Source organism: Neomonachus schauinslandi, chromosome 16, assembly GCF_002201575.2.
Source record: "Neomonachus schauinslandi chromosome 16, ASM220157v2, whole genome shotgun sequence".
Lineage (NCBI taxonomy): Eukaryota > Metazoa > Chordata > Mammalia > Carnivora > Phocidae > Neomonachus > Neomonachus schauinslandi.
This window is the reverse complement of record NC_058418.1, coordinates 48,121,903-48,266,081: the sequence shown is the minus strand read 5'-3', so window position 1 is coordinate 48,266,081 and position 144,179 is coordinate 48,121,903.

Genomic DNA, 144,179 nt, shown 5'->3' with positions numbered 1-144,179 from the left:
AATGTCTATTCGTGTTTTGCCCGTTTTTAACAGTTTACTGAAATGTTATTTATATAAGATGTAGTTCACCCATCTTTATTAAAAGGAGTATAACTCAATGGTTTTTAGTATATTTATAAAGTTGTGCATCCAGCAACATAACCTAATTTTAGAACACTTCATCATCCCCAGAAAGACTAACAATCACTCCCCATTCCATTTTTTCCTCAAGTTTTAAATTGGGTTATTCATTTGTTTGTTTTTTATTGTTAAGTTTTAAGAGTTCTTCAGATATTCTTGATACAAATCATTTATCAGATATATCATTTGCAAATATTTTATTCTGGTCTGTTGCTTGTCTTTTTATTCCTTAAAGATGTCTTCTGGAGCACAAAACTTTAATTTTAAAGTCAGATTTAGCCATTTATTCCTCTATGGATTGTGCTTTTGGTGTCACATCTGAGAACCTTTTGCTTAACACAAGGTCACAAAAATTATTAAAATCCTTGGCATTATGAAAAAAAACTATTATGCTGTTCTTATGGAGAAAATTGAATCTCAGAGAGTTAACTGACTTCCTTAGGCTTTACAAATTAGTAACTGAGCTGGTACATTTTGCACTTCCATTTTTAGCAAAGCATTAATAGGGACTCTCTTACTTTAAATTTGCTTTAATAAATATTTATTTAATATTGAATATTTAAAACAAAGCCTTAGAATCTAAACTGGTTATCTACATAGCTGTATCAGATAGAAGGTAAGTAGTGCATACAATTAGTGCATCATACCCAAGAGGAAGGGGTATTTTTCCATATGGCTATGTGACTGATTAATTAACAGAATATCTAATAATAAGGGGGGGAAAGCATTTGATTTTGTTTAAAGAAATAGAGATGAACTAAGAGGTTCATAGATTGGGTAATATTAGTACATTAGTTTCTTTTGAATTAACATTTTTTGCATTGTGTGATAATTTTGAAATAGTTTATCAGAAGAAATTTTAACAATTAAATAAACAACAGAAGTCATCTAAAATTGGTACATTGCATGTGGAAAAAATATCTCTGTCACTCATTTTCCTTTCTAACCTCTGAAGTAGGTGGTAATAGTGGTTTCTTCTCTTTGTAATTATAGAGAAAGTAAAGTAAAAATAGAAAACACAGCAAAAGAAAAGCATAGTCAAATGCTTCTAATGGGCTCCTTTGCATCCTTAAAGACATTTGCTATTATATTAGTGATTTTTCATTGTGTCCTAGTGTGTTTGCACTAGTGATATTTTTATATATATTCTACAATACTATAGTCTATTGAGATTTTATGGTGATAAATTAGACACTAAGAGCATTTGATAATAATATGATAGTAAAAAAATAACATCAAGGACGTCATACATTCATATTATTTATCATAAGTTTCTGTCATTTTGAGAACAGCCAAAATATGCACACTCAGGGTATGATTCTTCATAACCCCTGCACCTTGATTTTATCATTTTCAGCAACCATCTGTGCTCTTATCTACACTCACAAATTGTTTCCAACACTCTTCACAGTTCAGCATCTTTACCTGTCAAACCCAAGAATTATGATCTGAATGAGCAAGATTCACAAAGCAATTTACATTGTGCTACCAAAGTGTCTTGGGAGAATTCTATATCCAGGTAATACTTTCCTATAGGAGGCAATGATACTTGGTGTTAGGAAGAAAGAATCTAAGCTCTATTCTGGGTTGGACCTTGGAAATATCACTCCCAGGTTCAGTTTTCTCAACTGGAAAATGAAAACAGGCCATCCTTCCCAGAAATGTTATATGCCTAAATAAAATCATATGTAGTAGGCCTCTTAGCTGGAGACTGAATTGAAATCATTCCTGAGATACAGGATGTCTATGCAAGGGGAGTAAAGATTTCAGAGCCTATGATAGAGAGGAAATGACAATGGAATAAAACTCAAGAATACATATAGCCATTGAGTGGACAGGAAAGGAAGCAGGGAGCATCAGAGAAATGGACCAGAGGGAGGTGGACAGGAAGCTAGAGAACCACTCTACAGAGACAGCCTCAGGGCTCACAGGGTGGTGAGTACCTGACACCAGCTATATGCCTTTGAGTTTTTGCCTAGCCCCTTCTAAACAATCTTCTTCACGAGTTTCAGTAGATATTTTTGTGGGAGCTATCACTTTATTATTTTATGTATCTGCCAATTACCATGAAAAATTCACTTTTTAGACTGATCTCTATCAGTTGCTTATAAAGCATCCCTTCCACTAATGCTACAGCTTAGTTACTGAGTTTTGATAATGTGTGAACAAATCTTTCTTGACTTCCAGTTGGTCCTCTACCTTTGTGGTCCCATCTAGCTGCACTTTAGTCCGAAACACACAGTGACTGCAGAGCTGGCTACAGGAACTCTCTCCGCATGTTCAACCTTACTTTAAATAAGGTTAATGATGGGCAATAGTATGTCACTACAGGTAAGAGCAGGGGCTTTACAATCAAATCCTGGTTTATATTCTGGCTATGTGACCCCTAGCACTATTAACAGTCACTAACCCATAGGTTTGTGATGAAAATTAAATGAGATTATGCTTGTAAAGTATTTGGCAGAGTGCCTAGTACATGCGATCATTTAAAAATTGCTAGCTATCATTTTAAATGTTCTAAGTTAACACTACATAAGGCCTAGTTCAAATGATTTCTCCAATCAAATGCCTCAAAACATAGTGCACTTCACCAAAATAAGTGAATACACATGCATATGTTTCACAGTTTACATGAACCACACATATGTGAACTAAGCAGGAAGATGTATATGTCAAACCACTGGATGCTCTATACTGTTGTGTTATGTCGATTTGTCTTGAACATACCCTACTCTAGGTAGACAACGCAGGTACTTCCTATGGAGAATATGTTGCTTCGGTGACTAATACCAATCCTTTCACTTCTTCTCCCAATTTTGTCCTTTCCAACTTTATAGCAAACTTTGCTTCATCAATCCTGCCTTCTCTTAGGCATATCCAAATGGTTTTTGGTTTTTGTTTTTTTATGGATTGCACTCCTTAACATTTAAATATTCTTAAGGCTTCCCCAAATGAAAAACAAAATAACCCTTGCTTCCCCCCCAAAACTCTCAGTCCTGATTTCCCAACTCACTTTCAATCCATCTAACTCCTCTCCCTCAAAGTCCAGTTCCCTGAAATGTGCTGGACAACCACACACGGTGAGCAGCGAACAGTATGGAATCAACAAAGTAAAAGCACAAAAATACCAAGGAGTCCATTACAGCATATTCATGCAGAACTGTGCAATTAGACAATGTACAAGAAAACTGTTCCAATTCCAGAATTCATGTAAATTTTGTGTCATTTTGCAAAATACATTTGAATTGAGAATGACCTTTAAGAGAGAAGGCTCTACTGTTTTTACGCTTACAGGTACTAGAAGTCTTAATCTGATTTTGGCTCAATTCACCACTTATTTCCACTCCTTTCATTTACCTTCCACATCTCTATAATTCAGCTTCCAACCCAAAATAAATCCACTGGAACTAGTTTTGTCAATATCACCTATGCCTGCTTTATCGCTAACACAGTGGCCATGCTTCCTTAATTTAACTAATATCTCTTCATACTGTGGCCGTGTTGACCCTCTCTTCCTGAAATCTTCTATTGCCTTGACCTAACACTCTGTGTTTCAGCTGTACTAAAAATCTTTCCCGTTGCTGAAAAATTCAGATATTCAGTCTTACCTTCTGTCCTTGGACTTTCACCATTGAGTTTCCAATGCACATCACAGTACCTGTCACATAGTAGATGGCAGGTACCCAGGAAAGATGGATGAACTCATTGTTGAAGGCCTGAATCTGATTATCCATGACACTGCAGCTTATATTACCCTGTTAAATGCCCATATCTCCACTGATTTTCTGCCATCACTCACCTCCCCTCATCTCCCCTACATGGTCTTTGTAATTTTCTGATTTTCTTCTTTTGATTCTATGCTAAAACGTTTTTTAAAATCAAAAACTAAACAGATATACAAAAATCAATTGTGTTTTTTTTTTTTTAAGTAGGTTCCACATCCAACATGGGGTTGCATACTCTACCCACTGAGCCAGACAAATGCCTCCAATTGTGTTTTTATAATTAACAATGACCAATCTGAAAAGAAGTTAAGAAAACCATCCCATTCACAATAGCATCAGAAAGAATAAAATACTTAGAAATAAAATTAACCCAGGAAGAGAAAGACTTATACACTAAAAACTACAAACACTGCTGAAAGAAATTTAAAAAGACACACATAAATGGGGAGACATCCCATGTTCACGGACTTGGAGACTAAATACTGTTAAAATGTCCATACTACCAAAGCAATCTATAGATCTGATCCCTCTTAAAATTCCAATGGCATCTTTTACAGAAAGAGCAAAAACAATCCTAAAATTCATATGGAACCAGAAAAGACCTCAACTAGCCAAATGATCTTAAGAAAGAACAAAACTGAAGACCTCACACTTTCTGATTTCAAAACATATTACAAAGCTATGGTAATCAAAACAGTATGGTACCAGCAAACAGAGGCAAATACATAGACCAACGGAACAGAAAAGAGAGCCCAGGAATAAACCCACATGTATACAGTCTTGATCTTTGACCATGGTGCCAGGTACACAAAATTGGATAAACATATTTTCTTCAATAAATTATATGAGAAAAATTGGATATCCACATGCCAAAGAATGAAACTGGACCCTTTTCTTACATCATACACAAAAATCAACTCACAATGGATTAAAAAGTCAAATGTAAGGCCTGAAATTAGACAAGCTGGATTATATCGAACTAAAAAGCTTCTGCACAGCAAAAGAAACAATCAATGAAGTGAAAAGGTAACCTATGGAATGTAAGAAAATATTTATAAACCATATATCTGATAAGGATTCATTTCTAAAATACATAAGGAACTCCTACCACTCAACACACAACACAAAACAAAACAAACAAATAAACTAATTTTAAAAGGAGCAAAGGACTTGTAAAGCCATTTCTCCAGAGAAGACAAAGTGGCCAACAGGTAAATGACACTATGCTTTACATCACTAATCATCAGGAAAATGCAAATCAAAACCACAATGAGGTATCACCTCATACCAGTCACAATAGCTATTATCAGAAAAACAGAAATAACAAGTGTTAGTGAAGATGTGAAGAAATTGGAATCCTTGTGCACTGTTGGTGGGAATGTAAAATGATGCAGGTACTATAAAAAACAGCATGGAGGTTCCTCAAAAAAGTAAAAATAGAAGTACCATATTATCCAGAAATATCAATTCTGTATATCTATCTGTCAGCAAAGTTACTCCTATGCATGCAGTCTTTCAATCCCCACTCTGCCACATAAGAAGAGTTTAGGCCTAGAACCTTCCTTACCAAGACAAAGAGTCCTCACAACCTGTGCTAGACTTGTAACTTATGTGGGAAAATCTTTCCCTGTTTCAGACTCTGTGTGCTCCTTTGCTCTGTTTAAGCACATACATCGTCTGGCACCTGGTCAACCCCGTGACTACTTTTACACTCTGGAAGAGGGCAACAGGGTCATTCTGCTGTAGCACAGGCTAATTAACTTGCACCAGCTGCCAGAAGGGACCTAATGGCCACTGGAGATTGATGTCCACTATTGAAGCTGATCTTGCTTTGTCTCTTCTCTACATGAGTAAAGTGCTATTCCATCCAGTCCTTGACTGCCATTGCATTTTTGTTGGTGACCCCAATGCCAAGACGCAGAGGTCAGAAGTGCTCAGACTTCTACTCCTGATAATAGGCAACAGATGCCACTTGCTTAATATTATCCAAAAGAACTGAAATCAGGATCTCTAGGATAAAATTGCACTCCCATGTTCATTTTAGTATTATTTACCATGGCTAAGTGGCAGAAACAACCTAAATGTCAACAATGAATGGATAAAGAAAATGTGGTATATACACACAACAGAATATTATTCAGCCATAGAAAAGAAGGAAATCCTGTCATATGCTACAATATCGATTAACCTAGAGGACATTATGCTAAGTGAAATAAGCCAATCACAGAAGGACAGGTACTGCATGATTCCACTTATATGAGATATGTCATACTAAGTCAAACTCATAGAAACAGAAAGTAGAATGGTGGTTGTCACGGGCTGAAGGGGGGAATGAGGAACTGCTGAGGGTATAGAGTTTCAGTCATTCAAGATGAAGAATGCCAAGAGGGCTGCATTTTTTAATTGTAAAAGGTAGAGCCATATACTAAGATCTTATCTCCTTCTCAATCAACCTCCAACATCTCGATAACATTTAATTCCTTTCTACTTACACCACTGACCCATATCACCTTATCATTCCATGGACTTTCCCTATAATAATTACATTGTGTTCTACATGCTTGGAATATCCCTTAATCAGTCCTTTCCCTCATTTTTGTAGATGTATAGATCCCTCTTTCTTGAAAAGTCAACTAAATGTTCACTGCATCCTACTTCTTATTCCATGTTTTCCCCTATTTAATTTTCTAGATAACTGCCAATCATTAGAATGAGTGGCCTTCATTTGTCATTTTCACTCCCTTAACGTATGGTTCTTCCTGATTTTCCTAAAGTTTGGTTTATATCTCTATACTTATAAATTATTATCTTGAAGGACACTAGTAACATCCTTCTTAATCCCTCACCACTGGCTTGTATTTATTCCTCTAGGTGATTTATAAGTAATCTTGATGTGCAAGTTCTTGGTATCAGAAATATGAAGCAATGATATGCCTCTTTAGTGGGGATAGATGAACAGTAACTTGGATCATAATCCACAGTCAGATTCTAGAAATATATCTTAAAATTCCCAAAGGGATTTGAAAGTAGTAACAAAGGCACTGTTAAATGTAAATGAAAGCTCATTTAATGAACAGACTAATAATTTGAATGACAAAAGTGGATAATTCAAGACAGAGAAATATGTTGCTGACACCTAAATTGTGGCAGTGAATAAATATATCAGAGAAACATGGAAAGCACCAGATAGCTTTAAATACATCAGAGAATTGGGTTGCCCATTAGCAGATGAGATCTGACTTAGAAGACTGTAAGCAAAACGCATGTGTTTATATAGTTCTAATATCTGCCTGATGATACAATCACTTAGGACAGCCAGCAGGAGGTAAAATAAGCCAGAAGAAATCCAGGGCCCATCTACAGCAACTGGCTGCATTTCTTAAAGCAAACATTATGTTTAACTTTTTTAAGATAAGAAAAAGGAAAAGAAAGCATGCCAGAATAACATGTTTGAGTTTCATTTTTGAACATGAGAAATATGAAATGACTCATTTTTATAATTAAAAATTAAGTTTTAAAAATCATTGTTATAAAATGAGAATAATATAAAAGAGAGGAAAGAACAATTAGGTGTAGCATAACCTGTTCCTGCTTTATCATATCTGTGAGGCAACAATTAGTAGTCTTTAAAAAATGATTAAAGCATTGATAGGAAAGTATGTCTGAGCTTAATACTAGGCTTCCTGTTCTCCATTAGCTTCAGTGTTGAATAATCTATTTAAGAAAACATAACGTGCTTTCTCAAAATTTATCAAATGATCACTAATGTACCAAAAAAGTACGAAGGGTTCTGTTGGTTTTGTTACAATAGGAAATTGAAATGTCTTGCATCACCATCCCTTAGCACTATGGCTTTCCCATTTGAGTGAAAGAGTTGGAAATCAAAGCCTTAGAAAAGCAGTTCCAGCCTTCTTTCCCATTTGAATGACTTTCCACACAAACCCTCTTCTTTGCTCCTATTTATCTGTTGCCTATACTATTCCTAATTCTGCCTTGGCTTTAGCTGATCTCATTTCCTGTAATTCCTTCCATGATTTCTGACTTAATCTAAATTCTTCTCATTCATTGACTCTTACATCAGCTTCCTGTCTTTTATGTACATTTTCCATTAGTCTATAGAAAAGTCCATCTCGTCCTTTTTAAAAAAACTATTTGCCTCTTTTCTGTTGTTGTTCTTGTTATTATCTGATATGTCACCAAATCCTAGAGTGTCTACATTCTTCAGGTATCCTTAAAGCTGGTGGGAGCCACATACCTTATTTTTAATTCTTCCTTGCACCCAGTAAATTACATATGCAAGAAGCATTCAATATTTATTGAAAAACAAAAACAACAATCATGTGAATGAGGGGATGTAAGTTGAGGCTGTTTTGCTGACTTTTCTTTGGAGATGGTAAGTTAACAATTATTGCTCTTCTATTTAGTTACCCATGAAAAGAAGAACTATTAAACACTATAAGAAAAGCAATTATAGCAGAAACTATAGCAGAGATGACAATTTTGCATAAATTTTAGGAAATGATTAGAAAGGAAAATACCATAGACTAACTAGAAATACCTTAATATATAAATAAAAATAAATAGGGGGTCCGAGAAAACCACATTTTTAATTATGCATCTTTCTTTCCTATGATCTGAAATTCAAGTAATCTCTAAAGTGCATATATTTAAGCATTTTTTTTCACACCAACCAAGGCAGTGAATTTAGCATCCAATGCATAGTCAGTGGTCAGTACATAATTCCAAATGCCATTCAACTCTGGTAGCTTCACAATTCCGCTGTTGCCAAGGAGTAAAACAAAAAGGACTCTTAGCCTCCATTCAAAATATACCTTCATATTACCACTAAATTAAATATAATTAGAATTACAATTAAATGTTATATCATTTTAGAAAGAAAATTATTTCTCCATCAAGTTTTACAATGGCCTTTGGCACTGCACAATAAAATTGAACCTAAAAATAAAACCTCAGTTAAATGAAAAGCTCAAATTAACTGACAATTTTCATACTTCAGAACTTTCCTATGTATTTTTCTCCCGTGACCTTTCTGATGACAAAGCCTGAATGACAGTCAATTAAATTTATATCCCAAGGCACACTATAAATTTGTCAGGACCAAAACAAGTACACTGTGAAGTTCATGAAATCAGCTCCTAGTACCAGGGAGTAGATGTAGAGAAGTGACAGATCAGTCCTTGGTGCTTATGTTGACACTGACATAACAATGTTCAGGTCTGCATGAGTATGAAGGACCAAGGAAGGCCCTCGAAGCTCCATATGCATGTAATTGCCCCAATTTATTTCAGTATCAGTACCCACAGCAGAACGTGGCCCCATTTCTAGTCATGAAGTTCACATGTATATATCCTCGCCTTGGTAATTAGGTAAAGCACAGGCACCGGAGAAATGCTCATTACCTTTCTGATGCAGGCAAATATAATACAGGATGGAGGGTCTCAGCACTCATTTTCTCTCGGGTTATGACACTATGTCTTATTCCTGTGCAGTTCAAACTTTCATTTCAAATGGACTGATATTGGGTGCCTGGGTGGCTCAGTTGGTTAAGCGACTGCCTTCGGCTCAGGTCATGATCCTGGAGTCCCGGGATCGAGTCCCGCGTCAGGCTCCCTGCTTGGCGGGGGGTCTGCTTCTCCCTCTGCCCTCTTCCCTCTTGTGCTCTCTGTCTCTCATTCTCTCTCTCTCAAATAAATAAATAAAATCTTCAAATGGACTGATATTATTTTATATTTTTTCTCCTCAAATGAGTAAAATTGTATAAAATAAACAAAAAATTTCCTGTTTGTTTTGATCCTTTTATCTTGAGTGATGTCTAATGATGCCCACTGTTACAAAAACCAGGTAAAGGCTGGGTTTCCTCATCATTTTTCAGTTACGTAAGAACCTTGGAATTATATTCTTCAAAGAACAGATGTGTGCCCATTCTTTTGGGAAAAGTTGCCAAAGGAAAGTTTGTCTTAACATCATACGAGTCCTTACATTTCAATATATTTAGGCAACTCTCAAATGGATGACCCATGTCCCCTATGTTAAACACTCCGTATACTAGGGTACCCTACATGTGAATTTTTAAGGTCAAAAATCAACTCCAGACACAAATGGAACTGAAACTGTCCTCCTCTATACCGGAAAAGGTATCTCTCAAAAGCAGGCGCCTACTCTGTTCTTTCTTCCTGTACTAAACACACACTCATTAGTAATTCTGTATCATAATCGTTTCTAAAACCAGATTCAGAGGCAGTAGGAAAGCATTTTGAGGAATAAAATACCTTTAGAAACTTAAATTTCTCCTTTCTCTATTTTTTAAAGATTTCTCCCACATTTATGTTCAAAATATATGCCTCTTTTCCATTAACATTAAATATTTATCACAATATGAAAACATGACAGTGTATCAGAATGTCTAAGTTAAGTTTTAAAACCATTAGAAAAAGCAAAAAGGTTGTGGTTGCTCTTTTATGTAAGCGGAGATAAAAGAAAGCTCTTTAAAAATTACTAAACTCCTTCAAACATTTTCAAATACAGCAAGACAGTTTGGATTCAGTATGAGGCCCTGTTTCAGCTCTGTTTCTTGAAGAGAATAACTGAGAGTTGTGGGAACTTTTCCTCCAATAATATCTAGACCCATTTATAGAAACCCACCTGCTAGCAATAGTATGAATCTCTCTGCAAGTCACCATCTGAGTCGAGCAAAATATGACAAACCAATCAGGATCATGAAATAAACACAGAAGGTGATTTCTGGAATTTAATCAGAAGTGAATATTAAAATACTTGTTCAAGTGGGAACTAATTCAAGTCTGACTCTCTTGGTCTTAAAACAAGGTATTTATTTGACATCCCATTATTGAGCATCCATTGCAAGGACTGCTAAGAAAACGAAGAAGATGTAGCCACAGTCTATCTTCTTAGAGTTTCTCTTAGGGAGATAAAGACTTTAACAGCAGCACCAAAGTGTCTACTGCCATACTGCTATAACAAAAGTAGTGGTTAATACAGAAATAGGGAAAAGACTGTTCTAACAGAGACTAGGAAAGGGCCATAAAGAAACATATGTTAACTTGGCAGTATTTAATTAATGTAGAGAGATGGCTACGGAGAAAGATGGGCAAGAAGAAGGCCTTTCCAAACAGAGAAAACCACATCATAAACCATAACATAAAAAGTAAAGACAAATTAGGTGCAGGAGACTTTGATTCTAGGGGTGTGTTTAAAGATGTTGAACAGGAGAGCGGAACCATCAGATATCTCTTTCGGAAAGATAATTTGGCAGCACTTAGGGTTATGATCTCCTAAGTGAATGTGTACACCTGGACAGAGATGGGTAGGGAGAAGAAAATCAACTGGGGTTGATTTATTTTTACTTTGTATCTATCATTTCAAATGTGTTGTTATTTTGTAATGTGCACAATATTTCAGGACAGTAGAACATGTAGACAAGTTATAAATTTGTACGTATACCTCAAACCTAATACAAAAAATACTACCATCACCAATAACAACAACAGCCCTATCTTTGCCTTGGTTGAGATTAGAGATAGTTGATGTAGAGCATGGCTTGGAAAGGCATAAATGGAATCAGGTTGAGTTAGAGAAATGCTGCTATGATTCACAAGCTTTTATTACTTTGAAAAAGTAGAGCTATAAGATATGGTCAATACATATATATAATTAAATAGGTGGAGAAGATGGAGACCCTGATGTGATTTCTAAGGTTAGACATGAATCAAATGGATAGGATATGAATTCAATAAGGAAAGAAATCGAGGGAGAATGTACAGATCACTAAATTAAGACTCTCAAAAAACAAATAATCCATATATTCTCTTCAATCTCTTCATCATGGTGATCTGAAGGACATGGCAAATTGAATTAGCACCATGAACATCACTGTTTCCATCTACTCTTCCATCTTCTGCTCAAGTAACACAGCTGGATGAAAATTGGTAATTCTCAGTGCAATATGTACTTCAGGGGCTTAGCTTTTCCTCATTCCAGTTAATACACAGAGCTGGCAACCAGTAGTATTCTATTAGTAAATGGAGATAGAACCAGAAGCTACTTCAAGTTTACTGTGAGAATTAAATGAGTTAATACATGTAAAACGTTTAGGTGGGTCCACAATATATTAAGGTTTAGTACATGATAGCCACTGTTATTAGTAATTATTTATATCCAAGGGGCACCTAGGTGGCTCATTCAGTTAATCATCCGTTCTTGATTTCAGCTCAGGTCATGGTCTCAGGGTAGTGAGATCGAGCCCCACACTGGGCTCCATGCTCAGCACAGAGTCTGCTTGAGATTTTCTCTCTCTCACCCTCTCTCTGTCCCTCCCCCACCCCCACTGGTGCTCTCTCTCAAATAAAATATTTTAAAATAATAATTATTATTATTATTATTTATATCCAAACTATGTTGAAATCCTGGTTCCTCCATTTATAATTTTTTTTACCTAGGATAAGTTGCATCTTTTCTAAAGCTCAGTTTCTCACCGCATAATGAACTTAACAGTATTATTATTTAAAACTTGCAAATGAGGCAAAAGGATGGCTCTGTGTCATTTTATTGTCATACCAGAACACTGTCAAATGGGTCTCCACAAAATAATGACTATTAATTCTAAAGGGGACTGTGCCTTTATTTTACTTTGTATTTAATACTTATTAGAGCCCAGACTCCAGGAAGTTTGTTAACTTGTAGATTTTTGTCTGTTAAAGTTGCCAGTGATTTCTGTCTAGTAGAAAAGATAGCCCCAAAACTTAAGATTATATTGCCTTGCAGGACACTAACCAGTTTTGCACTATTATTTAGTGATCTTATGCCAACATTCCCAGTTTCTGTGCTTGTATATACACTATCTTTTGAATTCATTTTAACCAGCTCTAACATTTTTCTTTTTAATTCATTAATGGAACATTTACATGTGCTTACTATATATTTGTGTAAGAGTTATTTTTAAACATTTTTAAGAGTATTCTTTTATAATAGCTAATATCTGAGTACTAATTAAATGTTATAATTATTAATTCATTGGTTTCTAAAAACAGCAATATGAGATGGGATATAGTATAATCCATATCTTACAGTAAATCTCTTTTGTAATCACCAGTCATTGATTAAGTAAATGTCAAAACAATGGGAAGTGCACCTTGCCCGAGAATTACCATTCTTTAACAACCTCCATCTCTTGATTAAAGGAACATAGGACATAATACCACAGAGCTGAATTATCCTCTTATCCACCAAAACTCCATGGTTAGCAGATTAAGGAGAATGTATGGCGTATTTGTTCTCTGAGAGCCTTACTTTATGATTCATTATTTTTTTCCTTCATTTCTTTGTATTCTGTATTCTGTGCCTTAATTCAGGTTATACCCCCAGTCATTAAAGTCTAATATTCTGAAATTGTCTCAGGATCTACATTCTCCAGATTTATAATAAAAAGGAATCACATACAGTGACTCACAAAGCAGTAGTAGATATAATAGGGTATCTAACTTCTCACTCTTCTGCTGTTGAAGTTCCTGGCTGAAACTGACTCCCATTTCTTCCCCATCTGAGGCATGCCCTAAGCCACCAGTAATCTCTAACCTCATAAGGGCAGGGTATCACCATTGCTATTGTTGATGTTTTTGGGTTTGAGCCATTAGAAGTGAGTTGAAAAAAAAAACTGCACCGTAAACATATGTATATTGAATATTTATAATGTTACTCATGTTCTGCTAAACTTAAATTTTTTTAAAGATTTTATGTATTTATTTGAGAGAGAGAGAGAAAGAAAGAAAGCACAAGTGGGGGGAGGGGCAGAGGGAGAGGGACAAGCAGACTCCCCGCTGAGCAGGGAGCCCAACACAGGGCTCAATCCCAGGACCCCAAGACCATGACCTGAGCCGAGTCAAAGTCAGACGCCCCACTAAACTTAACTTTTTGCATCTTATATATCAAACATAATTTGAAATTAAAATGAATATAACAATGAATAAGAATTAAAATTCAAAAAATTTTTCCCTTAACCCCAGTTGATTGGCATCCCCTATGTCCCACCAAGGTGAGCACATATCACATAATTCTATGTTACTGCCAACATTATATTCCTAAAAGAGGGATCTGATGGATTCTCTCCTGTTCAACATCTTCATAAACACATATGTCAGACATGTAATCTGAATCTTTTGTCTTCTTGCTTTGGGTAGTAGTCTGCTCTGTTTGTGATGCCTCCTGTTATATCCCCCTTTTCTTATGCCCCTAATAAGTCCTAAACATTCAAGTAATGCTAAATGTTCAGAGTACCACCTCTTTCAGCACTAGCTTCTCTCACCCATTCCAATCCATCGCCTACCTTTAGATATTCTATATTGCTTTCCATCACTGCTCTAGCGCTTTGGACAGCTTACCTTGTATCCTAGGCAGAATATGCCTCCCTCCTGCCCCCCAAAAAAGATACCCACTGTGAATATATCACCTTACATGGCAAAAGGGACTTTCCAGATGTGATGACGTTAAGGATATTGAGAAGGGGAGATTGTCCTGCATTATCTGGGTGGGCCCAATGTAATGACAAGGGTCATTATAAGAGGGAGACAAAAGGGTCGGAATCAGAGAATAAGATGTGAAGACAAAAGCAGAGACACAGAGATTTGAAAATGCTATCTATGCAGCTTACTTTGAACATGGAGGGCTATAAAATAGGGAATATGGGAGAACTCTACACCCAAAAACAGCAAGGAAACAGATTTTCCCCTAGACCCTCTGGAAGGAACACAGCCCTGCCAACCCATTTTATACTTGTGAATTCCCGAACTTTTAGATAATAAATTTGTGTTTGTGGTGATTTGTTAACGCAGAAATAAGAAACTAAATACATCTTGTACTGACATGATTAAAATCTTCCCTTCATATGGGAAGCTCCAAGATGACAGACTATGGTTTAGTCTACTTATTTCCAACAGACGTCTTTGGAAATAATTAGATGCTCAATTAGTATTTTTTTAAAGATTTTATTTATTTATTTGACAGAGAGAGACATAGCGAGAGAGGGAAAACAAGCAGGGGGAGTGGGAGAGGGAGAAGCAGGCTTCCTGCTGAGCAGAGAGCCCAATGCAGGGCTCAATCCCAGGACCCTGGGATCATGACCTGAGCCCAAGGCAGACACTTAATGACTGAGCCACCCAGGTGCCCCATCAATTAGTATTTATAGAAAGTATGATTCTTTGAGAGCCAAGCTAACAGTTTAATTAGTCCCCACTTGAGCAGGATACCTAGTCTAAAGGGACTTCTGGTTAGTCTAAAGGGACACCACTTATGATCCTAAATGATCCTGAATAGTTTTTTATGCTTTTTGTTAGACTGGGATAATAACTGCCAAATTTATCCCTGTTCTGGGTAATACGTAGGCTTATTTATGGGTCATGGCATTTAGATAACAAATAGAAAAATGAAGTCCCACATGTCTCTCTGCATTTTTTTTTACAGGAAATAAAATTGAGATATATTTCCACAGTAAATCTAAATGTCTTCTATATTACCAGGCTTAAAAAGGTTATGTACATTAGATATTACATCATTGTTTGAAATACATTATTGCTTTTGAAACAGCTGCTTCAATCCCCATTCTCATAAAAAGAGCAACCACAGTCTGTGCTTTTTCTAATGGTTTTAAAATGTATATTAACTTAGAAATTCTGATCCACACTAATGTTTGTATACCATAATATAGAATATTAATGGAAAACATAAAGGGGGAAAAGTCTTTACAAAATAGGGCAGAAGGAGGAACATGTTTCTCAGAGTGTTTCTGGTTTCAAAACACTTTCCATGTGGCAATGAGTATGTTTTTAGAAAAGCTTTATGAGGCAAAATTACTAATAAATGTGTATATTTAGTACATGATGTGAGAACAGAACAGAGCCATTGATTTGAAGACACTTTTCTAGATGAGAAAAGTTTTGACATCTGTTTGTACCTAAAACTGACTTCTATAACATCTGTGACTCCTCATTCAGGGCTGCCCCACTGTACACAGGTGATGTCATGTGGGCTCAATGTTAGTGTGTTAACTAAACAGATCGAATATAAGGATTTCTGTGGCCTCAAAACCAGCTTTACTCCAGGAACAGTCTCCTGAAATAAAGGGTGCACATCTTTATCTCCGAAGAATGTGATCTCCATCATCCTGGTTCTAACTGGGGATCCCTGCCTGGCTTACAGAACAGTGAAAATGGAAAACCCATTCTTACAGCAAAGTGCATCTTTAATATCACTCAGGATACAAGAATGGAAATGTACAGAGAGATGATAATCATGATGATGACGGGGCGCCTGGGTGGCTCAGTTGGTTAAGCGACTGCCTTCGGCTCAGGTCATGATCCTGGAGTCCCGGGATCGAGTCCCGCATCTGGCTCCCTGCTCGGTAGGGAGTCTGCTTCTCCCTCTGACCCTCCCCCCTCTCATGCTCTCTGTCTCTCACTCTCTCTCTCCCAAATAAATAAATAAAATCTTTAAAAAAAAAAAATCATGATGATGACGATGATTGTGATTGGTAACTCATCCTTTACTCACTTTGGCAAGGTAAATACAAAAGAAAATTTGATTTCTTTTTTTTTAAATGGAAGGATGAACTTCCCAGCAGCAGGAACCAGAGAGCAAATGTAGTGCAAGTGTCCCTGACGTTGTGCGGCACTCTGCCTACATAAAGAGGCAATGAACATTTCCTAAATGGTTGTTCCTTACCTGAACCGGCAGGGAGAGGGCATATACATGCACACTTGGGCACTTAATGTCTAGAAATGGGGTTAAGTGCTGCATTTGACTTTCTCAAGGCTGAAAAAAACAAAGATTTCGTAAAAATAAAGCATGACACTGGGAGGTTGGTGGCTGCCTTCATCCTTTGCCCTCCTGCCAAGCTGAGCAGTACAACCTCAGTGTCTGTTAAGCAACAATCTCCTCTCTCAGCCCACCTTCTGGTCACAAGGAATATGGTGCGTCTGTTTTGTGTTTGACAAATTCACAATTTACCTTGGGATGTAAACTGAATGGACAACATTCAAGGGCTTTGTACACAAGAAGAGTGCCTAGGGAAAATATAGCAAGAAATTCTAAGCCATGAAAATTGCCTGTTGATCTGACCTAAATGGCCACTGATTACAGGGTTTCATAGAACCAACCATAGCCTGGATGGATTTCTTTTCTATACACTATTTCTTTGTTTTTTAGTTAACTACATCATTCATTTTAAAGTATAAAAAGATTTTATTTAAAAAAATCAAAATAGAATACTTTATGAAATTTGCAAATGAACAAGATTGTAGAGCAGTTGGGGGGTAGGGAGGGAGGATGAAAAGAAGAATAAAAGAAAATGGCAAGAATTCAATGGGAAGAATGGGAAGGCAATCAAGTAAGTAGGACTTAATGCAGCTGGGTTTGTGTGAACATAGTGCACCTGCAAACTAGGTTTCCACTGATCTAGATAGGGAGTGCTTTAAATAAAATGGGTGCTTTAGTGGCCTAACCTCAGTATTGAATAAGTATAATACGGTATCTATATGTCGTTCATCAGACTGATGAATACATAGGAACTGTGTGTGTGGGGGGGGGGGTGTTTTCCCAAATAAAATGATGAATGAGTGGATATGCAACTTACATTTCAAGTCATTTGGACAATTATGATACTGGTAGACATTATTTTGTAAGTTACTAGTTTCCAAAGAACTTGAACTTTTTAGAATAGTTGCTCTCTTATGGGGATGGTAAGATAGAATATTTAAGAATAGTACTGGGGCGCCTGGGTGGCTTAGTCGTTAAGCGTCTGCCTTCGGCTCAGGTCATGATCCCAGAGTCCTGGGATCGAGTCCCACATCCGGCTCCCTGCTCCGTGGGAAGCCTGCTTCTCCCTCTACCACTCCCCCTGCTTGTGTTCCTGCTCTCACTATGTCTCTCTCTGTCAAATAAATAAATAAAATCTTAAAAAAAAAAAAAAAAGAATAGTATTGTTTCAGGGGCGCCTGGGTGGCTCAGTCATTAATCGTCTGCCTTCGGCTCAGGTCATGATCCCAGGGTCCTGGGATCGAGCCCCGCATCGGGCTCCCGCAGAGCCTCTCCCTCTCCCCTGCTTGTGTACCCTCTCTCCCTGTCTCTCTGTCAAATAAATAAAATCTTTAAAAAAAAAAAAAAAAAGAATAGTATTGTCTCAGATGAGCCTGTCATCTCATAAATAGACCCAGTTAAAATTCCTGTTTCCCAAAGTAGAACTTGAAATTATTTATACAGAGACATCATTACCAACCTATCAGGTAAGTCTTCTATAAATGTTAACTTTTCTTTCCCTTCCTAATTTTTCAAGAATAGTTCAACTATCATACACTTTTGAACAGAATCAGGCTGAAAAAATATTTTAAAAATTAAGGTCATACTCCAGATGAGTTTTCTCATTTTTTTTTTAAAGATTTTATTTATTTGACAGAGAGAGACACAGTGAGAAAGGGAACACAAGCAGGGGGAGTGGGAGAGGGAGAAGCAGGCTTCCCACCGAGCAGGGAGCCCGATGCGGGGCTCGATCCCAGGACCCTGGGATCATGACCTGAGCCGAAGGCAGACGCTTAACGACTGAGCCACCCAGGTGCCCCTCTCATTATTTTTGTGGGAAATTGTGAGATACAAATACATTTCTTGCTGACACAAAATCATTATATTTTTGAACAATTATAAATCCCTCTATCTGCAGCTCAAAGACACTAAGCTTTATTCATTTGAGTTATCTCATAAAGCCGTATCAGAAACTGTCTAATACTCTATCAACCATTTGAAAATTATTTTAACAATTTTCCCAAAATTCTAATAAAGAACTTAAAACTTCTTCAGAATTACATGAGAGTGGGCTCTTTTTAGTTTGTTTTACCTAATATTTTAGCAAAAATATAATTAACAAAAACCTCTTTAATTATACTTAATATTTTAAAATTATAGTAAGTTTTTAGATTGATGATTTATAGCTAAAATCTGCTTTATTTTCTTTTTAGCCATACTGATATTCTCTAATTTCAAAATTCTTTGGGGAACATTATAGAAAATGAAAGGTTATCTGTGTTAGTTGTCTATTGCTACATAACAAATTACCACAAGATTAGCAGTTAAAACACACACACACACACACACACACTCACTTATTACCTCATCTTCTGTGGGTCAGCTTAGCTGGGTAATCTACCACTAGAATTCCACAAGGCTCAAATCAAGGTATACCCATCTGGAAGCCAGGATAGGGAAGTATCTACCTCCATTCTTACTCAAATTATAGGCAGAATTAATTTCCTTATGTCTGTAGAAATGAAGACACGGACTTATTTGCTGTCAGCTAGAGGCTCCCTCATCTTCTAGGAGTTGCCTACAATTCCTAGAAGCCAACCCCAGTTCTTAGAGGCTGCCCACAGTTTTTTGCCTTGTGGACTTCATCAATTTGGTGGCTTACCTTCATTGGCCAGCAAGGAGTCTCCAGAGCAAGTGTACTAGCAAGATGGACTCTTACAGTGTAATCACGGGAGGAGCATCCCATGTGTGCCATCATATCCGTCACTGGACCATTTCCTTACACCACACACAAAAATAGACTCAAAATGGTTGAAAGATCTAAATGTGAGACAGGAGTCCCTCAAAATCCTAAAGGAGAACACAGGCAGCAAACTCTTCGACCTCAGCCACAGCAAATTCTTCCTAGAAACATCGCCAAAGGCAAGGGAAGCAAGGGCAAAAATGAACTATTGGGACTTCATCAAGATAAAAAGCTTTCGCAAAGCAAAGGAAACAGTCAACAAAACCAAAAGACAACCGACAGAATGGGAGAAGATATTTGCAAATGACATATCAGATAAAGGGCTAGTATCCAAAATCTATAAAGAACTCATCAAACTCAACACCCAAAGAACAAAGAATCCAATTAAGAAATGGGCAGAAGACATGAACAGACATTTTTCCAAAGAAGACATCCAAATGGCCAACAGACACACGAAAAAGTGCTCAATATCACTTGGCATCAGGGAAATCCAAATGAAAACTTCAATGAGATACCACCTCACACCAGTCAGAATGGCTAAAATTAACAAGAAATGACAGATGTTGGTGGGGATGCGGAGAAAGGGGAACCCTCTTACACTGTTGGTGGGAATGCAAGCTGGTGCAGCCACTCTGGAAAACGGTACGGAGTTTCCTCAAAAAGTTGAAAATAGAGCTACATATGACCCAGCAATTGCACTACTGGGTATTTACCACAAAGATACAAATGTAGGGATCTGAAGGGGTACATGCACCCCAATGTTTATAGCAGCAATGTCCACAATAACCAAACTGTGGAAAAAGCCAAGATGTCCATCGATAGATGAATGGATAAAGAAGATGTGGTATATATATACAATGGAATATTATGCAGCCATCAAAAGGAATGAAATATTGCCATTTGCAACAACGTGGATGGAACTGGAGGGTGTTATGCTGAGTGAAATAAGTCAATCAGAGAAAGACATGTATCATATGACCTCACTGATATGAGGAATTCTTTTTTTTTTTATTTTTTTAATTCTTATGTTAATCCCCATACATTACATCATTAGTTTTAGATGAAGTGTTCCATGATTCATTGTTTGTGCATAACACCCAGTGCTCCATGCAGAATGTGCCCTCCTCAATACCCACCACCAGGCTAACCCATCCTCCCACCCCCCTCCCCTCTAGAACCCTGTTTGTTTTTCAGAGTCCATCGTCTCTCATGGTTCGTCTACCCCTCCGATTTCCCCCGCTTCATTCTCCCCCGATATGAGGAATTCTTAATCTCAGGAAACAAACTGAGGGTTGCTGGGGTGGTGGTGGGGGTGGGAAGGATGGGGTGGCTGGGTGATAAACATTGGGGAGCATATGTGCTATGGTGAGTGCTGTGGATTGTGTAAGACTGTTGAATCACAGACCTGTACCTCTGAAACAAATAATACATTATATGTTAAAAAAAAAAAAGGGGCGCCTGGGTGGCTCAGTTGGTTGGGCGACTGCCTTCGGCTCAGGTCATGATCCTGGAGTCCCGGGATCGAGTCTCACATCGGGCTCCCTGCTCAGCAGGGAGTCTGCTTCTCCCTCTGACCCTCCTCCCTCTCGTGCTCTCTCTCTCTCAAATAAATAAATAAAAAAAAATCTTAAAAAAAAAAAAAAAAGAAGAAGATAGCAGGAGGGGAAGAATGAAGTGGGGAAATCAGCGGGGGAGACAAACCATGAGAGACTATGGACTCTGAGAAACAAACTGAGGGTTCTAGAGGGGAGGGGGGATGAAGCTTGGGTTAGCCTGGTGATGGGTATTAAAGAGGGCACGTTCTGCATGGAGCACTGGGTGCTATACGCAAACAATGAATCATGGAACAATACATCAAAAACTAATGATGTAATGTATGGTGATTAACATAACATAATAATAAAAAGTAAAAATAATTAATTAATTAATTAATTAATTATTTAAAAAAAGAAGCAAGTCACAGGTCTACTAACACTCAAGGGAGGGGATCACACAAAGATACAAACACTAGGAAGAAGGGATTATGGGGAGCCATCTTAGAGTATGTCTGCCAAGGTCTCCCTAAAAACAAATTTCTTTCTTGTGGAGTCTGATTTTCCTCAGTTAAGAATCAGTTGATTCTTAATTTTAAACTTGAAATACAAATGCATTTTTATTTTTTTAAAGCAAAGTCTCTTTATTTGGTGGGTCAAGGAGCTTTTGTTGTAGCCTTTGTTGTTGTTTTTTTTAAATTCTAGTTAGTTAACATACAGTGTAATACTGGTTTCAGAAGTAGAATTTAGTAATTCATCACTTGCATACAATACCAAGCAAGCGCCCTCCTCAATGCCTATCACCCCTCTAGCCCATCCCCCACCCACATCCCTCCATCACCCCATAGCTTGCAGCTTCATGGTTTGCAGTTATCATATAACTAGATTTTTAAAAGGACATTAAATATGTCCATTTTTAAACCTTTGAAAATATTTTGAAAGAAAGTTACCACATTTCCCTATGGGAGAGAGAATGTATATTTATAAATAACTACATAAAAAGACTAGACACTGAGAAAATGTTACTGGCTTAAGAATTTACATAGACATTTTGATATATAGGCATATTTAAATAAAAATGTAAAAAGCATTTATGTGTTTGTTGAGTTTTTTAGATTCAAAATGCACTATTTATCACATCTGCTGATATTTCATATATACAAAGGCAAAGTCATGATCCAAATTAATAGTAGTAATTAGCAGACTGCGTTTCTCAGCACAGGCAAATGTCTGACTTTAGAGTTACAAATGAGCATTTAAGAGTTGAAGCAGTAGGTAGAATATTCTCAGAGAACAAAATGATTATTTAACATAATTTTATAAAGAATGATACAGCCATATTAATTCCTACTGAAACATAGGTTGTGTAAATAAATTCATATTCCATGTTATTAAAGTTTTGTTTAATATTAACTAACCTTTGAGAGGTACTTCTTAAAACTTTTTGCTATTTTTGCTTAATTTCTATTCTGTTGATTAAGAGTTTATCTATTTTACCTCAATAAATTTAGGTGGAAAGGTCTGTTAATTATTATAGTTACAGATTCAGAGACTCACTTTTTTAAGCTTTAATATTTAACATATTAATCGACATAGTTCCTAATATAAAAATATTTTAATAAAATTGTGAATAATACTGACAGCTGGAAAAGTGACTGAAAAAAATCAACTCATGGAAATATCTTTGATATTTCATTTATTGTTTTGAAGGTTATCTTTCGCAATATGCTATAGGGATCTTGCTAATTTGCAATACCTTGGAAAAATTAATCAGCTTTATTGACTCTTAGTATAATAGATAAAGGAATTATTACCTAATATGATTATTTGACTTATAAAGAAATATGTCCTATTAGGGGGATGCCTAAAAAATTTGCCTATTTCAGCAAATTTGAATGGGAGAAGTTATTTACAAATGATATACCTGATAAGGGGTTAATATCCAAAATATATGAAGAACCTAACACACACACACAAAAAAATTACACATAATCTAATTAAAAACTGGGCAGAGGACCTGAATATACATTTTTCCACAGAAGGCATACAGATGGCTAACAGTCACATGAAAAGATGTTCAATATCACTTACCATCAGGGAAATGCAAATCAAAACCACAATGAGATATCACCTTACACCTGTCAGAATGACTAATATCACAAAGACAATAAATGAGAGTGTTGCAAGGATTTGGAAAGAAGGGAACACCCATGCACTATTGGTGGGAACGCAAACTGGTGCAGCCACTATAGAAAACATTAGGGAAGTTCCTCAAAAAATTAAAAATAGAAATGCCATATGCTCCAATAATTCCACTTCTGGATATCAAAGAAAATGAAAATACTAATTTGAAAAGATAACTTGTACCCCTGTGTTTACTGCGGCATTATTTACAATAGCCAAGATACGGAAGAAACCTAGGTGTCCAATCAATAGATGAAGTGATAAAGAAGATGTGAGATATATATATATATATATATATGTGTGTGTGTGTGTGTGTATTTATATATATAATGGAATATTATTCAGCCGTAAAAAAAGAATGAGATCTTGCCATTTGCAACAACGTGGATGGACCTAGAGGGTATTATGCTAAAGAAATAATTCAGACAAAGAAAGACAAATACCATTTAATTTCACTTATATATGGAATCTAAAAAACAAAACAAACAAGCAAATGAAAGAAACAGACTCATAAATACAGAGAACAAATTGGTGGCTGACAGAGGGGAAGGGAAGGGGGATGGGCAAAACAGCTGAAAAGGATTAAGAGGTACAAACTTCCAGGTATAAAATAAGTAAGTTACAGGGATGAAAAGTACAGCATAGGGAATATAGTCAATAATATTGTAATAAGTTTGTATGGTGACAGTGGCTAACCACACTTACCACAGTGAGCACTGAGTTGTCAAATCAACTGAGTACACTTGAAACTAATATAATATTATGCATCAACTATTCAATTAAAAATTTTTTAAATATAAAAATTTTTTAGGGCGCCTGGGTGGCTCAGTCGTTAAGCATCTGCCTTCGGCTCAGGTCATGATCCCAGGGTCCTGGGATCGAGTCCCACATCAGGCTCCCTGCTCTGCGGGAAGCCTGCTCCTCCCTCTCCCACTCCCCCTGCTTGTGTTCCTGCTCTCGCTGTGTCTCTCTCTGTCAAAAAAATAAATAAAATCTTAAAGATTTTGCCTACTTCACCTTCTAAAACATATATAAATTAGTTTGCAGGAATTAGAATTTCAAGAACCCTTATTATTATAACTTTTTATTTTGAAATAATTAAAACCAGAGAATCTATTGGGATATTACACAGATTATTTATCATATCAGCTAACTGTTAATATTTGCCACATTTCTTTTCCTTTTTCTTTTCTTTCTTATTTTTTTTTGAAAGAGAACAGGGGGAGAGGGGTAGAAAGAGGGGGAGAGAGAATCTTAAGCAGGCTCCCTGCCCAGCATGGAGCCCGACGCAGAGATCTATCCCACAACCCTGAGATCATGACCTGAGCCAAAATCAAGAGTCAGACACTTTACTGACTGAGTCACCCAGGTACCCCTATTTGTGACATTTCTTTACCATTCTTGCCATCTCTCTCTTCCTCTTCTTTGTCTCTACGTATGTTCAAATGTGCACAGCCTACACACACACATATTCATGATTTTTTTTCTGAACCATCTGAGAGTTTGCACATGTTATGCTCCTTTACCTATAAACACTTCCATTTTTATTTTCTAACAAGAATATTTTCTGAAATATTCACAAAAAAATTACAAGAATCATGAAATTTAACATTGAGTAAATACTGTTGATCAATATGCAGTCCATGTTCTGATTTCACAATTTGTCACAATAACTGCTCTGTAGATAATTTCTCCCTACCCCAAAATCCAGGTCAAGATCACACATTTATTGCATTTATTTGTTGTAATTCTTTAGTCATCCTAAACATCCCTCAACCTTTTTTTGCTTTTCATGACATTATCATTTTGGGGGGAATTTAGGCCAGTTATTTTGTATGCTATGTCCCCAATTTGGGTTTACTTGATGTTTCCTTATGGTTAGATTAAGGTTATGCATTTGTAGCAGGAACACCACAGAGAGGATGATGTCTCACTAAGGGCAGCATACCATGAATCACATAACGGTTTTCTCTACACTGGTGATGTTAACTTTGACCACTTGATTAGAATGACATCTACCTGTTGTAATTAAATGAGTACTTTTGTGGAGATATTTGAAACCACGTAAATGCCCGGTTTCCCATCTAAATTTCACCACTAGTTTTCAGCCTCAATTCATCATTACTTATTGCCTGAATAAACTGTAACACCATCAATCATTCTACATTTATTATATAGCATTCTGGAGTAAGAGAGCAACCTTTCTTCTCTCTCATTTAGATATGCCTGAATTTAAGAATGCATTTGTGTACACATATTATAGTGTCTATAAATGTTACATACCAATGTTTACTTCTTGACCTACAACATTTACCAATAAGCAACATCATTGTCTCTCCTTTCTGACATTTTTTTTCTAAATTATGATTTATGTGACATTATAATTTATTCCTTATGCTCTTTTAGTTCACATTTGGGGGGGAATAATGCATTCTACTTTATTATGGAATTAATTTTATCTTTCTGTAAATGTGTCTTCATTTTTAAAGCACTGCTTATTATAAAGTTCATCTACTGCCTTTATCACATACTAAATTTCCATATGTATTTGGGTCTATCTCTTGACTTTCTGTTCTATTGCACAATTCTATTTGTCTACCTACACACTGGTACCAAACTACTGGAGTCACAGAGAATATATAGTCACACCTGGTAGCACTTGTTCCCCTCATAGTGTTTCATTATTTTCACTGCTATTCTTACAGTTTCTTATTTCTATACAAAGTTTAGTGCCCATTAGTCTGACTCTGAAAAATGACTGCTGTAATTTTTCTTTTTGGCGAGTACTCAGTTAAAATTTAGAGAATAAGTTGGATGGACAGTACTATGTTATAACATTGAGTTACCCTAAGAACAGGGGATGTCTTCCCATTTGTTCAAGTGTACTTTTGTGTCCTTCATAAATCTTTCAAACCTTTCCTCAACTGGTACTCTAACTGGTTCTACTAATTTTGCGTGTTAATTATATATTCTGATAGCTTACTGAATTTTTTTAGTTTCATCACTGATTTTATAGATTCCTTAGTTTTCCAGATATACATTCATGTCAGCTGCACACACAAAAAAAAGTTTCACTCCTTCCTTATTTTGCTTATTCTTATGCCTCTAAGTCATTTCTCTTGATCAAATATTGATTAATATTTGCCTTAAAGTGCTGATTAGTAGCAGAGATTGTGGGTATACTTGCCTTATTCTTAGTGGAAATATCACTACTGTCTCTCATTAAATAAGGGAATGTCTATAAAAGATATGTGTGAGTACATGCACATGTATGTATATGTGTGTGTGTATGTGTATATATATATATATGCAGATACATAATGTGTATATACACACACATATATAAAACATTAGTGGGTATGTGAGTGTGTGAATAAAACTGGAAAGTTTCCTTAGAGTTTTAAATATTTCTGTTGCATCATTTTGTTTTATTCTTCAGGAACTAAAATAATATTAATGTTAGTTCTTCTTTTCCTATCTTCCATTCCCAGTACTTTCCTTTTTATCCATTTAACTTTTTTAAAATTTCATTTCTATTCTTTTGGTTGCTGCCTTTCTGCAATGCTTATAATGAAAATTTAACTTTATTCTTCACACTTGCACACTTTGTAATTTATTATTTGTTTCTGACATCATTCTGTCTTTTTCTTCCATCTCTTTCCTTTGTGCAGTAAACTCTTTTTCTTCCTGGGTTTTGTCTGTTATTGTTTATTTCTATTCTTACCTTCTGACCATATGAATCAAGCAGTTTTTCATATTGTTAAATGCTCTTATGAGTATATTTAATTCCATTTTAATTGTTATTATACAGTTTATTTCTATTTTCTGATTTTTTTCAGAAGGAATTTTCCTCAATTGATATATGTTGACTTCATATTTTTCTTGCCCATTTTTGCTGTATTGAAGCATTTTTATAAAATTCCTAGTTTAATGGTGCTCTTCTCTGTCAATGTTTCATTGTCCAGTTACTTAATGGATGTTTATCTTTGCTCTGGTGGTGTTAGTGAAAACAAATTAACAATTTTATGTAAAGTTTATTTCCCAAATACATATTAATAATGTTTAGTTTTGGGGCACCTGGGTGGCTCAGTTGGTTACGTGTCCAACTCTTGATTTCGGCTCATGGCTCAGGTCATGATCTCAGGGTTGAGATCGTGCCCTGTGTTGGGCTCCACACTGGGTGTGGAGCCTGCTTAAGATCCTCTCTCTCGGGCGCCTGGGTGGCTCAGTTGGTTGAGCGACTGCCTTCGGCTCAGGTCATGATCCTGGAGTCCCGGGATCGAGTCCCACATCGGGCTCCCTGCTCGGCAGGGAGTCTGCTTCTCCCTCTGACCCTCCTCCCTCTCATGCTCTCTGTCTCTCATTCTCTCTGTCTCAAATAAATAAATAAAATCTTTAAAAAAAAAAAAAAAAAGATCCTCTCTCTCCTGCCCCACTGCCCCTCCACCGCAACTCCCTCTCTCCCTCTCTTAAAAAAAAAAAAAAAAAGGCCTAGTTTTGCTTCATTTAAACTTAACTCTAAAAATATTTTTCCAAATTGGCAATGCTATTAGATTAAAATTTTAATAATCATAAATACAAACTGTAAGTAATGGATAGTAAAAGCTCCTTTTCTATTGTTTGTATTAAAAAGATACTGATGCAGTGGAAAATAAATCTCTTCATTTATTTAATGTAATTAACATCCATTTAAAATTTCATAGTTAAGTGCTTAGAGCCTGTGAAGGAACTCAAATTGGAATATTTATCCTGATATATCCTAACAGAAAACTGATGCCAAACTTAGTAGGGTAATTGAAGCACTCTTTACAAAGATGTGGGGAAATGTTACAGACAACCAACAAAGCACAATATTCTGAGGCTAGCCACATAAGAAAGTTATGCCACCTCTTCTATCAGGGCAAAAGGCCAAGTGGTTGTCTGAAACTGAGGAAATCACTAAGGAGTGACAGTCAGCAGGTGCTGTGGCCATCAACTGAAGAGCACACTCAAACCAAGTTAGTTGGCAAGGATGGAGCCAGGGTAATTTATGCTTCTCCCCTCTCTGCTTCATGATTCACTCAATCTTCAGAAAGATTTTGAGTGTTCATTATAGCCTGGTATTTAACTGATTTATTTTTTTTATTACTGGTTAACTTACCTTTTCTAAAGTTTAGTAATTATCAGCATCTCATTTTCCCTCCATTCATGCCGTTTTCCTATTCTTAATTTGTTTTTATTCTTTTCTCTCAAGATTTGCATGACATATGTATATTTTAAATCTCTCTCCATTATCTCCTACTCTGTCATAATAGTTGTAAATGTTTTTTCTTAGTTTGTCAATCTTTAATTTTTCACAGTGCCTCTGATGTACAGAAGATATATTTTGTGGGGCTAAGTACACTAGGGCTTGTCATATTATTTCTTCCGAAGATTTTTTTAAATTAGAAATACCTTCCTTATCTATTTATTAGCCTAATATATTTTTGTGATACCAGCAATTTAAGTATAAATGTAAATATAGATCTTACAACTCAGAATATTTTTTGAGGTTTGATAAAAATTCTAAGACATGTGTGTGCATGTGCATGCTTGTTTACAGAGCTAATTATCCCAATGATTTTTTGAATAATCCATTCCTTTTCACTTTATTGTGTGCTTCACCTCCAAGTCTCTTTAAGGACTATGTAAGTTGTTTTACTGAGCTATTTATGTCAGCATCACACCATTTTAATTACCATAGATTTATCATTTTTGGCTTCTGATAAGGCAAGTCACCGTGAAGCCTGTTTCTGCTCACTGATGCTGATCTTTTACACAGAATCCTTCACTCAGTGCCATCAATCGTTTCCCACTCTGAGAAAGTAAATCCAAAAAAGATCCTGTGTTGAGAAATCTGGGAGGTAGAGTAACAAAACTGAACAATTTGCAGAACACTTTACGAAAATTCAAAAATGAATCTTGTCCAATTTAGCAATAGAAACCCCTCCTTCATATTGATTTATGTAAATTGGCTGAGGTGATGAAATCACCTGTAAACCTCTCTGAATTGTCATCCATAAAAGTAAAGTATAAAGTGGCTTTATATCTGTCAGAAAATATATGTGAACAATTGCTTGGTTTGATTTCTATATGCTCCTATTCAATGTAATACAGTTTTGAATTGAGAATTCAAGGCAACCCAAATCAGGGAAGGAAATTATTACCCAGCTTCAGCTCTGATTCATATTAAAGCAAGAGTTATTTCCACAATTTTAAAAATAAATGCCGAAATGTCTAGAAGCTATGCCTACTTTCAGAGATGAACATGTTTTCTTGTTGCACCTTGGGGAACTGGGTTCATGAATGCACAATGTTCATCAGCTTTCATTCTCTGGGCCACCGTCTAATTTTCTGTAAGCAACAGAATTGATGATGATAGCTTTGTTTCTTTACCCACTAAATTACCTTCATACCCAAATGTTCTAATTGGGTATTCTGTTCTTCAAAGCATCAGTAGTCGGTTTTCATAAGGAAATGAGAATGGTAGGTGGGGTTCTCTGCCTGAGCTCCTCGCAGGTAGGCAAGTCTTACAATGTGCTCACTGCCCACCACCCTCTGCTGGAAAGCCATGCCGTGCTCAGCATCACCTGATGGGGGTCCTCCATTAAGACTTACAAAACTCGGTTTGATTTGAGTAACTGTCCTTCTGACAAGTCGTTAGCAGTCTTCTTCACCCCCAGACTTCAGAGACCTTGCAAAAATCTGTTGTAAATAAATAAATTGGACAAGCTACAGGATATGACTTGTTGCTCCATAATATTGACAAAAAACAACTGGACTGAAAGATGAAAGCGTATGGCAAGAGGAGGCAAGAAGAGAAAGGATGTTTAAGAATGCAGAGAACTGTGTGTGGCCACACAGCCCAAACCAGCTCACAGTGACCACCTCTGGGGGGCTGGCTGACAGACTGATGAGTGAGTGAGGAAAATTTCACTTAAACCAAGTGGGAAATTATAGTTACCAAATTGACAATTACTTCTTTCACATACATATCTTTCATTGCTACATTTCCATCACTGCATGCATCACTTCTGACCTAAGGGCTCTTTGCCATTCTTGATTTCATTAGTGTAAAAAAACATGCCCTCTGAGCACTGACTGGAGTAAACTTCCAGGCAGAAAGTTCAATTGTGTTAACCAAGCAGAGTATCTTCAGCAACCCTTGAGCTGCTGTGCTATGAAGTGGCTGTGCAGATTGCTAATGCTCTGTTGGGAGTTCTTTCAACATGAAAACCATTTGATGCATTAACTCTGAAGTGATGTGTCATATGCACTCTAAAATTTTAGAGTGAAATGCTAAGGTCTTTCCCTCTGAAGAGCCCAATGACCACACCAGGCTCCTATTACATAAAGACATAGCTTCTTCACAAGATCTGACAGTTTGCCCAGTCTGTGCTGGTCCTCCAGGCTAAAAGCCAGGACATGCTGTGTTATTTTTAACAAGCTGAGAGCCCTGCCCCAGTTGCATTCCTTGATTCTTCTATACTACTTGTATAGTATTTTGTGATCCATCATGAGTCTGATTTGTTCAATGACTGATTTACCCAAATGTTTAAGAGCATCTATTACAGAGAAGTCTTGGTGACAGGTGGCAGAATTTAAAGGAGAGATAACATAGTCATCACCTGGCCTTCTCTGAGATAAATATCCTGCAGGGGAGACAGGTACATTAAATAAGAAATTATAGTAGTAGTTAATAAGTACTGTAATAGAACTTGAAGAGGCTATAAGAACATGAAGCAAGATCACCTAGCCTAGTCAAGTGGGACCAGATAATGTATTTAATAAATATTTGTTGGGTATCATTAAATGAATAAGATCACATTTAGGCTGGTATCTGAAAGATGATTTGGACTTGGTTCAGCGGGAAGGTGACAATGTAGGAGCAGGAATGGAGATCAAGAGAGGCAGAGGGATGAGCAAGGGAGAAGACCAGAAGCCAGAAAGAGCAAGGTGTTTTGAGAAACTGAAATAAGGTCAGGACAGCTGTCACAGGGGATGTGTCCAGGGGAGTGATCGGTGTGTGGGGCAGGATGGGGAGTCCATGAAAGGTCTTCTAACCCAAGTTAAAGAATCTGAAATGTATCTTTATGTAGTCTGATGGTTACAGTACTCACAAGTCACTTTCTTTTGTATTATTAAAAATATCAAATTTATACATTTCTGAGCACTAAATGAACGTGCCATGTGAAAATGCATGGTACAGAAGATACTCAATAAATATTTAATGATTCTGAAACTGGATGACTTTGTGAAATAAAAATTATAACTTAACCCATGTGTGATGATTTTGTAATGCACCTATGTGCAAATTTCCTTATTTACCATTTTAGCAAATAATATTTTATCTTTAAAAACAGTTCTTTAACCTTTGGCAAAACTTAATTTCAAAAAATGTAAAGGTACTGAAATAGGTGATTGCATATTGCCATTGCACTGAAATATAATTATGAACACCTTGAATGGGAGCACTATAAATAAAAATAACTCATCAGGTTACTTTTACAACCTGAGCAATGCAGAGTAATTAAACCAAGAAATTAAATTCTGAAAATTAAAAATGTAATCCTATACATCAGATTTAGCAATGATTTTCAAGGAACTGATTGATCTAACAGCTTTGAAACAGCCTGGTTTGGTCAAATTGTAGACAATGACTAATGTGTCTGTTTTTATTCAAAGATGCTATTTCATTAGCAAATCCACAATTTAAATTTTCAAGTCAACTTGAATAATCTATACAGTAAAAAAAAGTGTGTGTGTGTGTGTGTGTGTATAATTCTGGCCAAGAGCTTTACAGGAGTGATTCTCATTAAAACCATCTCATATTATGATTTGTATTGTAAAACAGTCTCATAGTTACAAAAATACAAGTTATTACTGATAGTAAATGATTCATGCTATTCTACTTAGAAATATTCTGGTTAAGTAATTATAAACCACAAAATGCATGTAGAGTATTTTTTCTATGTGTACATATAGAACACAATCCAAACACAGGTCTTTGTATATAAATATAGAGGGAATTATTAATTCATTATAATTATCCATGAGAAATTATAACATTCTTCATAGAATTCCAGGTATTCTTGTTTTTTTAAAGATAGATTTATTTATTTATTTATTTATTTATTTATTTATTTATTTGAGAGAGAGAGCACTGGGGGAGGGGCAGAGGGAGAGGAAAAGAATCCTCAAGCAGACCCTGCTAAGCAAGAAGCCCAACACTGGGCTCAATCCCAGGACCCCGAAATCATGACCTGATCCAAAACCAAGAGTCAGACGTTTAACCAACTGAGCCACCCCAGTGCCCCAGTATTCCAGGTATTCTATGAAATATTTTCTCACATAACTCTTAGCATGTATCAATAATCAACCAATATTATTTCTATATATAAATGAAAGCTTCATTAATTTTAGCCTCTTCTCCATATCTCAATTGTATTTTGAAAAATACATGTAATTTTATTTCAGTATTTTTACAGAGAGCTAACAAATGCTGAAAATGTTAGTATAGGGGTACCTGGGTGGCTCAGTCGTTAAGCGTCTGCCTTCGGCTCAGGCCATGATCCCAGGGTCCTGGGATCGAGCCCCACATTGGGCTCCCTGCTCAGCTGGAAGCCTGCTTCTCCCTCTCCCACTCCCCCTGCTTGTGTTCCCTTTCTCGCTATGTCTCTCTCTGTCAAATAAATAAATAAAAATCTTAAAAAAAAAAAAGTGTTAGTATACATATGAATACACACACACACACTTGTGTGTGTGTATTCATATGTATAAGGGTAAGGGCAAAAGGAGAAGGATCATCTTGCCACTTCCCTTCCAATTAATAAAGACGGACCTCTGTCACATGGAAGGCTGGAAGCTAAGAAGGAAGTAGCTCTTTTCCAACAGCTACCATCTGTTGGCCCCTGCTTCCCACCCTTTCCTTCAGAAGACTAAAGGCTGGAGATGCTAGAAAGAGTAAAATCTTCCTACTGCCTCTTGTCCTTATAGCATACGCTATCCTTCCTGAGTGCCATTAAATCCTGTCCACACGTCTATAAATAGTCCCTTTAACAAATTCTCAATCACTCTGTTGTATGTCCTCTGATCCTTGTGAGAACTGTGGCAGATATAGTAACTGGTACCAGAAATGTCCCGGAAACAAACTTTGAAACAGAACTCTGAGGATGGGTTGCTCATATTTTTGAGGGATACACAGAAAGCCACTTTTGCAGTATAATGTTAAGCCACAGAGTGAGGTGGCATAATTATTCAGATTTTCCCTGGTGATGACATGGTATGAGATGAAAGTGGAAGGCAGGATGTAAGAGGTCATGTGGCCATAATACTTAGCTACTATGGTAGAATTAGTAATATTAATGAAAACAGAGTCAGCTGGGTGCTTCTGGGAGCTGCAGAAGATGTACCTGGAGAAAAAGAGAAATTGAAAACCAAGACTGTCCAATTTACAAACAAGTAGAAAATCAGAAAGTCTTGATAATAGCCTTGAAAGAACATCTCATCTCCTATAGTCTTGGGTTGGATATGACTGAACCCCAAGTCCAACTCAGGATATAATTTGTCAATGTACCCCCCCCCTTTTTCCCCCTGCTACCTGATATGAACAGCAGGGGCATCGCTAGCATTTTAGATTTACAGATGGGAATATGTTCTAATTGGTATTTCCTCATGATGTTACATTATATATTCAGATTTGTGAATTCATGGTTGAGTGCACAAATTTTCCACCCATACAAAAATCAAAAGCAGATGTAAAAGACAAAAGTGATGGATTAAGCTACATATCTTTTATTAATCTCTCCAATAGTGGGCACCAGCTGGATATCAGAGGCAGAGTTTGGTGTCTTTTTCTAGGGCTTCCTTCCTGCTGGATCATCTTTAATTGCCCCTCCACCAAAGGCCAAGTTACTGTCTCTGGGTCTCCTCGAGTATAGGGGAGGAAGAGGGTCCCTCACTGTTGCTAGATCTGAAGCACTGAATTATTCTTTGCTGATTTCCCCCAAACCCTACACACCCCTTTAACTTTCCTCAATTTCCCTGTTTAATTGAAAAAGTCAGCTAAAGGTAAAAGCATAAAATAGTAATATACTTTAAACATTTTACTTTAACTTAAAAAACACAAAAGATTTTCTGGTTCTTTAGAACAGGTTTACTACTTTTTGTTTTCCATTACCCTTCAAGCAAAACTTTACTCTCAATGCATTATTTAATTGTTTCTGGTTTCAAGTTTTTAAAGTGGAATGAGAACATCAAAACATTTGTGAAAAATACCTCAGTACAGAATTCTAGATTTTTATTGTTCTTTCTTACTCTTTCCCGCCTTTAAATCAACAGGAAAAAAATTTTCATGACTTCCTATAACAAGTCTTTCCAATGGACTCAACGTGATTTTCATAGAAACAACTCTGTTTTTTGTTTCAATCTATTTTCAACTGGCACAATCTAGAACTAAAATACAGAAAATAGTAACATGTCCAACTTGCCTGAACAGGTTTGAGAACAAAACTCACTGACCAAGATAAGCATACAAGTCTACCAGCAGGAGGAAAAACAGAAAATGCAGTCCACCAGGCACAATGGTTCAACATCTTGTGAGAAGCAATGAACATACTTCACTGAGGAAAAGTGGATATCAGTGAAGCCAGCACATGGGTTAGGCAGAGAATTACTGTAAGCGCACCCATGGAAGCGGATAAGGGTGCCTGATAAGAGCATGCAGAGTATGATCGAAAGAGTCTAGGACAGAATCACAAGGAACACCGGCATATGAGATGTATCAGGAGGAGGAGCTGAGAAAGGAGACAAGGTCCAGAATATTGGAGACTCACCAGGAATTACTTATTAAATAAAAGAACATCTTCTATCCTAACACAATTAAATTCACAAAATATATGGTGTTTTGGGATGAGCACAGGATCATAAATTAAAGAGCCCTGGCTGTGGAGTCTGCCTCTGACTCTGATGTGTCACAATGAGACTGTCTCTGAGCCTCACTGACTGGAACTGTAAATGTGAATAACTGTAATTCGGGAGAGTGGCCATGAAGATCCCATACAGTGTCTTGCACAAAACTTACTCTTCATAAGTGCGCAATAAATGTGAATTTCTTTCTTTCCTCTTCAGCACATTATCTCCAGGATACACTGTAAAGTGGCTGAATACTGAGAAGGAATTCCTGGGCTCTACTTTGACAGCGTATGTGTGAAGTGCTGGCTCATGTTCCCTTTATTCTTAATCAAGACCATTTACTGACAATTTCTCTACCACCGAGGGAAAATGTTCTGCTTCCTAGCCCAGAATATATGCTTTGTGATTTCCTGATTGATTTTATTGATTTTAGTTCATACCACTTTGGTCATATTTCTCCATTTAGGTGTTCTTCCATGCCACACAATTTCAACAGTGTAGTTGAGTCCCTGCGGACCTGTACAGTCTAACAGCCCTGGTTGAGCCCCAAATCTCTTCAGCAGGACATCTTCCTGTGGGCTTCGTAGAGCCAACCTAGATTCCATAAAAGCATCTGCTAGAGAAACATCACTTCGTCTAAAGGTGTGATGAAAGAACCATACTCTGGTTAACACTGTATACCATGAAGACCAGGTTAAAGTATGGAGGTAGTATATTAATAAATGAGTAAAACCAATCCCTTATGTGATCTAACAGTTAATTTGAGACATAAAATATACAAAAATTATGGAAGGGAGATATAAAATGACAATTTTATCTCTCTGTCTTACATATTGTTATAAATCTAGGAATTTAAAACATAAATTTCAAGATGGCCTTGAACCTAAAATTCCCAAAGATAAAACCCAACATAATTCCAGAAATGCATCTGCTCATGATTTGCTCACAGTGTTTCACTGGTCCACCCACCTGATCTGCAAGATTCAAACCATCAAGTCAGACCAACTCTGAAGATGGTTGTGTAACAAAATGCAACTGTGGTCAGTAAAGGAAATGCAGACTGTCCAAGTTAAAAATTCAGAGGCTTAATGTACCAGTATAGAGTTTCTAAATTCAATTATTACTGTTCTTAAAGAAAAATTGGTAGATAGTACATGATAATTACTATTATCAAGACAGATTCTGAGATTTATCAGACTTCAACCTGTTGTGATATTTGTAGTCATTAAAATATCTCCAAATGGACAATTCAAATTCAAATGCTTACTTCAGAAGTAATGAATGAGATTATTAAGCTCCATGCCCCCCAGTCACCCACCTACTATACATTAAGAGCTTTACGCTAATAGTGAAAAGAAACAGAGTATGTCACTTGAAGATTAATATTTTAAATGGCAGTTAAGATTTTTTTCATATTATAACATTTCCCATCAGTGAAATATTTCCAATCTTGTCTTTTGAATTATATTTAACTTCAAAATCTAAAAATAAATTAAAATGTGTGCACGTGTGTGTGTGTGTGTGTGTGTGTCTAAAATCTTGTACTACTGGTGTTTTTAACTTGAGAGAACCAGGATGAGTAAAGAATAGGAGAAATATGTGTATGAGAAAATTTTCTCATTTAAATTTAAATAATCTGATATATCTCACTAACGATTCTTTTTACGAGACAGATTTTATGTTCTGTGGTTATTTCATTCCACCATAAGTATAAGGCCAGACAGATTCAGTTGTCATTATCTGGGGTTGGACATCACTTTGGGGACAAGGAACACTGCACTTAGTGCTTTCCACCCCACAGGGATTTTTCTTCCACCAAATAATTGAATCAGAACACTAAGCAAGGATCTTTTTTTTAAAAGAGTTACTTAGTGACCCTCTAGGTAAACTTCTAAACAAACGCACTGAGTAATTACATGAAAAGCACAATGTATAAGCATATGATGCTGACGGGAATTTCGATTAGGAGCTGGAAGAATCGTTTACCCAGGCTGGCTGGGTCAGCATTCTTCACACTGCCGGGCAACTTGGCTGACTCCATGTGCCATTTACATGAGCGTGTGCTCTTGTATTACACCTTTCATTTATTTGAACTGTCTCTTTTCTGCACCTTCCCTTTCCTAAGTCTTCTGCATCTTCCCCTGTGGACTTTGTTTCTCTTGCTTCTTTGCTCAGCTCCAGAAACCTACTGCAGATAACTTATTTACTGCACATAAAACTGGTTTTCTTTGCTGAGGTTTTTCCAACACAAAATCCATCATTTTTTTTTTTTTTCTGTTAGCATCCTGATGGAAAAGAATACTTCTTGAAAGCCTAGTGGTCTGTACTTTGTCCCTAACCAACAGCCTTTCTGCATGGGGAGAAAGAGACCATTTCTTTCAGGAATATACAGCAGAAAGTCATGAGCAGGGTCATCACTCCACTCTCACTCTCAAAGGAAAAAAATAACCTTCAAAAAACCTTGCTTCTATGGCACATTCATTTTTGTACACTTATAAACATCCTCTCATGGCTAAGTGGAATGTCAGAGATCATAGTAGCCTGGCAGAAACGCTGCCTTGGCCCTTTTAAAAGTTCACTCCTGAAACATGTGACTATTTGGATTTCACCAAGATATTTGATAAAACTTTCCATTTGAACTGACAAAATGGTGAAATGTGGACTCAGTACTCTTCAATGACTTTGCATTTTAACTTATCTATCATTTGCCAAAGCTGCTGGATTGATTTCTACCATGAGTGACCTTTATATTTTATGACAGGGGACTCTGGCCAGGGCTATCCTGTTCAGCATTTTTATTGATGATTTGAACTAGGATACAGACGAATACTTAGAATATTTAAGAAAACACAAGAAAAAATATTTTTAAGTTTACCCTATGAACTGAATCTACTAAATTTTGGAGACAGATTTATGCAAACTATTACAGCTAGTAGGCAATCAGCTATTTCTCCATTTTTGTTGGTTTCCAAAATTTAATACTACATTTAAAGACCAGTTCTTGTTTCTAATGATTGTTGAGCAATGAAATATGCTACTCAAAGGGTATGATTTGAGAATCAGCTACAGCTCTGAAGCCAGACTACTTGAGTATGGATTCTGTACTCCATTCTCACCAGCTGTGTGACTTTATTTAAATTACTTAGCCTCTCTGTGCCTTGGATGATAATACTAGTATCTATCCTCTACAGTTCCTGGCAGAAATAAGTAACATAATGAATGCAAATCATCTGAGCAATGACTAGCAGATGGTATGTGATCAGTAAATCCCAGGGATTATTATCTTTTCTTATTATTTGTTCTAAGTAGCTTTGTAAATGGGTTATGTTTTCTTCTGTATTTCAGCCTTAAATTTTATCTTCAATAAAAGTGAAATGGTAAGAGAAATCGTCAGATACCTGAAACTCCTTTTTAATTTTTATTTGAATGTTGGTGCATTCACACAGTACTGAATAATTGGGAGGTTTCCTTAAATGAGAACCCATACCTCAGCACTGTGATAAGAAATGAGCAATTCAAGAGCAAATTAGATTAAATCCTTAAATTAAATTCCAGATTTAAAAAAAATCCTAGCAGAAAATGTACCAGTATGGCTTGCTATTAAGATCTAATATTTTCGGAGCGCCTGGGTGGCTCAGTCGGTTAAGCCGCTGCCTTCGGCTCAGGTCATGATCCCGCGGTCCTGGGATCGAGCCCCGCATCAGGCTCCCCGCTCAGCGGGAAGCCTGCTTCTCCCTCTCCCTCTGCCTGCCTCTCTTCCTACTTGTTCTCTCTCTCTCTGTCAAATAAATGAATAAAATCTTTAAAAAAAAAAAAAAAAAAAGATCTAATATTTTCCCAATTGTGTTGTAATGAGGGTGGGGGACATCCCTTAGGCATTCTCATGAAAAGATTTGGATAAACAGCTTAAATAGACAGTGTGATTAAGGCCTTCTCAAAAACATCAAAATCACCTCCAATTTAATTCTACTCATTCAAAGAAAGAAACTACTTTATTTCAAAGTTAATACAAGTTTCCTTTTTAATGTAATAACTGGAAGACAATTATTCGTCTTGATATGCAATAATCCTAAATGTACTCTGAGGGTTATTTTGTCAGTGGGATCTTCAAGGCCACGGAGAATAAGAAGATACAATTGTTTTATTTCTCTCGTGGGTTCCTCTGTGACTTGAATGCTCAGATCCTATTTACAAAGTGATTTTGGTATTGGAAACTTAATAAAAAAAATCATGATTTTATAGAAAAGACTGGGAATTAATATAGTAAAAGGAAAAAGTGAACCAGAGTAAGATGTTTTATTTCCATTCCAACCACTTCTTATCCTTCATATAGGAGAAGAGAAAAAAAGCATATTTACAATGAATATCAGAGAGTTTGACACGTTCTTACCTAAATACATCTTTAGTAGAACATTTTCAGAATTCTTTTATAAATGTCTTCCTATGAACATTTTCCTGAGGTTTATTTTTAACTTAAGCTGTAAGCTCCTTGAGAAAGAGATGCTTTGCCTCTCTAGGAAGCGGCCTCACTGAGCACTCAGCTGACATGAAATAGCTCGTCTTTAAAACACTGAACAATTTTACCAAATGTACATGCAGGACTTTAAATACCTGAAGAACAATGAATATGTTAAATGGGCACAAAGTAATAACAGTATTTTAGAAGCTTGACTTCATCTCTGATTCTAAATAGAACAAAATGAAACCCAGAAAGAGTCCTTTAAACTAAAATGGTCATATATGCTACCATATGAAAAAAACATATACAGGTGACCTTGAACAACATGAGGGCTAGGGGCACCAACACCTGTGCAGTTGAAAATCCACATACAACTTTTGACTCCTCAAATTTAACCATTAATAGCCTACTGTTGACTGGAAGCCTTACTGATAACATAGTCAACTGACACATCCTTTGTATGTTTTATGTAATATATACTTCATTCTTTTTTTTAAAAGATTTATTCATTCATTTGAGACAGAGAAACAGAGTATGTGCATGAGCCAAGGGAGGGGCAGAGGGGGAGAATCCTCCACTGAACGTGGAGCCCGAGGAGGGGCTCGATCCCACACCCACCAGATCATGACCTGAGCCGAAACCAAGAGCCAGGCACTCATCCGACTGAGCCACCAGGTGCCTCTATACTGTATTCTTATAATAAAGTAAGCTACAGGAAAGAAAATGTTATTAAGAAAATCATAAGGAAGGGGAAATACATTTACAGGACTGTACTTTATCAGAAAAAAAGCCACATGTAAGCGGGCCCATGTAGTTCAAAACTGTGTTGTTCGAGGGTTCACTATATATGCACCTGCACCCTCCCTCAAAAGCTGTCTCACTCAGTGTTTCATTTCATCATCAAATGTCTTAAACTTGATGCAGTCTCTAACCACTACACCACCATTCATTCCTCCACACCACTGCAAACTGAATTTTTATCTGTGTGTGACTCTCGTCATTCTACCATAACTTCTCTCAGGGAAACAACGCCCACCCCCCCAACCCCCATCAATGTCTTATTCCTCTTCTCACTCCTTATTCTATCTGCCTTCTCAGCAGGAAAACATTGTAGATCACTGCTCCTCACTTGGGTATCCCCTGCTTCTTTTTCCCAACCCTCCTCTACCTCATCATTGCTGTTCTTGCCTTCACACAGAGAATTCTTGATCCTTCTTTGTAAGTCACTTGCTGAAGCTACTTGTTAGTCCTGCCCTGGTACCAAGTAACCCAGAGGGAGTTCAGTGGACCAGCACTGATCGAGAATCTTTAAGTTTGGACAACAGAGCTTGAACAGGTTGAATATTCTCCAAAAAAAAAGATACGTTGTCAAAAGGAAGTAACTTAAATATTGGTGTCAAAAATACTGCTTTTTCTAGCAGAGTCAGACCTATAAATACAGAGAATAAACTGATAGTTGCCAGAGGGGAGGATGTGGGGGGATGAGTAAATGGGTGAGGGGGAGAGGGAGATACAGGCTTCCAGTTAGAGAATGAATAAGTCATCAGAATAAAAGGTACAACATGGGGAATATAATCAATGGTATTGTAATAATGATGTATGGTGACAGATGGCAGCTACACTTGTAGTGAACACAGCCTAACATATAAAGAATCATTATGTTGTTTACCTGAAACTAATGTAACATTGTTACTATACTCAAATTTTAAAATAAAAAAAAAAAAGATGTGTGGACACAAAATTTCACTCCAATATACATATATATATTTTTTTTTTTTAAAGATTTTAGTTTTTTATTTTTTTGACAGAGAGAGACATAGCGAGAGCAGGAACACAAGCAGGGGGAGTGGGAGAGGGAGAAGCAGGCCTCCCGCGGAGCAGGAACCCCGATGTGGGGCTCGATCCCAGGACCCCAGGATCATGACCTGAGCCGAAGGCAGACGCCTAATGACTGAGCCACCGAGGCGCCCATCACTCCAATATATTTTATTAAATACCTGAAGATAAAATAACCGCATTATACATAAATTATTCTTGTTTATAAAAAAAAATAGTTTTTTCTTAGCCAAGGGGAATTCTCAAGAGGAATACATTCTATTAGGACAGAGTTTATTTTTATACTAATCTCTAAAACAATGATGATGCTCAAGACACCATCTTCTTTCCTGTCTCCCACCTCCATAAAGGAGACTTGACTGCCTACCAGGTTCCCCTTCTGCTCATACTAGCCCCAGGCTATTTTTCCCCTATGGCCTCCTTGTCTAAAAAGTCTCCCTAACCTTCTGCTGACTCTCCTGCTGGGCCTTCAAGTCTCAGATTATCTGTGACTTCTTCTGGGAAACTTCCCAAACCAGCCCCAGGTTGGCTCATGTGTCTTCCCAATACTATACTAATACCCCATACGCATTTCCACAGTTGTACCTGCCAGACTTTAAAGCCCTCAGATTCCATACTGGTTTCCCCCAGTGCTGTGAGCTCCCAAGGACAGTTGTGGTCTCCTATTTATCTGTGTGTCCACTGAGCTGAGTAGAATGTCTAACATATACTAAATGTTTAGTAAAATATCTGAATTAATAAATAGATGGATTCATGAACAAATACTGAATTTAAGGTACCTGATGATACCATCCTAAAACTCATCATTAATGAGATTAAGTTTGGTAAACACAAAACAGACTTTTTTGGGCCTTAAAATTATCCACCATAATCTCATTAATGTATACTCTGTGTTTTTACTATTTTACTAGTTAATCAGCTTTACACATTGATATTTTTATGGTGGGGTTTACTGCACACATCATGTCATTTTGTTTATGGAGTCTCAAAGACAGCTACAGTGAGCAAGGTCACACATCCCTTCTCTCAGAGGGTTTGATAAATCTTAGTGCTCTCAGAGCAGAAATAATAATAAAATATCATTAGAAGTAGAATGATGGATCCAAATTAAGGGCAACATCAATTTCTACTCGGCTACACAGCAAATTTCCACCTGGACTGCCATGTCACCATGGGTGCCATTAGCAAAAGAAGAATGATTTTCAAAGTTTAGTTTTATTACTGAAAAAAATGCAATTTTTTAAATCCAGTATGGAAACTTAGGCACAGTAATCCCATTTATCTCAACAATTTTCATAAATGGGCTTGTGTCTCAGCCTATTTTATAAAGATATGTAGTGATGTGGGTTACATTCAAGAGCTAAACAAAAAAGATGAGAGATGCACAATTTTCCTCATTATTGAGGCTCATTACTAAGAGAGTATTGGTAACTTACTAAAAATTCTATTGGGGCTCACTTTCAAGGAGCCTCAAATATTAAAATATAATTACTGTGAAAGAAATAAGAGAAAATAAATTTTGATTATAATCATAAGATTTAATTCCACTTTCAAGTATCTTCTTTGTTTCCTTAACTATGTCCTACGTAAGTTGTTTTCTCAGGCAGCAAAGAAAAAGACCAATTTGGTCAATACAGGCATCAGTGTGTTGATATTTTTAAAGGAAAAATGTGTTGGTGCCTTAGTTATCTGGGCAATTGCTTCAAATATCATATCTATTTCTATTCATTGAGACATTTGCACAAAGCTCGTGTGTCTCAAATTGAAGGTGCAGTTCGTCTGTATGCAGCCCACTGCAGAACCTCAGCTCTCAGACAGAACTGAGAACATTTCGTCAAAAGGAAGAAAACAGGATACAGTGCATGACTCAGAGAAGAGTCTGTGTCATACTTAGCACGGAAGTTTGTGTTCATAATCTGAATTGAGCTATTTTCCCCAAATCAGCCATTTAAATGGAGCTGTCTTATCAGATTTTCCTAATCACTTAAAGATTCTTGTCACACATCATGTTTACTTAGGACCAGTAACATATGGCCTTTTTAGGATTTCCCTTTTGAGCCAAATAAACATGTTATTTTGTAGTGATGAACGTTAGATCATGATTATACTCAATAAAAGGAGACAGACCTTAGAGAAAAAGGAAAGAAAAAGAAAGGATTGATTGGATCTAAAATTCACAGTGGCTGCATACATCATGATTTGAACATGTTCATTAAATATAATCATTGTATAATTTGTTTCTTAATGAAGTAATGGAGGATTGCACTGATAAAAGAATAATGGGTAAGACGAGAGAGGGGAGGTTATCTAGGTCTTATCTGTATAATCAAACAAATGAAACTTCTGTACAGATGAGAGAATCACAGCTCTGTAAGAGATTCATGTACAAAATTACTGAAATAATACTCTAACTTTTTGGGGGGGAGCCACTTGGAAAAAATGACTGATTTGTTTAATTTCAGCAAAGAAACCACTCTCAAAGGTTGTATTCCTCTTCTGTAAGGAGGTACAGCAATGAAACATAACTCACCAAACCAATTGGAATGAATCACAAACTGCACAGATATTGTTAAAAATGAAAAAGTATTGCATCTAAGTGAATAATAGAAAAGCTGAATCATCTAGTACAGTTACAATGGCAAGCTTTAGCACAGTTATAAGAGTAATGAATTTCCTTTTACTTGGTTAAAAACAAAAATCTAGAGTTGTATATAAAAAAGAGATATTTTATTTTTAATTGTATTAAAGTTCCTATGAAACATGATTCAGTCTACTTCTTAAAACACTTTATGGCTGAAAAGGTTTTATTAATAAAAAATCAAACAATGCAGAGAATTTCAAAAAATAAAAATAAACATCATTCAAAACCCTCAGTATCCAGATACCATTATTGTTGTCAGTGACATGTATACCCAATGCTAAGTACTTTGTAAAAAAGATAACAACAGTAATATTCCATTGTTTACATATCCCCCATCTTTATCCATTCATCTACTGATAAACACTTGAGCTGCTTCCATATCTTGGCTATTGTAAATAATACTGCAATAAACAGAGGTGCATATATCATTTCAAATTAGTGTTGGTTGTTTTCTTTGGGTAAATACCAAAAAGGCAGAAAAAAAAAAAAAAAAGAGAGATCTTACCACTTGCAACAAATGGGTGGACCTAGATAGTATAATGGTAAGTGAAATAAGTCAGTCAGAGAACGACAGACACCATATGATTTCAACTCATATGTGGAACTTAAGAAACAAAACAAAAACAGACAAATAAAAAAAAACAAACTCTTAAGTACAGAAAACAAACCAGTGGTTGCCAAAGGGAGGTTGATGGGGATGGGTGAAATAGATAAAATAAATAAATAAATGTATGTATCATAGTAATGTAATACAAGAAATAACTTGCAACTAACTTTTTTGTTGCTTAATACTATGTAGTGGCCTTATTTTAAAATCAATACAAATAGGTCTGCCTGTTTTTCAAATTGCTAGGCTAATATCCATAGTAATTTACTTAACTACTGTCCTCTTAGTGGAACATTTAGATGAGTCCAATACATTGCTATCACTAACAATGTTATAATCGACATCTTCCTATACGCTTACATCGTATGTGCATTTTAAATTTTGAGAAATTGTCAAATCAGCAACACAGAGGAGATTATTTTTCCTCAATTTTGTCATCACTGAGAATCTTTATTTTAATCTTTGCAAATTTCATAGGCAAAATCATTGTCATAATTTTCATCTACATTTATTATTAAGACATCAAATGATCTTTTCAGATAACATTAGGGATTCATCTCCCAAATTTTCTATTGTTCCAGTCACCATTTTGCTTATTTTGTAAGAGCTTTTTTATGTCTTTTAGATTTATGTATTATATAACACTTATGGGTTACATGAAATCCCATGAGAAAAAGTACTATTAGGGACTGCATATATGTGTCCCCCAAAAACTCATACACTGAGGCCCTACCTGCTGGCATGGCAGCATTTAGAGTAAAGAAGGTTAGGTGACGGCATAAGCATGGGGCCCTGATTCGATAGGATTATTGTTCTTATAAGAAGAGACACCAGAGAACTTAATCAATCTCTGGATGTATGCACATGGGAACATAATGTGAAGGCAGCCGTCTGCAAACCAAGAAGAGAGCCCTCACTGGGCGCCTGGGTGGCTCAGTTGGTTAAGCAACTGCCTTCGGCTCAGGTCATGGTCCCGGAGTCCTGGGATCGAGTCCCACATCGGGCTCCCCGCTCAGCGGGGAGCCTGCTTCTCCCTCTGACCCTCTCCCCTCTCATGCTGTTTCTCTCTCTCTCGCTCTCTCTCTCAAATAAATAAATAAATAAAATCTTAAAAAAAAAAAAAAAGGAAGAGAGCCCTCACTGAAGACCAAGAACCTTGATGTTGGACTTTTTAGCCTCCAGAACCATGAGAAAATAAATTTCTGCTGTTTAAGCACCTAGGTTATTACATTTTGACCAATATCTGGTACTTTGATCATTTTAGACCACTGAGATCTTTTGGATCATAATTCCATCCAGTTAAAATTGGCGACTGCATTAGCTTTCTGTGCTGTGGAACACACTACCACAAACTTGGCAGTTTAAAACTACACTCATTTATTATCTCATGGTTTCCATACATCAGAAACCATGCCACTACTTACCTGAGTTCTCTGCTTCAGAATCATATGAGCCCAAAATTCAGGTGTCCTCAGAGCTGTGGTCTTAGCAGAGACTTGAATGAAGAAAGATCTGCTTCCAAACACTCTCAGGATGTTGACATAATTCATCTCCTTGTAGCTGTGGGACTGAGGTTTTTGTTTTCTTTCTGTCAACCAAGGGTCATTCCCAGGTTCTAAAGGCCACCCATGGTTCCTTGTTCCATGGCCCTCTCCAGAGGCACTCTCACAATGTGGCAGCTTACTTCTTCAAAAGAGTGATGGAGAGAGAGAGATTTCTCATCTCAGGGAGAGCTCAGTCCCTGCTGTAAGGGCCCTCACCTCATTAAGCCAAGCCCACCAGGCACATCTCCCTTCTAATTAATTCCAAATCAACTGTTTTGACACCTTAATTACATCTGCAATAATCCTTCACCTCCTTCATATTCTATTGGCCAGGACTAAATCACAGGTCCCACCGCACTTAAGGGTATAAACATGAGGTGGGGCAGGAATCACGGGGAATGCCCTAGAGTCTGTCCAACGAAGTGAGTGTTTTGTGTTTTTCTTTAACTCTAAAATCCATGAGGTTTTTTTGCACCAACTTTTTTGACAATCTGTACTGTGGAATTTGATGACAGAGATGGTGATAAGCAGAAGCTACGGGGAAAGAACAGGAAAGATATAGCAAAAGGAAGGAGAGCTGATTGGAGAAGGGGAGACATATCTGCGCAGTGGTGAGCAAAAGAATTATGCTGAAGCAATGACTTCTTGTGAAAGAAAAGAAGATGAGCTTTAGCTCTCTCTTGTCCCGTATCTACCCTGTCTTACTATGCAATACAATCACACAAGCTTCTGCAATTTTATTTTTCCTCCATGTCCATAAGGCATCCAGTTCTTGCCAATGACAGCACCATCATGGTGCTCCTTCCTCATCTGTCATGCCTTAGCTGTAATGAGAAACTACACTCTCTGACTTCATTTTGTTTTCCCCTTATAATGTGAAGAATGGGCCTCATAAGTATAAATCAGAGTTCAGCTGGGTCTCCCCTGTTCCTGAAAAGATTAGTGCAAGTCCCTGAAACTACTTCTTGGAGTAGTAAAGAATCTCCTCCAAGATGCACAGACATTAAGCATTTCAGCCCTGGGTCCTCTCTGCCTCAAGTCCTCATTGAGCTTTTCTGATCCTATCTCCCTTCACACCATCCTCTGGGACTCCTTCTTCACACATCATTCTGAGGTTACTAAACTCCATAGTTTTAAAGGAAAAGGCAATGTTTTAAAGATGGAAATGAAGGGTTCAAATGACAAGAATGTACATGATTTGATTTTAAACATGAAGAACCTCTTAAAATGTTTGCCAGCTTCCCTTCATCTCGCCCCCTTCCCAGCCAACATAATCTCACTTGTCCCTTGTCTCTAGATCTCTTCTCTCATTTATATTTTCCCCCATTTCCAATCAGAAAGAAAAAGATGTAAGACTCAAAGAGTCATTTCATTTTCTCCTACTGAATAGCTTTTGATGGTGACTGGGTACACTCATGCCCTGGTGATTTCACCCCCAAGCTCAAAACGTCTATCAGGGTATTTCCCTTAAAATATTTCCTTCCCTAAATGGAAACCTCATGCTTGCTTTCAAGAGCATAAAAGTTACACACCGGTGGCATATTTATACTCCTCCTAGACTGAAGCTCCTAGAGGATGCTTACCCAGTTTGTCGTATTCATTCTTAGGAACACTCAGCCCCCCTTATGTCCAACAAGCCTTTCCTATGTGTGTGTTGCTGCATTAAGGCCAGGAAACACATACCGAAACTTAGCAAGTTCAAATAATACATGCTAAATGAGTGTAACCTGGGTTCCTTGTTAATTTGTGGAAAAATATTTCCCTCAATATTTGCAGGACTTCAGGAACATGAAACTTTAAATGGAGCATAAAGTAGAGCATCATATTATACCAAACCCCACACTCCCAGACCTACATCTCCAATACACCTGTCATCTACACAACACATCTACAACTCTACTGTATACATGCCACCCTAAACACCAGATCGCACAGTGTGCACCTGCGCGCACATGCATGCGCGCACACACAAACATCACCCCTGTCATTCTAACACACCACAGAGCACATCTCACACTATACTACATTCCACTACACACCCCACATCCACATCTACCATCTCCGAAAGACCACATTACACCAACCACACACCACACTACATCACACACCATCCCACATTTACCATCACAACAAACCACACACACTCTTCAAGTCACTGCACACCAAACATAAAAGTTGCTATGCACTCATACCGGTTCAATCCTGAGTGGGAACAGGGAATACTGAAATTCAAGGATGTCTCATTCTTCCATTGTTTCATGGCCACAGAATACTGATCCAAATAAAAATTATTATCGACTTCAGGGACAGATATTTTTGTGCATACTTCCAAAATACATGAATACGTACAAGGAAAACTGTGGTTATATAAGTAAGCTAGAAAACTGGGATGGGGAGGGAAAAATAAAGTTAAATCCTGAGAATTTGGGGGTGATCAGAGTGACTTTTAAGATTACGTGTTGATGTGTCCCTCAGTCACTCTTCTCAGACCAGATAGCATTTATCACAATGTACTGTAAATACTACTTTGCTTGTCTTGTTTTCTAACCCACTCAGTGAGGGCATGAATGAAATCTTTTGTTTCAGTTTGCTCCGAATGTTTCTTGGTACCTGCCACACAGTAGGTATTCAAATCATTTTCACTGAGTCAAGGCTTTGAAGCGCTACATTAACTTGTTATTACAGAAGTTATAAAAACATAATTTCAATATGTATCTAAATAACTCTATAAAAGTAAATAATACTGTGCAAGGAGTTTTCAAGCCCTTGCCATCTTGTTCATTCTCAACCCCTTTCAGATTTCATGGGAAATTTGAGGACATTCAATTTCAAACAGAGTTGTGTAACAGATTTCAAATTAAATCAAAGTAGATTTCCCTGTGATTTAAAAGTGGATAAGTTTCTAATCAATTATGCATATAGTTCACTTGGTTTGTCCTTCACAGTGTAGAATTTCTAATGGTGTTTAAAGCTGGGAAAACCATGAACAGTCTCTCTACCATATGCTATCGTTTTATTTAATTACAGTCCTATTTGGTTTCTTAATGAAGTAAAAATAAAATCCAATATATAAATGTTATGACATTTAGGGATATCTAATTCATGTTCTCATCCTGTGATTGATTTTCCTTAATGAAGAATGAGAGTAGGTTAAGGCCTTTAAAACCAAATATATTCTAAGCCCCTCAACATATCAGTTTTCAAATAATTGTATTTTTATTTTCAAAGCCATTCAAGTACAGCATTTTATAGCTCCTGTGAGGCCATCGTTTTAAGCACAGGGATCTTCGTGAAAATGCAATCAATGTAAATTATCATGCACTTGAATTTGAAAAAGACCAGTCCAAACTGCACATTAACTCTGAAGGCAACCACACTGATTCTTATTTATCATGAAAATATTCCTATCTGACACCACATTGTGTTTGTCTTTGTCTTATGGTGAACTAATGGAAAATGAGACAGTAAGTACTATAAATAAAAATATCTTTATCCAATCATATGATTTGAAACTTACATTGCCTATTAGATAATAATTGTAACAATTTTAGTTTAAACCACCACACATTAGAATATACACTTGAATTTTATACACTTAAGAAAATGTTAATATAAAATCATAGCTTGAGAACTTTTTAAGATACAAATTGAAGTTGTAAAGTAAATGGTGTTGTTTTGTTACTCTTGACTTAACTTTTTAAAAGCTGCCTGGAAGTGGAGAATGAAACTGTAATTAGTATACGTTTTTCCCTCAATATATTATGCTTAATAGACACATCAATAGCAGTATCAGGCAGAATTCTAGTATCTCAAGTAATTCTATTTTACTCCCCATAATCCACACCCTGTATAGCCCTCTTCTGCTGAGTGTGGAAGGTACTGAAGAATATGACAGAATATGATTAGGTTGTTTTATACAACACAGTTGACTTTTAAAAAGGATTATGATTCTCTCTGGGTCTGACCCAATCAGATGATTCCTAAAGATAAACAAGGCTCTTCTTGGAGAAAGAGACTGAAAACATGGGGGAGATTTAAATTGAGAGAGAGCCCCCTATAGGGGATGAGAGGAAAAGAATGAAACAAGACAAAACCAGAGAGAGAGACAAACCATAAGAGACTCAATCTTAGGAAACAAACTGAGGGTTGCTGAGGGGAGGGGGGTAAGGGGATAGGATAGCTGGGTGATAGACACTGGAGAAGGTATGTGTTGTGGTAAGCGCTGTGTGTTGTGTACACAGACCTGTACCCCTGAAACAAATAATACATTATATGTTAATACTAAATTAATTAATTAATTGAGAGAGAGTCTCTGTTGCTGGCTTTGAAGATGGAGAAAGCCACAGGACAAATTAACCCAAAATATATCTAAATGAAAAAGCTAAAACTACAAAACTTTAAGAATACATAGGAGAAAATATCTATATATAACCTGGGTTACGCAAAACCTTCTTATATACAACACCAAAAATACCATCTATAAATGAAAAAAAAAGAGATGAACCAGAACTTATCAAAGTTAAAAACATTTTTTTTAAGAGATACCATTAGTAAAACTTCAAAACAAGCATCAGACTGGTAGAAATTATTTGCAAATCAAAAATCTCATTAAACACGTGGATCAAAAACTATAAAGAATTCTTAAAACTAAGGAAATAAGAAAACCTAATTTAAAATGGACAGAGGTGCCTGGGCAGCTCAGTTCATTGAGTGACTAATTCTTGGTTTTGGCTCAGGTCACGATCTCATAGGTCATGAGATCAATCCTGAGATGCACTCTGCTCAGTGGGGAGACTGCTTGAAGATTCTCTCCTTATGCCCCTCCTCCCAATCGCATACGTGCACTCTCTCTCTCTCTCTCAAATAAATAAATAAATCTTTAAAAAAATAAAAATAAAATGGACAAAAGCATAGAATTAGCAAAAAAATATAAATGATTAACAAGCACATAAAAAATAATCAGCATCATTAATCAGGGAGAGGTAAATAAATATCACATATGATACTTCACACCCACTAGAATGGTTAAAATAAAAAATTTTAAGAAACAGATAACAAGTTTTAGGAAAAACGTGGAGACAATGGAATACTCGTATTTCTAATGAGAATTAAAATAGTGTTGCCACTTTGGAAAACTGTTTGCTTATTTCTTAAAACTTTAAATATAAATCTCCCATATAACCCATCAATTCTACTTTTAGATCACTACTCAAGATAGCTGAAAACACATGTCCACACAAAGACTTGTAAACGAATGTTTCCAGTAGCATTATTAATACTAGTTAAAAAGTGAAAACAATCAAAATGTCCATCTACTGATAAATGGAAAAATAAAATGTAGTATATCCACACAGTGCAATACTCCTAATAAAAATAAATGAACTACTGCTCCATGCAAAATACAGATAAACCTCAAAAACATTATGCTAAGTGAAAAAAGCCAGACATGAAAGACCACACATTATATGTTTCCATTTATAGGAAGCTTCCATTTATAGAAAATGCCTAGAAAAGGAAATTTTATAGAAACAGCGAATTCTTGTTCGCCTATGGCTGGGAGTAGGAACTGAGATGGAAATATGGAATTGTGCTGCTATATGCAAAACTGTAAATTTATTTAAAACTACTGTATACTTAAAATGGGTAAAATTTATACTGTGTAAATTATACCTCAATAACGCTGTTCAAAAATCACACAAGTAGTAGGCAAATTATACTGTACAGTAGACTACAACTAGTACAGTACTAGACTGTAATCCAGGACAGTAGATTATCACTTGTAAATGGGGGCATTTCTATCTTCACAGCCAAGGCTACGCTGTATCACTTCCCTAAATATACCAAAGTCCATGAGATGTATTTTTGGCCTTGGAGTTCTCTAAAGTGCTTTCCTGCCACTGAAGCATTTTGTATTTCAGTTGCCTGTCCCAGTTTACACACAGCTGGTGTATGTCGATGAGAATATACTGTACTTATTGGTCATGGTGCTAATGGCAGTACTTAAGGGTATGGTGCACATGCTTAAAGACTGATTCCTGGCTAACAGCCAGAGATAAGAAAACAATTAGATATTGAAGCACACTCGCAGTGACATTTTTATTATTAACATAGGCAGAAGCCTACGCTTAGAAACCATACCAATGAAAGAAGCTGGCTGAGATAAAGTCACTGATCCAAAATACAACATGATTTTTGCAAATGCACTTACAGCTATCAGAAGCATTTCTTTTTCCTGAGGGATACTAAAAAACATTGTCAGACTTTTATCAATAGAAGTATCAATTAGACATACATCAGAGAATTTGCTAAAAGTTCCTCTTTGCCTTAGACATTAACCAGGCAAACTCTGACTATTCTATTTCCAGCTTATGCTGAAAATATAAATTAGGTCTGATTGAATAACACTAGATTGGAAAGCATAGTTTATAGCTTTTAAAATCATATTTAGTCTCCTTAATGTGTCCCTAGAGCATATTCCCTTCAGGGCATATTAAATTTATATGGCATTATACAATGGCTTGTGAATTGCAAGCAATACATATTAGTAATAGAGAAAAAAGCTAGACATAATACTGAAATCACCTTACACAAGATACGTTTCCCTTATTTTCAGAAACTAGTATCATTTTTTGTAGACTGAAACAGTAATGAAGTTAGTTTAATGCTTTTTTAAGATTTTATTTATTTGACAGAGAGAGAGCGAGCACAAGCAGGGGCAGCAGCAGAGGGAGAGGGAGAAGCAGGCTGCCCGCTGAGCAGGGAGCCCGACGTGGGGCTCGATCCCAGGACCCCGGGATCATGACCTGAGCTGAAGGCAGATGCCTAACTGACTGAGCCACTCAGGTGCCCCTAGTTTAATGCTTATGAGCCAATTGCCTATGTTTATCTGAAAACTTGTTCTTTAAAAGCAGAAATTCTTATACGGCAGGTGTTCCTCAGTTTTTTCATTTTAATATTTTCCTAAAATCAACTCATATTTAATATCAAGATACAATAAACAAAAAATCATGTACAATACTCGATACTAAAACATTACATTGAATTATAATTATTTTTTAATAATTTTTTAAGACTTTATTTATTTATTTATTTGAGTGAGAGCAAGAACTCGATCAGGGGAAGGGGCAGAGAGAGAGGAACAAGCAGACTCCATACTAAGTGCAGAGACTAATGCAGGGCTAGATCCCACAACCCTGAGATCATGACCTGAGTCAAAACCAAAAGTCAGACACTTAACCGACTGAGCCACCCAGGTGCTCCTGAATTGGAATTATTATATCTCACTCAGAATAAAATGAAAATGTAAATTAGTTTGGTTAAAGATAAGAAAATTTTGTTTCCTATCCCAAAAGAAGGTTATTATGAAATAAAAATGGTAAAAACATTCTTAGCAATATACACTTATACCAATAATTGATAAACTTGATATAAGATACAGCACATAACTTTTAGAAATTCAGCAGGCATAATAGTACAACGTAGAAAAGAGGAAAACATATTAGACTCCTATAACATTGGAAGATGACAATAAAATGTCTAGATTCTAGAATTAGGACTTTGTTTCAAAAATACTTTCTCTTCATATGGTATCTAAAAGTCCTATTACCTGCAATAAAAATTGCACCTATCTTTATCTTCTATGACTGAAATGACATGATTCTTTACAGATTTTAAGGTTCTTTAGGTCAATCTGAATTAGATGTGTTAAGGTATTAAATATAAAAGATTAGACTACTGAGTAATATCTTCTCATCCCCCTATTTGATCTGGTTCTTGTCACAGGCAAATAGTAAAATTACTTTGACCTCATTTCTCAGTGTTAGTCTTCCAATTACGTGCTGTGTTTAACACAACAGGTTTTGTTTTAATAGGGGGAACAATTTCCTTCTGCATGGCAAGAATCTGTCATTTGTGTGCAGATAAATCATGGGAGAGTATACCAGGAACACTTGTCAGACACTGGTGATAATCCTTATATGGTCCCATTGACCTCAGTATACCGTGTAAGTATGGTCCTTGACCTGTGTGTTCACCACGCAGAATTAGGCCAGTACAATCCTTGCCGTGCATGCAGCATAACTATTGCTCTTGTGGCTGCCACTGCTCTGAATTGCACCTACCACATCTATGAAAGTGGAGACGCTTACCGATGTTCAAAGATTCTTCTAGCTCCAAGTTTCAGTAATTTTTAAATATTCACTCAATTTTAAGCACAGTCATAAAGCTAAGTGCACATAAGTCAGAATTTTGAGTAACAGTGACAGGTAGATGTGTTGATGAAAACTTTCAAAGGTCACACAATACCTATACCTCACAGCTTTATATATGAACTTAAAAACAAAGTTACATGCTTATACATTTGTTTAAAATAATTCTGTAAAATTTCTGCTATATATAAAGAAAAAATAAGAACTCTAGTTTTGGTAATGGCCATCCTTAACCCCTGTGGGAACAACCTTCTAATTGGGATCAACTTGAAAAACTAAAATTAAAAATTTATGTGTGAAGGCATCAAAGAATTAATGAGGCAATAAAAAAATTAGAAGGTGAAAGTCCAGCATAAGAACTCACTGAGATGAACCCAGAATTAAAATCTATATTTACCAAAAGAATTGATGTTCATTTTCGAAGTGTGTTAGAGGCTGAAAGATCAAGGCTTTTGACAGATTTCTAAGTTTCAGAGTACAAAAATAGAATTAAGGAACCTCCACGTAGAGAGAGCCCTGGTAAATCATAAAGGCTGTGATTTGGAAAACAAAAGGACTATACCATAAGAAAAGGATCAACTGGAGATGCATCAGCCTTCGCAAGATCAGTGATTGCTAATGACCCTACCTTCTATCCAAACCAAACTTATAACCTCTCTGGAAAAAGAGTACATCCGTCTAGGGTGAAAATTATTTTGATAATTTCTTATTCACACTATATAGCACTGAGTTTTTTAAAAGGTCACTACCAGTAGATGCTACTAAATGACAAAATCAAGGAAACAGCAGAAAATACAAATAAACCCAAATAGGATTCAGGTAATAGAATTATCATGAATTTTAAAATAACTCCGCATAATATGTTTAAGGAAATAAAAGTCAAGAACTTTTGCATAAAACAATAAACTATAAAAAGATACAAATCGAATTTTAATAATGGGAAATTATCAACTATAGAAACTGAAAACAATGAATGTGTTCAACAGCAGGTTATACATAGCTAAAGAGAAATTCAGTTACCTAGAATACAGGAGAGAACAAAATGGCCAAGCTAAATAACAGAGGGAAAAAGAGAAAAAAGTAGGGTATAGGTTAAGGTGAGAATAGAGAGTAAGGGTTAGAAAATGGGTTAGCTGAGCATTATCCAAAACTGGCAAATGACATCAAGCCACAAATTCAAGCAGCTGAAGGGGAAAAAAAAGAAAAATAAATAATTACAGGCAGCTCGTATTTTTTAAAACTTCTTGAAGTTTAAAAAAGGGGGGGAGGGACACCTGGGTGGCTCAGTTGTTAAGCATCTGCCTTTGGCTCAGGTCATGATCTCAGGGTCCTGGGATCGAGCCCCACATCTGGCTCCCTGCTCAGCGGAAAGCCTGCTTCTCCCTCCTCCACTCTCCCTGCTTGTGTTCCCTCTCTCGCTGTGTCTCTGTGTCAAAGAAATAAAATCTTTAAAAAAAAAAAAAAACCTTCTTGAAGATTTTGAAAACCAAATAAACTTTTGAAAACCAAATGAAAAGAAAAAAAAAATTTTGAAGTAGCCAGAGGGAATAACAAGCAGCAACTTCAGAGAACCAAAAATAAGTCTGGCAACAGACTTCTCAACAGAAGTTATGGAAACAAGGAGATATGGAATGAAATCTCCAAAATGATATTTAAAAAGTGCCAAAAAAGTGTTCTATTCTGAGTGAAAATGTAAAATATTGGGTGAAGCTAAATGAATGATGACTGTATAAAACAATAATAATAAGGCACTGTGACATTTAAAATCTATAAGATAGAGGATTACAATGCCTGAGAACAATAACAGATCAAGTTAATGTATCCTAAGAATACTGTTTTCTCTGGGAAGTAAGGAAATTTTTAATGTGTTAACTTTGATACATTTGCTATGCCTGTGGCATGAATCTATGCATCTCTAGGGAAATTACTGAAATAATTCTCAAGGAATGTGTAACTTACAAAGTCGTAGAGGAGAAAAGGCCTAAGAAAATATGCATTTTAACTTACGGCATGAACGGACAGGAAAAGAAACAACAGGTAGGAGAAAAAATCAGTAATTTATATTCAAAAATCCAAATGATAGCAATACATTAGGTATATGGATTATCAGATTGTCGGAGATAACAAATTTCAACTACATGCTGTTTAGAAGAGACACACCTTAAAGATAAGGAAACTGAAAGTAAAAAGATAAAAAAGTTTATGTCATAAATACACTAAAAGAAAGCTGGAAAACATTTTGCATAACTGAAGGTAAAGAGGAATACTTCATGTTGGTAAACATTTTAGTTCACAAAAAAGACGTAATAATTCTAAATTTGTATATAAATAATATGTAAAGTAAAATATAAATGCAAAATACTTGATAGAGCCCAAAGAAAAAATAGAAATCCATCATTAATGTGTGACATTTTCATTGATCCTAGTATTTGACTGAAGAAGCAAAAAAATTGGCAGTGATATAGAATATTTAAGAAAAATAACAAAAATATAGCTGACCTAATTCTTATAAGTATAATTGATACAATATAAACTTTGGAATATATCTAAATTATCCCCATTTCTCAAAAGAACCATTAAAAAACAATCATATTCTGAAATACAAAACAAATCCTAAACATTTTGACAACTGATGACATGTAGTAAATAATATCAACATAATTAGGCTTAAATTCTGTAACAAAAATATAACTAGAGGGGCGCCTGGGTGGCTCAGTCGTTAGGCGTCTGCCTTCGGCTCAGGTCATGATCCCAGAGTCCTGGGATCCAGCCCCGCATCGGGCTCCCTTCTCCGCGGGAGGCCTGCTTCTCCCTCTCCCACTCCCCCTGCTTGTGTTCCCTCTCTCGCTGTGTCTCTCTCTGTCAAATAAATAAAATCTTAAAATATATATATATATAACCTTATATTTTAAATTAAGAAATTCCTGTTTAACCTAAAGATTAAGAAGGAATCATAGTTTAAATTCAAAAATATTTTTAAATAAATGACATGGTAGTTTTAAAATGTGACCTCAAATTCCTTCGACGCCTCTTTATCAAGAGTTGAGTTCTATGGGCCTTCTTCCCCTTGCATCTGGGCTTTGTGTTTTACCAAAAGAATAAGGTGGGAAAGGTGCTGTGCCAGTTTCTGGCACCTGTCTTATGAAATTGCTAAGTTCCACTTCTGTATCTTTGGACATTCACTCTTGGACCCGAGACATCATACTGGGGCTGGGGCAGCCTTTGGAAAAAAGCTGGGGAAGCCTTTGGAAAGACTTATGTGGGGAGGCCCATATAAAGGGGAACAAAGATGCCAACTTGTCAGCCACGTGAGTGAGCCATCCTAAGTAGAATCTGCTCCCACTTGAGCCATCCTGACTGATGCCACATGGAGGAGAGAAGACAAGCATTCTTCATGAGCCCTGAACAAATTACAGACTCATTAGCTAAGTAAATGATTGATGCAGAGTACAATATGCCTGTTTGAGGAACACGCCTGGAAGAGTTGTAAGAGTATGAATTTCACTTGTTTAGCAGTTTATTGAACCAGAATCCCAGAAAGAAGATCCTGTTTTGGTAGGCAGGCTTACAAAACATATTCTCTCATCAACTCGTGAGATGCCAAAACTGTGTATTACACAGCTTCCCTTTCAGCTGATACACCAAACACACTTAAGGACGGCAGAGTAATTGGTAAGTATTTGCTTGCTTGCTTGCTTCCTTCCAAAAATTCATAGACATTGTTATCTGTGCTATAACCTTGTTATGCAAATCCATATATGGCATTCTCAATTTTCTCACATATACAAGAGAACATGCAATTTAAGTCTTCAAAAAACAGGATCTCTAGAGAAAAAAAAATAACCTGGAACCAAGTAGTATGAGAGAGCTGCTTTCATACAATGTGAATTAAAGCCATTGATCTCATCACAGAATTTCTGTCAGCATTAAAAAATAAAAACAGATATGTTTAAAAATTGATAGAAAGAAGACAAGCCCAAATTTGTAGTGTCTATCCAGACTTCCATATTTTAAAGATGGAGTATGACAGATTATGATAGACAGCATTCTAGGGATTAAAGGGAGAGGCCAGAAAGCAAGAGAAAAAAGAAAATGGCACTAAGTCAAAGATTTGCATCAGTTCCCAGCCCATTGAAACAGCAGGTGATGAAGATTTTCAACTGAGTTATATACCTAATTACAAACCAGTGTGAGTGGAGAACACAGGCATTAAAAATGAGACAAGAATTTTTCATTAGCATTCCAAGGGGTAAGAGATAGGCTGTCCTACCTTCTCAGCAGTTCACTGATAAATTCTATATCAACTTAACAACCATTGCAGAGCTCCAATCATTTTATAACCGCCAATTTGGTCTTCAGACTATAGAAACCCCCCAAATTTCTATCTAAAGTCTACATAGCCCTGAATTTGTAATCCTTGGTTAGATTCTCTCTCCTAACTTGAAAAATATTTTGCCTCCTTCATTCTGTCCATTTCAGATTTCAACATACTGATCCTCCCCATACTTTAGGCTGAGAGTAAAGACAATTTGTTCTACATTTAAGAAAAAAAAATAAACATTTCTTATATCTTAGTTAAGGAAAGCAAGTTATGTTGCTTACAGTTACACACTATTTATGGATTTATTTACTTGCCTTTTCAACTTGATGTCTTCAGCATAACAGCAAGGTATTAAAGTATTTGATTTAATAATATTGCTAACTATATATAATCATTTTCAAAGTGTGTAATCAACAGCAATGATCACTTTCATAGCTACCAACTTTGTATTTTCAAATTGCTATGGATATAGATATTCCCATACATTGTACAGACTCGTAAATGAATAGATGGATAGCAATGCACTTTCTCACTGTCCATGATCTACATTTGATAAACACTATACTAATCAATAAATTCCATTCTTTTTGTTAATCATACTGGCCAATATTCATAACATGCTACAGCTCATGGCTTGTAGACCCATTTGCTAGGATGCCTGACATTGCTTCTACAATCAGATATATGCTTATTAAAAGTGTGTGGGGATGTTTCCTATTTCTTAAGCTAATTGTGCTTGATATAACTCTGAAATTAAATTATAATACAATTACAAAGAAAAAGCAATGAAATATAAGGGAGACATAATACCTGTTCTGAGAAAAATAATTTGAATGTTAGGAAAGACACAATAAAGGAACATTGTAAAAATGCTTTTGAATTAGATATGAATGGCAGTCCAAAACAAGTTTAGGAACACGAATTGAAAGATTTTGCTCTTAGATGGCTATAGGAATCTCTTCAATGTCTTACTTTACTTTAAAAAAGCCGTCAGGGGACAGAGGGGAGTTGTTTAATAGGAACAGAGTTTCAGATTTGCAAGATGAAAAATTCTGGAGATCTATTTCAAAACAATGTGAATATACTTAACACTACTGAACTGTGCACTTAAAAAAAAGTCAAACTAGGTATCACAGATAATAGAATCACAAGCATATTTTTCCTAATAACTACAATTATTGGAACACTGCTCTTTAAAAAAAAAAGAGCTGGTTCTATATGAAAAGATTTAAAAATAAATAACATACACGCATGTAGTTTTTAATGAACACAAAGCATTAGGTTCACATGAGTATTTTTATGATTTTCCTCTTTAACCAACATGATTACGTCCAATAGATTTGTGGTGAATATGATTGTACATAAGACACTGTGGCTTTCTGGGGCGCCTCGGTGGCTCCGTCGCTAAGCTTCTGCCTTTGGCTCAGGTCATGGTCCCAGGGTCCTGGGATCGAGCCCCACATCGGGCTCCCTGCTCAGTGCGAAGCCTGCTTCTCCCTCTCCCACTCCCCCTGCTTGTGTTCCCTCTCTCGCTGTGTCTCTCTCTGTCAAATAAAAAAACTTAAAAAAAAAAAAAAACATTGTGGTTTTCTAAACTCCGGTGTTGGAGTTTCCAAATTTTGTTTCTTGGACGGAGTCCTACAGTACTGAGGTAGAGCTCCCAGAGTGCTCTTGGTATAGACAGGAGTGGTGGAGGGTCTGAAAGTTGGAGAGAGGGTGTAAGTGGGGTGGGGAGGGAGAAAAGCAGATAAAAGAAGACTCCAAGACTCCAAATCCAGGATTTCAATTCCTCCTCAACCCAAAGAGCTCTGATTCCATCTGTTGTATGCTGGGTTCCAGGTGCGAGTTCACCAGAAAATAAAAGGTCCTATGAGTTTTAAAAGTTTGAGAAATGTGGTTTTAAATAGCAAAAGACAGGGAGGAGTTCTGTGTGCTTGTTATGTGCCTGGAACTATGCTAGACCTCTTTAAAATGTAGATACTGTTTTGTTTCACTAAGAGAAAGTTATTACTATCAAATTTTACTTAAAGTTAAGCATCGAATGCATGAATTAATGCAGGCAAATCACATTGCTTACAAGAAAAGTCAGGTATTTGATGAACAAGTCCGGTTCCATGCCAATTTACATAGTTTTATAACTGTGCTACCCTTTTCTGAATGTAATTTAATATATTTTACCAATTTTCTTTACTAATCAACTCTGATTTCTCACCATCAGTTCTGAGGAAGATCTCACTTATTTTTCACATCCCTTTTGTTTTGACTTTATCCAGCAGGTCTCTTGTCTCATGGATGTCAAGAATGTGTTTGTGTCACAAATCATCACAGAGTAATATATAGACACATGAGTATGTTTTCTTGGAACACCGTATGTCATTAACTTTTTCTTTCTGAAAAGCATTTAGTATTATGTCTGGAAGAGGTAGGAACCTAAATACGAACTTTAAATAAATGCAAAACTATGAAAGCAATCTTCTGAGGCAGGTGATGCAATGTGCCAGCAGAAATATTTTAATGAACAGAGAAATTCAAAAAAGGAATCACAGAGTGATGATACTTTCATTTGGATTTAGAACTAAGTTTCGTCGCATTAAATTTTCAATTCTCACATTCCTAGAATAACAACATTTAGCATAAGGGAAAACATTGAGTAATTCAGGTTCTAGCATCTTGACACCCCCATGAACAGTGCACAGCAAGAGGGGCTTGGTCCATGTCTGGTCCTGCACATACATTCCACTGCAGTTGGGTCAGCTCTTCTAAAATAAATCATCTTGAATGAACAAGCCCACAGCAAACACATGAAAAAGCACCTATGTTTCTAGCTAGGAAATCGGTGATTTTTAGCTAAAGGAAATGTGAGTATTCATTTCACTTAGATAAATTTACATAAAAACACAAGAAGACTCCTTTACAATTTAGCTATTTTCTGAGTAAGAAAGTTGATTACTGTCCTTTGCAAGGAGAGGAAAGGTCACATACAAAAGAACATTGCTGAAGTCCCTGATACAAGTTCCATGATACTTAGCTTGTTGATTTCCTTCAGGTTTCATGGCCATGCATGCAGTTTTGTCATACAAATTCTTATACAAATTATCCTTTTAAAAAGAAATTATTCAGAGACATAAAACTTAGAATTTGATAAGCTTATGGTTTTTGTTTCTCTTGGACAAATTATAGAATCACGGTTCTGCTTAAGCATAGCTCTATATTTCTATTATCTGATAATTCTCAACTCTTGGGAGAAAAAAACTGAAGTAACAGAAACATAAAGGACACAATGCAACAAAAAGTCACACAAATCTCATATTTCTTTTTCTATATTGCTGTGCAATCAAGGACAGGTTTTCTCTTTGTTCTAATACTTGTTGAATAACGAAACAGATACGTGATCTTCACGTTAGGACAATTAGACAAAGGAAAGGGCAAAGGGCAATTTCAAATCAATTTTACATTAAAGCAAAGAATTTTGAAAGTATTGCTTTCCCTTGAAATCTCTTATAGGCACCAACAAAAGCACCATTTGTGGTAGTGGGGGGGGGTGGTGTTTTAATAAAAGAAAATAGCTTTTTCAAAGGCTGTTTATTGCTTTAAATGTTTAAAAGCTTTTTAAAAAGCAACTTTTTTCTTCTCCTTAGGCATCAACAGGGGATAATTGCCTTAGCATGCTTTTAAATAATCCTGTTTAAGACACAGAGTAGCCCGGGAGCCTATGCTTAGAAAACTTTTTACTTAACTGGATTGTGTGGGTGTGGATCTGGGGTCAACAACAGAACCTCTCTACAAATAACGACACTTTGAATTTTCTTTTAGGATGACTTACTTTATTTTTTAAATTGCCATATGGTAAAATTGACTTTTTTGGGTGTACACGTTATGAATTTTAACACTTTCTAGATTCGTGTAACTAACCTCACAAACTGGATACAGAACAATTCTATCACCCCAGAAAAACTCCCTGAGCTAGCCCTTTGTAATCACACCTTCCTCTTTCTCCTTAAGCCCTGAAATCCAGGGATCCATTCATCGCTATTCTTTCGCCTCTTTGAGAATGTCATACAGTGTACAGTGTGTTTTGTCTGGAATGAGGAAGATGACCAACTGGAGAGCTGAAGGGTAACTGGACTTTCTGCACAGAAGATGAGCTGACGCAGTGAAATCAGCTTTGAAACACAAAACTCTTGAGCAATCTGTGGCAGCTGTTCATGCAATGTGCTCTAAGGTCTCTAAGCCAAGTGGTCTGTACCTCCCAAAAGGATATACTGGGACCCAGTCAAATCAGAATGGGTGAAGTCTTTCTACAGAGGATCGTCCCGATTCTTCAATGGCTGTGAGTTATAACATCGGGACTAGGAGGACCATCCCACTTTCTTGTAACTATTGCATTAGTAAGTAAAATAAATTCTTGATCATTTTTGTCACCCCAAAATGAACTGAACCCTCTCTTATCTGCAGCAAACCAGAAAGTGTCGTAGCGCCACATGGATATAAAAGAAGAAAATGAAGTCGCCTCATCTTAAAGCTAGAATCTAAATTTTCATCTTATTTAAATATAATTGACCCTAGGGTTTATAAATTTTATACTTCATTTTGAGAAATTTTAGGAAATGATATAAACCTAACTTAGCAAAAGATATTCAACTATTTTTAACAAAATGAAAGAGCTGTTTGGGACAGTTCAATACTATTTCACAACTTGAAAGTGAAAACATTTTGGTCTGAGACATGTTTCTCCCCAAAATTTTAATAGTGTAATGATTCTAACTAGATTGTATGAATTTTACCATTGTAAAATGTTATGTGTCCCTTGTTTTAGATTGTGCTAGGGTGAGCAGATGTTCAACAATTTGAAGTCTGTTTAGAATCTTCCTACCTGCTGGGTTTAATTTCAGAAGCAAGAAACATTCCTGAAGATACACAAAATGTTATTTGTTCTTTTATCCACGTACCACGTTGCACTAATTTTCATCATCTCTAGCTCTGCTTACGGCAGGTCATTTCTGGTATACATAAAATTTAATTGTAACCCTTAGAAGGAATTTTGTTCCTGTGTCTGGTAAATAAAATATGATAAAATCATTTGAGATACAGAGAGTACATACTACTGCCTGGTTTTGAGTTGAAAATAAAACCCATATATTTTCTACTGTATTAAATAAATGCAAAAACAGACCTTAGAAAAAGTGTTTACTCACCTTCTCTACAGGTTAATAAAATATCAAATATAATTTAATATTAATTTTATATATAGTTAGATATCAGCATATTCTAATTTTCTGTGCTTGGATTTTTTAAATAATACTTATGTACATATTCATGTTTACAATGACTAATGACTGGTTTCCTTTCCCTTATTCTGTTCACTTCAGCATCAGCATTACTGAACTGGCGGAGCTCTCTACTACTCTGTTGATTAAAGTGATAATAGCAGACCTCCTATTTTATTCTCTTCTCAGAATGAAGTCATTACATCATTATAGATTTTTTTTTTTTAAGATTTATTTAAAGGGAACACAGCAGGGGGAGTGGGAGAGGGAGAAGCAGGCTTCCAGTGGAGCAGGGAGCCCAATGCGGGGCTCGATCCCAGGACCCTGGGATCATGACCTGAGCCAAAGGCAGACGCTTAATGACTGAGCCACCCAGGGGCCCCATATCATTACAGATGTTATCATATTAAGGAAGTTCCCTTCCATTGATAGTATGCTAAATGTTCTAAACACAATGAGTATGGAATTATCAAGTGACTGTTATTTATCTATTAAGGTGGGAATCTGACACTTATTCTTACTTATTCTGTTAATGTTTGAACTGTACTTATGGATATAAGAATATCAAATCAACTTTGCATTCCTGGAATAAACCTCACCTGTTCATGATATACTGTGCTATTTATAATCACTGGATTTGATATACATATAATTTATTTAGAATTTTGTGTTTGCCTTCACGTAATATATTTATCTATATTTTTCCTTTCTTATACTATTCCGGTCAGGTTTTGGTATCACAGATATACTACACCCATAAAATGATTTGAGAAACATTTCCTCCTTTTCTCTGTAATGGAATAACTGGCAGAGAAACTGTAGTATTTCTTTACCGAATGTTCTTTAGAAACTCACTGGTAAAACTATGTAGGATTAAGACTTCATCAAAGATTTCTTTGTAGGGTTTTAATGTCTTTTTTTTTTTTTTAGAGAGAGAGACAGCATGAGTGGGGGCGGGGCAGGGGCAGAGGGAGAGGGAGAGAATCTTAAGCGGGCTCCACACTCAGCAGGGAGCCTGACATGGGGCTCAATCTCACGGCCCTGAGATCATGACCTGAGCCAAAATTAAGAACAGGACACTTAACCAACTGAGCCACCCAGGCACCCCAGGTTTTAATGTCTTTAACCATTACTACACATTCATATTTCCTTTTTGTTCTGGTTTCTGTTTTATACACTGTATTTTTCTAGGAAATTTTCTAAAATTCATATCACTTGAATTCTAAAATGTATTGCCATAAGTTATTCATAATATCCTTTAATGAAGTTAAAGACACTTCATAATTAGTAATGAACTACCAATAAACTTTGAAGAAGGCTAAGGAAGGAACCAACTCTTAAAGGAAAACATCTCAAGCTTTTCCTATATAAACCACACTCTTGATTAAATAGTTGACAAAGGAAAATTTCTTTTTTAAAAAGTATTCCAAATAATATTTGAAAAGGGAATAGAATGAGAATATCACCATTTTGCAAATGGCTGCTAACATCTGAGAGAGAGGAAATGAGATTGGGTACCTTCTAATGGAAGCACAGAAGGCCATCCATGAAGCAATTTTGCCCAAAAATTCTAGCTTGAATTTGATCACACCTGTAGATCTAACTTCCAATTTATAAGAAACACAGACAACAGAGAAACATGATAAATATTACCAGAAAGATGGACTATTCAAATCAGAACTGTGGAAAACTCTACAGAACAATTAATAAGTTGCTTCCATTAATATGTTGCATGGTAAAAAACATGGGAAACAGAATTGGTAGATTAAGAGATACTTTAAGATATTTAAACAGGGGCGCCTGGGTGGTTCATTTGGTTAAGCATCTGCCTTCGGCTCAGGTCATGATCCCAGGGTCCTGGAATCAAGCCCCATGTCAGGGCTCCCTGCTTGGCAGGGAGTCTGCTTCTCCCTCTGCCTCTACTGCTCCTCCTGCTTGTGCGTTCTCTCTCTCTCTCTCTCTGTCAAATAAATAAATTAAAAAAAAAAAAACAAAGAAAGAAAGAGAGAGAGAGAACAGAGTTAGAGGACTGACATTACCTGACTTCCAGACTTACTGTTAAGCTAATAGAAATCAAGGTAGTGTGGTACTGGGGAAAGAGGAAGCAAACAGATCAGTGGAACAGAATGGAGAGCCCAGAAACAGACACACGTAAATAAAGTCAAACTATCTTTAATGAAGGAGCAAAGGCAGTGCAATGGAGAAAAGATAACTTTTTCAACCAGCGATTCTGAAACAACTGAATATCCACATAGAAAACAATAAGAACAAAATCCAAAACCAAAAAAAAAACCCTAAAATCTAGACATAGACCTTATATCCTTCACAGAAATGAACTCAAAATGAATCAAACATAAATGGAAAATGGAAAACTATAAAACTCCTACAAGATCGCATAAAGAAAATCTAGATAACTTAGGGTATGATGATGACTTTTAAATACAATACCAAGGCATGATCCATGAAAGAAATCATTGATAAACTGGACTTTATCAAAATCAAAAATGCCAAGAGAATAAAAAGACAAGCTATAGACTGGGAGAAAATATTAGCAAAAGACATGTAAGGAAGGACTGCTATTCAAAATATATATAGAACTCTTAAAACCCAACACTAAAAATTGAACAACTCAGTTCAAATATGGGCAGAAAACTTAACAGATACCTCACCAAGAAGACATACAGACAAGACATAAGCCTATAAAAAATGTTCAACATCATATGCCATAAGGGAATTGTAAATAAAAACTACAGTAAGATACCATTATAGACATTATAGAACAGCCAAAATCCAGAACACTGACACCAAATGCTAGTGAGGATGTGGCGCAACAGGAACTCTCATTTCTGGTGGGAATACAAAATGGTTCAGCCACTTTGGAAGACAGTTTCTTACAAAACTAAACATAATCCTACCATACAATCCAGCAATCATACTCTGTGGTATTTACCCAAATGAACTAAAAGCATGTCCACACAAAACTTACATCCTGTATATAGATTTACAGCAGCTTTACTTATAACTGCCAAAACCTGGAAGCAATAAAGATGTCTTCCAGTAGATGAATGTATAAATAAACTGGTACATCCAAACAATGGGATATTATATGGCACTAAAAAGAAATGAGCTGGGGTGCCTGGGTGGCTCAGTCAGTTAAGCATCTGCCTTCGGCTCAGGTCATGATCCCGGGGTCCTGGGATCGAGCCCTGCATTGAACTCCCTGCTCGATGGGGAGCCTGCTTCTCCCTCTCCCACTCCCCCTGCTCATGTTCCTGCACTCACTATTTCTCTCTCTCTGTCAAATAAATAAATAAAATCTTTTAAAAAATAAAAATAAAAAGAAATGAGCTACCAAGCTATGAAAAGACATGAAGGAACCTTAAAAACGTATTACGAACTGATAAAAGCCAATCTGAAAAGGCTACATACTGTATGATTCCAACCATATGACATTTGAGAAAAGACAAACTTATAGAGAGAGTAAAAAAAAAAATCAGTGGCTATCAGGGGTTAGCAGAGAAGGAGGGATAAATAGATGGGAGCACAAGGAATTTTTAAGGAAAAGGAACTATTCTGTATGATACTATAGTAACAGATACATGTCATTATACATTTGTCAAAACCCATAAAATGTACAACACCAAGAGTGACCCCTCATGTAAACTATGGACTTTGGATAGTGATGTGTCAATATAGGTTCATCAACTGTAACAAAAGTACCACTCTGGTTCAGGATGATGACAGTGGGGAAGGCTGTGCATGTGTGGGAACATGGGTATATGGGAATGTTTTACGCTTTCTGCTCAACTTTGCTGTGAACCTAAAACTACTATAAGAAACGAAGTCTATTTAAAAGGGAAAAAAATGATAGATTTGGGGATTTTGGAATATTTACTGTATATTTCATGACAATACAGAATTACTGTTAATTAATTTAGATTTGGTAATGCTGTTGTGGCTGCTTTTAAAACTTAGTAATAATTCTTTAATTGAAAAATACAATATTTCTCTGGCTGTTAGTGACTAAAATGCTCTGAAATATTTCCTTTCAAGGTCCTATTTATCTGAATATGATTTACTTATTTAGTTCACAGAGCATATTTATGCATGAGCATACAAGGACATGCATATCTATATGTGTTAATAATACTAGAGTGAGGTGGGCACTTCATCCACTTTTTAATAAGATGAAAAAAAAGCACTGCTAACAGTATGTGACACAAGGAAGAAGGTGAAAATGGTGGGAAATGCAGATGTAAATAGCACACTTTTATCTGTTAATAACTGTCTTGCTTTAAAATATGTATTATTTTTCTGAAGATTCTTTTTATACTTCATGTTTCAGGTTTCATCATTTTCATGGAAGATAAATACTTGTTTTACTTCAGTTCTCTGCTGAATGGGGTATTAATACAGTGTATATTCATCTTTTGAAGAGTATGTATCCATATTCTAGGAGAAATGAGTTCATCTGCTTCTATTTCTTCATAAATATCTAAAAATTGTGATACCTAACCATGAAGTGTTATATATTGTCAAAATTATCACTGCCCTTCAGAAGTCAAATGTATAGGGCGCCTGGGTGGCTCAGTTGGTTAAGCGACTGCCTTCGGCTCAGGTCATGAACCTGGAGTCCCGGGATCGAGTCCCGCATCGGGCTCCCTGCTCGGCAGGGAGTCTGCTTCTCCCTCTGACCCTCCTCCCTCTCATTCTCTCTCTCAAATAAATAAATAAAATCTTAAAAAAAAAAAAACAGAAGTCAAATGTATAAAGAAATCTCTGGTTTTGTTTGAAAGAGTTCAGTATCTCCTCTTCTCTGGCTCTGAGGGACACCACACAAGGTCCTGGAATGTTCCCCTAGCATATGCCATTGTTCACATCTGCTTCTGTTAATGTCCAGCCCTAAACAATAACTCATTATCTGCATACTTGCTTGGATATTTGTTTTTCATATCTGAAAGTAAAATGCTTTTTCTCCTTGCTTTTTAAAAAATGTTTCTTAAAAACTAAAGTCAGGGCGCGCCTGGGTGGCTCAGTCAGTTAAGCATCTGCCTTCGGCTCAGGTCATGATCCCAGGGTCCTGGGATCGAGCCTCATGTCAGGCTCCCTGCTCAGAGGGGAGCCTGCTTCTCCCTCTCCTCCCCACTCATGCTCTCTGTCACTATTTCTGACTCTCTCTTTCTCAAATAAATAAAAAAAACTTAAAAAAAAAAAAACTAAGGTCAGAATGGGGATCTGTAATACACTGTGGCTCTCATATGCTGGCATAACCATGTAACATGTAAATCTTCTGGTTTAGCTGGGACAAAACCTCAGTGTGAAAAGTAAGGATACTAGACTCTAACTTTTAAACAGGCTTCAGTGTCAAGGGCCCTAATACACTTGTAGTAAGAAAACCTCTTTGATCATGTTAAGACTCCCTAAAAACCTCCATCCATAGGTGGTGTTTGTGTCACTCCATCTCTTTGTTCATGAAACATGCAGACAGTATAAGAAACTGAAATATCAGCCAATCCAAACAGAAATGTTAAAATTATGTCTGAGTTCTTTTCTTCCAGGCCAATAATTCAGAAATCTAGTTTCAAATTAAGATAATAAAAGCCTTCAACTGGTGGGATGTAAAAAAGGAGCATCCATTTGAAAGTTGGGAACTTTCTCCACTGAGTGAAAATAAAATTGAATTTTGAAACTCCAAAGCAGGCAATGTCATTTCAGCATATTGCTGGGCTTTACAGCAAATGTTACGTACTCAAATTCATATAAATAAATTTTCATTCATTTTCCATTATTTGTAGCAATTTCTGACCATATTTGTTTTTACCTTTGTTCCTGCTGCTTACCACTCTTCGTCACCTAAACTCCAGGTCTATCGTTTTACATGCTATTACCCGGCATATTAAAAATATCTGTCCTTGGAGTTCTCTGCCTTAAACACATACCGCCTAGATTATCACATCGGACTCCTTGTCATTCACATCGCAGCATAACTACCACCTTTGAAAAGCATGTCATTCCATCTAAAGCAGTTCTAATCTACCACCAGTTATTCTCCTTTTAGTACATGGTTTTCATTTACTTAAAAGCACTAGTAATGTTCACATACATACGGTTTTATCTACTTATTATATATGTACTTTTTGTCTATAAACACAAATATGAATTTCAGGAGAGCAAGGGCCCAGTCAATTTGCAGCACCTCTCCTAACTCAGAGCCATTCACCCTGACGGGCAAATGATAAATACAAAGTAAGTGTCTGTTAAATGAATAAAATAATCTATAAACATAGTACAGAAGGTCTCATGAAGGTCACATAACAGTATGTACTTTTTTTTATGTGTGCCAAAGAAAAATTACAGTTACAGCTGACAGCTCTTAGAAGGCGGGAATTAGGAGAAGGAGGGAGTTACAAGGCCAATGAAAACACCTCTTAAAAGAAGGCCTCAAGGAGGCAGGGCTTCTGAACTGTGGTATGTAAGAGCCCAGCAAAACCCCTCTGCAGAAAGCAACATTACAACTAGACAAAAATGACCAAAACAACCATTTTGGCAGTCTGGAGAGCAAGCAGAGGCACATAAATAAATGGAGAAAAACTGATTCAAGAACTACCAAACCTGAGGCAAGAACAGTGGGACTTGATGGAGCTTTCATTTGGGGCTGCTTTCATCTGCCTCACTCCTACGCCACCAGCCTGGATAAGCAGGAAGGAGCAGCTTCTCTGCTAGAGGGCACTGACTTAATTTGGATCAGAGAGTAGAAAAATCCCCAAATCCTGGCCATTGTCCACAACAGCAGCAATCCTGGTGGCAAACAACGAGGTTACTTAAAATACAGCTAGCATAAGGTTACAGTTCTGGTTGAGACAGGCAGCAGCTTGCCTGGTTGGCCAGAACTTAACAGGGATCATGGAATGAGATACTGGTGGCCCTTGATATGCTCCCAAATTATCTCAAGCAAACATGATAGCCATGTGTGTGCAAAACTGCAGACACTCAGGATGTACCAGAGGGGATCCTAGTTAGCCCAATATCCCTCTTTGGATCATAAGGACTTAGGTCTTCCCAGAGAAACTACAAGGGGACCCAGCAGAAAATTTAAAACCAGGGTAGACTTACAAATTGCCAGGACTTTGGCTATTGTTCTCCAACACACAATAGGTAAACAAATGAATGCGTCTGTGTTCCAAAAAAATGTTGTTTACAGAAACAGGTGGTTGGACCAGATTTGGATCCATTGGCTGACCACTGCTCTAAAAAATAAGCTAACTTACTGTGACATGAAACAGATCACTGGTTGTGAGGTTTTGAAGGGGGCAGGAGTAAAAGACCATGAGGAAACTTTCGGGGGCTGACAGAAATAGTAATCATCTTGATTGTGGTGACTGTTTCACAGGTGCAAACATACATTAAAATGTAAGAAAATGTGAATTTAAAATAGGTGCAGTTAATTTTATGTCACTTATACCCAAATAAAGTTATTAAAAATCAATTTTACCACATTAACAGAAAAAAAATAGAACAACCATATTGACTATATCAATAGATGCATAAAAAGTATTTTTTTTCAAACTTGACACTCCTTCCTGGTGTAAAAAATACTTGACATATAATCAGTAAAAGCAGTTATTATTATGGGAGACAGTGGCATAATAGAAAGGTATAGTAGAAATAACACTGGCTTTTGAAACAGGTAGGCTATTATTCAAGTCCAAACTAAGCTATTTATAACTGTATAAATTAATGCCAATAATAGTTCTTTATTGGCCTATCTTGTAATCATTAGAAGAGCTTACATAATGTGTTTTGTAGAATTCCTGACTAAGAGTGGGTAGCCATTACTGTTGTGGTATTCTAAATTTAACATTTTAAAATCCATACAGGGGCGCCTGGGTGGCTCAGTCGTTAAGCGTCTGCCTTCGGCTCAGGTCGTGATCCCAGGGTCCTGGGATCGAGCCCCGCATCGGGCTCCCTGCTCGGCGGGAAGCCTGCTTCTCCCTCTGCCACTCCCCCTGCTTGTGTTCCCTCTCTCACTGTGTCTCTCTCTTCAAATAAATAAATAAAATCTTTAAAAATAAATAAATAAATAAAATAAAATAAAATAAAATCCATACAGATCCTGGCATGCTGTGCCCAACAGACCCATCAATAATTAATAATAATGAGTTAGTTACATTTTAAAACTATTTATTATGTCAATTTTCAATCATATAGAGAAAATAGATAATGAATTTTCATGGGCTCAAAACAATTTCCACAGTAATCAGTACTCCCTTTGTTTTGTTTTGTTTTTTGGCTGGAGTATGCCAGAATGACTTCTAGACATCATAGCATTTTCCCTGTAAATACTTAAATATGTGTGAGATGGATTTTTTTTAATTGAAGACTTTTCAATGTTAGGACCTTGTATTAGCTTGCTAAAGCTGCCATAACAAAGTATCATAGACTGGATGGCTTAAACAACAGACATTTTCTCACAATTCTGAGGCTATGTCTAAGTTCAAGATGTTGGCAGAGTTGGTTTCTTCTGAGGCCTTCCTATTTGGCCAACTTGATGGCCATCTTCCCATTGGGTGCCTATATCCTAGGCACCCAATGTGGTCTTCCCTCTATGGGTGCCTATATCCTAATTTCCTCTTCTAAAAGGACATGAGTCATATTGGAATTGGGCCCATTCTTATAACCTCATTTTACCTTAATGACTTCTTTAGAGTTACTGAGGGTTAGGACATCAACATTAGAATTTTGGGAGGACACAATCTAGCACAAAAGAGATCTATAAAGTGATAGAGAACTGTAATGGCCACAGAAGTGTATGGCTTGGATATCCCGCAATGAACTGTGTCATCTGATGGCAGCCCCCAGCTGCTGTACCCTGAGATCTGCTGCAGTGTTTACACTGAGGCCACACTATCTCTGAATTGCTCCTAGTCAATGACAGGGCACAGTGGGAATACAAGAGCCAGCCATTTTTTCCCTACATGGATCTCCTCTAATGAGAAATAATTACTCTGAGACTCAGTGTCCTGGTAGACTTTCTCAGAGCTGCACCACAGTGTGAGGCCCTCCAATTACATTCTTCTTTCTTTCCTTCCTTTCTATCTTTCCTCCTCCCTCCCTTCCTTCCTTTCTTTCTTTCCTTCCTTCCTTCTCTTTCTCATTTCACAAGTGTGACACCTGTCTCATAGTCTAAAACCTTTCCCTACATACTCCTGCTCTCTCCTTTTTCCTAGCCAGGTATATCGCCTAACAAATCTTGTTAATGTCTAATTCTATCTTGATGTTTGCTTCTTGGACACAAGAAACATACTAATAATAAATATGGACACTTATAATAAAGCAATTAAGTAAATGAGCGGCAATGCTGGGAGTCAGGTTTCTCATTGTTGGAATTGGCTGTTTCAGATAAGCAGGAGGAGTTGGTCCATGTGGTGATGGATTGCAGTTGAAGACACCAATACGAACTCATGTTTATCTTAGTGTGCATGCTGATGGTTACCTGTAAAATATTTATAGATATGTGTATATACACAGGTTAGGATATATACATGTACATACACATATATTCCTTTGCTTTGTCAGCTGAGAAGGCCCAGAAAAATGACACTTTAGTAGCAATGAGCGCACTTAAGACTCAGATGTTGGTTTCTAAAACTCTTCTTCAATAAAAGGAACCAGAGCCTCTTGAAGAAATGGTTGATCCCAGCACTGGGGCAGAATACCTGCAAGATGAGCTTAGAGCATCTTGAGGTGCCAGAAGGTAAGGAAATGTCAAACAAAACAATGAAACAGAAACACCTACACTCACAATGATGGGGGTATGTCAAGGGACTTAAGAGCCAATGTAAATGGCCCCCAATGGCCAAAGCTGGAATAATTTGAACAATAAAAGAAAGTTGTATTGGAATATAATGCAAAGTAAAAAATAAATATTTACAATTCCATACAGATATAAGCATATGACTGAATAAATAAACAAATGGGAGAGAAAGACAAATCTCCTAAGCAGAAGAATTTCAACTAATTTATGTAGATACTCCACCCTAAAGGAGGTAAAGCACAACTCCCTACTCCTTGATTGTGGGCTGCACATACTGACTTTCTTCCAAAGAGTTCAGTATTTTAAAAAAAAAGAGGAAAAGAGTAACTTTATAGTAGAGAAACTGACGAACACAGCTTCAGCCAGATGATCAAGGTAAGTGTTAAGAGTGATAAGTCATGGGCGCCTGGGTGGCTCAGTCATTAAACGTCTGCCTTCGGCTCAGGTCATGGTCCCGGGGTCCTGGGATCGAGCCCCGCATCGGGCTCCCTGCTCGGCCGGAAGCCTGCTTCTCCCTCTCCCACTCCTCCCTGCTTGTGTTCCCTCTCTTGCTGTCTTTCTGTCAAATAAATAAATAAAATTAAAAAAAAAAAAGAGTGATAAGTCATGTTGATAGTATGCACTCTTGATATGCTGTGATGAAATCACACTTGGGCGCCTGGGTGGCTCAGTTGGTTAAGCGACTGCCTTCGGCTCAGGTCATGATCCTGGAGTCCCTGGATCGAGTCCCGCATCGGGCTCCCTGCTCAGCAGGGAGTCTGCTTCTCCCTCTGACCCTCCTCCCTCTCATGCTCTCTGTCTCTCATTCTCTCTGTCTCAAATAAATAAATAAAATCTTTAAAAAAAAAAAAAGAAATCACACTTTACCTCTGTGATCATGCTCTCAGAAACTCATAACCCCAGTCTAATAATAAGAAAAACACCAGACTAATCTTCAGTAAGGGACATTCTATAAAACACCTGACCAGTACTCTTCAAAACTGTCAAGGTCATCAAAAGCAAGGAAACTCTGAGCAACTGCCACTGCCAGGAGGATTCTAAGGATTAAATGTAAAGTTGTAGGATGGATCATACCATAGAACAGAAAAAGGGCCTTAGGTAAAAACTAAGGAAATCTGAATAAAATATGGACTTTAAATAATGTATTATGTTGATTCATTTATTACAATAATTGTGCCATATCACTTTAAGATATACGGGATAAGGTAAGATAATACGGAAAGCTAAGTGTGAGATATGTAGAAACTTTTTGTGCTATTTTGCAACTTTCTTATAAATCTAAAATTGTTCTAAAATAATAAAAAAAAATCTCTAAGACAAAATGCCACGTGGATTATAACTGCAATTAACTAGTATTTATTTAGCACTTTCCAGGCTACAAAGCGCTCTCTACTGCATTAACTCATTGAATGATAAATCCATTACCTTCCAGGATTTTATGATGAGATCATGTTATGAAGCCTGTCTAAAAAGCACATTAATAAAACATGCAACTGTCATTATTTCAATAAAATCATGTTCTGCTCAGGGAAAAAAAAAAAAGTGAATCATAAAGGACCTGAATTTACCAGCATAGCTTTTAATTTCTGGCAAATTTCACATCTTTGCTCTGTGTGTCAAACCAGTTCTGGGCATGTTGGGTTTCTATTTTGCAGATCTCCAGTGATTTTAACAGCAGTTGTGAATACTTAATGAAATTCATCATGCATTTGCAACAAATTGCTCACCTTTCCCAAACCCCGGAGAGAAGTGTGGAAGAAGAAGAAAAGAAGCTAGTGATGAATTCTATCCCTCCTCACCAGAGCAGGAGGGAATAACTGACAGAACAGGTGCCTGCCAGAGATCCAGCAAGCACTCTTGGTGTTTCAGGGCAGCTCCTCCCCATATGCATTTTTTTGTTCATCTTCCTCTCCAATATCACTCTGTCATGCCTCTTTACTCCTTCCCTTTCTTTTGCCCATGGGTCACTTTCTCCTCCTCTGCATTGCTTTAGACCAATTGGGAAAACTCAGAAAAATCCCCAAATCCTACAGATGGTACTCAGGAAAAATAGGTGGCTAAGTTCGGAGTGTTAATTGACTTCTCTGATCCCATAAATGCCCTAAAGTACTTACTCACTTTTCCTAAACTTCTCAATTCTTTATTTCACTTTCCCTTGGACGTACAAAAATCAGGTAGAAACCAAATCTGGGGCTAATATCAATATGAAATGACCTCCCACTCCAAAAACAAGTAAGCATTTTGATGGGCCTGTGAAGCCAACAATGATATGTTTCTTGACCATAACTCATCATAAATCTATAATATGTAAGTTGAAAAAATCCTTGAGACAGGAAGACGGTAGTGGAGTAGGAGGGCCCTAGGATTGCCTCATCCCATGAATACAACTAGATAACTCTCAAATCATCCTAAATACCTCAGAAATTGACTGAAGACTGACAGAACAAACTCCACAACTAAAGGGAAAGAAGAGGCCACATTGAATAAGGTAGGAAGTGCAGACACATGGTTTAGGGCAGAAACGGATCATGGCTACTGCGGAGGGGAGGGAGCCATGGTCACAGAGAAGGACAAGAGAGAGGAGCACACAGAGGAATGCACAGAGAAAGTTTCCCCATAGTCACTGGCTTAGAGAATAAAAGGGGCTGAATTTCGTGAGTTCTTACAACCAGCAGGGCTTAAAGCCTGGAATTTTAAAGGTCAGTGGGCTTGGCTGGGATAGAGCTCAGAGGGCACTGTGCTGCTCCTGGAAATAAGGCAGGCAAACAACCCAGGAGTATACAGCATGGAAACAGTGATCTGAAGAGCACCTAGGGCACACAGTGGGGAGATTATTTGCTCTTCTAATAGCATGTCCCTGAGAGGCAGTGTTCACAGAGACACCTCTCCAGCAACAAAGGAGCTGGCCTGTGTCATTTCCCTCTGCCACCCCTCAGCATAAACACAGAGCCACTAGTGGGAAGCAGCTCAGCACCAATGTCGGCTGCCTAACTTGCTTACACTATGCCCCACCCTCCTGCACTCTGGTGAACTGCCCTTCTCAGTCATGCAAGGCAGGCCCCTTCCCCAGAAGGCAAGCACAAAGCCCTGCCCATGCCATGTCTCCAGGCCAGACTTTTGCAGGGCCTCAGTTCCCAGGAAGGTGGTAACAGGTCTCATTTCACAAGCAGACCAGCACACACCTAGTTAAAACTCACCACATTCAGGCCAAGGACCAAACACTGACCACAGCAGGCAAGGAGAGCCTCTGCAGATGACTGGCCTGAAAGACAGAGCAGCCAAAACACAACAGCACATATAGCACACACTGGAGATACTCCCTGAAGTGCCAGGCCCTGGGCACTATATGATTGTTCCTCATAAGGCCATTACTTTCAGGAGCAGGAACATAACTGGCTTTTCTAACACAAAGAAGCAGGCAGAGACTTAGACAAAATGAGAAGACAGAGGAATTTATCCCAAATGAAAGAACATGGTAAGGCCTCAGCCAGAGATCTAAGTAAAACAGATATAAGTAACATGCCTGATGGAGAATTTAAAGAAATTATCAAAAGGATACTCATTGGACTTGAGAAAAGAATGGAAGACATCAGTGAGACCCATTAGCACAGAAATAAAAGACTAATCAGAGATGAAGAGTGCAAAAAACAAGATTAGAAATATGCCTGATGCAATGAACAGCAGGCTGGAAGAAGCAGAGGAATGAATTAGTGATCTAGAAGACAAAATAGTGGAAAGCAACAAAGCTGAAAAAAGAGAGAAAGAATTTATGCAAAATGAGAATAGACTTGGGAAACTTAGTGACTCCATCAAATATAATAACATTCGTATTACAGGAGTTCCAGAAGAAGAAGAGAGAGCAAAGGGGCAGAAAATTTACTTTAAGAAATAATAGCTGAAAACTTCCTAATCTGGGTAAGGAAACAGACATCCAGATCTAGGAGGCACAGAGAACTCCCATCAAAATCCAGAAAAGCAGGCCCACACTAAGATGTACTGTAATTACAGTTGCAAAATATAGTGATAAAGAAAAACTCTTAAAAGAAACAAGACAAAAGAAGTCATTAACTTACAAGGGACAACCAATAAGACTATCAGCTGATTTTACAATGGAAACTTTTCAAGCCAGGAGGCAGTGGCATGATATATTAAAAAATGCTGAATTGGGGCGCCTGGGTGGCTCAGTTGGTTAAGCGACTGCCTTCGGCTCAGGTCATGATCCTGGAGTCCCGGGATCGAGTCCCGCATCGGGCTCCCTGCTCGGCAGGTAGTCTGCTTCTCCCTCTGACCCTCCTCCCTCTCATGCTCTCTGTCTCTCATTCTCTCCGTCTCAAATAAATAAATAAAATCTTTAAAAAAAAAAATGCTGAATTGGATAAATCTACAGTCAAGAATACTCTATCTAGGGTGCCTGGGTGGCTCAGATGGTTAAGCGTCTGCCTTCAGCTCAGGTCATGATCGCAGGGTCCTGGGATGGAGTCCCGCATCAGGCTTCCTGCTCAGTGGGGAGCCTGCTTCTCCCTCTGCCTCTCTCTCTGTCTCTCTCTCTCTCATCTCTCATGAATAAATAAATAAAATCTTAAAAAAAAAAATACTCTATCTAGCAAGGCTATCATTCAGAATAGAAGGAGATATAAAGAGTATCCCAGACAAAACCTAAAAGAGTTTGTGACCACTAAACCAGCCCTGCAAGGTATTTAAGGGGACTCTCTGAGTAGAAAGGAAGATGAAAAGTGACAGTATAAAGGTAGGAAACACAAAAGCAGTAACAATGAATTATTCTGTAAAAAATCAAAGAACTCACAAAAAAGGATATAAAATACAATCACATATGCCTAAAATGAGGGGAGGAGAGAAGAAAAGAATGGGTTCAAACTTAAACAATCATATATCAAAAACCACTAATTAACATGCAAAGAATAAAGAGAAAGGAATTCATATATATCACTAAAGAAAATCAGCAAAACATGAAGGAGAGAAAGACAAGAAAGGTTTGAAGAAAATCTCCAGAAACAACAAAATGGCAATAAATACATATCTATTTTTTTTATTTTTAATGATTTTTATTTGGGCAGTAACATAGTATTTTTCAGTTTACAAAGCAATTGTTTCAAAGGAAAATGGTGGTTTTTATTTTGTATCCACTCCATAATATGGTTTCCATTTGAATTTTGCATTGTTTAGTAGTTTTCAAGAAGCTAAACTGGTACATTTTGTGTTGCCATAGCGTGGGAACACTGGACCTAAGTCCAGTGACCAAAAGGAAATAGGTACTGAGATAAGAATAAAATACCAGTGCCTCCTTTTATATTTGTTCATTGAAGCTTTTTTTTTTTTTTTAAATCCCATAAGCCATTTTTCAGATGTCACTAAAATTTAAACTGCTACTGGGTATAGAACTTAAAATAAATGGCCTTTGAAAAATTCAAAATAGTGTAGGTCTAGCTTAGATGGAACCAAAAATGGGTTTTAAAAACACTGGTTGGAAAATTGACTTTGCAACCAGTTCTGTGATTGCATGTGTTTTTTATTTTTATTTTTTTTATTTTATTATGTTAATCACCATATATTACATCATTAGTTTTTGATGTAGTGTTCCATGATTCATTGTTTGCATATAACACCCAGTGCTCCATTCAGTACGTGCCCTCTTTAATACCCATCACCAGGCTAACCCATCCCCCCACCCCCCTCCCCTCTAGAACCTTCAGTTTGTTTCTCAGAGTCCATAGTCTCTCATGGTTCATCTCCCCCTCCAATTTCCCCCCCTTCATTTTTCCCTTCCTACTATCTTCTTCTTTTTTTTAACATATAATGTATTAGTTGTTTCAAAGGTACAGGTCTGGGATTCAACAGTCTTACACAATTCACAGCACTCACCACAGCACATACCCTCCCCAATGTCTATCACCCAGCCACCCCATCCCTCCCACCCCCCACCACCCCAGCAACCCTCAGTTTGTTTCCTGAGATTAAGAATTCCTCATATCAGTGAGGTCATATGATACATGTCTTCCTCTGATTGACTTACTTCGCTCAGCCTAATACCCTCCAGTTCCATCCGTGTCGTTGCAAATGGCAAGATTTCATTCCTTTTGATGGCTGCATAATATTCCATTGTATGTATGTGTACATATATATATATATATACATATATATATATATATGTATATATATATATATGTATATACCACTTCTTCTTTATCCATACATCTGTTGATGGACATCTTGGCTCTTTCTATAGTTTGGCTATTGTGGACATTGCTGCTATAAACATCAGGGTGCATGTACCCCTTCGGATCACTACATTTGTATCTTTGGGGTAAATACCCAGTAGTGCAATTGCTGGGTCATAGGGTAACTCTATTTTCAACTTTTTGAGGAACCTCCACACTGTTTTCCAGAGTGGCTGCACCAGCTTGCATTTAAATACATATCTATTAATAATTACTGTGAAGGTAAATTGACTAAACGATCCAATCAAAAGACACAGGGTGTCAGAATGGATTAAAAAAAAAAGACCCTTGTATATGCTGCCTACAAGAGACTCATTTCAGACCTAGACACCTGCAGATTGAAAGTGAGAGAAGAAAGAAACAATAATCATGCAAATGGATGTCAAAAGAAAGCCAGAGTACTAATACTTACACCTGACAAAATAAACTTTAAAACAAAGACTGTAAAAAGAGACAAAGAAGGACACTATATAACAATAAATGGGACAATCCAAGAGGAAGATATAACATGTGTAAATATTTATGCACCCAACATGGAAGCACACAAATACATAAAACAATTCATAAGAACACAAAGGAACTAATCAATAATAATACAATAACAGTAAGAGATTTTAACACCCTACTTATCAATGAGCATCATCTAAACAGAAAATCAACAAGAAAACAATGGCTATGAATGACACACTGGACCAAATGTACTTAACAGATATTTACAGAACATTCCATCCCAAAACAGCAGAATACACATTCTTTTCAAGTGCACATGGAGCATTCTCCAGAACAGATCACACATTAGGCCATAAAACAGGCCTCAACAAATTCAACAACACTGGTGTCATGCCATACACCTTTTCTGACCACAATGCTATGAAACTAGAAGCCCAGTACCAGAAAAAATCTGGGAAGACTACAAATACATGCAGGTTAAATAATATGCTACTAAACCATAAATGGGTCACCAGAAAATAAAAGAAGAAATTTTAAAAATACATAAAAACAAAAAAATGGAAAGAAAATACATGAAAACACAATGGTCCAAAACCTTTGGGATGCAGCAAAAGCAGTTCTAAGACGGAAGTTTATAGGCCAACCTCAAGAAGCAAGAGAAATCTCACATAAACAACCTAACTCACACCTAAAGGATCTAGGAAAAAAAACAACAAACAAAGCCTAAAGCCAGCAAAAGAAAGGAAATAAGAAAGGTTAGAGCAGAAATAAATGATATAGAAACTAAAAAAAAAAAAAAAAATAGAACAGATCAGAAAAACCAGAAGCTGGTTCTTTGAAAAAATTAATAAAATTGACTTATCAAAAAGAAAAGAGAAAGGACCCAAATAAATAAGATCACAAATGAGAGAGGAGAAATAACACCCAACACCACAGAAATACAAAGAATTATAAGGGAATATTATAAAAACTAGACACAACAAACTGGACAACCCAGAAGAAATGGATAAATTTCCAGAAACATATAAACTACCAAAACTGAAAGAGGAAGAAACAGAAAATTTGAACAGACTGATAACCAGCAAAGAAATTGAAGCAGTAATCAAAACACTCCCCAAAAAAAAATTCTAGACCAGATGGCTTGACAGGCAAATTCTACCAAATATTTAAAGAAGAGTTAATAACTATTCCCAAACTATTCCCTCCAAGGAACTCTCAAACTTCATGGCATTCACTAACTGACAAGTGACACAAAGCATGATATTTACAACTCAGTTTATAGGTACAGCTTCCTCAATATACTGAACTAAAAACTACAAAAGAAAAAACAGTTGTTTCAGGGAGAAGCCTTCAGCCAGCCAATAAACTGGAAACTGGAAAATAGGTCATTGTAAAAGTCACTGTAAAGCAGATTTTCAAATTCAGTAGGGATGTGGCTTTTTGACCTGCTACTAACAAAGACTGAAATGTTATTCATTTTCCCCACATCTTCATGTAAATTTAATGTTTATGAAATTGTTGACTTGCTAACCCTAGAGACTAGTGATCTATTAATCTACAGAATGAGTCTTAATGGCAAACTCTTCAAACAAGCACTTTTTCATTCCCGTCACCTCTGTTTCCCCTCAAAATAGTACACTGTGCCCCTCTGGAATATATTTACTGGATAGAAAATGAAGAGAAATATGAATGTTTTATACTCATTCCTTTACTCCTAAAGGAATGAGTGGATGATCCTTGAAAGCCAGTTAATTACTCCCTGAACATGTCCTGAAAACAATAGCATATCTAAAAGTCTAATTCTTTCTCATAAAACAAGGGCAGAGAAACTACCCCAAAGATGTAGAGATTAAGAGAAAACAAAGAAGGAGTTGTAGGAATGCCTTGAGCTTGGCTTGGTTATTTTTCACTTCTATAAAATTGGATGGTACATTTTTGAAATGTTCCTCGAGTTTTCAAAATGTCACGGAAGAAGGCAGTAACTGCTTTTAGTTCTCATTAGAGTTTAATTCACACATGGATTTATGAAAGAAATAGATTTCTGCTATCAGTTACACAGGACCAACTCTCCCACTGAGAATAACTGTAATAGCTAGATACATTTTGAAAGTCTGTTTGAAGGCATCAGAGAGCTATCAAATCAGTAAGGACTTGACGGGTCAAGAACCCAGGGAGAAAAGAAGAGCAAAGAACTGAGCTTGATATTTAGAAGTACTTTTACCTGTAAGGCATTTTCTAATTCCCAAACAGTGGCCAAAAGGCAGAAAAACCTAGCAAAAAGTGATGGCCACAAATCTTAGTTTGGGTTTTTTCGGAAGCAGACCTTGAGAAAAAGATTTTAGGTCAAGTAGCTCATTTGGGAGATTCGAGGAACATCAAGAGGGAAATGGGAATTGATGTAAGGAAGAGAAACAAGAAGCACCCAAATAAGCAGGATACAGAGGACTGGAGTAACTCTGGGAAATGTAAAGCACATACCTCAGTTACATCCTATGGGGAGGCGGTGGTATTTGTAAGACCTTTCTTATCAGGCATTCACTATGGGATTAAATCATTCCAAAGCATTTCTAGCCTTCCGTTGAGTATAGCAGAAGATACAGATACTAGCAGCCATCAATTACCTGGAGCACACAGATACAGTAAGCTTTGGGGTATCTGAGGAGGTACTGACAGTATCTGCTACAGTCTGACCTTTGTAATACCCAAAACAATTCGCACACCCAAGTTAAGTTTACTCGTTCCTGTCACCTCTTCTTCAGGGCCAATTTTTTTAAATTAACATGCACAGGAGTTTCAGAACAAGGGACATGCCTCACTGCAGTTCATCCAAAAGTTGCAACTAATATTCACTACCTCTTCTACCATTCAATCAAGATTTCCTTTATAATTGGACAGTAGGTGATCTGGGATAAACCAGGTCTTTTATCCTTGAGAGTTCTGAGCCCCCAGTTACCACGCTCTTGTCAGGTCATGCTTTCTGCTATTACCCCTTTCTGGTAAATTACTAGATATAAAAATACAACTTCCCTGCCTTCATTATGTTGCAGCAACTCTTTATCCACATGATAGTAATAATCTATTTCCACTAACAGTGTAATAACTTCTCAATCACCTTCCATACTTCTGTGTGAGAGTTCAGCATGCCTACAGCATATAGCTGTGATTTTAGCTTTTGTGTAATTCTTGCTGTGTACCCTGGTGGAAGCATTTCTCTCTGAGAAACAGAAGCAGAAATTCATTAAGTGGGTCCCTGGGAGTAATGGTGAAAGAGACCACTGATACTTCCACTCTTGGTTCTTAGATCCTGGAGGTCCTGTGACACCTTCAGGGGTCTTCAGGTTCAACAATGTTCTAATAATATTGAGAGGTGTCTGCCTTTAACCCTGTGTTGACCATTGCCCAGATGCAATAGTGATTGGTGCTACCACTGGCTAAATTTATGGTACTTCCCCATAATTTTCTCTATCTGATATTTTCAGGATTCAGATTAGTTAATTGAATGGAAATACAATAGAGGCCACCAACCCTGCATCCTTTAAGTGTATGGGGTGATATTAATCTGCCATTTCTCTTAAGATACGTTATGGCTTCTCATTCAGTCTCTTGACCAGTGACGAATTTTAGGGGTTTCCACCTGTTTTTTTCCCAAACATTCTGGTTCTTTCTCCGTAAGTCAGAGAGCCAATGTGAGCATTCTGCAAAATTTTAAGTATAAATACCTTTGTTATGTAAGGAAGGACTGGGAAATTCACCAGGGAATTGATGAAACCACTGGATTCACAGTGAGACAGACTTAGGCCAGGACTCTATGTATCATCTGACCTTCCTAGTACCTTCAGTAACAAGAGGGCCATAGGATTATAAGGATTAAAACAATTCCGTGTGTATCTCTAAGTGGAATTTGATTAGAAACCAATAACAAAACTATAATTTCCCAATATTTGAGTCAAAGTTAATGTTGCTGTGTAATTTTTTTAATTTGCTGAATGGAAATATAAGAAACATAAATGATATTGAGTCTTCTGGGACACATTTAAAGATTCTAGGATGGAAATTTATAGCCTTGAAGGCATATTTAGAAAAGAATAAATGCTGATACTCCATGATGTAAGTATCTATCTCAGTAAGTTATCCAAAGAAAGTAAAAGGAAGGGAATAGTAAAAATAAGAAATTAATAAAATAAAGAAGAGCACCCATTAGAGAAAAAAATTTTAAATGAGGAGTTTGGAAAATAATAGCTTAATAAAATAAATAATAACAATAAAACTGTTGACTTCATGGAAAGACTTTTAAGAAAAAGACAAAGACAAAGAGAGAGGGAGAAAAGCCAAACAATACTAGGAATGAAAAATGTTAAAGTACCATAGATTTCACTCATATGTGGAATTTAAGAGACAAAACAAATGAACATGGTGGGGGGCGGGGAGAAAAAGGGAAGCAAACCAAGAAACGACTCTTAACTATAGAGGACAAACTGAGGGTTGCTGGAGAGGAACTGGGTGGGGGAATGGGTTAAATAAGTGATGGTATTAAGGAGGGCACTTGTGATGAGCACTGGGTTTTGTATATAAGTGATGAATCACTAAATTTTACACCTGAAACTAATATTACAATGTATGTTAACTAATTGGAATTTAAATAAAAATTTGGAGAAAGAAAAAAAAAGATGTAAAATATGAACAATTTTACATAATTTTAGATAGAATGAACAGATGGCTAGTAAAATACAACTTAGTAAATCTAACACAAGAAGAAATAGACAATCTGAATATTCCTATACCTATAAAAATTACAGCTCCAATGAAAATCTTCAGAGAAAACTTCAGGCCAAGATGATTTCATTATTGAATTCTTCCAAATATTTAAGAAATAATTTACATCTATCTTATTGAAAAACTTTTCTAGAGAATAAAGGGGAAAATTCCCAGCTTATTTCAAGACCAACATAACTATCATCCCAAAATTTGACAAAAACATAAACATACATGCAAACGTATATACAATTTTGGTTAATTCCAGGAATGCACAATGGGTTTTAACATCTGAAAATAAATCATGCAATTCATCACATTAACAAAATTAAGGATATTTTGAAGAGTATATTTGAAGAAATATTCATCACTCTTTCATGCATTCATAATAAAACCTGCTATAATACTAATAGAAGATTCCCTCAAGCTATCTAAAACATACCTTACAACAAAAAATTACATCCAACAGTGAATATTTAAATATTTCTCCATTGAAATTGTAGGAGGGACTGAAATGTCCATTATCACCAGTTTTGTTCAACATTCTCTTCAAGTTCCATTCAAGAGAAATAAAGCAAGAAAAAAAATAAACTTATACTATATTTCTAATGCAACAGAATGGAACAACAGCACACACATAACTGAGTGAAAGAAAACACACACAAAATACTACATACTGTATGACTCCATTCAAGCAAACTAATCTATAGTGAAAGAAGTGGCTTATTTGCAGAAGGAGGGTAATAAAATGAAGGGATCACAGAAAGACATTTGTGAAAATTCTTCAAGGTCCATTTTTACTATCTGTGCGCTGTTCTTTATATACATTATAATTTGATTAAAACTACTTTCAAATACAGATTAAAAATAATGGAAATTATAATACGAAAAGCAAAACATAACGTCAAAATTAATCACAAAAGAAAAAAAGGGATAATTAGTGTTAAAGACTTTGTACTAGGTAAGTAAATCTAATTTCTTGACTCATTCTTTAAATGACTTAAATTTTGAGAACTCTTTGAAAAATCAAATTCTTACTATGAAATATTACATATTAAGTGCAAAATGAATAAACTGGAGTATTAATTCAGTATATCCACAGGGTATTCTGGATTAAATGAGAAAAATCTCAATTATAGAATTTTACTATTACAATCAGAAAGTTTGCATGCCGATGAACTATGTATTTGCATTAATGAACCTGCACTAGTTTGTGGTATCACCAACTGGAAGTACCACCAACCCCTCAAATAATTTTAACCCCAATTAAATGTTTTAGCTTTTCCCCAAAGCTACTCAGGCTTCTCTGTTCCTAGTTGCTATAAATTGGCAGCCTGGTCTCCTAACCATTTACATTTAAAACCTCAGTGCTACCCTTGATACTGCCCTCTCTTCTATTGATCCTTTTTGCCTTATTAGCTTTGACATCTATCACAACCTTTACATTCCAGTGACCAACCTCTCCTTCAAGCCCACAATTACTCTCTCCTAGAATACTGCAAATAGTCTTTTCACTTCTAGTCTCTTGATGTCAGTCAGGGCTAAGATTAGTCTTTTTTTTTTTTTTTTTTGTGGGCAGCACTACTCATATTATTTTTCATTTCAAAAACCTTAATTGAGTTCCTATTATCTAAAGAATGAACCCCAGTATCCTTAACTTGACCTCCGAGGCCATCCAAAATCTGGCCCCAAACTAATCTCCAACTAGCATGCGCCATGCCAGCAATGCAGCAGTGATTATATTCAGCTCGCTTTTCTGCCTGTTTCTTTGATTGTGCTGCTCCCATTGTCGAGAATAATTTTTTCCACTTTTCCACAGTTCTAAATCCTCTATAACCTTTAAAACTCAATTTGTCATGAAAACCGTAGAGTAAAAACTTGTTTAAGTGGTTTTTTAAATTGATCAGGTTTTAGGATCACCTGAGGAGCTTCTAAAATTAACCAATACCGGGGCGCCTGGGTGGCTCAGTCGTTAAGCGTCTGCCTTCGGCTCAGGTCATGATCCCAGGGTCCTGGGATCCAGCCCTGCTTCGGGCTCCTTGCTCAGCGGGAAGCCTGCTTCTCCCTCTCCCACTCCCCCTGCTTGTGTTCCCTCTCTCGCTGTGTCTCTGTCAAATAAATAAATAAAATCTTAAAAAAAAAATACCATAATAAAATAAAATTAAATTAAATTAAATTAACCAATACTTAGGTCATATCTGCAGACTGCTAGAGGCACCAAAATTTACAAAGTCCCTCTGTATTGCTGTGGCCACCAGCTCAACACCAGCCCAGACTAGTTTCGCGGGACCTGAAAGATTAAAATCTGTGGGCACAGAGGACAGCCAGGCTAAGTAGAGAGGAAGGTTATAACATATCAGACTTGCCATGTATATGGGCAACCATGATTACAGAATGAAGGTTGAAGTAAAAGTAAATTGTCTGCAATCCCCTTCTTAATATGGTTGTGACAGTCCTTCCAAACTGACTATCTTACAGGTAAAACATGGATCAATTCTGGATAAATTATTAATAAATTTTAAAAATCAGTATAGTGAAGAAGATTCTGGAGAAGAGGAAGAACAGTTGGAAGAAGGGAAGAACACAGTTCCCAAAACATCATAGGAAAATATTCAAAACACAAAAATTGCAGAGAAAATATTGAAAGCAGTCAGGAAAAAAACAAGCAAAAAAAAAAAAAAAAGGTATTTTACATGCAGGAAACACCAATTTGAATACCACTGACTTCTCATCAGGAACGGAGGGCAAAGAAAAGCTGCAACATCTTTAAAGTGCTGACACACAACAAAACAAACAACAAAAACCTACCAACAAAGAATCCTGTGACTCACAAAATGCTTTTCATAAATGTAGGCAGAAACTGGAAGTACAAAGCTGGTAAGAGCGTCATTCCCATCCTAATGACAAGAAAAAGCAGGATAATGTACAAAATTATAATGGTTCTTGGACACATCAAAAGCTGAGGTAATAGAACAACCAACTACTCTGATATCAAAGGAAAGACAGGGCCTGAGCACCGTTGTAATAGCTGCAGCAGCAGGAAGATGAGATCTTCATACAAGATCTCATACGAGGAATTTGATAAGAACTGAGAAGAGGAATTCAGCTACATTTTTAGTGAACTGTGCAAGGCCCAGTGTGAGCTAGTGTGAGAGAACAGAAACCCTAAGAGTCCCAGGCACAGGGCATTTTGCACCCAGTCCATGGAGATTCTTCTCCATGGACTCACAAGGTACACAGGACTACCATGTGCATAAGAAATCTACAGGACAAAGAGTGGGAGCATGGGGAACACTGCAGAAAGCCTTCTGTGGTATTGCAGTCCAGGACACGGGGAGCGGCAGCCCCTGGAGAAAAACATAAAGTACTACCTGGTGCCTTCTCCACGAAGTAATGAAAGGTTTAAGCCACCAGGGAAAAGGCAGCAAACCCCATGCCTGAGAGGACAGAGTTAAAGATCCACCGTGGCTGGGACATGAAAAAAAGGAAAAGGAAAAATGCCTCATTCCCTTAGGAATGGTGCCTGCAGGAAACCATACTGGACACAATCCATTAGCTGTTTCTGAATACACAGAGCAGTGGCAGAGAACCCACCCCTGAGAACCAGACTCAGGACCTCCATGAAACTAAGGCTGGGCCAGAAACACAGAGACCCCCTTGCCTCTCAAAACAGGCAAGCATGCACAAGTAACAACCAAAAGCAATGTACCAACTGAGAGAGCAGCAAAAGCAAGAAAACAGATCCCCTCTGAGATTATCTGATATATGTGTATTACCTTCCAGGTAGTGTGACATCACTTTTTAGGTAACTAATCAGATTAGAGGAGAATAATGTATGCTACACTATTTCAGGTAGATACATACATACATACAACTTTGTACCCATAGAAAATATCTTAGAAGCAAGTACAAGAAGCTGTAACATTCACTACCCCAGGAAGTAGACTTTGGGAGAGGTGGGTAAGGAGCTTTAACTCATTATTTTAATCATCATTACAATATTTGGATTACTTCAGTAAATTTCTATTTCAAATATTTCATAAAAGCTAAAATTATTATATCGATGTTGGTAAAGATGCAGGGAATTACTTGTAAATCTTGAGATCAACAGAACCTTTTTGGAAAATAATTTGATAATTACATAATCAACGGTCATGAAAATATCAAATTTTCTCTGTTTTTGGCATAAATGTTAATCATGGACCTATATCCTAAGAAAATAATGCAAAATACGAAAAACACTACTGCACATGTATTTAACAAAGTACCCTGATGAATTTTTACAATGTAATTACAATTTTCAACTCCAGAGTAATTCAATTTTTTTTTTTAAAGATTTTATTTATTTATTTGAGACAGAGAGAATGAGAGGGAGGAGGGTCAGAGGGAGAAGCAGACTCCCTGCCGAGCAGGGAGCCTGATGCGGGACTCGATCCCAGGACTCCAAGATCATGACCTGAGCCGAAGGCAGTCGCTTAACCAACTGAGCCACCCAGGCGCCCCAGAGTAATTCAATTTTTATGGCACCTCCACTTAATGGACATGGTATCGTCATTAGGAATTATCATTACACAGACTACTCAGCACCATGGACAATGAATGTAATGTGATTATGGTAACTGCAAAGTGAAGACAATGCCACATGGTTGTGCATAGGCAAAGGGCCAAATTTACTAAATTTGTATCCTGGAAAATTTGCTACCCCAACCTTCAGTCTTTGTATCTATAAAATGAAAGTGATAATACACATATAACAGATTTTTCACTAGAACTAGAATGAGAAAATAATGGGAATGCACATGTTACCTGAGTGCTCAATAAATATTAATTATTACTATTCCATAATATGCAAATGGAATTTTAAATACACAAACATACAGATATAAATGACACTGGAAGGAAAAAACTAATACATATAGATATGTTCTTTGCTGATTCTACTGGAATTTTTTCATTTTCTATAGTTGCTAATTTTTTTTTTTTTTTAAAGATTTTATTTATTTATGTGACACAGAGAGACACAGCGAGAGAGGGAACACAAGCAGGGGGAGTGAGAGAGGGAGAAGCAGGCTTCCCGCTGAGCAGGGAGCCCGATGCGGGGCTCGATCCCAGGACCCTGGGATCCTGACCTGAGCCGAAGGCAGACACTTAACGACTGAGCCACCCAGGCGCCCCAGTTTCTAATTTTTTCAATGTGGATTATGATTCCCTTCCTAACTTAAAAAATGATTGTACTGGATCATGTGTTTTCCCTTTATATTCTTTGCTTAGGTCAAATCTATTCAATCTAGAACTACTGTCCATATTTGGAACTTTCCTTCAGAGTTTTCAAATGCCTAATTTAGGGAGGAATATAAATTCTTTCTTTGGTCTACTTATACTTGAACTTTAGTTGCCTATAAAAGTGGCTCTCTTAGATAAAATTTTCTTCTGCTGGAGTATTTAAAACTTTTAGAACGAACACATTCACACATACAAACTTTATCTGGGAAAAAACCATGCTCCAGTCATGTAGAAATTGATAGAAAGACTCCATCAAGTGCAGCTGTGGGCCCTGGTCATAAGTGAGGGACTTAGCTCATTCTGGATCCAAAGATTTGTGAGGCCACAAAACACATGTGATTGATGACATTGCCCTAGATCTGGGGAGGGTGGCTTTATTCAAATATATCCCTGGACTGCTGACAACACCCAAATCCAAACCTTTCCAAATGAAGGCTTGAAGAAGCAATTTTCAGGTGAACTGAAGAAGAAAATCATATGTTTGCACCGAGGGAGGTAGCAAATTTATGAAAACAATACAGGTGAAATGACAGGTTTGTAGGATCATTTTGGTACATCTGCATGTGAACTTTCACTTAGCAGGAACTGTGAGGACAATGTGAGGAGAGAAAAATAAAAATGAAAATTCAGTTCTTACCCACAAAGCTGAACCTGTTATATGTAGTTAGAAATCTGGAATATGGGGTGTGTGTGTGTGCGTGTGTGTACATGAAGAAGAAAAAAATACTTAGTTTTTATTTGAGTTCAATTGTTCAAAATTGACACTAAAGAAAGTGTGTGACTGCAGCTTTGAAAAAAGCATCTACAAAAATCTTACTTGATAAAAATAAACTTACGTATTGACTATTAAAATACCCAAGGAATTTCATCAAAGAGATGAATTACTAGCAGTTTTTACAAAGGTGAGTTCAGCTAAAACTATATTCTAAGGTTTCTCTATTCTATATTCTAATTCTATATTCTAGGCTGTCTCTTTGATTCCTTCTTCTAATACTTAGGCATGCAAAAGATTTAGTTTAGAATAAAAATAAAGCTACCCTATCTATAATTTCTGGCAATGCTGTTTTTCTAGCCCACTGCTACCATCCCCCCCCCCCCCCCCCGCCTCTTAAAAATCATTCTACAGGGGCTCCTGGGCGGCTCAGTTGGTTAAGCAGCTGACTCCTGATTCAGCTCAGGTCATGATCTCAGGGTCAAATCCTGCCATTGGGCTCTGCCACTGAGCAGGGAGTCCGCTTCAGGATTCTCTCTCTCTTCTTCCCTCTGCTCCTCCCCCTGCGCTCACTCGCTCTCATTCTCATAAATAAATAAATCTTAAAAAAAAAACAAAAAACATTCTACAGACATGCCGCATATGTTAAACATTTTAATGGTATTACAGCATTTATTACAATTGAATTTTTACAACTGTGGTTCCATTTTACAGCAAGAACTAACTCGAGTCTTTCCACGCAAACATCCAACCAGCAAAACTAAATTACATGAGGGTATTTGGTCCTATAATCTTCTTACACAAGTTGTAGTTCAGTCAAGCTGATAATATGTAGTGTGGATGAAGGAATAAGAAGACATAATCTGCAGTACCACTCTAAGGGTAATTTAGTAGTAACTTAAAAACCAGTACCGAAAATTTAGCCTATCTGGCCTTGTGATTCCATTTCTATTTATTTATACAAAAATCCACATACTGTACAAAAATGGGTAAGGAGGTTCACAGGAGATATTCTCAACACAGTGACCATTATCATTATTATTCTGTGAACTGTCCTGTGAAATACTACACAGTCATTAAGAAAAACAGGCTCAAGTGTCTGACATAGAAAAATCTAAAAGAAGAAATTTAACTTTAGAAAAGCAAATTGTGTGGTAAAATATGTACATTTTAAAACAGTTGTGTAAAATAACTATATGATTATTTATCTGTGTGCAAGTTTAAATGCACAGAAAAAATATCAGGAAGAGTGCGCACCAAGGTTAACAGTGGTAGAGGCTACCCTTGGAAGTGAGCATGTGTTCGCATTTGTGTGGGCACGTACAGGTGTGTGCCTGTTTATGTGCACAGGTAAAAATTCTTTGTATTTTTCCATTGTGTTTGTTTGCTTCAGTGAAAATATTTTCTTTTAATTTTTTTTTTTAAGATTTTATTTATTTGTTTAACAGAGACACAGCGAAAGAGGGAACACAAGCAGGGGGAGTGGGAGAGGCAGAAGCAGGCTTCCCTCTGAGCAGGGAGCCCGATGCGGGGCTCGATCCCAGGAACCTGGGATCATGACCTGAGCCGAAGGCAGACGCTTAACGACTGAGCCACCCAGGCGCCCCCTTTTAACTTTTATGTAACTGAAAATAAAATGTTATAGTTTCAAATGAGATACACTTTATATGCCCAGGAAACTACTAGACAACTGTATATAATGAAGAACAACATATCAAACAAAATGTCAATAATTACTGTATGCTAACATTCAATAGCAGGTTTTCAGAGAATAAAGAGATCATTTACAGCGGAATAAAAACTTCCTAAGGTCAAAACTATGAAGAAACTATGAAGAAATTTAAAATGAAACAGAAACAATAAAAATCCCTATTATTTAGCCTAGCACCCAGCACATAGTAGCTATTTCAGTAATAATCATTTGTTAAATGCCACTAACTGCCATGAGACCCTGGGCACGCTACATCTCTGCCGCTGAGTTTGCATGCTTGTCAAATAGACTCATTTTCCTGGATTATTTTCAAGATCCCATTAAGATATAAAAATCTTCATTTAATGGATTATGTCCTTTCTATGCCAATATGTTACATCCTAATGTGTAAGAGATTTTCTGGGACTTTCGATTTTCAAAACAATCCACCCCATGGTCCACAGAAGTAGAAATAAAGTTGTTTGGGGAAGCCTGGGAGGCTCAGTTGGTTGACTGCTCTTGATTTCGGCTCAGGTCCTGATCTCAGGCTCTGTGCTCGGCGAGAGTCTGCTTGAGGTTCTCTCTCTCCCTCTCCCTCTACTCCTCCCCATCGTGCTCCCCCGTGCTGTCTCTCAAATAAATAAATAAATAATAAAAATCTAAAGTTGTTTGGTTTCTTGTAATATTTAATTTAGGAACTATGACCATAATATGTATGCCTCCTGCTGGCAAGGTATTTAATGTCACTGACAAGGCACCCAAGGATATAGAACAAAATTTTAGCAGTGGTTATCTGTAGATGGTGGGATTGTGCATTTTGTGTGTAGTTTTTACTTTCATTTACATACTTGTCTCTGATTTATTATTTTTTAAAAGGCAAAGTATATGTGTTTCTTTACTTGCAGTTATGACTTATTTCCATTTGGGAAAAAATCAGGTACAATTCATGAATTTAGCAATTACCTTGTGTAGCATTTTGCTTTCCTTTCATAGTTTCTCATATATAGTCCTAAACCCCACTACGTTTATTGCCATGTTCTTGATAAAACCTATCCTGTCTGTTTCCAAAGAAGTACTTTTATTCTGGGAAACATTCCTTTCTCTGAACTTTTAATGTAGACAAATAGGTTTTAAAGTTCATCAAGGATGATAGACACTGGGGAGGGTATGTGCTATGGTGAGCGCTGTGAATTGTGTAAGACTGTTGAATCACAGACCTGTACCTCTGAAACAAATAATACATTATATGTTAAAAAAAAGAAGAAGAAGAAGGTAGCAGGAGGGGAACAATGAAGTGGGGGAAATCGGAGGGATAGACGAACCATGAGAGACGATGGACTCTGAAAAACAAACTGAGGGTTCTAGAGGGGAGGGGGGTGGGAGGATGGGTTAGCCTGGTGGTGGGTATTGAGGAGGGCACGTTCTGCATGGAGCACTGGCTGTTACGCACAAACAATGAATCATGGAACACTTCATCTAAAACTAATGATGTAATGTATGGGGATTAACATAAGAATAAAAAATAAATAAAAAATAAAACTTCATCAAGGAAAATGCCCCCACATAAAATCATTGACACCATCGGGTAGAGCAAACATACAATGGAATTAAGTGTAGAAAAAAACCTTTAAGTGTCTGACCTAACATCTTTCACTACATCTTTCTTCCACAGTCTTTAGGAGAATAAAAACTTTCCTATAATCTTCTAATGCTGTGTTTTAACTCAGGGGGGTTTGTGGTCTGAATCATGAACCCCATTAATCAGGGGCACCTAGGTGGCTCAGTCAGTTAAGCATCTGCCTTCAGCTCAGGTCATGTTCCCATGGTTTTGGGATGGAGCCCCAAATCAAGCTCAGTGCTCAGTAGGAAGTCTGCTTGTCCCTCTCCCTCTCCCTCTGACCCTCCCCCCCATTTGTGCACATGTGCTCTCTCTCTAATAAATAATCTTAAAAAAAAAAAAAACATCAATCAGAAACACCCCACCACCACCACAATCACCAGTGCTCATGGTCAGTGTCACTGAACAGGTGCTGTCTCCTCCCGAAACCAAGTTCTCTAAGTAGTCGTGGTGCTAAGTGACATAAGCCGTCACAGAAAGACAAATATGGCACAATTGCTGTTAGGCAAGGTATCTAAAGTGGTCAAACTCATGGAAGCAGAGAGCGGTGACTGCCAGCAGCTGGGGGTCGGAGAATGGGGAATTACTGTTCACCGTGCATAAAGTTTCAGTTCTGCAAGATGCGAATGTTCTAGAGATCGGCTGTACAGCATTGTGCTCGTAGTAACAATGCTAAGACTGGACACTCAAATGTTTGTTCAGAGAGATATCGTGTGTGTGTGTGTGTTACCATAATAAGATAAAGAAATAATTTTTTTAAACAACAAAAAGAAGAACTTCCAAAACAATGACCGTCCAGAACACCTCTCTGAATAGTCTGTGTAGTGCCAACTCTACTCATCATTTGGAGACAAAAGAGAGGTGGACACAAAAGCTCTGATGAGCCTTGATGGGACATAAATGAAAGCGTATTCTACAAGGAGGGCTTCTGAAGTGTATTGCAGCAATTTTGAAGAAACAATGCTTCAATTGTTCTCAAGCTCAAAAATAATCTTATTGAAGGTGAAGCTTCCGGGTGTCCGACAGCTCTTCACAAAAATGAAATCTTTTCTGAGTACTTCCAAAGCAAGAAGTGTGATTTAGGCTGGGCTGCAAGAGTGACTATAATAGACCTCAAAGAGAAAGTATCTACTACAGTTTCCTTTCATCCAAAGTCTTTCTGATCCCAAATATGTTTTAAAGAATTTTTCTTGAGTCTTGCAAACAATTTCAGCAATGACTAAACTTCCACTTTGCCAAAGAAACTTGGACAGTTACACGAAAACAATGCAGAAGATAACCAGTCTATTAGCAATCTTCTGACCCCGGGCAGCATTTCAGCATTGTTTAAATTGTCGGCTTCATCCTCTTGTTCTTTCATTTGTTACTATTATATTAGTTGATGGGGAAAATGTTCTAGTTATTTTCTTTTCTTTTTTATTTCTAAAATGTTTTTCCTTTGCGAAATATAAAAAATGTTTCCATGAAATATAGACACCCATGAAAATGAATTAAAACCATATACACCTCGACTGACTTCATGCTTACTTAGCCATGTTTTACTTAGATTAATAAATGTTTGAAAAGAAATCTGTGGCGGGGGGAGGGGGTAAAGACGCTTTCTTGCCTTTGTGGAGTAAAACGGATTTGAGTCTAATATGCTCAGAAAAATAGAAATGGCTCCATTTCAAGTCCCTTAAATAAACTTACTTCTAAAAATATTGATTATGAACTAATTTTCCATTAGGCAATTAAGTATCAAAGAAAAGGCCTGCAAGGAGGTGAAATTACTTCTTCTGTTAAACCTCTTTCTCAAGGATGTTTGCATTTCACCAAATCACTTAAAATTTGTACGAGATATTGTTAAAAAAATTGATACTTAGCAGAGTCAATTCCATCATAAGGATCTTTAAGTCTTCGCATGTTCATTTTTATCATTACTAATTTCTTCATCCTTTTCAACAATATATTCATTTCCCATTGCGGCTATAACCAATTACCACAAAATTAGTAGCTGAAAACAAGATTATCATCTTATGGTTCTGGAGGTTTTAAGTTTAAAAAGAAAGACACTGGGTTAAAATCAAGGTGTTCACAAGGCTGCATTCCTTTCTGGAGGATTTAGTGGAGAATCCATCTCCTCAACTTTTTCAAGCTTCTCAAGGAGGCCTGCATTCCAAGGCTGACGGACCCCTTCCCCTGTCTTCAAAGCCAGCAACACCGGGCTGAGTCCCCCTCCTGCTGCCATCTCTTTGGTGCTCCTCACGGAAACGGTGGCAGGTTTTTCAGAATCGTCAAAGAGAAGCATCAAGAAGGAAGATCAGGTGCAACTGCCAACCACATCTCAGAGTACAAACTGAATTTTCTGCTTCTTTTTTTATATTTTCACAAAGAGCAGAACTGAAGAGAGGGGAGGGAAGTCAAGAAGAGGGTGAGATAGAAAGACACCTGTTTCTACAACACTTTCCCTAGTTGAATATGAATTGTTGCCAACAGGGAAGGATAGCTCTCTCCTTACTTAGTTGCTAGGGGAAACGGGAGGCTACTCTGCATCCTCTACCAAAGGAGACATTTGCTATCTCAGATGACACTCAGACCCCAGAAAATTTGATGGCTCTCTTAAGCCTTCTCAGCCTAGACACCCCACTTAGTGCTACACTTGCTTCTTGTGGTGATGGCATCCCCACCTCATGCCCCCAACTCACAGCAAGGCACAAGGTCTTCTCTATAATGATCCCACACCCCTCCAGATATTGTCTCAATCTCTATTGGCTGGCAAGAAGTAAGAACAGGCAAAAAGAACACCACTGATCTCACTTTCATTTCCATCTCTGATTTCTCGATTTAGAATCTGATCAAGAGATGGGAATGGAGAGGGACTTTCCCTGTCATAATATGTGATCCTCCCAGAGCAAACAACCATATCAAATATTTATTCACAGCCCTAGCTTTCAATTCACAAATTTTTTTTTAAAGATTTTATTTATTTATTCATGAGAGACAGAGAGAGAGAGAGGCAGAGGGAGAAGCAGGCTCCCAAGGAGCAGGAAGCCCGATGCGGGACTCGATCCCAGGACCCTGAGATCATGACCTGAGCCGAAGGCAGACGCTTAACCATCTGAGCCACCCAGGCGCCCCACAAATTTTTTTGTCTATGAAAATACAGGAGCCCAATCGGTGCATTTCAAGAAAAGAGCTGAGAGAAAAGAAGCGGGGAGCTGACTGTAAAAGAAACAGTCCTTGGGCGCCTGGGTGGCTCAGTTGGTTGAGCAACTGCCTTCGGCTCAGGTCATGATCCTGGAGTCCCGGGATCAAGTCCCGCATCGGGCTCCCCGCTCGGCAGGGAGTCTGCTTCTCCCTCTGACCCTCCCCCTTCTCATGCTCTCTCTCTCTCTCTCTCTCATTCTCTCTCTCAAATAAATAAAATCTTCAAAAAAAAAAAAAAAGAAACAGTCCTGACTCCATGTTGATACAGCATGGGCTACCGGGTCTGTCTTGTGGAGAGACCAAAGAATGAAAAGACAGCGTGGGTATGAAGAAGTATGTAGCCACTATGAGGAGTTCCTGAGCAGGTCAGAGATTGTTGTGGATGTGCTGTATCTCTTTACGGGCTCTGTGTGGCGTGGGTAGGTCTGGGGGCTTCCACCCCTCTCCCACACATGATGCTTTGGAACAACCTTTGCCCAACGTGGCTGTCAGGCATCCCAGTATTGAGGCAACCCCTACAGGGTTGAGGCTATTCTGTGGCCATGCCCCATTGATTCCTCCATTCTTGAGTCCAAAACCCTCAACTCCAAACCTAAGGAAATTCCTACTCCCTAACTTGAGGGTTCATTGGGAGGAGAGAGAGCCTTTCAGTGAAGAACAATTCTCTGGTGACTGCAGCTCTCCATTATGGAGCTCATCCCTTCCCTTATGTCCAAACCCCATAGGACAGTCATAGGCCGGTACCTGCCCCTGACCCTTCCTGGCAGACAGGGCAGCTACTAACTGAGGGGAATATGAGCAGTTCATGGGCAATAAAACTGAAAAAAATTTAAAAGAGCAATATAAACAGAACAAGAAACACAAAAACTGAAGAATATATAAAATCTGAATTATCAAAACATATGGGTCAAAATTTTAAAATAAGTGCAATAAATATCCTCAAAGACAAAACAGAATGGTAATAACATGAAAGACAAACAAGAATACAAAGTCCCAAGTAGGGGCTAAATGGAATTAAACTCTTATAAAACTCTCGTATAATTTCCATTACTTTGGAAATATAAAAAGTACTAATTTAAACTTTAACAAATCAAGGATAAATATTGCAATCAACTGAATAAGTACTAAAAATGAGAAAGTAAGAACAAAAATACTTGATTAATCCAAAGATACAAGCAAGGGGAGAAAAACAAAGAGAAAGGAAAAATAGCGAAAAAGCAAAATCATAGACTTCATAAATAAGTACCCAACAACTGTAATTAAATTAAATGTTAATAAACATTCTACATAAAGCAAAGATTTTCAAGTTGGATAGAAATAATAAAACCCTACTGTATGCTGTTTACAAGACATATGTTTTAAAAGACAAAAACTGTCTTAAATAAAGGGATGGGGAAAGATATACCTAAAAATCATAACTAAAATAAAGCGGTCTAACTATATTAATATCAGACTTTTAAGCAAGAAATATTACCTTATAATAAAAAGATGTCTCTTAAAGATAGAATGATCATAAGGATAGTTTTATGTTCACTAGTCATAGTAAATTTATTTTTAAGACACTGCTAATCTCTAATATTCTCTTTAGAACTTCATAGGTACACAGAGCCATATGAGAAACTGGGTCATTGAACAGGGTTTTGCTTTATTTATTTTTGTTTGTTTTTGTCAATTGGTCAAGCTTCACAATGACATAAACAGGGAAGCATGCAGCAGCCTTCTCTGGAATAGTATTAAAGCACCAGGATAATAAAAGCTAACATTAAGCTCCTTTGGAATGTGTAGCAAGGCAATGAATGTTACATGTACTGTCTCTTATCCTAGGGGAAAACATGCTGTTCAAACCTGGAATCTGAAAGTGAGTTGAGCTTCACACTCTATTCCTGACTAATTACTGCTTCATTATTAATCCATGGATCCTAAAGGAGCTACAGGCATACCTTTCTTGTTTTCCTTAGAAATATGCAGGTGTTAAAGCTATGCATCAGGCCGTAACAGTGCTGAATATGAGCAAAACAATACAATGTGACAGTTATAATAATAAACATGAATATTTTCTGAGTTATCAATATGCTGCTGAATTATCAAACTAGTATGAACCTGATTGCTTTTATTAATACTCTTGGGAGGAAAAAAAGGAATATTGCTCTGACTTGAAGGATTATTTCAAAGGATTTTATAGTATTAAGAAAGATGGAAAAAATGGATTAAAAATTTCAAAATCTTTCTTTTGAAAAATATGCAATGAAACCAGTCATTCTTAAATTTGTGCATTCACCAGAATCCCCCCAGAAGGCTTGTGAAAACAGATTTCTGGGCCCCACCCAGGAGTTTTTCAATCAGTAGGTCTGGAATGGGGCTTGATAATTTGCAATTCTAACAAATCTCCAGGTGATGCTGATTGTTGCTGGTCCCAAGACCAAACTCTGAAAGAGCCACCACTTTAAACAAATTAATAGACCCACCTGGGAATTATCTAATCTCCAGTATCTGAGTGACTTTTTTTCTACTCTGAAACACTGTATTAGTTTAATGTGAATGGATTTCTTCTGCATGAAAAGCTAACAAACAATTGGCTATTTTCCATAAAAAGACTGTTGGTACGGATCCAGTATCCGGAAACCCTCCCAGTATCTGTATCTCACACCTGTGCAAGGACCTGCAATGTTGAAATACAATAGTGCTCCACAATTCTCCTTCAAAGTTCTAGAGAGTCCCCCAAGGCGAATTTTACTATGGTGTTTGGCCTTTCAAATTTGTTCGCATCGTTGCATTTTATGCTGCTCCCTATTCTCACGAACACTGAGTCTCATTAAAGTAGGAAAACACTGCAATGGAAAATGCTCAGAGAAACCAAGGGTATCCACGAGACAGGAATACTTGTCTTCTCCCTTTTTATCTGATGTTTAGTGTGTCTAACTTACAACAGGGAATGGATGTAAACAAAAACCTTAAGAGCAACAATAAGTTGGGAAGAACATCAAGTGGGGCATAAGACACGGTATCTTGAGATAGGCTGGCATTCAGCGCAGCAGAACAGAAAGAGAGGAGTCCCTCTAGAAAGGCACCTGACAGGACATGTGCAGTACAAAACATGCACATGACAAGAACAGGAAGAGGCTAGGACAATTAACAACACTGCTTCCAGATCACTAGGGGGACCTAGTTATAACAATACTGACCAGGACACATTAGTTTTATAGATCTGCTGTACAATATTATACCCAGAGTCAACGATAATGTACACTAAAAAATTTGTTAAGAGGTAGATCTCATGTGAAGTGTTCTTCCCAAAATAAAAGTAAAATTAAATATATATGTATGTACATATGTATAAAAATGAGACATCAGCACGAAACATCACTATTTTGTAGATGGGATCTTGGCATGGCAGATGTGGCTGTTTCCCTCACACATAGTTTATGTTTTATGGGTTTGAAAAGGTGGAGAAATCAAAAGGAGTCATCAAAAGTGGGGCAATCACATGGTACCATGTGAATCAGATACCTTTGGGGAGAATCTATGGGAAGGATGTGCGTGGCTGAACATTTGTAATATGGGGTAGACTCTATGCACGTGCACACACTTGTGACTACCTTATTTAAATTCAAGTTATCCTGCTTTTCAGGACCTTTGAAATGATTCAGATCCTTAAATATTACTACCTCGGTTTCCCCAATTTCACACTGGTGTTTTTACAGGTACTTGACCCAATAATCACATATGATAAAATTGTTTAAAATGCATTTTGCATGGTTTTCTTGAAATAAACTAAAGCACAAATTTGTGTGTATCTCCAACATTTAAGTGAGAAACGAGAAAATATTCCCAAAACAGACAGGAATATCAAATATTACAATCACTTTGCTTGTCATTTTAAGTTATTTACATAAAGAAGTTGAAAAGTACCACTTGCCAAAGAATGGCAGATCATTTTTCCCCTCAGTATTGCTAAAAAAGTTTTAGAAAATTTGGGATTTTGACAATATTAAAACCATCAGAACTAAGAAAATTCTTAGTTTGGTTAAATGAATAGAGCAACTATCAGTAGTATGCTTTAGAAATTATATTACATGCATCTTATACACAGGTAAAATTCCACAAGAAGTGTCTGAAATCAATTTACAAAAATGATAATTTAACACAAAATTGAAACACTTTTTTTTGTGATTGTACCTAAACGTCTAAAAATTTTATATCAGCTCCAAACAATACCCAGACTTGATCTGATTATGTCACCGTGACTTCAAGTCCTTGGTCAGAGAAAATACAACTCTTTCACCTACCATCTTTGTGTCTATCTTAGGGTACTCCTGTTCCCCTTTTAACTATGCAAATCATCAAAGTACAAAGAACACTCTAATCACCCAGCTGTAATATATATTAGCATGTGGCCAACTTCAATTCATCTACTGACCCACATATTTTAGCCAGAATATTTTTTCAATTTAATATTTTTATTGAATATATCCCATGAGTCAAACACTTTTTCTCATGATTAGCCAGAAGATCTTAAACCAAATACCATAGCACAGTATTTCAACTATAAATACTTAGTATGCTTCTCTATTTTTAAATAATCACCGTACTTTAAAAGTCAGTAATTCCTTAATACCAGGAAAATTTTTTATTTACTTGATTTGAATCAAAATCTCTCAATGTCCACATATTGCATTGTTTTATCTTTTAAGCTTTATTTATTCCACTGATGTGCACTATCATGTGTTCCACATTCTGCATTTGACTGATGATTTCCTCATGGTGTATGTATTAAATCTCCTCTGTCTGCTGTATTTCCTATAAACTGACACGTACATCTTGGAGGACTTGAGACAGTCAGGCTCAAGTTTCTTGACAACATACTTCATATATGGTGCTTTGTGCTTCCTATTATTTCGTATCACCGAGATCCCATGATATCTGGCTGCCCCGTATTTAATGATGTTAAGATTTATCAGTGGATTCAGATGATGTTAGTCTGACCTCATTTTAAAATTTCCAATCAAGTTTTTCCCTAATGATTTTAGGATTCATTGTGATTGTTGCCTAGACCCATTATTTCATCCAGAGTTGCAAAATGTGATTTTAAAATTCTATCATTTTTTTATCTATATACTCATTTGCTGAATTCTTTTTTTTTTTTAAAGATTTCATTTATTTATTTGTCAGAGAGAGAGAGAGAGCACAAGCAGGGGGAGATGCCGACAGAGGGAGAAGCAGGCTCCCCACTGAGCAGGGAGCCCGACTCAGGACTCGATCCCAGGACCGTGGGATCATGACCTGAGCCGAAGGCAGATGCTTAACTAACTGAGCCACCCAGACATCCCTGCTGAATTCTTATAAGGAAGAACTATCCTTCTCCCAACTTGTTATGTTCCATTTTAAGATCTTTTTCATTCTTCTAATTTGAAGAATATTTTCCTATCTATGGAAGTCAAAAATATTGTCTTGTCCTATTTCTGGATGTGTAGCCATGATCTACTCGAATGCCTGGGGAATGTTAAATAATGCCAATAATGAGCCAGATCATCCCAATGCATAAATTATCCTCAGGCTTACATCCCTTACTTTAGAAGCTTCATTAATTGCTTTAGCAGCATTAACTTTTAAAGGCCATTGGGGTCCCATTAAGTTAAAGTTATCTTATGTCGCCATTCCAGATGCCTCTCCCGAGGGAGTAGTTTGTGTGCTAAGAGAACTGGGGGTGACAGAAGACAGAAAACATCACTTTTAGTTCCAAGTTAACTCAAAAAGAGTAAGTTTTGCAAGAATAACCATAAAATCCATTTATTTAAAGCTTCATAAAATTTGACTGAAGTACTCTTCTTAATAGTCTAGCTACACTCAAAAAATGCGGCCATTTTTTGCAGCTTGATGAAGCACAGTGCTCATGAGGCCCAAGTTTGCTCCCACTGGATGGGCTAGTTAATATCTTGGGGAAAACAGGAAACAAGTCTGGAACTTCAGCATCTTGACTCTGGTGGCTGCCTCAAAAAATGCATGTCATTAAACTTGGAATGGTAGAGAAAGTGCATATTTCAGTAAAATAACTGCTTGAAAGAGATCTGACTTTTGGAGGAAAGAAATGCACACATTTAAACAACAACAGCAAAGATCTAAAGGTACAACAGTAACTAGAATACATTCAGGGTAAAAGAATATGCCTTTAGCTGCCATGAAGCTATCCCTCTGGTGGATTCATGATAATTGTTCCAAATATTTCTATATACATCTCCCCTCTCTAAAAAATACACTCCTTTCAAACTCACAAAATTACCTTAACATCACATCACCTCAAAATACAATTCTTTCTCTCTTTTTTCATTCATTAATCAGGCCTCCCAAAAGACTAATTAGGCTTCCGCTTAAAAGAGAGACAGAAACAGAGACAGAAAGGAGAAAGAGAGAAAGGCAGGGAGAAAGAGCAAGCATGTGAGAGGGATAGAATCAGTACAAGACAGAGTCAGAGAAAAAGAGGAATTCCTTTAAGAATTTTTTTCACCAAAAGGCAATGAGGAATGGTGACCAAATAGAATGGGAATGCTGAAGTGCCTGCAGAGCTTCAGGAAGATTAACAGTTGACTTTGCAGACCCCTGACAGGTTGTACAGAGGGAAGCTCCAGATATGCCAGGGGTGGGCTCCTCCAAAAATTAGGGACTTGTTTGAAAACTTGTCCACAGAGCAACTGGACCCTAAGATTTTCTTCCTAAACCAGGAAAGTATGGTGCTCACTTCCTATTACCCTGCAACAGACCTATTTTGGGGAGAAATTAAACCCAAGAGGTGCCATAGCATGTTATGGAGTTCATTCTGGAGTGAAAATATATTGGTTCTTTGTTGTCTTTCTGAGCACCACAGAGTACACATCCCTAGTCCTAAGCAAAAGTCAATGATACTCCTTGGCAGTGAGATAAATGGAAAGAGGGTTATATTATACTTGTTTAATGATCAACTGGCTAGTTGGCTGCCTCCATATTTTTCTTCCAAGACTTCATTTGTTTTGGTCCTTTGGAAGTAAAACTTAGAACTCTTTCTGCCTACCACACTATGATTAAAGAATCCAAAAACCACATTTTCCATGCATTGACCTGTTCTTTGTTCTCCATTTTCACTTTGGTCCCCCTATTTAAGGAAGCTTTTTTCTTTTTTTTATTAATAAGTTTTTATTTAAATTCCAGTTAGTTAAAATACAATTTAATATTAGTTTCAGGTTTAGAATTTAGTGATCCAATGCTTCCATACATCAACCCAGTGCTCATCACAAGTGCGCTCCTTAATCCCCATCACCTGTTTCATCCATCCCCCACCCACCTGCCCTCTGGTAACCCTCAGTTTGTTCTCTTTAGTTAAGGGTCTGTTTCTTGGCTTGCCTCTCTCTTTTTCCCCCCCAATGTTTGTCCTATTTCTTAAATTCCAAATATGAGTGAAATCATATGGTATTTGTCTTTCTCTAACTGACTTGTTTCACTTAGCATAATATTCTCTAGCTCCATCCATGTTGTTGCAAATGGCAAGGATTCATTCTTTTAATGGCTGAGTAATATTGCATTGTATATATACCACACCTTTTTTTTTTTTTAAAGATTTTATTTATTTATTTGAGAGAGAGACTGAGAGAGAGAGCATGAGAGGGGGGAGGGTCGGGAGGGTCAGAGGGAGAAGCAGACTCCCTGCCGAGCAGGGAGCCCGATGCGGGACTCGATCCAGGGACTCCAGGATCATGACCTGAGCCGAAGGCAGTCGCTTAACCAACTGAGCCACCCAGGTGCCCATATATACCACACCTTCTTTATCCATTCATCAGCCAACATTTGGGCTTTCCATAATTTGGATATTGTTGGTAATACTGCTATAAACATCGGGAGCATGTATCCCTTCGAATTAGTATTTTTTTGTATCCTTTAGGTAAATACCTAGTAGTACAATTGCTGTGTCATAGGGTAGTTCTACTTTTAACTTTTTGAGGAACATCCACACTGTTTTAAGGGAGCTTTTTCTTTTCCATAGTGGCATAAAGTTTTCAACAGTTTTACTGTGTGACACAAATAAATTTTAAAATCTAAATAGTAATAAATAATTATTAAACAACTATCCATGTGTCAAGATTTCCCCTGAGAAGGAGAATGCTCCTTAGCCCAGTGAGTGGTAATTTCAAAGAGGACACTCAGGGAGACAGGGTTTGTCCTCGTGTGTTCATCAGCTTTATATTTCAAGAATTACAGAAGCCAAAGTATTCCCCATTAGTATGCATTTAGGACATCTGTCTTCAGTTTACATTATGCAAATGCAATGTTAAAGAGAGTGAGAGCAGGTTTTACAGAGGTATACAGGACTCCAAAGAAAGGGGTAAATCAAGATTCTAAATCAATATTTGCAAAATGTCACTGTAAGTAGATAATCCTGGGAATTTCAGCTCAAATATGAATTCAGAGAAGAAGACATCTGCCAGTGGATTATCTGCAAAGATCAATAGTCTGGTTCTCATTATGGATTTGAGCAAGTCACAAGGGAAAAGTTGGCTATGGCAGCAGGACACAGCTATTGCTATGATCTGAATGTTTATGTCCCTCCAAAATGCATATTTTGAAATCCTAATGCCCAATGTAATACTATTAGGAGGTGGGGCTATTGGGAGATGCTTAGGTCATGAGTGCAGAACCCTTATGAACGGAATTAGTGCCCTTATAAAAGAAACCCCACAAAGGTCCCTAGCCTTTTAGCCATGTTAGGATACAATAAGTCTACCATTGAGAAGACAGCCTCCCTCGACCGTGCTTGCCCTCCGATCTCAGACTTCCAGACTCCAAAACTGTGAGAAACAACTTTCTGTTATTTCTAAGCCACCCAGACTGAGGTATTTTGTTACGGCAGCTTGAATAGACTAAGACAGCCCTTATAAACTTTAGCATCACCATGTACCCAAAACCCATGTCTCATCTTCAGGAAGATAAAACAATATTAGAAACAACATATTTTCTCTGACAAACAAATCCATTCAAATGCTTCCATTAACTTAGATCCTTCTGATGAGTTAGGTATTTGTTATTTTGACTCAACTCCAAAAATGGAGTTGACAGTGCACAATACACTGTTAATTAAAATAATTATTACTTGAACATGGGCAAGCAATCTTCCACACAGGCTCTCTTTAAGTATGAATTGTTTTGTTTGTGTTTATCTGGTTATACTTTTTTTTTAGGAAAGAGGGAAAAACATTTGTTTGTTATCAAAATTGAAGTTTTAAAGAGAAATGGGTAACTATTATTTTAGAGATTGGTTCTAGCTGAACATAGACAACTTCCAGAAACCATCCCCCCTTGCATATTTCTCTCTCCAGTCCTCCCTCTTCCTCTTACCCACCCAACTTGATCCATGTCATAGGACCTAGCCCCAACTTTCAATACAAAGAGTCTCACTATAGTTGCAATGGCTAATCCCAAACTCGGCTGTTCTGTGATGATTCTGAAACCACCCCTGACCCTGTAGAATGTGCATCTGTGTGGAAGCATCTTCCATTGTGCTATCTTTACCCACTGAAAAACCTAAACATCTATCTTTGAATAATTCTAGGTTATTGTCACCTTGTCTTATCTTCTCAGACTGAACAATTCCCCCTCCATCTATATGGTTACCTTGAATGTATTCATAGAGTGACAGTGTGTTTCCCCTGAGCTTCTTTCTTTGTACCTTTTGACTGCCTTGCTGGAGGGAGGCAGATGGAAAGGAATCATGCATTCTTCACCTTTTAAAAAGTAAAGCAACTCAGATTTAAGATGTCACACTGTTCTATTGGAAAGTATAAAAAGAACTGTTTTACGGTGTCATTACAATGACACGGTGCAAGGGCTGGCTCTAAAAAATACCACTACCTTGGGAGACCAAATAGTTTAAAGCAGAAACTATCAAACGATCTCATCCTAAATTGTTTATCCATCAATTGAGAAAAGAATTCTTTTTTCTAATGGAATGTTTTGTCTTGTTATGGATTTATTGACTATTGAAATCATCACTGTGAAAATTAATACTGAGGGGAAAAATCATGTGTCATTTGATGACCTAGTTAGGGAGACATGTTCCAGATTGAACAAAATTTAATCCCAACAGCCAGAGAGAAAAACATTATTGGAAGATTTTATCTCTGCCCTCAGGGTTTAGCTGCCCCAAAATGCATAAAATTAATAAAATATGTTTTACATATCTCTGTTTTACTCAATAATTACTCTCTTGAACTGACCAATCAAAAATCCAAACAGACAAAACCTCTTAATTCCCAATACTGTTTACCTTAAAAAAAAAATGTATTTTTTGCTTTTGGCGTTTTTGAGGTTTTTTTTTTAACACTGTCTTAATTCACATATACCACTAGATTCTTAGAAACATCTTTTACACATGTGTCTTTACATAGTGTACTTCAAGCATCACAGTATAGTGAACATATTTTCTCACTGAACTAACACTGTCCTTATTAATAAATATATATAACTAATACTCTGAGAAACATCATATACATATATGTCTTTATATCATTTATACCATGCACCACAGTGTGATGAACACATTCTTTCACTGAAGCAATGCAGTCTTTTTCTTTTTTTTATTTGAGAGAGAGAATGAGACAGAGAGAGCATGAGAGGGGGGAGGGTCAGAGGGAGAAGCAGACCCCCCGCTGAGCAGGGAGCCCGATGTGGGACTCGATCCCGGGACTCCAGGATCATGACCTGAGCCGAAGGCAGTCGCTTAACCAACTGAGCCACCCAGGCGCCCTGAAGTAATGCAGTCTTTATTCACATATATAACTATCATTCCAAAACCAAAATAGAAAAGTGGGGCTATATCAAACTAAAAAGCTTCTGTACAACAAAGGAAACAATCAATAGAGTGAAAAGGAAACTGACAGAATGGGAAAACATATTTGCAAACACTATATCTGATAAGGGGTTAATTTCCAAAATATATAAGGAAGTCCTACAACAAAACAGCAAAAACAGGGGGAAAAAGCCAAATTTTAAAAATGGGCAAAGGACTTGAAGAGATATTTCTCCAAAGAAAACATACAAATGACCAACAAGAATATGAAGATGCTTAACATCACTAATCATCAGGGAAAAGTAAATAAAAACCACAATATCACCTCACCATCTCTTAGGATGGCTATTATCAAAATAATAATAATAACTGTTGGCAAGGATGTGGAGAAATTGGAACACTTGTACTGTACACTGTTGGTAGGAATATAAAATTATGCAGCTGTAAGGAAAGCAGTACAAAGGGTCCTCAAAAAATTAAAAATAGAACTACTGATCTGGCAATCTTCTGAAAGAACTTAAATCAGGTTCTTGAAGAAGTATTTTCACTCCTATGTTCATAGCAGCATTATTTACAATAGACAAGAATTGGAAACAACCTAAATATCCATCACTGGATGAATGGATAAAGAAAAGGTGGTAGATACATACAATGTATGTATCTTAAAAAGAAAGAAGTCCTGCCATACGCATCAATGTGGATGAACCTGGAAGACATTATAATAAGTGAAATAAGCCAGTCACAGAAGGACAAACACTGCATGGTTCCACTTACATGAAGTATTTTAAATAGTCAAACTCATAAAAGTACAGAATAGAACCGTGATTGCCAGACACCAGGCGGAATGGGAAATAGGGAGTTGCTATTCAATGGGTATTAGCTTTCAATTATGCAAGATTAATAAGTTCTAGAGATCTGTTGTACAACATTGTATCTACACCTAACAATACTGTATTATACACCTAAAAATGTGTTAAGAGGGTAGATCTCACGTTAAGTGTTTTTACCACAATAAAGAAAAATTTAATTAAAATTTAAGTTAAAAAAAGATGTTTCTAAGAATGTTAGTTATAGGTGGGCAAGATGGCAGCAGAGCAGGGGATCTTGTTTAATCTGGTCCCTCGAATTTAGCTGGATATCTATCAAACCATTCTGAACAAACACGAATTCAGCCTGAGATGTAAGAAGATTTATCTGGATTTCCACAAGCAGAAAAACGACTACTTTTTGCAAGGTAGGAGGTGTGGAACCTTGACCCTTCGGGGTAAATATCCAAAGATAAGCAGAGGGGGGAGGGAGCCTCCAAAAGCCGGCCATCAGAAAGTGATATAACACCAGAGCAAATAAATCAGGACCCTTGGAAATCTGCTCTAGTGAGAGGCACCCCCTTTTGAAAAAGGCACATGGGGCGAATAGGGCAGAATTCTAGGGATCATTGTGGTCTCAGGATTCCAGGAGACTCAGAAAGAATGGGGAGCCTGAACTGATAGAGTGCCCAAGCAGGGAGACTGGTTATGGTCAGCGAGCCCAGAGGGGACTTTCAGTTCCGGTCACCATAAACTGTGAGCCCAGCTGGTAGGGAGACCACCCTCTGCATTATCACTCTGAAAAGGACTAGAAGGTGTGGGCTGTCTAATATCCCAGGGGAGATATAAAACAGCTTGCGCCCACAACAGAGACAGCTCTCGGGGCAGTGTGGCCCACGAAGGGACTCTGGGGCAGCACCCAGCATGACCTGGGAGCTGCAAAAGAGGGTGCACACACGAGCCCACCTCCATTAACAGTTGCAGAGTCACAAGGCACAGAGAAGCTCACAGGTCCCCGTAACTCCCCCAGGGAGAAGTGCAGCCAGCGGTAGCCTCAGGATTCTGGATTCCGTGGTTTGGCACACAAAGAGGCTGTGCCCACGACTGAACAACTCTCAGGGCATTGTGACCCTCAAAGGAACACTGGGGCGGCACCCAGCATGACCTGGGAGCTGTGGAAAATGGTGCACCCGTGAGCCCATGGCCACTAGCAATTGCAAAGTCACAAAGAGCAGAGATGCTCGTGGGTCCCCGTGACTCCCCCAGGAAAGGTGTGGCGGGCACGAACTGCACGAGTCTGTGGAGTTTGGTACATGCAGAGGTGGAGACGGATTCACCTAGAGGATTTGTTGAGGCGGGGGACTGTGACATTGCAGCTCTGGGCCCAAGATTCCCACACAGCCATATTTGCTCTGACCCTCTAAAGAGAAGCAGAAAGACACCAGGGAACAAAAGCCATGCAGTGAACCAGCTCACATTAAGCCCATCCCCCTTGTCTGACAAGGGGTGGGGCAATTCCACCCAAAGACGCCTGAGAAGCCCAGCAGCAGGACCCTCCCCCAAAAGACAGACTGGAAGCTTATTTCCCACAGGACTACAAAACTCCAGCCCCAGGGGAAGATGATATAGAGAACTCCAGGTGTGCCCTCACGACTAGTTTACACTTCAGGCTAAAATTTTATACTTCTTTTTTAGTTTCTTTTCTTATTCTTTCTTTTTTTTTTTCTTTTTTTTTTAACCCTGTTCCCATTTCAAAAATATTCTTATTTCCTAACCTATGTTTTTAAGTTGCTTCTTAACTTTTATTTTTTTCACATGTATGTTTTACAGATTTATGCCCCATACTAGCCCATTTTTCATTCTATTCAATTTCACCTTGATATATATATAAGTTCTGATTTCTTTGTAATTCTGAGATATAGTGTCTTCTAACACACAGACCAAAAATCAAGCAGGAACAGGCACATCACCGTGCTTTGTTCACCCTGAGAGATTATAATCTCTCTCCCCACTCCCCCTTTTTTTTAATTTTCTTTTTTCTTTCTTTTTTATTGTTTTGGATCATCTTGGCTTTGGTGGCGTATCTGTGGTAGCTTTCAACCACTTCAGATTTTTTCTAAGGTGCACTTTCCTTGGGTCGTGGTTGATATTTTGGACTCTGTCCATTCCCTCAACCATCCCTCAATAGAATGACTAGTAGGAGGAACTCCCAACAAAGAAAAGAACCAGAGACAATGTCCTCTGCCACAGAACTAATGGATATGGACATAAGCAAGATGTCAGAGATAGACTTCAGGACAACGATCATGAAGTCAATAGCTATGTTTGAAAAAAAGCACTAGTGACAGTATAGAATCTCCAAGGACAGAAATGAGATCTAATCAAGCCGAACTTAAAAATGCTATGAATAAGATGCAGTCTAAACTGGATATTCTAACAGCCAGGGTAAATGAGGCAGAAGAATGAATAAATGATCTAGAAGATAAGCTGATAGGAATGAAGCTGAGGAAAATAGGGATAGGCAGCTAGTAGCCCATGAAAATAGACTTAGAGAGAGAACTGATGCCATGAAACATTCCAACGTCAGATTATTGGGATCCCTGAGGGGCTGGAGAGAGAGAGAGGACTAGAAGGTATATTTGAGCAAATCATAGCTAAGAACCTCCCTAATCTGGGGAAGGAAACAAGCATTCGTGTCCAAGAGCTAGAGAGGACCCCTCCCAAAATCAATAAAAACAGATCAACACCCTGACATATAATAGTGAAGCTTTCAAATCTTAGAGCCAAGGAAGCTTTCCTGACAGCAGCTGAGGGAAGAGATTTCTTACGTACGGAGGGAGGAACATCAGAATAACGTCAGACCTATCCACAGAGACCTGGCAAGCCAGAAAGGGCTGGCAAGACATATTGAGGGTACTAAGTGAGAAGAATATGCAGCCAAGAATACTTTAACCAGCAAGGCTGTCATTCAGAATGGACAGAGAAATGAAGAGCTTCCAGGACCAGCAGAAACTGAAAGAATACGTGACAACCAAGCCAGCTCTGCAAGAAACATTAAGGGGGATTCTATAAAAGAAGAAAGACCCCAAGAGTATATAGACCAGAAATTAACAGAAACAATCTATAGAAACAAGGACGTTACAGGCAATTCGATGGCACTAAATTCGTATCTTTCAATAGTTACTCTCGACATGAACAGGCTGAATGCTCACATCAAGAGACACAGGGTTTCAGACTGGATAAAAAAGCAGGACCCATCCATATGCTGTCTACAAGAGACTCATTTTGAACCTAAAGACACCTCCAGATTGAAAGTGAGCGGATGGAGAACTGTTGACCATGCCAACAGACCTCAAAAGAAAGCTGGGGTAGCAATTCTCATATCAGACAAATTAGATTTTAAACCAAAGACTGTGAAAAGAGATGTAGAGGAACACTATATCATATTTAAGGGTCTATCCAACAAAAAATAACAACTGTAAATATCTATGCCCCCAACATGGGAACAGCCAACTACAAAAACCAACTAATAAACAAAATAAAGAATCATATTGATAATAATACACTAATAATAGGAAACTTCAACACCCCACTCACAGCAATAGACAGATCATCTAAGCAGAAGATCAACAGAGAAACAAGAGCTTTAAAGGATACATTGGACCAGATGGACTTCATAGATACATACAGAACATTCCATCCTAAAAGAACAGAATACTCATTCTTCTTGAGTGCACACGGAACTTTCTCCAGAAAAGATGACATACTGGGTCACAAGTCAGGTCTCAGCCAATACCAAAAGATTGAGAGTATTCCCTGCACATTTTCAGACCACAATGCTTTGAAACTGGAACTCAAACACAAGGAAAAATTTGTAAGGAATGCAAACACTTGTAGGTTAAAAAGCATCCTCTTTTTATTGACCCCTGAATGGGTCAATCAGGAAATCAAAGAGGAACTTAAACAATTTATGCAAACCAATGAAAATGAAAACACATCAGTTCAGAACCTATGGGATACTGCAAAGGCAGTCCTTAGAGGGAAATACATAGCCATCCAAGCTTCTCAAAAAATTAGAAAAATCCCAAATGCACAAGCTAACATTACACCTAAAGGATCTGGAGAAAGAACAGCAAATAAAGCCTAAACCAAGCAGGAGAAGAGAAATAATAAAGATTAGAGCAGAAATCAATAAAATAGAAACTAGAAGAACAGTAGAACAGATCAACAAAACTAGAAACTGGTTCTTTGAAAGAATTAAGATCAATAAACCTCTGGCCAGACTTATCCAAAAGAAGAGCGAAAGGACCCAAATTAATATTATCATGAATCAAAGGGGAGAAATCACGACCAATACCAAGGAAACAGAGACAATTATTAGAACTTATTACCAGCAGGTATATGCCAACAAACTAGGCAATCTGGAATAAATGGATGCATTCCTGGACACTTATAAACTACCAAGACTGAAACAGGAAGAAAAAGACAATCTAAACATACCAATAACCAGCAAGGAAATTGAAGCAGTAATCAAAAACCTCCCAAAAAACAAGAGCCCAGGGCCAGATGGCTTCCCAGGGGAATTCTACCAAACATTTAAAGAAGACATCATACCTATTCTACTGAAACTGTTCCAAAAAATAGAAATGGAAGGAAAACTTCCAAACTCATTCTATGAGACCAGCATTACCCTGATCCCAAAACCAAAGATCCCATCAAAAAGGAGAATTACAGACCAATATCCCTGATGAACATGGATGCCAAGATACTCACCAAGATCCTAGCCAATAGAATCCAGGTGGGGTTTATTCCTGGGATGCAAGGGTGGCTCGACATTGGCAAATCAATCAACATAATAGATCACATTAACAAAAGAAGAGACAAGAACCATATGATCCTCTCAATTGATACAGAAAAAGCATTTGACAAAATACAGCATCCTTTTCTGATTAAAACTCTTCAGTGTGTAGGGATAGAGGGAACATACCTCAATATCATAAAAGCCATCTATGAAAAGCCCACAGTGAATATCATTCTCAATGGGGAAAAGCTGAGAGCTTTGCCCATAAGGTCAGGAAAATGATGGGGCACCTGGGTGGCTCAGTTGGTTAAATGGCTGCCTTCAGCTCGGGTCATGATCTCAGGGTCCTGGGATTGAGCCCCATATTAGGCTCCCTCAGTAGAGAGTTTGTTTCTTCCTCTCCCTCTGCTGCTCTCTTGCTTGTGCTCTCTCAAAAAAAAAATGAATAAAATCTTTAAAAAAAAAAGGTCAGGAACACAACAGGGATGCCCACTCTCACCACTTTTGTTCAATATAGTACTAGAAGTCCTAGCCTCAGCAATCAGACAACAAAAAGAAATAAAAGGCATTCAAATTGGCAAAGAAGAAGTTAGACTCTCTCTCTTCGCAGATGACATGATCCTTTATGTGGAAAACCCAAAAGACTCCACCCCCAAATTACTAGAACTCATACAGCAATTCAGCAACATGGCAGGATACAAAATCAATGCACAGAAATCAGTTGTATTTCTATACACTAACAATGTAACTGAAGAAAGAAAAATTAAGGAATCAATTCCATTTACAGTAGCATCAAAAACCGTAAGATACCTAGGAATAAACCTAACCAAAAAGGTAAAGGATCTATAGTCTAGAAACTACAGAACATTTATGAAAGAAATTGAGGAAGACACAAAGAGATGGAAAAACATTCCACACTCATGGATGGGAAGAATAAACACTGTGAAAATGTCTATGCTGCCCAGAGCAATCTACACTTTCAATACAATCCCTATCAAAATACCATCAACATTTTTCACAGAGCTGGAACAAACAATCCTAAAATTGTATGGAACCAGAAAAGACCCCAAATTGCCAGGGGATTGTTGAAAAAGAAAACCAAAGCTGGGGGCATCACAATGCCTGACTTCAAGCTATATTACAAAGCTGTGATCATCAACATAGTATGGTATTGGCACAAAAACAGACACAAAGATCAAAGGAACAGAATAGAGACCCCAGAAATGGACCCTCAACTCTATGGTCAATTAATTTTCAACAAATCAGGAAAGAATATCCAATAGAAAAAAGACAGTCTCTTCAATAAATGGTGCTGGGAAAATTGGACAGCCACATGCAGAAGAATGAAACTGGACCATTCTCTTACGCCATACATAAATATAAACTCAAAATGGATGAAAGACCTCAATGTGAAACAGGAATACATAGGCAGTAACCTCTTCAACACTGGCCACAGCGACCTCTTTCAAGAATGTCTCTAAAGGCAAGGGAAACAAAAGCAAAAATGAACTTTTGAAACTTCATCAAGATAAAAAGCTTTTGCACAGCAAAGGAAACAGTCAACAAAACTAAGAGACACCCCATAGAATGGGAGAAGATATTTGCAAATGACGTATCAGATAAAGGGCTGGTGTCCAAGATCTATAAAGAACTTCTCAAACTCAACACCCAAAAAACAAATAATCCAGTCAAGAAATGGGCAGAAGACATGAATAGGCACTTCTCCAAAGAAGACATCCAAATGGCTAACAGACACATGAAAAAATGTTCAACATCACTAGCCATCAGGGAAATACAAATCAAAACCACAATGAGATACCACCTCACACCAGTTAGAATGGCAAAAATTAACAAGACAGGAAACAACAAGTGTTGGAGAGGATGTGGAGAAAGGGGAACCCTTTTAAACTGCTGGTGGGAATGCAAGCTCATACAGCCACTCTGGAAAACAGTGTGGAGGTTCTCAATACATTTAAAATAGAGCTACCCTACGACCCAGCAATTGCACTACTAGGTATTTAGCCCAAAGATACAGATGTAGTGAAAAGAAGGGGCACATGCACCCCAATGTTCATAGCAGCAATGTCCATAATAGCCAAACTATGCAAGGAATTTGTGGAAGGCTGAATATTATTCAGCCATCAGAAGGGATGAATACCCACCATTTGCATTGACATGGATGGATCTGGAGGGGATTATGCTAAGTGAAATAAGTCAAGCAGAGACAACAATTATCATATGGTTTCAGTCATATGTGGAACATAAAGAATAGTGCAGAGGACCACAGGGAAAGGGAAGGAAAACTGAATGGGAAAAAATCAGAGAGGGAGACAAACCATGAGAGACTCTGGACTCCAGGAACCAACCTGAGGGTTACAGAAGGGAGGCCGGGTCGGGGAATGGGGTAATCGAGTGATAGGTATTAAGAAGGGTACGTGTGGGGATGAGCACCAGGTGTTATATGCAACTAATGAATCATTGAACAATACATCAAAAACTGATGATGTACTATAAGTTGGCTAAATGAACATAATAAAAAAATAAATAATTCTTTTTTAAAAAAGAATGTTGGTTGTATATGTGAACAACAACAGTGTTAGTTCAGTGAAAAAATGTGCTCACCACACTGCAGTGTGTGGAATAAGAGACATTTCTTGAAAAATATGTATAATTAAGATAGTTAATTATCATGGTTTAGGTTTTCTGCATTATGTAGGTTCAGGTTATTTCTCCAGGTTCCCCTGTTGGGACCCACTCCCTCCCACCCCACCCACAGCTCACAGTACTTTTACCATACTCCTCAGCTGACTGTAGATATCAAGCTCTTTTTCCATCTCAGGGAACTTGCACATGTTCCCTGTGCCTGGAGTGCACCCCCTCCTCAATCTTCACTGGGCTTGGCACTTTTATTTATCTGAATTCTCTATCCAAGCCCTTAATTTATTCATAGCTTTTAAATCTCACAATTATTTTATTTTATACTTGCTTTTATATCTGCCTATGACACAGAAGTTAACCTGCACAAGGATATGAACTCCGTTTATGTGTCCCTAATTATTCCAATACCACCTAGGACAGTATGTGTAGGCACCCAAATATATCTAAAGAATAAATGAAAGAATGAATGAACTTAGGGTAACTCTTAAAGATGTGTCTTATTCTTTTCCTTGATATATAAACTCACAAGTTCATTTGTAAAACTGTATGTTCTAATACCTATTCCTCCTCACCCATAAGAACCAATGGCCAGGGGAGCCTAGGTGGCTCAATAGGTTAAGGGTCCAACTCTTGGTTTTGGCTCAGGTCATGATCTCATGGGTGGTGAGACTGAGTCCTACTTTGGGGTCCATGCTGAGTGGGAGTCTGCTTGAAGATTCTCTCCCTCTGCCCCTCCCCACACTCGCACACCCACGCACGCACACTATAATAAATAAGTCTTTAAAAAGAAAAAAAGAACCAATGGCCACACATTGTTCTTTGCCAGAAAATAATACGCAAACTCCCCCTCTCTCTCCCCTTCTTTTCCCTCCTCCTTCTCCTCCTTCTTTCAGCAGCAAGAAAATCTTAAAATTTGTAAAGGGCAACAACCGCGTCTTGAGCACGTGATAGACGCCATTTACATACACACTTCATTCCACATGAGGCTTTTCTCCATAGCCTGTTCCGTAGCAGCAGGTTTGTCTAATGCCAAATATTGGCTCATGATCCTTACCAGGGGACTAGGTAAGGGTGTGAAGGAGGTGGTTGTGCATATCGATCCTTAATATAATAGCAGCACAAAGAATGGGTGTTTCCTTATTGATCTAATAGAGAGCCAAGAATTATCCTAAGGTATGTCAGGTCTGTAATTAGAATTATTATCTTTAGAAATCTTCAGTTCAGTCTTTTAAGTTTCAGATGGCATTCTACTTCAGCAAACTGCTTCACTGAAGCAAAAAAATGTTTTTACATTTACCTAAAAAGATATACCCTAGTTTATAAGCCCTATCCGAGGCTTTATCTTTCTGATTCTGAACTAGACACTTTAGTAGAATTCCATTAAAATAAATGCTTAAGGAGGTCCTGGGTGGCTCCGTCGTTAAGCGTCTGCCTTTGGCTCAGGTCATGATCCCAGAGTCCTGGGATTGAGCCCCGCATCAGGCTCCCTGCTCAGTCGGAAGCCTGCTTCTCCCTCTCCCTCTGCCCTTGCTTGTGTTCCCTCTCTCGCTGTGTGTCTCTCTGTCAAAAAAATAAATAAAATCTTTAGAAAATAATAAATAAAAATAAAAATAAAATAAATGCTTAGTGGTGATCATTTCACAATATATACAAATATCAAATCATGATACTGTACACCTGAAACTAATATAACATGTCCATTGTACCTCAACAAAAAATAATAAATGCTTAATTACAACACTTCTATCTTAATAAATTTCTATGACAATATTTAAATTGAGTAAACCGAATTAGTCTCAGTCTCCTCTGCCTCCATAACTATTGTTACTCCTGTCACGTGTCCTACAAAACACCATAGTACTTATGAATCCACACATCATCCTATACTGATACAGAATTTATTTTTATATTTTAATAGAATATGTGTTTTTACCTTGCTTTTTTCATATCATAATATATCTTGCAAATCAGTCTGTGACAGAATGTCGTGTTTTGTAACTCTTCCTAGTCATAATAATATAGTTGTACCTAAGGTACTTTCTCATGCCCTACTGCTCTCATGCCCTACTGCTAAATTAATTTAATTTAATATCATAAAGAAGAATGGCAATGCCATAAAGCATGCACATTTAAAACTTAATAAATGATACCAAATTTCTCCCTATAGAGGCTATACCAATTAATAACCCCACTAGGGCTCAAAATAGTTAATACACACCTTTAACCATACTGGATACTAGCGGTATTTGTCATTTTTTATCTATTTAGTAGGAAATTTGTCCATTTAGCGGTTATATTTTTTCAATTAACTTTTATGATAAAATATATGATCACTGATCTATTTATGTTTACTCAACTTCAGTGTTTCAACTTTTATGAACTGCCTTTTCCTATGTTCTGTCCATTTTTATTGGGTTATTGATATTCTTCTTAAATACTTGAAATGTTTCCTTTATGAATCCTAGATATTACTCTTTTATCTCTTAACATAACATAACAAAAGATCTTTCTTCCTTATTGTTACTGATATTTAACTCTACTTGACTGCTTTTTCAGTTTCTCTTGGACTGTATATCTTAACAGAAACAAATTTACCAGTGGCTCTGCTCATGAAAAAACAGCCTGCCAAATTCTATTTTAAAATCTATTAGATGTTTTGGGGCGCCTGGGTGGCTCAGTCGTTAAGCGTCTGCCTTCGGCTCAGGTCATGATCCCAGAGTCCTGGGATCGAGCCCCGCATCGGGCTCCCTGCTTCACGGGAGGCCTGCTTCTCCCTCTCCCACTCCCCCTGCTTGTGTTCCCTCTCTCGCTATCTCTCTCTCTGTCAAATAAATAAATAAAATCTTTAAAAAAAAAAATCTATTAGATGTTTCATTGGGACCACACTGAAATTACACATTAACTTATAGAGACATAATATATTTTTTAAATACTGAGTCTTCCATCCAGGCAAAATGGCATATCTTTACATTAATTGGCATGTTTTTATGTTCTATGGCAATTTTTTAAAATCACAGCAATGTTACATGACTTCATACAATACAAAAAAATGCAATATAGGAATACAGCTAAGGGCATAATGGTTATATTCTTTTCTTAAAGAAGCTATGATTCTCATTTCTAGTACAAATAGATAGTGAACTGCACACATAGAGAAACAGGTTGGTCATGAGCTTCACAATTTTCCCCCAAATGACCTATAAGTGCATTCTTTTCTGATCTTTCATAAAGTCCAAGAAGACAACTAAAGAAAAACTTTACTCTCTGGTTCCTACCATTTGAAAAATGTCATAATCTATTGTAGCAGGGCCAAGAAATGGAAAGATGTCTATATTAAACATTATTTCAAAAATGAAGCAGTAATGAGAATCTTCTTGTTAAAGAGGTCACTACATGAAGATAGTTCTTATAAATTCAAAATGATAAAAATACTGTTATAAAAACCTTCTAGGTACCTTTGTGCATAAATATTTTCCCTTTACTATGTGTATTTTTAAATAATAGAAGTCTCATAAATAGAAGCAACTATCTCAGACTAAATTATATTATTGTATAAAAAATAAAATTATGTTATTATATATATTACACTGAATGGAGTATTTGAATTATAATTATCTTACAAAATTTCAGAAGTGTATCCTGAATTAAAATATTCCAGTGTACTTTTGTTTTGGAATATCATGAAAACACAAACACCATAACACAGTTGTAAGTTGTAGATTAAAATGTGCTTTTGCATTAAACTGAAGACATTCATTTAATTTTTAAAAAACAAAAAGAAAAGAAATTTAAAAAAAGGAAAAGTAATAAAGTTATTTTAAGTATTACTTTTGAAGTTCATAATATTCATTCAAGGTATCTTATTCTCCCTATGAACAATATCAAAAGCAATAATACATTTGGTCTTAAAAAAAAGGGGGGGCATTCTGCCATATGACAATACAGATGAACCTGGAAGATATTATGCTAAGTGATAGCATATCAGTTATGTAATATGAATGAGTGCTGCCATACAACATTGTGTCTATACTTAACAATACTGTATTGTACACTTAAAACTTTTGTTAAGTGGTAGATCTCAGGTTAAGTGTTCTTATCAGAATTTGTAAAGAAATAATGATTATAAATTAAAAGAATACTCATAAACTATTTTCTACCCATTAGATTAGCACAAAACTTAAAAGGCAATAACACTCATAGCTAATGAGGATGTCATCCTCAGACTCTATTCATTTGAGTATGAGTTGCTGCAAATGGGGGAAAATAATCTGGAAATGTGTAATAAGATTAAAATATGCAGATTTTTAAACTAGCAATACTACTTTTGGGACTCTGTCCTATTGTAATAAAAAAAATACATGTATCTAAGATAAATGTAGAAAGGTATTTGTTACAATATTGATTGTCACAGTATAAAAAACTAGAAATAGGGGCACCTGGGTGGCTCAGTCCGTTAAGCGGCTGCTTTCAGCTCAGGTCATGATCTCAGGGTCCTGGGATCGAGCCCCGCATCAGGCTCCCTGCTCAACGGCAAGTCTACTTCTCCCTCTCCTGCTCCCCCTGCTTGTGCTGTCTCACTTTCTCTCTGTCAAATAAATAAATAAAATCTAAAAAAAAAAAAAACTAGAGATATAGTTTAAAAAAAAAAAGAGTCATGAGATTCATTGTAATTTGATTGCTTTGTGCTATACTTTGATTCCTTTATCAAGCTCTGTGCCTAATAGAACAGAGGAGATCAGCTTCTGAAGAAACAGATAAACAGGGGTCCAGTGTAGCCACTCAGAGAAAAAGTCTGGGTACTATTAGAGAACAGAGACATGGTCATCTAGACAGCAACAAATACACACTATGGTACTAGTTGGTCCTTTCAAGTCAGTAAGAACAAAGGAAAGCTACTATTTACACTACAGCTGAGTCCTGAAAGTCTGACAGGACATTTTGCTGGAGAATTAACAAATGCTTTCCCTTACAGAGCCCAGTAAGTCTGCAGAATTATGGACAAATGGGAAAGAAACACATCTTTATTAAGAATCCCCTAGGTACCTAGTATTTAACATATTTTTAAACTTACTATCTGAAAAACTCTATATGACTATTACTCCCTCCATTCAAATCATTACACATTGAGAAACTGAAGTTTAGATATTTGGCCTAAGGTCACATGATTTGTTAAAGGCAGAGCTGAGCCTTAAAAGTTGCGACGTAGGCCAAGTTGAGGTAATTTTACTTTCTGTGTGAGTCCAGATTACCGTTGACACTTGAACAATATGGGGGTTGGAACACCAACCCCCACCCCCTACATGCAGTTGTAAATCTGTGTATAACTTCTGACTCCCCAAAAACTTAACTTTAGAGCCTATGGTTGACCAGAAGCCTTACTGACAACATAAACTGTCAATTAACATATATTTTATATATTATATATATTAGATACTATATTCTTACAATAAAGTAAGCTAGAGAAAAAGATGTTATGAAGAAAATCATGGGGTGCCTGGGTGTCTCAGTCAGTTAAGCATCTGATTTCAGCTCAGGTCATGATCTCAGAGTGCTGGGATCAAGACCTGAGTCAAATTGAGGATTCCCACCAGCAGGGAGTCTGCTTGCCCCTCTGCCTCTCCCTCTACCCTGCCCCCCATCCCACCCCACCCCCACTCAGGCTCTCTCTCTGTCCCTCTGTCTCTCTCTCTCTCTTAAATAAATAAAATCAGAAAGAAAGAAAGAAAGAAAGAAAGAAAGAAAAGTAAGGAAAAAAAGGAAGGAAGGAAGAAAGAAAGTGAGAGACAGAGAGAGAGAAAGAGTGAAAGAAAGGAAATCATAAGGGAGAGAAAATACATTTAGAGTACTGGACTGTATCCAAAAAAATCGACATTTCCATGAACCTGCATAGTTCAAACCATGTTGTTCAAGGGTCAACTGTACTAGCACTGCTCCTGGATACCAGGTGTTGGCTATGTTCTCTTCCACTTACAGCTTCCCTGAAAGAACCAACTCACACAAAAACACCACTGGACAATGTGAAAACTATTATATATCTAGACAGGGAGATGAATGAGAATATTCACTAAAAATAACTCAAAATCCCCCTAATTAATGCTCCAAATCCCCTTCTTGGCCAAGCATCCAAAAGCCTCCTGTCTCCTTTTTCCCCATCTGAGCTCTGTTTCCTCAGCCCCACCTGGCTCCCTCTAAGCTTTCCTCACTGAAAACCATATTTCTTTATCATCATTCATGCAAAATGTCATCCCTCCACCTGGGAGACCTGGGTATGGTAGATCTTAGCCCTGGAAGCTCAGCCTCTGCTTCCAGGGACCCTTGCTGAAGCCACTTTGAACACAGAAATACTCTTCTACAAGAAACTCTCTCATTCTAGTCTGTCTCCCTCCATAAGTCTGCTTTCATTCAGTACTCTCTAAAGATAAGCTTTACAGGAAACATTATGACCTTAAGAGAGAGAGAAGAGAAAAAACATTTAAATGTGAAGAACAGGTACAGCAATTACTGAAAAACATTCCATTCTCCTAGACCATAATAAAGACAAAAAAATAAAACATCTCCAAGCCCTGTGTGAGACAGAAAAGTTAAACCAGCCACAAAGGAGCCATTAAAATTGGTTCCTTATTTCACCTAGGATAAGCTTCACTGTTCAAAGTATTTCAGTCAGTTTTTCAGCTTTTTCCCATTAGATTACTTCAAGCATCACTTATAGAAAAAATTATTAAATGCAAGACAATCTAGTATGTGAGTGGAACAACCAATCCCACAAAAGTTATATTTCACTGTTCAATAGTAATTCAACCTCACTAGAGATAATTCCACAACGGATGTTGATGGTACAAAGCACTCCATAAATACTAGTGATACATAAATACTAACTTACTATTACTAGCATTATTAGCATTAGTATTATTGTTCTTAGCCTTCATATTCCAGATTTAACACTCAAGTACTTGACATGAAAAGTTACAGACTAACAATGCATAATGTATGTATATGTATGTATGTATGTATGTATGTATGATTGGGCTATAAGTTCAAATACATTCTTTGCTATATGTCATGGTGAAAAAAATTTTTAAACACTGATGTATATATAATAAGTTTTATTTTTCCCTACTTTTAAGACTTCTTGAAAAAGTAGCCCCCTGGTTCTCATAACTAACAACAAACGATACGTGCCTTCTACTGAGTTCTGACTCTCTATATACGTACCATGATATGTGTTTTAATTTACAACACAGATAATTAGCACATAAGCCCATACTGGTCACACCCCTCCTAAATTCCTTTTTCTCCCAAAGGAGGAAGAATCATGTAATAGACTCATCAGGTTTAAGGATGTTTTGACTATAGTCCTACAATAGGGAGCTTTCACTGTTCTGGTAAAATGGGAGGATCCAAATAAAGACGGCTTCTTGTGGTATTCTTCCTTCACTATGGAAGAAAGACAATTAAAAATTTCTCCTAAGTATTTGAGGAACAGAAAGCAGGCCAGTGTGCCTGAAAAATAGAACAATGGGAAGAGTGAAGAGTTGCAGGTAGGAGCTAGATCATCTAAAGTTTGATTTTATTCCTTTGCAATGTGAAGCCCTTAAGTGGTTTTAAGCAGGAAAGTAATATAATGTAACAACATCTTTATAAAACTCTCTCTGACTGCTGATTAGACTAAGTTGCAGGACAGCAAGATTGGAGGGTATTTAGAAGATGGTGCAGTGGTCCAGGTGACTGACAATGGTGGCTTAGACTAGAGTTATTATACAGAAGATGGTAAAAGGTTACCATATTTTAAATATATTTTGAAGACTGAGATGTCTAAGTTTACTACTGAATAATCAAGGATGGTTCCTAAGTGTTTGTAGCAAGCAAGAGGTAAATGGTGCTGCTATTTGCTGATACAGGGAAGACATGGGGATTGAGGATGTCAATTTGGAGAAGGGGTATGAAATAGTTCAGTGTGAGCCATATGAAATATGGCATCTCTATGCCTTTTATTTCTTTTTCTTGTCTGATTGCTGTGGCTAGGACATCCAGTACTATGCTGAATGAAAGTGGACATCCTTGTCAACTTTTCAATGTTGAGCATGATGTTAGCTGTGGGTTTGTAATAGATTGCCTTTATTATATTCAGGTATGTTCCCTCTAAACCCACTTTGTTGAGAGTTTTTATCACTGATCGATTTGTGGATATTAAACTATCCTGGAATAAATCCCCTATTGTGGTGAATGATCCTTTTACTGTATTGTTGACAAAACATGGTGTATCTAAATAGAGACTCACTAATCTACAGATGAGACGGGATGAGATCATCTACAAAAAGAAAGTAGAGGGGGGGCGCCTGGGTGGCTCAGTAGTTAAGCGTCTGCCTTAGGCTCAGGTCATGATCCCAGGGGTGGGATCAAGCCCTGCATCAGGCTCTCTGCTCCGCGGGAAGCCTGCTTCTCCCCCTCCCACTCCCACTGCTTGTGTTCCCTCTCTCGCTGTGTGTCTCTCTCTGTCAAATAAATAAATAAAATCTTAAAAAAAAAAGAGAGAGAGAGAGTAGACAGAGAGAAACACTGAGGACAGAGACCACAGATTCTCCAGTGTTCAGACTGGATGAGTAAGAGTAAGAGATTAAAAAGGAACACTGTTGAGGGTTGATGTTACAGAAGTTATTTAAAATAGGATTTCAAGAAAGAAGATGAAGGAGGATGCAAAACTGACTATACATTTGGCTAAGACTTAAGTTACTAATAACCTGAAAAAGATTATTTCATTATATTTGTGGGGGGTAGAAAGTTTGGTAAGAGCAGGCAGATAAATATATAATCAGAGTCCACTGGATCTAATTTTCAATTTTTGAGTTTCTTCTTTGAATAGTTCCATTTATAAAGGTTAATATTTCATTACTTTAGTCTCTGAGATCTTGAAAAAAATAAAGAAGTTTATTATTTTTAATAGAATAAGAATCATTCTATTTGAATTATCATATGAATCTAGTGGACGCTTTTATAAATCTAAGGTATATGACAGGAACTTAATGATCTTAAGTCTCCTATATCTTGAAACATTTTGCTATTTCACAATCTTAAAATTTATTTTATCACTATTCATCATTAATTCCCATGTATGCTAAAAAAGAGACTAAAATATAAAAATGGGAAAATATTAAACTCACCTAAAAGGATAATGCAATAGTGAAATAAATCATCATTCTTCAGTTTTCTTTTTCTGTTATCCAAACATGAGAAAAACAATCCCTGTAGTGTTTTTTACTTTTCACTGAACAAAGTTGAGAATTCAGATTTTTTTCCTGCCCACAATGGTAAAGAAAATACACAAGACATTTCACAATTACTAGAAAAATGAGATAAACACAAAGAGACAGCCTAACTCTGAATTCTACTGATAATGATGAAACTGATCATATAAGTGAACTATCAGACTATGAGCCTTCAGATGATGATATCTATAGATGAAATTTCTCAAACTCAAGAATCAGTGTGTGAATAACACACTTCTAAGGACAAAAAGGAACTATAGTATTGTCATCTAGTTAATCATTTAATAGGAAAGACATCATCATGTAATTTTTTGTAACAAAAACCTGGAACTATCCCTTTTTGCTAAAGGAGTATGTGGCAATATTTCTTTATCTTTAATGAGGTGCATGTAGCAAAAATCATTTGATATAGAGAGATTTGCTATGTTTAATGCTTATTACAATTTTGTTTGTTTTAAAGATTTTATTTATTTGACAGAGAAAGAGAGAGAGAGAGCACAAGTAGAGGGGAGCAGCAGGCAGAGGGAGAGAGAGAAATAGGCTCCCAGCTGTGCAAGGAGGCCGATGTGGAACTCAATCCCAGGACTCTGGGATCATGACCTGAGCCAAAGGCAGACGTTTAACCAACTGAGCCACCCAGGCACCCAACTTATTACAATTTTGAATAGTATTCTCACTATCCCTGTATTCTTCTAAGTTATTTGTAGAAATAACAAAGATTTTAAATAGATGATAATCCATTAAACCCTAATGATAAATGATGATGACTATTTTTCTTGGTACACTAAGAGTTTAAAAATGTGAAATGAGGAAACAAAGACTGTAAGTATATATTTTAAGCAGTATTTTTGGGAATATTTCTATAAGGAGGAACAGAGAAATGGCAATAGCTGGAAGGAGATGTGGGTTTAAGGAATATTAAAATGGATGCTATTACTCAACAAATAATTATGGATAATGCTAGAACCCAGCATTGGGAAAAGACCTGTACCCTGACCCAACAGGGTCTCTTCACTATTTTAACACAAATGGAGTCTGAACTGGCCATTAAGCAATGGTCCTCGATTCTAGCTGCTGTGGCTCTAGGGGCACTCCTTTGGGAATCTTATGGCCCTCCAAATGCATGGAAGTTTTCTGGTGGCACTTGTAATTTACATCAATGTACTATGATTGCTCTCGCCCCCAGAATAAGTTGAAATAAAATATATCCTGTGATACAGCTAGTAGGGATAGAAACTACTCTAAGTACTGCTCATGTCCTCCCCCTAGGACAGAAGTGGGTCCTGCTATGTAACTACACACAGTGGAAACCAGTCTTTGTATAAGCCTCTGAAATGAGACAGAGTGAATGGCTTTGTATCTAATTAACTTAGAACCCAGACATAAATGAGTGATAGCCAACTGTAATGATGCCTGTCCTTAATAAGATCTTATATATGGGCAAAGGTAGATTTTGTTGGGAAGGCAAAGCAAATACCTCTCTAATTCTTACTGATTTGTTCTGTAATGAAACTGAATGGTGCTATGATCATACTGTGATATGTTAAAATATTAGAGTTGGTAAGAATCAACTACCTTATGTAAATAAGTCTTATGAAAATACTAATATTGACGATCAAGTGTATTGAGAGGATGAGTTAAAGCCTCTTCAGGATGTGATACCCTTTGAAAATGACTGGTCTGGGGAAGAACTGAATCTAGTTAACCATCAGCTGATTTCTGTGCTAAATAGTTCTGCATTAGCTTATCATGAGGTACAAACAGCAGTAGATCAGGGTGGGGAGAATCAAATTGTAAAAGAATACGAAAATGTATGTAATAGTTTTATAAGACAAATCAGTTGTCTCTTTCAATCCATCTCTATCTCACACTGACTTCTCCAAATATTAGGCATATTCATGTTGCTACTATTGGCATATCTGTTCTACATCAAATATAAATGCTTTGAAAAATATGATGACTTTGCTCTAAGGGGTCCATGGCCTGAGACCAGGGTATGGACTGTGACATAATAAGAAATGTATATTTGGTCTCTGTCCCTGGTTCCAGACATAGAGCTCCTAAATCCTTTAGAATTTCCTGGATGATAGGATTATAGTTCAAATGAGGCAACTCTTGGTGGGCCCTGGATGGTGAGTGGTCACTAGAAAGACCAAGCAGGATTAGAAGCCTGGAACTTTCGGCCCCATCCCCCATCCTCTAAGGAGGAAAGAAGAGCTGGAGATTAAGTTAATAAATCAATCATGACTATGTGATGAAGCCTCCATAAAAGTACCTAAACTAAGAACTTCTAGATTGGTGACTACATCCATATGCTGGGATGTTGGCACACCCCCACACCAAGGGGACAGAAGCCCCTGGGCTTGGGACTCTTCCAGACCTAACCCTATGTACCTCTTTATCTTGCTGTTCATCTGTAGCTTTTTCATATCCTTTATAATAAAACAACAGACATACGTGCTTCCCTGAGTTCTGGAAGCCACTACAGCAAATTATGGTACATGGTACAATTTATAAGTGGTTGATCAGAAGTACAGGAAACAACCTAAACCTTGTGACCAGCGTCTGAAGTCATGGCCATCGTGTAGGACTGGGCCCTTAACTTGTGGGGTCTGCAGCTAGTTAGCGGGGTCTGCAGCTAGTTAATGTCATAACTGAATTGCAAGACAAACAACTGGTGTCCAAAGAGTAGAAGAATTGGTTGGTTTGGGGGGAAAACTTACACATGCAGTGTCAGAGTGCTCTAAGTGTAGGAAAATGGTTTTTTCCTTTAGGTAGATAGACATTCCCATGCGTTTATAAGTAGGAAGGGGTAATGCCTGTCTGATTGCATCTCCCTTCTCTAAAAATTATAAAGCAATCCACATTAAGAAAGTTATCAAAAGTCACACAGCTAATCAGTGGTTGAGAAAAGACCTCAAAGTAAATCTGATTGCAGAATTCAAATGCTAACTATTGTACCATGACTCAGGAAAGGCAACTGCGGGTCTTACAGCAATCCAGTCAACTACATGTTCATCTTGTTCATATTTTTGTTGTAGCATTCGCCATATTGTTTTGTGATTTACTTGTTTATTATGTGTCTTTTTAAACCAGATCTCAGTGCCCTCTACGTCAAGCAATGTGCCTGTCAAATAGAATCCAATATTTGGCAAATGAAGTCAAGGAAGGGAGGGACGGAGGGAGGGTATATGGAAAGGAAGAAAGAAATAGGGATAAGACGAGAAGGCGGTGAAGATGGATAATGTATACAAATAAATATCTGGTCCTGATTCTGCCATAGATACTGGCTTGTAACTGGGGAGCTATAGACAATCAGACATAAAACTTCCATGTGCCCTAGTTTCAGGGTGTATAAATCAAATGTTTTGCATTAAGTCAATAGTTTTCAAACTATTTTTCTGTGGGAAATTTCTTTAAATAATACCTACCCAAGTTGTAAACGAACTGTTTAAATGTTGTTGAGGCTGATAAGTTATGAGGAAAATCTAGTCATTTCTCTCTGCCCTGAGCTCACCGGAGTGATTTTGCAAAGCCACATATCCACTAGAACTCCAAACATTTGGAAAAACACTGAATAAGGTGGTTTCCATCTTTTAAAGATTGGTCAAGTTCCCAGAGTTTAGTTTGGCAAACCTCCCGGTTGCAGGGATGGGGATGATTCTTCTTTGGTAAACTGACGACTTCTCCATGCCTAATACCATCAACCCTTATCTGAATAATCAATTATTTTAAAGGACAACAAAAAGGAATATTGTTTTATATGACATGAAAATTCTATTACTATAAAAAACATCATCTTCATCAACCCAAGTGTCCACTGATAGATGAATGGTTAAAGAAAATGTAGTGTGTATACGCACACACACACAGTGTAATATAACTCAGCCATAAAACAAGAATGAGGGGCACCTGGGTGGCTCATTCAGTTAAGCATCCAACTCTTGATATCAGCTCAGGTCATGATCTCAGGGTCCTGGGATCAAGCCCCTCACTGGGCTCCTTGCTCAGTGAGGAGTATGCTGGAGATTCTCTACCTCCCTCTCCCTCTGCTCCTCCCCACTGCACTCGCTCAATCTCTCTCTCTCTAAAATAATAAATAAACCTTTAAAAAAAATGGGATCTTGTGACGATGTGGATGGGCCTAGAGGGTATTATACTAAGTGAAATAAGTCAGAGAGAGAAAGACAAATCATTTGATTTCACCTATTCATAGAATCTAAAAACCAAAACAAATGAACAAACAAAAAAAGCAGAAAGAGACCCATAAATACAGAGAACAAATTGATGGTTGCTACAGGGGAGGGCAGTAGGGGCATGGGCAAAATGGGTGAAGGGGAGTGGGAAATACAGGATTCCAGTTATGGAACGAATGAGTCACCAGGACGAAAGGTACAGCATAGGACATATAGTCAACGGTACTATAATAGCATTGTATGGTGACAAATGGTAGCTACACTTGTGGTGAACATAGCATAATACATAGAGTTGTCGAATCACTATGTTGTATGCCTAAAACTAAGGCAACACTGTGTGACAACTACACTTCAATAAAAAAAAAAAATTAGCTTCACTATAATAATTCATAAATTAGTATCTCTACCTCTTAGCAAATATACATCCAAGGTACAGTTTGAATAACTGTTGATGTGGCAAGAATAAGCACAAAGAAAAATGCTTTTGAAAGTTCATAAACCAGGGGTGCCTGGGTGGCTCAGCCGTTAAGCGTCTGCCTTCGGCTCAGGTCATGATCCCAGGGTCCTGGGATCGAGCCCCGCATCGGGCTCCCTGCTTCTCCCTCTCCCACTCCCCTTGCTTGTGTTCCCTCTCTCGCTGTGTCTCTCTCTGTCAAATAAATTAAATCTTTAAAAAAAAAAGTTCATAAACCATATGATTACATTTTTAAGACAAAATCATGCTAATACTTTAGCATTATTATTTTTGGGGTTTTTTCAATCTTTTTGTTTATGCCCATATTCCTATATGTATTCCACATACAGATAACAAGTCTATGAGTAAGTAAAATCTATCATTTTGTACTCTTTAAAAATGAGAAAATTAAGAGCAATTTTTCATTATCTTTCCTTTTTTTCTGTTATTAGTTTTTTACTCTATTAAGAGTTTTGAAGATTACTTTCTGTTAAAGCATCAAATCAAACTAATTACTCAGAGACAGTTTAAAGTTAAAGATAAACTGAATAGTTCCAAAGATAAAAAGCACACCCGCATTCTTCAGAGGAACCTCTGTTGATCAGATTTGGACTGGTTCTTAGCAATAACAAAATAGCATCTTGAAATAGCAACAGACAAGTACAAAAGAGAGCAGGTCATTCATGGAAGGGTCTTCCTTTGAGACTGCTCTAAATTTATTTCCAAAGCTTTAGGCAACAATAAACCTCTCTTTCTCCCCACATTTGCAGTAGCATTAACTCCAAGTGCCCACCACAATAGAATAATGAAAACAGATTCAGAATCTTTTGCAGCTTTACAAAATGCCTGTCCACTAATCCTAAGCAAATGTGATCTTTATTCCTTAAATCTATTGGGAAAAGTGACCTTTTCTAATGGAGTAAATAAGTTTAAAGTAATATGAAGATATCATCTCCTTCAAATGCTTCTCCCCACTTCACATACAAATCTGATCATTTTCCTTGCTTGACATAGTATCAGTATTAATTTCCTCCCCTAGATAACTTTAGGAAGCTATGGGGAAAAAAGTGAAAATCATATCATAATAAATACATTTAGTTTTAGCTTTTATTTACTATCACTATCTCGTTGATCAGGTACATAACAGAAAACAGGCTACAGGATGATATGTAACTACAGCTATTGACAAAAAAATGCTGAAAAACATGTCTTTAATTTTAAAATCTCAAAACTGAGCCTTGACTACTTTGTTCATTAAAAAAAAAAAACACTCTATTTGCTTCACCAAAAGAAATATAATTACAAAGTGTTGATTCCAACATTAATGTTGATCTAACCACTATAAAATAATGCATTTTTTATGGTAAGCACAGTGGTCTAAACCATCTTTAGTTACTCTGCCCTTCCTATTATTTTTGCAAGTATTTATGTTACAAATGAATTCTTATGTTCAATGAATTCTTGTGATGCTATCTGCCCCATAGTTGAAGACAAGTATTTCATGATTGAATCCATTTCCAATTAGGAAATTGAGGCAATGGTCAAGGTAGAGGACAGTTTTGTGTGGTAAGTATTCAGAATCCCTTAATCCCGGGTTGTTTACAGATGTTGATCTCAGTTGCTGGGTTGGCAATTGTTCTAAGTTCATATGCAAAGGAGTTCAAGGATGTTTGTTTTCTAGCAGAAATTTTAACTATACATGTTTACCACCCTACTTCTATAAAGGACCCAGAATCCAGTTTAGAAAGAGCACAGTCCTTTGCTTACCACATACCTTATTAAAGGGGCATGGTCCTTTGTCTACAACTGGGTGGACAAGACAAGTATTGCTGGGAGAGAACGTAACACATTGTCCTCTCCCTAATCTAATTCCCAATTGACCTTTTCCTACAAAACTTTCCGTTCGTGCACTGCTCTCCACCTTCCTCTCTGTGATCTGTACTCTTCCTTCACATCTGAAACACTTGTAGAATGTTTTCTTTAACTGTTTTCCTCTTACTGAAACGCAGGTCCTCACTGGGACTCCTCTGCAAGACTCTTCCAGAAACTGTTTTTCTGTCTCACACTCTGCATACCTCAGTCTGGGAGATTTAGGTATCCTCCTGGCTTCCCAGGCTTTTTCCAGTCCATACTCCCCTTTCCTCTGATCCCTAGAATTCATCCTTCTGGCTACAGCATTCTCTCTATTCCCACTACCCCCTCTTTCAATGTACTTCCCTGCTAATCTCCTAGACATTCTTCATTAATTAAACCCTCTAGGTAGGTCCTGACTCAGGGTCTTCCTCATCCCCCCAGCTACTTGCCAGTATTCTCAACATTGATAATGTTCACAATGGTGGGCTAACATCTTACAGTTTTGGTTTTTTGATCTCCTTCTCCTTGAACCTCCACCTCCCACACAGACCTGCATCTTGTCTTCACCAGACTTTACAACACTTCTGAAAACTGGGATTTCTGATCACACCAGCTCACTTGCTCAAGCATGCCCCTATCACTGGCACATTCCATGACCACCTGATACCTCCAGTCTAATGACACACCTCCCTGCCACGGCAATTCCCACTGCTGTTAGTCCCACCTTAAGTGACCCTGCTTTCTTGTCCAGCCTCTCTTCTCAGTGCATTATTACAATCACTCCTTTAAAATGCCTTTGACTTTGTGCTGTTCACTCTATCTTTCACTGTCTTGGGAATAACCACAGCTTATTTGTGGAATATGAACCTATAACAGCACCTTAACCAACAATTCAGCTGATGTGTTCCCATTATAGTCATGATTGTGAGTCTTAAACTGGCACTTAATACTACTCACTAGTGCTGCTATTTCTAATAAGCTTACTTTCCCACCCCTTAGAGGAATATTTTATGCATTCTCTTACCTGTTAAAACTATTTCACTTATCCTCCTAACAAGTGATTTTTCTTGTCTTCTATTTCATTGAGGTAACAAAAGTAAGCATACAAGAATACACTCAATTTTCCACCAACCAATCTATATACCTACCTATCCTTGAATCCATTTCCTTCTTCCTTCCTATCACAAGGCAGTAAGTGCCTCATATCCCCCACAGAATACTTAATACCTGGAAGTCTACCTCCTGGACCCAACCAAAACCTCTATTCATGTGGTTATCCCCTCCCTCTCTTTAAACTGGATTATTTTAGCAAACAAGCTCATTTAAGTTTCTATTATCTAAAAATAAATTAAATTAAAATAGCAATATAAAATTACATAGATATCTATATACACACATACGGTCTTACACGTTTTTGTTCTTTGTTCCTTTTACAGCAAGAAGTTTCAATAGAGTTATCCCTAGAAGTTGCCCAATTCCTAACCTCCAGTGCAGCACAGTCCAGCCTGCATCCCCACTTCTCGACAGACACCATTCTTGTTAGGCTCACCAGTGACCTCTATATTGCTAAGTGCAGCCTAACAAGCAACAAGTGTTATTGGAAACTCATGCCTTAGTTGTCAAATTGACCATTCATAGCGATCCTCCAAAGAATTAGGACTAAAGAATGGTACAGATTCACCTAGTTACTCTGCAGCAGAGATGAGGCAGGGAGTGGCTCAGAACCAGACAAGGAAGGAGGAAGTAAATAAAAAGTGAAGGTCAACACAAGGCCCTTGTCAAAGCCAGGAACGAAGCCAGGAAGATATAAACATAAAGAGTAGTTCAAAGACAAGCAGGCTTTGCAATGATAAAATTGAATCCACTGACTGGTTCTCCAGAGCCCAGGGGCATCTCGGACAGAGACATAGAAGTCATTTGTCATTAAAGTTAAAAGAACAAATATATCTAAAATATATACATATATACACACACACATGTATTTGACCTTTTGAAAGGATACAACCTTCTATAAGTTATCAACTCTTTTGTAGTAATTACGTGGTACACACACATATAATTCTATCATTATAACTGTGTTTATTTTCAAACACATATAAATTAGGCTATCTTACGTAAGCACGGTACTGAAAAAAAATGAACTTTGGTGCACTTGTGTCTGTCTACATATAAATGGAATATTTTGGATAAATAAATACAGTTCTATGTACTGTTTGTGAAAATGCAGCAGTCTCTACATTGGCACTGTTCTGTTTTGTGTCAAGCCCATCTGTTGCAATTATCCAAATGTCTATTTTTATTATTCAATTTCCCAATAACATGTGTCTGCTTTCCTTGTCCCATTAACTCTCTATTCTTTTATGTGCTTCCTATAGAATAATCAGCTCTATTCACTACATTCCACCACCAAAGAATATTTTAGGAAAGAAAAGGGTATTTTGGATAAAGGGCAGCTTTAAATAGCTGCTGATGATTATTGTGATCTTTGATATACAACACCTATTTACCCTTAAAAGAAGATTGATCCAGGCAGAATAATCTTTTCCTAAATTTATGTAGTAAGTATAGTATTAAGTATAGGAATAGAAATATCAAGAGTAATTGTATTTACCACTGCATCTAATTTGGTTGAATTATATTGTACAACATAATGCCCCCAAAATTAAAACACAAATGACTAGAAAGACTGTTACTGAAATGTGGAGTTGTTGGTGGCTGTCAAAGACTTATTTTCTGGATAGAACTCACGTCTCTTCTTCCTTGGGAAAGCTGTCTTGGCATATGTAATGGAGTCCCTGCACTGGGTAATGAGCAAGCACATGCACACTTTCCCAGGGTTTTCCTTATTTTCAGAGTAGGAAACATTGCATTGTATTCACATCAGCCACTCTGCCCACCTAGTGATCCCAGACTCATTTCTAGTTTCAGGAAAAAAAGGTAAGAAATCTCATAACTGGATCTAACCCAAAGTCAAAACTGACTTCTAACCTACTGCTGTATATGGCAATCTTATTTGCTGTTAGAGCCCTATAACCAGAGTGTAGTCTTTGCTCTGACCTATAAAGTATGTCAGAGAAACACTAAGGATCCAATGGCCACTTTAAAATAATTTCATCAAAGAACAAATGTTCCTGAGAATAAATACATCAAGAAAACGTGTTTCTTTGACCTTTTACCTTAGTCAAAGACCTTATACATAACCGTATAATGTAACAGAAAACTAGATGTGACATCTACTACTGGTTCAGATACTAACTGGAACTTTCCCTTAGGGAAGAGATTTAAGCTCCATTCATTCAAAATATATTTAATGACCATCCGCTGTATGAATGTATGTTAGGCAGAGTCTTATACCTTCCTGGTCGTTAGTACCTTCAAATGATTAAAAGTTTTGGATTTTACTGTTGTAAAATTCTATATAGTTTTATGACGTTATAAGATCTTGAACCAACGCAGAGTCTGCCTTACGCAGTGATGACAGGTACAGCAAGGTAGGAACACGTTTTGTGTATCCTTTTAACAAAGCATCCACCAAAAATAACATTCTTTAGAGCACAAAGACAACATCTCTTAAGCTAAATGTTACTTTTCTAATAAACAAAAAATAGTTTTATTTTCTGCAGGAGTAAACAATATGGCTTTAGCACTTACTTTTAAAACTTTGTAAGTTTTGTTCAAAGCTTATTGAAAAGATGTCATAATGTTCCTCTTTGAAACAAGCTACCCTCAAGCACAGGTCAGGACCTTTTTTCCATCAGTATAGACATACTTTCACAGGAGAAAACTCCCCTCAAAATAAGTTGAAGAATTTACTACTGGGTCATATCAGTACTAAGAAAAGCATAATAAGGATATATAACTAATATCATGGCAGTTTTTCTAGGTGACAAACATATTCCCTCCCAAGACCTGCTTATAACCTATCCCTTCAGTCAATTATCCTGGCTCAGTCACCAAATATGATCTGATGAGCAAAAGAAATCTTTATCCTCATTCCATGACACAATTTTTAAACCATTTTATTAAGGTATAATTGACATTAAAAAGCTGCCCATATTTAATGTATACAACTTACTGAGTTTGAAAATAACCATATACCATAAAACCATCGTGAAACAATTTTGAAAGCAATTGTTTTCTGAATCTTGAACCATCTCATCTTTTATTTTAGAATGGGGTAGCTAAGAAAAAAAGTACAAATACTAGGTAATAAAATATAAATATTTGCTTCAAAAGTACTAATACCTCCCCCTACAAATGTATTTTGATGTTGCTTCCTGAATTATTTGCAAAATAAAATGAGAAGTATGGAAATGATGCTCAAGTTAGCAGTAAGTAAATTTCCAAAGCAAAATATCTGATGATGTAAAATTACATGATGTTATAAAAATGGTACCAAGAAGACAGCACCTTCTGGGAAGGAAATGCTCATGGCATTTGCAACAAACACTTTCTAAGCCACATGCCAAGATGAATAATGACAAAGTAATAATAAGGTAAACTTATTTTGTTATATGTGATGTATGCATCTTATTGCATACTTATAATTGCATATAAGTTCAAAAAGATATTTTCACATACTCTATTCTAGAGACATTCTTGTTTTCATTTTCATTTTACGATCCATGATCCATCTGAAATTGATTTTGGATTATGATGTGACACAGGAATCTTTTTTTTCCATTTGGACATCCAAATGACCCAACACTATCTTTTGAAAAGATTTTCCTTTGTCACTGCAAAGAGTAAACTTTATCTATAGCCCAGACAAGTGTGGGTTCATTTTTGGACTCTATTTTATCTCAATGATTTAATTGTCTATAGTAGCACTAATACCATACTATATCACTTAGAATAGCTTTATCATGACTACTGTATTTGACAGAATAATTCTTCCAACTTTGCTCTTCAAGACTCTCTTGTTTATTCATGGCCCTTTGCAATTTTAACAATATTTTAAAATCAACATGTCAAATTCTATCAATATCTTTTCTTTAAATACCACCTTACAATATTAAATCTTCCAACCCTTTGTCATGGTATATCCCATCATTGTGTTCTATAACTACTCTGTTTTTATAATTTTCTTTTAGATGTTCTATGTAAGCTTTAGCACATTTATTCTGGCACTTGGTGTGTTTTTATTCTACTACTAATGCTATTTTTAACTTTTTGACCATGATCCTTAAAACTTAAAATACAATTTATGTTCCTATTAATCTAATTTGTGTTCATGACTCATAAATGCTCCATAGTTTTATACTAATACTTTGTCTAATATGTGTACTAAGTAAAAAAGATCATAGCTATGAGCACAAAGACATTTGTTATGAAAGTGTTTTGTTATGTGGGTTAATTGGTCTATGTCTGATTATGATGGAGGAGTGAAATGTTTCTCACAAGACACTCAGAGAGCTTTGATCCCCATTACTTGGACTCAAAAATTAAAAGAATGGGCACAGTAACTCAGAAACTAAAATTCTGATAAATGTAAAGATATGGGTTCCATCACTAATGTCACAAAAGGAAATTTTCCAAAATCCATATCCAGGAAAATTGCCACTTAGTGAAACTGGGCATTTACCCAGAGGGGATTCCATGGCTTAGTGCTGGCAGAGTAGTAGTTTTCTTGTCTCACACTTAAGGTGCAGAACTCAAGCTCTGTAGACAATTGGATCTCTCTTTGTTGGTAAACATTCTCAGCAAACTTCCCAGATCCCATTCCTTGCTTTGTCCCACATTCACCTGCTAGTAATGGTGACCAGAGATGAACCTTGAGAGGAGTTCAGGACACAAACTGAGAGCTGAATCTCTAAATACACACGTACAGCTTCTATTTTTCCCATATTGCATGTTCCTCAGGTCATCAGAAATGATGAGGAATTAACTGTGTCAGTATCCACAGTCATATCCACTTGGAACTTCAGCATTCTTGGACTCATCTGTAGAATAGCTCTCAGCTGGAGCTCTAATTCCTTGATTGTGGAAGACAGCTCTCCCATCTGGCAAATGGATCTGATATTGTTCTTCTGAGAGAACAAAGAGCAGAGGGGCACAATAAACCCTCTTCATCGAGTTCCTTCTGCAAGTTGTTATGTATCATGTTGACTGACTTGTGAATACTGAACCACCCTTGCATCCCAGGAATAAATCTCACTCGATCAAGGTGAGTGATTTTTTTAATGTGTTGTGAGATTCAATTTGTAATATTTTGTTGAGGATTTTTACAACTATTTCATCAGAAATATTGGCCTGTAGTTCTCTTTTTTTTGTATGATGTTTTTATCCAGTTTCATATCAGGGTAATACTTCACAGAACGAATTTGGAAGTTTTTCTTCCTTTTCTGTTTTTTGGAAAAGTTTAAGAAGAACAGATATTAACTCTTCTTTAAATGTTTGATAGATGAGCATGGGGTGTTACATGCAACTAATGAATCGTTGAACACTACATCAAAAACTAATGATGTACTATATGTTGGCTAACTGAACATAAAAAAATAAATGTTTGGCAGAACTCGCCTGTGAAGCCATATGATCCTGGACTTTTATTTGTTGGGAGTTTTTTGATTACTGATTCAATTTCATTGCTGGTAATCGGTCTGTTAAAATTTTCTTTTTCTTCCTGGTTCAGTTTTGGTAGGTTATATGTTTCTAGGAATTTATCCATTTCCTCTAGGTGTCCAATTTGTTGGCAGATAATTTTTCAAAATATTCTCTTATAATTGTATTTCTGTGGTATTGGTTTTTATTTCTCCTTTCTCATTTGTGATTTTGTTTATTTGAATTCATTCTCTCTCTCTTTTTTGATGAGTCTGGCTCAAGAGTTATCAATTTTGTTGATGAGAACCAGCTCCTGGTTTCATTGATCTATTCTACTGCTTTTTTAGTTTCTATATCATTTATTTCTGTTCTAATCTTTATTATTTCCTTCCTTCTGCTGGTTTTATGTTTTGTTTGTTCTTTTTCTAGCTCCTTTAGGTATAAGGTTAGGTTGAGATTTTTCTTGCTTCTTGAGGTAAGCCTGTATTGCTATAAACTTCCCTCTTGGAACTTTTGCTGCACCCCAAAGATTTTGGACTGCTGAATTTTCATTTTCATTTTTCTCCATGTAATTTTTTATTCCTTCTTTGACAAATCTGGTTAACCCATTTATTGTTTAGTAGCATGTTATTTAACCCCCATGTATTTGTGTTCTTTCCAGATTTTTTTCTTCTGAATGACTTCTAGTTTCATAGCACTGTGGTCAGAAAAGGTACATGGTATGACTTTGATATTTTTGAATTTGTTGAGGCTTCTTTTGTGGGCTAATATGTGATCTATTCTGGAGAATGCTCCATGTGCACTTGAAAAGAAGATATATCCTGCTGTTTTCGGATGGAATGTCCTGAATATATCTATTAAATCCATCTGTTGCAGTGTGTCATTCAAAGCTACTGTTGCCTTGTTTATTTTCTGTTTGAATGATCTGTCCATTGATGTAAGTAGGGTGTTAAAATCCCCTACTATTATTGTATTAATACCGATGAGATCCTTTATGTTTGTTAACTATTTTATGTATTTGGGTGCTCCCATGTTGGATGCATAAATATTTATAATTGTTAGATCTTCTTGTTGGATTGTCCCCTTTATCACTATGTAGTATCTTTCTTTGTCTCTTGTTACTGTCTTTGTTTTAAAGTCTATATTGTCAGGGCGCCTAGGTGGCTCAGTCCATTAAACATCTGACTCTTGATTTTGGCTCAGATCATGATATCAGGGTCATGAGATCAAGTCCCACATCAGGCTCTGCATTATGCGTGGAGCCTGCTTGGGATTCTCTTTCTCCCTCTTCCTCTCCCCCTCCACCAACCCCGCTCTTTCTCCTTCTCTCTCTCTCTAAAAAAAAAAAAAAAAATTAAAATTAATTTTAAAAAATAAAGTCTATTTTGTCAAATATAACTATTGCTACTCCAGCTTTCTTTTGACATCCATTTGCATGGTAAATGTTTCTCCATCCCCTCACTTTCAACCAGCATGTGTATTTAGGTCTGAGATCAGTCTCTCATAGGCAGCATATAGATGGATCTTGTTTTTTTATCCATTCCCTCACCCTATGTCTTTTTTTTTTTAAGATTTTATTTATTTATTTGAGAGAGAGAGAATGAGAGACAGAGAGCACGAGAGGGAAGAGGGTCAGAGGGAGAAGCAGACCCCCCGCCGAGCAGGGAGCCTGATGCGGGACTCGATCCTGGGACTCCAGGATCATGACCTGAGCCGAAGGCAGTCGCTTAACCAACTGAGCCACCCAGGCGCCCCTTTCACCCTATGTCTTTTGATTGGAACATTTAGTCCATTTCCATTCAAAGTAATTACTGATAGGTATATATTTATTGCCATTTTGTTACTTGTTTTGTGGTTGTTTTTGTAGTTTTTCTCTGATCCTTTCTTCTCTTGCTGTCTTCTCTAACAGTTTTCTGGCTTTCCTTAGTGATATACTTAGATTTCCTTGTCTTTATTTTTTGCATATCTATAACTGGGTTTTGATTTGTGGTACCATTAGGTTTATATATAACATCTCTGCATACAGCAGGCTATATTAAGTTGATGGTCACTTAAGTCTGAACCCATTCTTTACTCCTCTTCCCCTCTTTTTTAGGTTTATGGTATCATACTTCACATACCTGTTTTTTTGTTTTTTTTTTTTGTGCCTCTCCTGACTGATTTTTACAAAGATGCTTATTTTTACTGCCTTTGTGCTTCCTACTTTTCTTACTCTCACTTATGGTCTTTACTTTCCACTCAAAGAATCCCCTTTAACATTTCTTATAGAGCTGGTTTGGTGTCACAGACTCCTTTAGCTTCTGTTTATCTGAGAAACACTTTCTCTCTCCTATTTTGAACAACAGCTTTGCTGGATAGAGTATTCTTGGCTGCAGATTTTTTTCCTTTCAGCACTTTGAATATATCATGCCACTCCCCTCTGGCCTGCAAAGTTTCTGCTGAAAAGCCTGATAGTGTTATGGAGCTTCCCCTTGTATGTAACTGTCTTATTTTCTCTTGGTGCTTTTAAAATTCTCTCTTTATCACCGCTTTTTGACATTTTGATTACTATGTGTGTTGGTGTGGACCTCCTTGAGTTGATTTTGTTGGGTGATCTCTGTACCTCCTAGATCTGGGTATCTGTTTCCCCCCCCCCCCAAATTAGGGAAATTTTCAGCTATTATTTGTTCAAATACATTTTCTTTCCCTTCCCCTTTTCCCTCTCTTCTTCTTCTGGGATCCCTATAATGTGAATGTTATTATGCTTGATGGAGTTGCTGAGTTCCCTAAGTCTATTCTCATTTTGCATTTTTTTTTTCTCTCTCTCTCAACGGGCTCAGCTTGATTGATTTCCATTACTCTGTCCTCCAGGTCACTAATTTATTCCCCTGCTTCCTCTAACCTGCTATTTATTCCATCTAGTGTATTTTTTATTTCATTTATTGTGTTCTTCATCTCTGATGAGTTCCTTTTTATCTCCTTTAGGGCTCACTAATGTTCTCCACTCTTTTCTCAAGTCTAGTGAGTACTCTATGATCATTACTTTAAGCTCCTTATCAGGCATATTACTTATATCCATTTCACCTAGGTCGCTTGCTGTGGTTTTGTCCTATTCTTTCATTTGGGATATATGCCTCTGTCTCCTCATTTTGTCTAACTCTCTCTGTCTGTTTCTGTGTGTTAGCAAAGTCAGCTATGTCTCCTGCTCTTGAAAGTAATGGACTCATGAAGAAAAGGTCCTGTAGTGCCCTGCAGTGCAGTGTCCCCTGCTCACCAGAACCCAGTGCTTCAAGGGTGTCTCCTATGTGTGTTGTGTGTGCCCTGCTGTTTTGTCCTGGCTGCTTTTTCCTTTCAGCCCAATAGTCTACAGTGGCTCTCTTTGCCTGTTGTGGGTGCTGTTTGGTCCCTGTGAGGTGCACAGTTTTAACAATGTGCTCACTGGTGTACTTGTGAAATGAAACCTGCCCCTGCTTCTAGGACCAGGCTAACCTGAGCAGATGCACAAAGCATGCATGGGCAGGGCATGCAATTTTACAAGGTGTGTGTTGGATTTCTCCAGGGCCCTGCTGCCACTGCCTTTGCCCCCAGAACTGAAGCCCCACAAAACTGGCAGGTCAGGAGATGCAGTATTGGCAAGGTTTGCACCAGTGAGGGAGGAGACCCAAAGTGCCAGGATTGAGGCAAGTGTGACTAGAAAGGGTGGATCTGCCAAAGTGCAGGGGGCAGGGCTAGGTGTAAGGAAGTTAGGTAGTGAATGTTTGCACTGTGCTGGTTCCCACATTTGGCCATGTGTTTATACCGGTGAGCCAGGGAGGGAGATGGTGCCTGCCAGCTCCTTTGTTCCTGGGGGAGTCTCCCTGTAAACCCTAACCTCCAGAAGACACTCTGAGATGAGCAAGTAACTTTCCCTCCCATATACCCCAAGCATTTCTCAAGCTGCCATTTTTATGCTGTATCTCCATGGGCTGTTTGTTTGTTGGCTCTTTAAGTGTAGAGACTCAGCTTCCTATCACCCTCCTAGCTCTCCCAGAACTGAGCTCACTGATTTTTAAAAGTCCAGGTTTTAAGTCCCACTGATTGTAAGAACTGATGAAATTCAGCCCCTCTTGCTTTCAAAGACAAATGTTAGGCTCCCCAGTATGATAGTCTGTTTCTCCCCCTTCTCTGTGCCCGGGGGTCTCTCCCTCCTACAGATGGCCCAAGGGTCTGTTTAGGCCCCCCCTGGGTCTCTGACCTTCCTATCCTCTTCGGTGTGGCCTCTTTTCTACCTTTAGTTGTGGAGTTGTTCTGCCAGTCTTTAGGTCATTTTCTGGGTATTTACACTGACATGAGTGTTATCTAGTTGTGTCCATGGGACAAGGTGAACTTAGGGTCCTCACGCCACCATCTTCCCCCAGGGGACTTTTTTACTACTTGCTTCTTTTAAGTGCTCACTATGGCAACTGTCTGTCCTCCACTAGATGTACAGATGTATGGATATCTTTCTTCAATCTTGATTCTGTTCCATTGTTTTAAATGTCTGTCTTTATGCCAGTATCACAATGTCAATTATCATAATTTTGCTGTAAATTTTGCAATCGGGAAATGTATTTTTTTTTTTAAGACTGTTGAGGCTATCAGGGTCCCTTGCATTTCCAAATGAATTATAGGATCTGCTTGTCAGTTTCTGCAAAAAAAACACAGCTAGGGTTCTGAAAGGCACTGTGTTGAATCTGTAGATCAATTTGGACAGTATTATCATATTAATAATATTAAATCTCTGAGCCATGAACATGGAATATCTTTCCATTTATTTAGGTCTTTAATTTCTTTCACCAATGCTTTGTACTTTTTAGTGTACAAGACTTCTTGTATTTCATTTTTAAAATTTATTCCTGAGTATTTACTCTTTTTGATACTACTGCAGATGAGAATTTTTCTTAATTTCCAGTTCAAATTATTGTTAGTGCATAGAAATACAGTTAGTTACATGAACTTCCTATAAACTTCATGAATTTATAACTAGATTCTACGTAATTTTATCTCTAATGCTCAAAACAGTGATACCCGAAGGGTGTTATTATGCCATTTTTTATAGATGTTGCTAAGAATAGGAAAGAAGAATTCTGAGACTAAGAGAAATTAAGAATGAATTTTGACAA